The 144179-nt window shown below is 39.6% G+C and overlaps 1 protein-coding gene across 3 annotated transcripts; it reads right to left on the bottom strand.

Moving 5' to 3' along the window:
- Positions 1-69828: 69828 nt before the first annotated feature.
- On the bottom strand, positions 69829-143964 carry mtss1lb (MTSS I-BAR domain containing 2b). Of its 3 annotated transcripts, none has more exons than XM_051380622.1 (15): positions 143250-143964; positions 119640-119701; positions 118564-118637; positions 89927-90011; positions 88621-88712; positions 87840-87914; positions 83590-83747; positions 82813-82920; positions 82301-82398; positions 80899-81046; positions 80466-80540; positions 77810-77965; positions 77125-77307; positions 76308-76473; positions 69829-75711 (listed from the first exon to the last, which is right to left on the bottom strand). In XM_051380622.1, the coding sequence occupies exons 1-15, from the start codon at positions 143334-143336 to the stop codon at positions 74825-74827; spliced, it is 2454 nt and encodes an 817-aa protein (XP_051236582.1). In that variant the 5' UTR covers positions 143337-143964; the 3' UTR covers positions 69829-74824. The 3 variants fall into 3 exon arrangements, with proteins under 3 accessions (XP_051236582.1, XP_051236581.1, XP_051236583.1); XM_051380621.1 differs by having other exon boundaries at positions 80899-81181; positions 143250-143963; XM_051380623.1 differs by lacking the exon at positions 77810-77965 and having other exon boundaries at positions 80899-81181; positions 143250-143961.
- Between the last annotated feature and the right edge of the window lie 215 nt (positions 143965-144179).

Below are 144179 nucleotides of genomic sequence, written 5' to 3'. Positions count from 1 at the left end.
CTATTGTGGTATTGTGCAGCAGCATTAGTGGTTGTTTGCAGGTGGCTCAGTGGTTAAGTTTCTTTGTGTGGGCTTCCTTCAAGAGTCCGTTATCTTTAACAGTCTTACTTAGTCTATCTACAGGTACAGTCTGTCCACATGTTAGTCATGTGATGGATTGGTGCTTTGTTTCCGTGCCTTTTACCATATACTGGGATCTGCTACTTTTTCCACACGCTTTGAACCCTGCGGCTTAAACAATGATGCGGCTAATCTCTAGATTTTTACGGGCTAACGTCCTCCAGGGGGCGCTCTAGCAGGAAGCGCAAGAGCGAGACAGACAGGTGGAAGAGGTAATGCGCCGAGGAAGACGCTAGTTTGATTGTGTTTTGAATTCATTTCAATTCTTTCAGTCATTTTGCGCATCATGCACACACCCTCATCATGGAAAAGCCAAGAAGAAATGCACATGATGCAGCTTTTAAGTTAAAGGCAACTGATCTGGCTGTTGGAGAAGAGCTGCTGCACGTAAGCTTGGCATCAATGAATCGATGGTGAGACGTTGGAGACGGCAGCATTTATTTAATTAAAAATAAAAATCTTTCTGCGTACCATCTTTCTGTGTAAATATCTCATGTTACAACGTGGACAGCTGCAGCTTATAGACAAGTGTGGCCTATATATGTACAATTTTTTTTTTCTTTTTAAATTTAGTTGGTGCAGCTTATATTAAGGTGCACTCAATAGTCCGGAAATTAAGGTAAGACAATTAATGGATAGGCATTTTCATTAGCTCAAAAGCTTACAATTAACAAGCATGTAACTATGTTCAGCTATTTGTTATTGGTCTAAAAAAATAAATTGTTTAATTAAACTACCAACTAATTAAACACTAAATTCTCTTGCTAACGACCTGTTTTTTCAGGCCAATCTCGGTGCCTCTTGTGAAAACAATGTGTACATTTGCTATTAAATATGTTCCTGACACACCGTGCTGACAGCAGCAATCATTTTGTGAAGAATGCAAAGAAAGTCCCCCAGGTCTTTCATCTTTAATGGTCTGACCCTCCAATCTTTCAATCCCACTGCTCCATGTTGTCGGACTCCTTGATTCCGTAAGCGACAGCTGCTACGCTACACACACTTTATCTCTTGCTATGTATTCCCCTCATCTCGAGAGAGCATCGTTCTGTCACTTCCTTCCTGCAGCCAGTCTTTTCATCTTTTCCGCTCACATCTTTGCCACACTCACTCTGCGCTCTCTTTCTGTCTCATTTTTTTCACTGCATCTCTCTCTTTCATCTTTGACCCTTTCACTTCATTGGGTCATTGATCTCTCTGGCTCTCACCTTGCTCTCTGCTGAGCTCTCTTCTCCTAAACTCCTCCATCTCTCTTCTTTCCCTCGCTTGACCTTTCTTATCTGTTTTTTGCCTCTGCCTCGGGTTTGTTAAAGAATATCAAAAAGTCGCAGTCGCTGTCGTTTCTCTTTCTATCTCTGTCTGGCCTCTGTGTTGTCCTCTTTCTCTCTGTCTATGTCTCTCTCTGCCCTACAGATCATCCAGTTGGGCCGTCTGCCAGGTTATACTAAACCTTTGCCAGCCAGGTGGCACTCATAGATAAAGAACCAATGTGTGCATGTGAGTGTGTGTCTGTGAGTCTACGCGATTGTGTTTATGTGTGTGTCTGCCTCTGTTTGTATGTTTTGTGTGTGCATTTGTGAATGTGTGCTTGTGTTTGAGAGAGAGAAAGAGAAAACACAGTGAGAGGCAGCTTTGATTCCACTGCATTTCACTCCTGGAGGCATTTGCTACCTTCTCCCAATCTCTCTGTTTATCAAGCTAAGATGCTCAGCGAGAGGCTGCTGAGGCAACTAGATAACCCCCCCTCAACAAGCACACATACGCATCTCCCCCATCCTCCCAGCATCCCTCTTCCTAGCATCTCTCGCAACAGCCAAGCCCAGTAACATACAGAAAAGTGCACACACAAAAAACACACACCCATGCCTCTTCACCTGCACACCCTCCCTCAGACACCCGCTGAGTGCTGTGCTATCCTGAGGCAGTGTGGCAGGCACACACAGAGGCTTAAGATATGAAAGGGAAGGTGAAAAAGGGAGGAGACATAATAACAGACTCTATCATCAGACATCCACCCTCCCTTCGCTTGTCATTCAAATGTCGTCTACCAGTTGAACCGAACGTTTTCACTCAGAGAGACTCTCACACTTTCAGCTGCCAAATTGGGTTTGCGCCTCGGTTTACGAAGTGAAGCAGCTGCCAGATTCTGCAGAGTTGGATCCCAATCAAAAAGAAAAAAACATGATGTTTCAAAAGATGCACAGTTCTGACTAATTTAAGAAGGAATGTCTGCAGTACTGGAGAAGAATTGCTACGTGTCTATGTGTCAGAATGCTTGTCAGAATATGGATTGGGACTGAAATAACAATTGGCCACATTTCCACAAAAACTGAACATGAAATGGGTCCTAAAAAAATCTGATTAACCAGCAGTGTCTGTGAGCAAGAAATCCTGTCAGTTTATGACAGGAAAACTCATGAAAGTCCTGAAAATTCAATTCAAAACTATGTGGACATGTTGTCCAACGGGCTTTAATCTGGTAATTATCTCCAAATCTGTTGATGTGTTTTGGAATTTCATCAGCATGTCAATCAGAGTAACAAATAGCATGTAGACTAGTCAGTGATAAACTACAGAAAGATATCTTTGAGTTTGTCAACAAAGCAACATTATTGCAACAGGTCAGATTTGCACATCTGCTTTCCTAATTTTACCTCTGGCTGGGCCTGTACCTTCCTTGTGTAAAACCAAAAAGGGAGGCCAAAGCAAACTGGAGCCACCAGAAAGTTTCTAAAGCTAATTTTGAAGTGGAGGTACCAGCTTGGCTCTTTGATGTTTGCAGAAAAAAAAGAGCACATGATCTCTCAACCCACAGTCTTCTAGTCCTAATGCACTGCAAATCTTCTAAAAAGATCACAAAGTTGATTACTATAATACAGATGACCAAATGTATAAGAAGAAGAAGAAGAAGAAGAAGAAGAAGAAGACATTTTTACAGTAGTGCTTTTCAAGATACTCAGAGAGTATCTATATGACAAGTTAAATAAGTAATGGAGAACCAGAGCATTGCAGGAGATAAAATCAAATATTAAGGGCATTTTTAAAAAGTAAATTGAAGAGTTTCTTGAACATAGCAAGGTGTTCAGTGAAGTCTTCTTTGAGAGAAGCAATGGTCATGGTGAAGGTGCTGTCTGTTTCAGGGCTTTGTCCTGGATGCTGAGGACAGGAGGCACCAGAGGAATTTAGGCTATGGAAGGCAGTGCGCTGGTGGAGAAGACCTGCGAAAGTCTGATTACTGAGGGATTTGAGTGAATACAAGGGATTTGTTTTGGGGTAAGGAGGCAGTGGAGGTTGTTTTGGACAGGAGTGAGTGAGCAGGCAGAGTTCTGCATGTACTGGAGTTTATAAAGGACTTGGAGGTTGTACTGTAGAGAATGCTGTTGCAGTAGTCAAGGCTTGATGCGATGAAGGCAAAGATCAGTATTTCAGCAACAGAAAGGAAGAGGGAGGAACAGTTTTTTAATTTAAAAAAGGGCTGTATTAGTGATGAGAGGTTACTTTCAAAGATAACTCCAAGGTTGTGGGTGTGTGGGGAGACAGAGTTGAGCTGTTCATGTTGATGCAGAAGCTGTGTGCGGTTTTGGAGAGTGCTCTGGGATCAATGATGATCATAGCAGATTTATCAGTTTAGTTTAAGAAAGTTGGCTTTTTTCCATGATTTCATTTTGTTGAGTGAGGTGGTCAGGGTGGAATGTGCTGTGGTGAAGATGGATTTAGTGGATATGTGGACTTGGACATCACATAATGTTGTCTACTTTTGGTCTGGGGTTGTTTTTTAATGGTATTGGCTAGACTTCTAAGTTCTGGCTAGAGGAAATCTTAAAGGTCCAGTGTGTAACATTTAGGTGAATCTATTTGCAGAAATAGAATATAATATTCATAGGTATGTTTTCATTAGTGTATAATGACATGAATATAGGAATCATTATGTCGTTGTTACCTTAGAATGAGACTTTTATATCTACAGACACCGCAGGTTGCCTCCCATGGAGTCTGCTACGTTGAAACGCCATGTCTCTGCAGTGGCCCAGAACAGACAAACCAAGCACTGGCTGTAGATAGGGGCATTCACATTTTTCATGCATTTTGTGGCCACTGTAGTTTTTCCTTAATGCTTGGAAGGGGAAGGTGAAGCGAGAGACTTGCAATCTGCAACTACACCGTTAGATGCCGCTAAATCCTACACACAAATGTAGAAATATCAGTCTTTATTGTCATTCCACAGTGTCCTCTCCATTTGACCCATTCTATATACATTTCTATATACATTAGGAGCAGTGAGCAGCCATAGGCGCCTGGGGAGCAGTTAGGGGTTAGGGCACCTCGGCAGTGCACAGGAGGTGGAACTGGCACCTCTCCAGCTGCAGGTCCACACTCCATACTGTGGTCCATGCTGGACTTGAACCAGTGATTCTCCAGTTCCCAAGCCAAGTCTCTACAAACAGAATACAAGGATATTTTAGATAATAGTTTGCTTCCAACTCTGTAGAAACTGTAGTTTGTGCTTCAGCATGACAGGGCCCTGTTCACAAAGCCATGGTCCCATAAACAAATTCTCCAACTTGACTGGCTTGCGCAGAGCCTTGACCTCAACCACATCCAACACCTTTGGGAGAAATTGGACCACTGACTGTGAGCCAGGCCTTATCGCCCAGCATAAGTGGCCCAGCTAACTGATGTTCTTGTGGCTCAATGGGAACAAACCCCTGTAGCCAGGGTCCAAGATCCAGTGAAAACCCTTCCCACAAGACCTTAGAAAGAGATGTTCCACAGTAATGTATGGATGTAATAATGTACTTTTGGCAGTGTAGTATATGCTTTGTATTACTGAAATCCCTAACTGGTGCTTGTTTTACCACGTTTGTTGGGTAGGTAACATGGAGGCTCAAAGTCGAACTCTGTTGCCTCACAGCAAGAAGGCCCTAAATTTGAGTCCTACTATGGGTCTTTCTGTATAAGGGTACCCTGGTTTCCTCCCACAGCCCACAGACATGTAACCTACATCTTGAACTAAAGATTCCAAATTACCCGTAGGTGTGTTGTTGTCTGTCTATGTGTATTATCCCAGTGACATATTGTCGACCTTTTCAGAGTGTACCCTACCTCCAGTCCCTGACAACTTTGAATAAAATAAGCTGTATAGAAAATGGATGGTTGGATGATTAACAGAGTTACAGGTGAAAAAGGAGAGACTGATGATCAATGTTTGGAATACTGAACTGAGGCCTGTTCAAAGCATGCTTCCTTATATCTAGATCACTTTGCTGAGTAAAACCTGGAACAACACTTTTACTTTGCAATAGCAAACAATAACAATCGACATGGTTTTCATTTTCTAGTCATGTTTTAAAAAAGATCTGTCAATCAAACCCTGTCTCATTACCCAGATTGTGCCTTTAAAGTAAAACATTCTAATGATTCTATTGCATGTTATGGGAAAACACACACAACTGCAGGCTCAAAGATTCACTCACAGGTACTGTATATGACAGGTACACTGACACCACAGGCTCAATCTGGAGGCAGGCAAGGTGTGCAAGCGGTGCAGAGCAGGAGAGGCTTTTTTGAAAGTCAATGTGTTGTTGTTCTCTTTCGCTCCAACATACCGTTCTATCCCACAAGCCAGTTGAGTTCAGATGTAACAATAGCAGACGTTCATCTTGCCATTTCTTCAAATTTGACTGCTTTTTTTTAGCCACAAACAGCCAGAGGAGGAGCTCCTATGACTTAAGGATTGCACACAAACTGTGTGGGTATGAAGTGTGTCTATGTACTTGTTTGTTATTCTTGGGTGTGGCAGCTCAGACTGACTTACAAACTTACCAGGAACTTAAGTAGTTTCTCCTGCTGTGTGTATATATATCAAATTATTCATTTATAGTATGTGCCACCTGTGTGGAAAATTTGTCCGTTTGCCTTGTTTGTAACTTTGCCACATCTGAATTTTGTGTGCAGCAACTGATTTTTCTCTCAAAATTAGTGCAAAGATAAAAAATCTCAGAATAGAAGTGGGGAGCAACAACTGAGTCAGATGGGCACCACAAAGGCTGTGCCAAAATTGATCCAGCATTATTATTTTATGGTTATTATTATTATTAAAGGATCCGTAAGTAGGATTTAGTGGCATCTAGTCTGATAGCAGACTGGAACTAACTGAACACTGCTCGTGTCTGTATTTGACAACCTGGGAAGGAACTACAGTGGCAAAACTTGCAAAAAAGCAAAAAGAAAAAGTTGATTATACTACTGAAAATGTATCTATTGATAGTATATTCCATTTCTGCAAATAGATCCTCCTAAATGTTACACACTGGACTTTTAACTATTTAAATGTATTTAAGATGTTTATTGCTATTCATTGAACACATTCTCAGCCTCTTGCATGACACTACAGCAACCACTGACACTATGAGTGCTCCAACAGCCATTTGACTGCTCATTTAACATGATATTTTCAAAAACTCTATCTCACTCTGGCTATGCTCACTAAATATATGGCACATGAAAATAATAATGAGAATGTGCTCAGTTTGTTGAAACTCTTCTATTTATGTCATTGTGCATTCCTGTATATCAGCTGGGTTGGAGGTGTAGGATGATACAGTGCCTTATTTGAGGAGCACAAAAATGGTAAGGAATGGCAAGGTAATAGGGCTCTCTCACAAAAGCCAGTTTGACGTGTCACAGAGGGGAAAAGCACAGGTGTAAATAATAAAGTTAACAATGGCTGAACTCCAGTTAAGTGCTTCAGTTTTTTTCTATTTTCTATTTCGGTTAACTAAAATGTTTTTTCACACCTAGTTTTAGTTTTAGTTAATAATAACCTTGGTTGGCTCACTGGGACACTTGAATAGAATGGAGCCATCCTTATTAATGTCTTTGCTTTTCTTACTATGACAAGTTAAAATGTTTGCTGTGAAAAAGTCCCATAATGAAGTAGTAATGCATTCCTGGTAACAACTGAATATGATGCACCACTTTACTTGAGGGGACACACACAGAATAAATAGTGTGTGCATAATGAGAAAAGATATGATAATCACTAGACACCTGTAGTTTTTTTTTCATTTTCCTCTGCAGTCAGAAAATTCTATTAGCTGTGGAGTGTATTTGCCAATGTAGATATTGGCAATACTGTACATGCAAGAGGCAATTATCAAAAGCGCTTACTTAAGACCCATTTACCTATGTTTGTGTTTATTTTTTCTCTTATATTTCAGTTTAATCCATGTTATAAAATGACTATTCTCTTTCATTGGAATAAACTGGAAATGTGGAAAGTACCCCAGCAGTCAGATTTCCATGGCTTCCAACCAGGATTTAAAAAATTTGCCCTGTAAAGTGCCATTCAAATGGACATTTTTTTCCAGTATTATTAAGAAAAAACATCTTGTGCAAGCTCTTATAAATGCTGATGTGTATGTATGTGCACAGCAGATAATGTGAGCCGACAGGCTAAAAACAAACTATATGAATAAAACATGGAAGATAGTCTTTTCATCTTCGCTCTGCTTTTCTAATGCTCATTACTTTGGCTGCAGTCTCTTTCTGTGTCTGTTTTTGCCTCTGCCTCTTTCTCTCTCTTACTTCCTCTATATGTCTTTGTTGTTCCCTCTGTTTCTGCTCCTAACTTCTGTTCAGTCATACTAGGCCCAAGGGCACAACCTTGAAACCTTGGCGAACTAGTACCTTCATTAGAAAGTTTTTACAGACAAAGAATATGACTTTAAAACAGGTTATTAGTTGACTATTGTTCCCCTGAATCTCTTTTAATGTATTATTTATTTTAAAAATGACAATATTTTTGAACACTAAGCTTGTTAATATCCTCAGAATTAATTTTTTTAAAGTAATTTATGACAAGTTTGGATTTAGGTCTTATTGTTACTTTTTGCTTTTATGATTAGTAAAATAAATAGAATATAAACCACTGACAGACCACAAACGTCTGCAAAGGTGGCACAATCCTCTAAATTTGTTATTTGAAAAATGTTTTGTTTCGATTTTGCATCTGGATAAAATACATAGTATAAAATATTCATATTAATACAATGATGCTGAATTTCAGAGAATACCTACATCCTGTAAACATTAGTACACAGACTTTTCCAAGGGCAAAGTATGCAAACTTGTGTGTGACTGAGGAGGAATGGCCATTCATCACCATTGATATGTGAATGTATCTGTACATTTGGTTGCAGTTGCACAAGACTTTGAGTATTTTTGTGAAAAAAGCCACAGAAATATGGCAACCACATTGCCTAGAATATTAAGAAATATAATAATAACTCTGTGGTTGTTCAGAACTAAGTTATATGTTAAGACTGGGAGATTTTTTTCCCCATAAAATGTTACTGAGTTTTAATACAGTTACATAATGGATGGATAGATAGATGGACAAGGGGAAAGGCAGGTGTTTTATTTATGTAATTGTATTAAAACTCATAGAATTGTGCCCATGATGATGATGCATAAATAAAACAGCTGAAGCCAATTACTTAATACAAGCATGACTATTATAGTGCTCTGCCTGAACTATTGACTGTATATAAAAATGGACAACATGATAGCTCAGAAAATCTTAATCGCCCCATGGTGGCTAGGGTTAGTGGGAGGAAGTGGAGATGAGTCTGTATTCGACGACTTGGGTATGGGAAGGGCTGTGAAGTGTGTAGAAGAAACTATAGTGGCTGCTTTGAAAGGCACTATCTATACTATAGCCATTGGTTTGTCTGTTCTGTGTTACTATAGAAACGTGGTGGTTCAACATTGTGGCCTCCATGTAACGGCTCATTCTAAGGTAACAGAAACAACAATTCCTGTATTTAGGTGATCACACACTGATGAAAACATACCTATGAGTATTATATTCAATTTCTGCCAATATATCCTCCTAAAAAGTCACCTTGTCCATCCATCTATGGATCCATTTAACCATCAATTTTCAAGTTGCTTTTCTTGGACAGGGTCAAGAGCAAGCAAAGTATTTTAAACATCCCAGCAACTTTGACTATTTCCTCATGGGGATTCCCAAGCACTCCCAGGTCACCTCAAATATATTAGTCCCTCTAGCATGTCCTGGGTTGACCACAGTCTTTTTCTGATGGCTCTGCCTGTAACATCAAAGGAGGGCAACCAAGGGAGATCCATATACTGTAGGTTCCAAAATCATTAAAAATGGTTTCCCACAATGCAAGTCCAGTGGCTTAACAGTAAGTTCCTCCCTCTGCTGATTTCCTCACTGCGTAACAGTCATGGTTAGGGTCATGGTAGCATCAGTACAAGGAGAGCAGCCCAAACATCCCAACAACTTCCTGTAGTTCCTCCAGGGCCTGGATTCTGTCTTGGAGAAAATTACAAGATTGCAAGCTCAAGTGTAATTTAAAGAGTTGATGCACCAATACAACTTTTTCATTCCTGATACCTATTCCAGCAACTCAACTCAGGTTATCTGCCAATACGAAGTAGTGTCTGATATTAGTGCTTTGTTGTTATCAGTCTTTTAATGTGTGGACCTACACATTAAAATATCTTTTATTTTTATATGTATATATATATATTTATGTAAGGTGACATAAGGCCAGGGATTGTTGTGGGACTAAAAGTGAGCTGGTGGCCTGCTGTAACTAGAGGAATGTAACTACTGTAGCAGAAACACTAAACTTTATAATTGCATTGACAGAGAAACTGTATTTAATGTGGATCAGTCATGACATGGCTGAGGCCCAAACTCTGGGCTTAATAGGGTCAGCATTGGCGCAGAAAGTATTAATCAGTATATAATCAGGATCAGCCCTGGGAAACCCTTGTTGGTCAAACCTTGGTTGATCTGCAGCGGCTAATCACGTATTGGCTCGTAATGTGTGCAGTCATCATGTCACACCAAACTGCCAAAAAAGAATACATCATGCTCCTTCCCTTAGACAAAGCTGTTCTCTCTCAAGTCTAAATCCCCTTTATGTTCACTGCCATTGTTGTTCCATCATGTGTTACAACATCTGCTGGTCCAATACTCCCCATGTACTGTTGGTTAATGCATCAAAGTCAGGATTCTACGCTATGGGTTTCAAGTCCTGGCTTGAACTTGAAGCAGCTGCAGAGGGAAAGATTTTGTCAGTTCTGAAGTCACAGAAACTCAATGGGAGATAATACCAGGGTGCCAGATGAAGACTTGCAACTGAAAAATGTATTTCTTAAGCTTGTCCTTAACCATTACAGTAGTCCTCTTATTGTGTTGGCCGCCTCTGCTTTTCCTCTGTTGTGTTTCTGTATTAAAGGGCAAAGGTAGCACTGTGAGAGGCTGAGCAAATGCATTATCATGCAGTTTTTGGAATAGGATTCAAGATAGCAGCTTGCATCAGGACAGTCTTAATGTATAGCACCTTTAAGGGTTTATTTGCAGGGAACCTCTGAAGAAAGCCTTGTCTGTGCTAAGTAGTAGTAGTACACCTTTATAGAATATATTTTTATATGTATAGCTGTATAGCTGTATGTGGGTGGGAGAGAGAGAGCAAGAGGGAGAGAGAAATAAATAATTTAGTTGAATCAATGCTCATTGGGATAGAGGCAGCAGGTCTCAGGGTATCAAGGGCAGGGGTTATAAAACTCAGATATATCAAAGACATGGCCACAACTTACTTTCTGTGCGTTTATTGATGACCTGTGTTCAATACTAACACATCAGAAAGTGCAGCCTCTCCCTGTGTTTGTGTTGTGTATGCACAGACATTCACACATGCACAGATATGGCAGCGATTTAAAGAGCAAAGGGTTAATCCGGATTTGATTGCACCCTCCGTATATCTCACATTCCTTTTCAACAACAGGATTTGAACACCTTTTGTTCAGCCCTTGCTGGGTTCGCCTTTATATGAAACAATGAGGAACTCTAATCTGTAGACTATTCTTTAATCTTCTTCCTCACACACATGCGTACATATGTGGTTATCCACACACACAAAACAGAACTAAAGTCAGGAACATGCTTCTCCGTTAGGAGACATTGGCATGGCAGTTTTCTTGAATGGATTTTGGGTCTAAAGTTAACATCTGCAGTTCACTTCCAGTGTTCCATTTAATTTGAAATCAGTTAATTTGATTTGCAGGGTTTAACAATGCATTTTGGAGATTTGAGTGGTGTGCACATTGGCTTCTGTCTGTGCCTCTGTGACCTGCGAGTATCCATAACACTCTTTTCTGCATTTATCCCCAAAGACATTTGCATGTACCTTCACAGAAGAATTATTTCCATTTGAAAGAGCACCAAATGTTTCAAGCGAAAAACAGACACATGGTAAATGGAGTGCAGAGTTTTGGTAAAATGTAGGGAAAAATAGATCAACCCTCAAATTATGCTACATTCAAATAGACTCTGTGAATCAGTCTTTGCATCGAAATATTGTTTCCAAGTGGTTTTCAGGGCCAGAACACATTCATGGGTATTTGATTATCCCAGATATTCAGCTGATATGATTGTATAACAATTCCAACAAAAAACAACCAGAAAACACACTTTGCTTTTTGTTTTATACTCATATATACAATTTGTATGACGTCTCCATTACAAATTCGCCCCTTGACTATAGTGGCAGGTCTGCACGACACCAGAAACATGCATTTGCATACATCTGATAGGCCAAGGCAACGAGTTTCCAGATGACATTGCCTTGTTTTGTGGTAAAAGTTAAGTTGGGTTCAACCACTGTGCAAATACAGGAGTTTCATTTTACATAAATGAGGGCACTGTGTTTTTTTTTTTTTCACGCAGGGCTAATGGTAGTCTGAACAACTTAAACATTAACATTAACAAACATTAAGTTGAAGACATGTTCAGTAATTGCTATTCTTGAAAAAAAAAAAAGAAAATTGATTGTGCCATAATATGCCCTAATGAAATGATGCAAAGCCATGCTGACATGTTTCTTGGACTTTGACATGTTATGTCTTATCCTACAGCCATTTGATCATATTGTGAGATGATCTTAAGGCAGACAAGTAGACAGGTAAACAATGTAAAAAATAAAAAAATCAATTAATTTGAAATCAGAGAAGAGCTCAAAACAAATGCCAGAGATTAGGAAAATCAAAGACTTGCAGCACAAAAATATTCTGTCAGGCTGAGCCTTTTTCTTTTCTTCCACTACATTGCTGTCCATGTGCAAGTGGAGAATACACAGCAAGGATCAGTTGAAATAATGAGGCAGTCTAATGTATGGTAAGCCAAGCAGGAGGCTCATTTCAAGAGTATTTGAAAAGGGATCAGTGCAAGAGCCATTTCTCAGATTGATAATCGCTCCCAAAGAGCATCTGCAGCTGTCCAGGATATGCAGGCCAAACAAACAAGTCGAGAGAAAGTAAAAACCAATATTCATGAGCCTGTTGCACATACTGATACAGAGGGACTGACACCTGTCTTTTAATGGCAGAGACAGAGACAGGGAAGAAAGATTCAGCAGCAACAGGGAGAAATTACATCAATTTTTTTTGCTAAATTAAAAGAAAGTCTTATCTTCATTTTCAGGGTTGTTACTTGACTCACTCGCTGGCTGGAGACTTTAAACCCCATTTCAATTAAGAGGGACATGTTTGTACTTTCATTCATTATTTCCTTTGTTTGTTCTTTCATTCTATTTCTGCTTTATTATATAACCGTAGGGATGTAATGAATGTAAAAGACTGGGTCACTGTTTTCTTCCTTCGTCTTTCTAAGGACAAAGTATATCAGACAGACAGAGAGGCAGACTTTTATTTGTGGGAATCATGCATGTAAAGTGTTGGCCAAGAGACATTATACCCTCACGTGGATGTTTATTGGAAAACAAATGAATGTGTTTCAGTATCAGCAGCTCTTCAGGGCAATGTCACGTCATGGCTGCTCTTTGAATGATAACAGATTCATGTTGGCATGTTATTGTGGTGGCACTGGAGACTGGCACTGAGTCCAGACATCCTGATCGTGGTGCCAGCATCGGTGTCCAGATTTCTGGAAGGATCCATGAGGCTCAGAGACTACGGAAAAACACGGAAGAGATGGATAGGGTTACGCGATGGAGGCTGTGTTTGTGTGTGTCAGGCATTTTCCAGTAGGTAAGTCTAGTTTAGGTCACACACCTGCCCAGCTACCACTACATTTCAGAATTGTAACAGTTTTATTTCTCTGGAAAGACTTAATACTAAACTTGCCGGACTGATGGGCAAATAAAAAAAACTCTAACAATAACAACTTTTGTGCTGCCTTTAAGCAAACTGCTGAACTACCCTGACCGCTCCAGTGGAGCTGCTCAGTGGCCAGAAAAGTAGACTATGATTGTACTAAGCAGCTGTTAGAAGTGAAACTGTGTACTGACAAATAAGTTCTGTGTCAGCCTTCTCTATAAAGTTTGAAAATAGTTGGCCTTCTATTCCGAAAACATGCTGCTGTATACACTGACTTTGGGTTAACAGGAACATTACAGAAGCATCTAAGATCTTGCAATTGAAACTACCCTCAGTAAATAACCGTCACATAGCTAAATAGGATATTTCTATGTTGTTAATATAAATATGTCCATGAATATGCCTGAAGACAAATCCAGGGACTTTTTGAGCAGATCTTAACTCCTTTCTCTGGAAGAAAGTTGCCAGTATTTCTCAGTGAATGTGGTCTCATGTGGCAGCGACTCTCTGGACTGACTGTGTGACATGCTCAATGAGTGGAGGGGAGCAGCAGCCTGTTCATTCGTTCAAATCAGCAACCAGACAGGAACGTGAATGAGCTGTGAATGTGTGTACCCAAGGACCAATCACTGATCCCCATTATTGTCCAGGGAACTTCTTCTCCTTTGTCTTTTTCTAAATCAGTGGTTCCCAACTCAGGGGTCGCCAGGCTTCATGGGGGAGGTCACCAGTCCCTCTTGATTTTAAGGGGTGTAAGAAAACTTTAAAAATATACACTGCGGGTCTATATGTCGGCATTTGATTCATTTCTGTGAAGAAAACAAAATTAAATTGTTATATTTAAAGTTTAGACTATTATTTAAGATTCACACTTTACATTTCCATTCATTTGATGAGATTATAGCAGCTTAAAAGTATCTTTTACGATGTCTACGATAAAGCTAGTTAGAGTAAGTTAAGTTTAGCTTGACCTAATTTTTTTTACTTTTATTCACAAAAACAATTGTAGGTATATATGTAAATACTTATGACATTAGAAATATGCAAATGAGCATGTGATGTTGTCTAGTAACAGCAGTAATAGCAGCTTTTTGAGCAGGCTGCTGCAACTTTCCACTGAAATGAAATGGTGACACTGGGACTGTCAAGCTTTGGACTTCTCCACATGATGAAGTGCATAATACTTAACTTCCAAGAGTTTGGCGAGTGCAGACATTTTTTAAGCCTTTCCAAAACCAAAAACACAAGAACAAAAGTGCAAGGATTTGTCTTTTTATCTGCATGTCCAGCTAACGAGTTTACCTAGGCCTACAGTTATAACCTAATCAGCGTTGGCCTGAGGAGCATTTTATTAGATAACTACATTTTACGTTTACAAATTGGAAACCAGATGAAGCTACATCTTACTGTTAACGGCTCAGCCCTGCTCCTCGTTGGAGTTATACTCCAGCAAACCCAGCTAAACTACTTATCAGAGATAGGTTACGTTCACTGAATACAGTGGTCAGTCCTCATCCTAAAACCATCTTCTTTTGTCATGTTAAAATTATAACATACAGTACTGTTCGAAAACACAAACAATAAAGCACAAGTCCAACTTTTGTCTTGCTTGTCCAAATAAGCTAAGCAGCCAAACAGAGTCATGTCTTAATGAAATAGCAGGTGTTTTTCCTCATCATACTCCTCACTACAATACAAGCTCCACACTGCAATACAAAAACAACATTGGTTCTTATTTCGATCATCAACGGATAAGGTTGACGACTGTATTTGAGACTCACACTTTTACAGGGTTGCCATTATAAAACAAATCAGCCAGAGCTAACATTAGCTTAATTCCAGTTTATAAGATTATCTGCTACCACTATCATTATAAACTGCATTAGTGTGAGAACAGAAAAGTTTGACATGTGCAACAACAGTAATTTAGGGGGACGTGGCTTAGAAAACAGTTATTCATAATAACTTGGATAGCCAGTGAGCCTAACACATAAAAGGGGCATGCTGGTAAAGTTATCCCTGTTATGGAGTAAGAGTGTGGCAAACACATAGACTGATAACCTTAATGTGCTGGTTCTCAAACTATGGTACGTGTGCCACTGGTGGTACATGAGCTTTAAAAAATGAAATTAATTAATTAAAAAATATACAATATTGTCAAAATACTATAAAACTAGTAAACTAGTAAATATGAATGAAAATGGTTACTATACACTATAGTACACTATAAGAATGCTGGAATGTAATACAAATGCCATGTTGTGTAACAGGCTTTTTATCCTGTTTCATACTAAAAGAATTAAACATCTCAGTAACTGCTCTATTTTTAGGTAAGCCATCTCCATCCCTAGTTCTTCTCATTCAGTGATCATTAGCTTCTTCAGTCAATATTTCTGCTCAACATGCACTAAATAGAGTATACTTAAGTAGTTTTTTTAGGTGTCTGTATCTAACTTGAGAATTTAGTTTTTAGTTTTACAACTTTTTACTTAATTTATTTTATTATTGCTAAATTGATCAGAATGAGCCAGTGTTGAAAACGTGACACTGCCACACAGACCCAGATTAACACAGTATAGTGCCCTGGGTTGACCGCATTTACACCAGTATCTGCATCAGTACCGCAGACAGCCGTTTCTGTCTCATCGTTGTCCTGAATTCATTCTTCACTCTCTTAAGTTGAGAGAAAGATCTCCCCACTGTGATTGTTTTTCTTTCTTTCTTTTCTGTTTCTCTTTGGCAGAGTGGGAGGGCACTCTAGGATAAATGGAATGCATGCCATTTAAGACATGGACATTATTTTCACATTCCTAAGTAACAGTAACACTAAACCTAATTCTTTTTCTGTTCATTAGATGACAGGAAATGTATACTAGCTAATGACTGAATCTGCAGCTATCTGTGGGTACTCTAGAATAATGTTACTGTATGTAGTGTAGAGGCCTTGTGGTGGAAAATCCATTTTGCAGTGTGTTTCTCTCAAGTACCTCAAAGTTTGTAATGCCCTTGTATGGATCACATTAGCATTTTTTAATCAGCAGGACAATTTCAGTTTAATTCCATTCCATTTTAATAACATTAAATTTGCTTTATTTGCTTTATTTTGTCTGTGTCTTTAAAACCACTACAAATCACTGTTGCATTCTGGTTAAGATTTGGTTAAGGTTAAATTGTTAAGGTTAAGGTGACTGTGGTCAAGGTTAAAGAAGCCAGTGCTGACAATAGGAAACCAATGGCAGTCTCCCAGGGTAAGGCCTACATTTTGTTGACCCATCCAACCACCCTGACCTCCTTCCCTCTGCAGACTTTGTGGCTCTGTGACAACATCTTGCTAGTTCCTCCTTTGCTCCTGATGAACAAGAGTCATCATTCCTACAGCTACTAGAGCGTTTTTGTCACATTACACAACAAGTGTTGTGTTGTGGGTGTTTGCAGAAATGGCTGATGCTGTTGTTTTTCTGGGGAGGACAGTCTGGTTTCTCAATGTGCTGTGTGGGAAATGTGCAAAATCTCTTTATCACCAAGTTATTTGAGCAATGCTTTGCTGTTATGTTTTTAGTTGAAGTCAGCAGCAGTTTTGGAAGAGAATAGTCATAAAATGGCTACTGTCCATTAATGGCTAAAGGCTAAAATATTTTAATCTAGAAAAACAGAGTTCTAAACACATTCTTTGAGCTGAAATAGCATGGCTGAAATATATGGTTAAAATAACCTTTACATTCTCAGATCTTTCCCCAATACTTGCTATGCACTGTAGAGTTTGGGAACATAAACCTAAAAATGGATCCTTCACTGTAACACATAAATCCAAAACAAACTACAGAAAATTCCACTTCTTTAAAATCCCACAGTTCCAAGCCCGTGGTGGTGCCAGCCTGCTGTTGTGATATCACACTGATATTTGACAAAGTCACAGACACAGAGACACATCGTTCTGCACTGTGTGACTGTCATTAATATTCAGTGGAGAGACTCTTCAATACTTCTACCTGCCACCCACCCTCTAAAGCAAAACCCTTTTATTTCCATAGTAACACACTCAAAAATATCCTAGTGCCCTTTGGGGAAAATGTGAACCCACCAATGGACCCTCCACATAAACTTTGTCAGCCTCTCTGTCTCTCACACATGCGCACACACACACTGGGGACTCCTGATGCATTTTTTTGTGAGAGTATGTGTTATTGCCGAGCCTGCATGTGTGTGTTTTAGTCAGTGTGTTTGTGTGCACAATTCCTGCATTATTCATTCATTAATCTCTTTGTTTTTACAGGTCCTCCCATCAGACCACCAGTCTACTTGCATTAAGATAAGACTAAGACAGGCTCACACACACACACACACACACGCAACAAGCAGGTATACATCTAAATCCCTGTTTCATTAGACAATTCCTAATAGTTGGGGTAAAGGTACCCTAATTAATTGCCTCTAGTGCGAGGACTGTATGCCTGGGGGTGGTATGTGTACTGCCTGCCTGCCATTCACCTAACTATCAGGTACATACATAGGGAGGTGTTTATTACTGATAAAACATGACCGTTCCAAGCCACAATGGTGAAACCTCTTACTCAGATTCCTTCTGTGCACTGCAGGTTAATCATTAAGGTTTGAGCGACTTTAATTTGGAGCGACTAACTAATATTATACCTGACTCGCATAAAATGTTGTTGTCACACACAACATTTTGTGCGAGTCAGGTATAATATTAGTTAGTTGCAGTACACAGGTACCAGCCAGGCGATCCAAAGCAGACGCAAGTCATTAACAGCAAATTGGGTTACCAATTAACCTCACATGCTTCCATCCATCATCATCATTGCATTTGTGCATACCTGCATGGGCCTCATTGGAAATAAGTTTGCTTTATAATCCTCAAGGGTTGATGTCAGAAGGAACAAGTAGGATAGTTGTCCTGGACCTTAGACCTACAGGATCCAAGCAGAGTGTGTTATCAATCATGGAGCAATTATATTTATAAGTCATAAGCAGAGCCCAAATGTAACATTTCACTGTGGCCCGTGGGAAAACTAATATCTCAGTGACAGATGGTTCCCTTCTACCTCTTGTGTGCTGTGGCATACACATCTGCCCAAGTTTGGAATGAGTTCACATGAATGAGCAGCCAACGTGCCACATATATAAGGCAGTTCCAAATGGTCACAGGGCACTGGCTTCAAATCAATCAATCTGTCAATCTATCCATCTATCAATCAACTAATAAATCAATCAAGGAAAGAATACCTCTCTCCCTCTAGAAATAAAGTCAATCGCATGGCCTTGGCCTTAGCTCCACCAAAGCTTCACTGCTAAGCTCAAAATACTGGTTTCAATGGTTCCTTGAGAAACTTCATACACGTCCATTATCTTTTTTAATGTCATAAAGGCAAAGCCTATAGAACTGCTCCTAGAAAACACAATTGAATCGACAAAAGGACTGGCATTGTTTTAATTTTTCACCCCCAACCTTTGTCATCCCTTCTTCATTTCAAAAATCTCAAACATGCACTTCAGATATGGAGTTGGGTGTCCTGATGAGGAATCATCATCTTCATCTGCCTTACCCATCATTGCCACTGCCAAGGTCAAACTGAACTGAAGAATGCAGCAATTACTTGGAACTTGTCTGACAGGAGTAGTGTACCAGTCCTTTCAGGAAGTTGCAATGTTGTAATCGCGATTGCCAATGCCAATCCCCGCAAATTCTGCATGACAATGCAATTTTGACCAATCATTCTAATGTCCCGCAAGTTTCATAAATCATAGTAGTCACCTGCGCAAAACATTGAGCCACACATCACCAGAATACTAGCGATTTCAATCCATCCCGCAGCCTCCGCTCATCTGAAGCAAACCTTCTGACTCCACCACCCTGGACCAAGCACCGAACCTGGGGCGACAGAGCGTTCTCTGTAGCTGCCCCCTCCCTCTAGAACTCTCTCCCCAAACCCATCCGTGACTGTATCGACCGTCCAACATTCAAATCACTGACAAAAACACACCTTTTTAAAATGGCTTTTAAAATCTAGCTCAGTCTAATATGTTTTTAACATATGTAATGTACTGTTTTATATTGTTTTATTGATTGATGTTCTTGTATTCTTCTTATATTATATTGTACAGTGTCTGAGTATTCAGAAAAGCGCTTTCTAAATAAAATGTGTCATTATTATTATTATTATTATTATTATTATTATTATTATTATTCTCACTGGAACAGGTTGCTTTCAATTTATTTATGAATTATAAAAAAAACCAACGCAATTTTTGCAATTTATGGAACGTATATATAAATGAACATATACCTAAATGTATATAAAATAAAAGTAGAGTCAAATGTACAACAATTGTACAACAAAGTATAGTGGCGTAAAAGTCACCAAAGTTTTAAAAAAAAAAAAAATACTCAGGTACAGACACTCAAAAAACTGACTTACTGTCCACCACCGCAAATAAACAAGATTAAAGTGATACATACCATTATTTAGTAATAAGCAATTATTTATTGTTCTTCGGTTGCATCACATAACGTGTTGAGATTACAGTTTCAGTGGCCTTACTTTCCCCAAGGACATAAAAAAATTTTCATTATCATCTTTTAAGTAATGTGACTTCTTAGTTCATAAGATGGTGCAGCATTTATCTCACACTATTGTATTCCTGGTAGCATGTGCTTCAAATAGCTCCATCAGTTAATTAACTGAGAGTAGACAGGCACTCTGTCTGAAGGTTCAACAACTACAGAAAAGGTGAAACCAGAGAATGAATAGAGAGTGGCTACACTGACTTGCCTCATTACATTTAGAACCTGCATAATCTAAACCTGTAGCTGTATAATATTACACTTTTAAAGCAGTAATAATCAGTTTATGCTGAGGTGTATTTTGTCTGGGAAAATCGATTGAGACCTGAGTGCAGTTTACAATCTACAATCAAATGTTTAATGTTGCTGGCGTTAGGAGAAAACCCTGTATCAACAAAATGTCAACTTTTAAAAAGCTCAGAAAAGCTGTGTTTTTTAAGATTGATGAAATTGCATTTTTGACGTAATCCTGTGGGCTTTGATAAGGTTTTATGAGCTTTTAGATGAGCATGTGAAAATGTGGAAATCATCAAATTTTTACTGGACTTTTTTTTTTTGGCCCTCATAACTGTAGAAAGAAATCAAATAAATAAAAACAAAACAAAAAATAATAACTATAAACATTTGACCATTTTCAGTAAATAAAAATTTCAGTTAAAGGGTGTGTTGTGAGCAAAAATATTTCCCTGGCAAAATGGTTTTATCTGCAGACAATCTTGGCTAAGGCCCCCTCCACATAATCTAGTTCACAGTATGGTACAGGTAGCTTATGCATTTAAAATTACTTTAGGTAAAATTGAAACATAACATGCCGAATTACAAGAGAAATCTACTACTAGAAGCAGAATATGAAAAAAATCCAAATGAGATAAATTACACAAACTGCCTGGAAGAACTGCTCTCCTTGACACAAACTAGTTGCTAATTTTCTTTTTCTACCAAAAATCAGATGTTCTAATTCAAATAACCAAAAAATATCCACAAGAGGAATATTGTAAATAATAAAGCACCCTATGTTATGCTACAATATGCCAGTTTCATCAGCTTAAAATGGGGCTAACATTCTTTCCAGACTGATTCTATATCTCCAGTCTACTGACCAGTTTTCTGGGAATCAGTTCATTTCATTTATTGGTTTAGTTGTGAGCAGTGTATTTCACCAGTGTAGTAGTCTATACAACAATGTGTCTTGTTTAGTACTTCCAGAACAGGATTGGTCTGTATCATGATTAGCTAATCGACCCAAGTACCTGTGCAACAACAGCACACAACTGAGCATTCTATATGCCATTAAATTATCGAAGGTTGCTGTAAATATTTTACCAGAACCTTCAAAATGTGAGGAAATGATCTGGCAACTCAGCATGAGTAGTGCAAGTTCAGATAATTAGATACTGTATTTATCTATTTAGTGATTTACGGACTGCTTTTACTTTTCCAGCGAGATAAATAAGGTTGATTTGGATGGAGATTGGCTTATGTTTATTGGAATGTTGCAAAAGAAAGTGGGGTCATGAAAGTATTGCTGTATTTATTTCATATTTATACTTTGCACAAATTTCATTGAGTGATGTTTGTCAAAAAAACATTTTCTTTCTTATTGCCTTTTAAACATCATCAGAGACCTTCTCTGCTGTAGTTACTTTCTGTATTTTGTTTTTGTGAGCAAGACTTTATTTCATTTTTTCATAGCCTTCTGTTAGGCTTTCTCTGCAAAAACCAACCAAGATTCCCTCTCTTGACATTAAACCAGCTGCTGTTCATCATTTGACTGAGTGCAACCCTCCGAAAGTTCACCATAACGAACATTATTCATCCCGGAAATATTAACTGGCAGGACCTACTTTACTGTGTGACAGCAACACAGTGGGTGCCCAAATTTCTTTTCATATTAAATATTGGAAACTGTCTTTGAATGTTGCAAATGGCATTATTACAACATTTCCATAATAACACACAAATAAAGGGGATATTATACTGATCTAGGCCAATATTAATTGCAGCTAGACATGTTCTACCCTAGTTGTAGGCCACACATTCACAATGAACAGAGTGATGAAGGCTGCTGGCTAAAAGTGCTGCTACTGTATCATACCCCATTCATAACAGGCACACTGTGTTAAGATTCTGATTTGAAATGGAATTTATGTTGTGTTTCTGTCTAGGTAAGGCTCATATGGTATGGTATGATGGATACTGCTGCATGCACATTGCTGCAAGATGACAGGTGACAGAGAGGGAGAGACAATGGCGTAGAAAAAGAACAGAAAGATAAATAACCTCTTTTCTTAAGCGGAGACAGGAGAGATAAGGAGAATAATAAATTGCTTGTTGATTAATTGATTGTGATTTTATGATGGTGTTTTCTTCAATGATTTATCATTCTTCAAATTGTCCCCATGTTCTTTGGCAAACAGATGCTGAAATATTTCAGGCTGATGAAGCTCATTTAAATTTGAGAAACAAAGACGGAAAGAAGCCAAGGGTTATCCGACATCTGCAGTGTCTCTGATTTTTAAACAAACACAGATCAACGGATCAGCCAGATGAAACAAATGTGAAAAAGATTCAGTCACTGCATGTGTGTGTGTGTGTGTGTGTGTGTGACTGTGTGTATGTGTGTGCATTTTTGTTTTCACTTATCTTGCTTACGTGCGAACCTACTCTAAGCGCATTCTGCTGAATCCCCATTTTCCTTTAATCTTCACTCGCAGTTTATGCTGAGATGAAGCATAATGCACATCAATCAGAAACACACACACACCAATGCATATATCAAAGATAAAATTAATGATATCAAACAGAGTCATAAATATGTAGATTATGCTCTTACCCGTTGCAGTCTGGAAACAAACACGCGCCATGTTTGCAGTCACAACAAAACACATTTTGACACCAGCACAAACTCAAGACAAGAAACAAATCACATAGTTTTGAGCACTTCTTGAACTAGAGCAGTCTTTCTGCTTGAGGTCCAGTGAAGTCCATTCCAACAGGAATAAAGCTGTCTGTGTTTTTTCCCCTAGGCTAGTGCTTGTATAACATCCTGTTCTCAAAGTAGTTCTCAAACAAGGTTAATTTATGTATCGTTCTACAACAAAGGGTTGAAATTGTTGTACAGTTGTAGTTGCTTTATGCTGCTCACAAAACAAAAGATTATATAAATGGATGAATTAATAATAAGTCATAAAAATAAACTATTTTCTTATGATGGAGAGCAGAGGATGAGTTAAGGAGTCTCACAGCCTGAGGGAAGAAGCTGCTCTGTAGTCTGGTGATATGGCAGTGGATACTTCTGTATCGCTTGCCAGACGGCAGCAGGGTGAACAGGCTGTGGCTGGGGTGGGTCGGTACTGTCTTTTAGTATTCTGTGCACAGGCACCTTACGTCATCGATATCACTGGTGCTTAGTAGTTGAGCTCCAATGATGTTCTGGGGTGGTTTTAATCACCCGCTGCAGAGGCCTCCTTTCCTGGGCCTTGCACATCACATGCCAATTTGTGATCTTTCCAGTCAGGATGCGTTCTATCGCTCCTCTGCAAAAGTTAAAAGGACATGGCGTGGGAATTCTGCATTGTTAAGATGAACTTAATAATGTAATAAGTTCCCTTAAGAAATACATTTGTTTCTGAGCTTACTTTACCAGTGTGGAAATGTGTGATGTCCATGACAGGTTTTCTGTGATGTTGATTTCCAGGAACCTAAAACAATTCACCTGCTCCACCTCCGCTCCACTGATGTAGACAGTGTGTACAATATCTATTATTATGTGGTTGCAAAAAATAGCATTCCTGTGAATTATTCTTGCATTATTATAGACATGGCAGCTTTATTTAGGGATACTACAGCATTGCTTTGAATGGAGAAGACGAGACCTTTACTTAGAAAAGTAAAGGAATTGTACAAAAGCTTGAAGATGTTCCAATGCGCATGTTGTATGTGCATTGCATGGTGATGCTGGTGCCATTTGGAGTGTATTTATAAATTCTCACTTACACTTTCTCTTCCTCTCTCACACATAATGTGCCTGCCTTTTACAAGGACGCAGCTCAAAGCAGCCAGCACTGTAAAATCCCAGAGGGCTCTTACCTTAAAATGGGCTTCATAATTTACGTTTGTGGGTTTTTTAAACTGAGCTGGGTCCAAAATATTTGGTAGGGGAACAGAGCTCATAAACTCTACCATCTCTGACACAACAGAGGATATTAAAACAGTTATTGCAGTATGTCTTGGGTATTGTATTCTCTCATATTTAAGGGCATCCTTGAACAAATAGAAGTCTGCTTATGTGACAACGTTGCAAGATGCTTGGTGAATGATGAACTAATCACAGCGTGTGTGAGAAACAAAAAGAGTTTAAATGCATGAATGGCAGAGACAGAAAATAAGATTTATATGGCCATGCTATTGTGAGTTGGTATTTTATGTGTGCGCTTGCTGCAGAAATGTCTGTTGTCATGTGTTTGGACACGTGTTTACCCATACAATCCTTTGAGATAATTGATAATTCACAAGCACCGTAAGAACCTTGGAGAATTATCTGCAAGCCAACACTTTCACAAAAGGTTAGGACAATAAATAAATAAATAAAGCAAATTCAAGTAGGTAAAAGGCTTACTCTACTACAGTCTGCTTTAAGGCTTGTCTACACTGGTTTTCAGCTGCGTTTTTAGTCTCACATGCATCTGATAGAAAAGATATTCTTCAAATTTAGTCAGTAGCTACGCATTTGTGTTTATGGGCATAGCTGAGACCAAAAGCATATTTTTATGATTCAAGTCAATTTTTTTTCCATTTTACGCAAGTATGTACAGTACTATGCTGGAATGCATCCTGTGTTGTAGAAATTACGTTCATTAAAAAAAATAATAATAATTTGCAACAGCAAATATATGTTTTGAGGCAAAGGTAACGTGGACTGAATTATGTTTCCTTTCAAAATAACAAAGAAATGTTAGCATTAGCATAGCTGACAAATCGCTATGTTGACACTGAACATATTAGTAAAATTTATTTAATTTGCTAAAATAGGCAATCTTGCAATACTATCCACTCATTGTGACTATAGCACTATTCAGATGAGAATAAGTGTTTTTAACCCAAATCATGATCTTTCCATAACCCTCACCAAAGTGCTTTAGTTGCAGGAATCTGGTCACAAACCCTGAGCCGTGTTTGATAGTCCTGCAATTACATCACAAAATGTTGACTCTGAACATAATCCAACCAATTATTACATTGTCACCATAATGTAATTATGAAAACAATTTATTTTGTTATACACAAAGGAAATTTCTAGGAGAAAGGTGATGATGGAGGACTACGCAGCCTGTGAATACATTGTGTCAGAGTAGCGAGCAATGCTAGACTAGCTAAGTTGTGCAGTAATGTTAGCTGACCCTCCTTTTTTTGTCTTTTATGCATAAAACACCACTTTGTTTCCTTTAACTGTGTTGACCTAAATTGTGCAAAGGGGGTAAAACGGTCTAATTTGAGATTGTTGATGTACAATTCCAAGGTGATTACTGTTGCTAGCCTTGTAGTTGCACCAGATACAAAGACATAAACTCTAAATGAGTAATTTGTATTGTGTTGGATATTGGTTTATCTGCAGCCAGATGAATTACTCCTATTTGTGTTGATATTGGATTTTATTTTGATAGAACCACGGGAGGTGGTTTAAAGCCATTTTTACACAGGTTGGTTGACACTTGATTTGTCCTTTTTGCCACATATTAACATCTCATTGAAGGAAACAGGGGATAATAACATTAACAATACCTCTATTCAATTCAATAGTCACAGTAAAACATGGCAGTGTGAGCCAGCGTGTAAAAGCTTGAAACTGAAGCAGCTAAATGGAATTCAGTCATTGGTAATATTTATACCTTTGCTTTTCCTTATGTGACAATTCAAAATGCTTTCTGTAAATAAGACCTATCCTGTTATTTTCAACTCAGAAAACATGGCAAACGTAAGCTGGTTTTCCAACTTGGCAACTATCTGTACATTAGAACATAAAGGCATAACCCTACTCAAATTTTTTGCCAAGATGGACTTCACCGTGACATGATCCTTTAATGGCATATTGAAGTGCTGCCTGTCAGCATTTGGCCAATATGTCACAGGACTCTGAGGAACCAGCTGGCTGAACAGAATGGGTACATAACATGTAGCAACAGTAACTAACACTAGGTAGCTAAGTGATCAATTCCATATGTTTGTTTGGAGATTTTTCTAGAGTCAAGTCACAGTTTGTCAGAACAGGACAAGTTAATGTACACTCGACACAAGTGATGTCTCAGCCCACTAACTGATTCAATTGTTTTGAGAAAAGAAGAATTTAAAACTCAGTACATGTTTGAAGGTGAAGGTTTGTCTGTGCATGTATGTGGGCATGTATGTCTTCCCCCAGCCACACTGACAAGCAGATCCAAATTGAGAGGGTGTTCCAAAAGCAGATGGTATTGGTAGCTGAGGCTTTGGCCTTCAGGGACTCAGTTATGCCCATGATTGGACCAATTAGTCTGAGCCACAAAATTGTATCATGCAGTACAAATCTGCTCAAAAAAGAACCCCAAATTAGAGCTGACACAAAGATGCCATAAAGTTACGTAGAGGTAGATGCACATATGCATAGAGGCAGGTGGGAGAAGTGGCCTTGTTGATTAAAGTTTCTGGCTGGGTAAGTATACAGGTGATACTCTTTTATACTTTAAAAAAAAAAAAAAATCTTCTTCAATTAAAGCTGCAGGAGGTAATTTTTAATTTTTTTTTCATCAGATTTCTCAAACTTTCATTTTATCTTGACAGTAGTACATGAGACAGATAATCTGTGAAAAAAATCAGGTTCCTACGACTCCTCCTAGTGGCATTTGCAAGAATCCACCTTTCCTGAACGAAAACAACCAATCAGAACCAAGAAAGATAGAAAGATGTGTTGGGTTGGTGGCTTGAAGACAGTGATTGTTGAGCCTCAACAATCAACTATCTTTTTTCAGTTCTGAAAATTTTAGTAGGGTCATGGAAAGCCTTTCCCACACAGAAGTTCTGTCTAGATGGGTTGATGTAGGGCTGACGCTAGAGAGTTTATCCCGACACCGACCATGTGATTAGGTTTAGGCTACTAAGATTTGGTCAAGGTTATGGACAGATTTAAAGGAAAAGCATGTGTTTTTGGTTAAATATTCAAAAAGTGCTTCCTTAAGCTTTAGTAATCAAGTGCTTTGAGTGCCTTAATATAACCATGAAAAAAAACAATAATGATTTAGTTGGAGTGGATATTTTAGGGACAAACATTGTTGGCTTACATTTAAAAGATAAGTTAAGTATGATTGTATCTTTGCAAATCATGCTGATAAGAAATATAATTCAGGCAGCATTACATTTCTTTCTGTTATTGCCGTTGCAAATTAGTAGTATAAAAACATAATTTCTAAGAGACAGATGGAAAGCAATCATATTATTCTTTGATTCGTGCTTAATGCAGACAAAATTAAGGCTGTTCTCAAAAGATACCGAAATTATTATCTCAAGTGTAACAATAAATAAATAATGCATATTTTTGCATCTGGTTTGATGAGAAATTCATATTCATTATCATAGACAAAACTGTGTTAGTAAGCTTTTAAGCAGACCCAGAAGCAAGCAGCTGAGTTTAAGGAAGATAATTGTTAAAGCATTTTTCTCTCAGTTCAGGATTATGCAGATGTAATTGAACTGTTCACCACCTTACGTTCTACCATGGATGGCATCAGGGAAACATGTATGGGGAAGCTAAATTATATGACTTCATGAACCTTACTCAACTGTGAGATTTTGACTCTAAATTACAATCTAAATTCCTATTATTATTATTATTATTATTATTATTATTATTATTATTATTATTAGCTTGTTCCACCACAGTGACTAAGGTATTACAAGTATCTAACAGACAGTACACCAGATATGTATGTGTAACCCATATAACATTAGATACGGCAGGTGATAAACAGTATAGACCAGGGTGGGCCAAGGCAAACTTGACAAACAGAAGACCCAAAAAATACTGCACATTATCCTGAGTTGTCCTAAAACAGCACATTAGTCTACCCAGACCACAACACCTTAAGAGTTAAAACACATCAACAGCAGATTAAATATGCTACTTAGAAGACCGGAATGAGAGAGAGCATAAAACAGCCAATGCCACAAAAAACGCACAGTCAGCACAGTTTCCAAATCGACCAGATTATTAAAAATATATTTATACTCAACATTGATGTTTTCAAGTATATCCAAGTTGTTGTTTAAAAAAAATGTATATCCAACACCTGCAACTGCACTGTTCAGGGATGTTTGGAAACTTAACTTCCTAATTTAACAATTTTAGACTGCAAAAAAAACTGCTAGCATTCTCCATGGTGTGCTCATGTGACTGACATGATGTGTGACCCATTGACCTGGATAGTGACAGCCTGAATACCAATGTGTGGGTGCTGAATGGTGGATCTGCTACTGAACTCAGATCAGTGTAGTGTGAAGCTGACAGCACTACAGCTAGTCAGTGGCGGGGCTTCCATGGTGGCACGGGGGGCGCCCCCCCATTGTGATGCAACCCAATGTTGCAATGTGATGCTCCTATGTGCACCGACTTAAGGTAAGAACAGAACTCTACAGCTTCTTTAAGACTGTCACAACAATGTTTTGCCAACTTCTGTTCCATTTGGGTCTAATTTGGTTCAGTTTGCATGGGAAACTGTTCTTGTGTGTTTTACTTTAGTTAGCTCTCCATCTGGATAAATGTAAACATCTCTCCACTGTTTCAGTAACGTTAGCAATTACTAATTGCATACAACGGATGCTGATTGCCAATTAGCATCCGTTGTATGTTTCGCGTTTTGTGACATGAATTAACAGTCAACAACAGAGTATCATATTATTGTTGCCACGGTGATGTTGGTACAGTACAAATAACATGTTGCTATTCATTGGGTTTGTGGACACGTTGTAGACTAAACGGAGGCAGGGAGATATCTCCAACTTCTTCACAAAGAAGAAAATTAGCAGGGAGAGTGCAGGTGACCAGCAGGAGTGTAAGAGAAGTCAAGCTGAATGCAGCCAGGCAGCTAACACAGGCCAACATTTCCAGGGCCAGACCAGCCCTCATGGACCTCCTGGTGAAAATGCAGGTATTATGGAAATGCTTTAAAATGTTTACTGTGGTGTTCTGCACGATTTTATAGTTATTCAGTGGATGAAGCAATTTAAATACCTCCTTTTAATCACAGTACTAAAGTGGAACTATGCACAAAAAATTGTGTATTTGTTAAATATTTGAAATTCATGCTATGCTAACAAACAGTGTGTAACTGTACAATATAAATTGAAGTGATCGCCCATATTGAAGTGGGCGATCAGTGGCAGCTTTCATTTTTGTTACTTTTGGGCGGCCCCCCCAGATTAATTGTTGTTACCCTCTGTGCCCCCGACCAGAAAATTCTGTGGACCCGCCCCTGAGCTCAGTGGTTCCCAACCTTCTTCTCACAAGCCCCTAGATACTTTATTTATCCCGAGGGAAATTAAAGTATCCAGTAGCATACAATATACAAAACATACATTACATACATTAAACATACATTAAACTGAAATTAAAAACCCTAAAAATAAAATAAAAAATAAAATAAAATAAAATTAACTTATAACACAGTAGCTACAGTAAACAATGCAAATAGTAAATAGTGCAAATGGAGTGGAGTGCAAATGGAGGTAGAAATTGTCCATTGTCTTCCCTGCCTTGACTAAGAGCTGTTGTACAGTCTGATGGCCAGGGGGACGAAAGAGTTTTTGGGTCTGTTGGTGGAGCTGGATTGGGACAGCCGTCTGCCACTGGACTCCTCTGCCTGGTGAAGGTGCTGCATGTGGCAGAGCCATGAGTTATACTGGAAGTCAGATGTGTACAAGATGAAGAGGACGGGAGAGAGCACGGTCCCCTGTGGTGCTCCGGTGCTGCTCACCACAGTGTCTGACGTGCAGCCCTTCAGTCTGACGTACTGTGGTCTCTCTGTGAGGTAGTCCATAATCCATGTCACCAGGAGTGGGTCCACCCTCATCTCTGTTAGCTTGTCAAACTAGTATGTAATGTATGTAAGAAAACTAAATGCAAATATAGACAGTAAAGTAAATTGTCTAACAGGACAATGGGCAAGCATCAGTGACTAGCTTTACGTACATTTCTTGCAGTTACTGAGTTCACTATTTTGGTTAATTATACAGTTTTTAATATAACATGAAATAGCCATAAAATGTTAGTTAATATTAGTCGGAGGTCATTAGTTTACTAAATGATAGAAAAGGGGTTCCTAAAGGAAAAAGGTTGGGAACCATTGAGTTAATAAGTGAAGTGACCTGCCTATGCATTCTGCCATTCATCACTGATGATAGTTACAATACTCACCGTTGCATTTGTTGCTGAGGTCTGTTGGTCTTTTTTAAATAAGAGATGTTAATAGTCACTGGTACAAAGCTAGCACCATTTTATATCTCATATTTCTTGCTCAAGTTGAAACAGTACTCCAGACTTAACATGGTCCAGTGATTGGCTAATGCTTTAGGGACCTTGTACCAAAACCGATATAAGAAAGGATGCTTTATTAGTAACAAAAAATGTAAACACTTTTACACCCCTGTAACTGACTGTAACTTTTAACTGAGCCTTCATTTGGTTTATTGTTCTGCTTCTGCCAGTTCTTTGGATATACGTCTGTCTTGTGTGTTTCCGTTGAGCAACAAAAGGGAAACTCCATTACTCTTGCACTGTACTCTATTATATATAATCAATTTGCGTCTGTCTGAATCAGACTTCCTTGTTTATTTCAGTTTGTGATTTTCGACTTTGTTGCTACTCCCAGAGAACAAGCCTGGAGTTGCATTCAACTGGATTTTGGTGAAAAATGTTGTGTTCCCTCTGTCATCCCCCCACTCAAGACCAAACATCTCTTGTTTCTGCAATGTATCCTGGTCTATTAAAGCTGCGGTCTGTGGAGAAACCCTTTGTATTTCTCCCTGTATGATTGAATGTTGGTTCTGTAGCATCAAGGATTTTATTTAGAAACTCAATACAAATGCCGATACAATGAGACTGAGACAGATGGTGAGGTTAAAGACATTTTAATGAAAAGGAGTGGAGGGCTGGAGCTCAACAGGAGAAGGTCGGCAGGCAGCAGGGGAGAACAGCCTGGAAACCAAGCAGATTGCAGGGAAAGACTGGAGGAAACTGAAGAGTGCTGTCTGGAGACTGCTGAACATTGGGTGGAGGTAGTCTACACCTACACTCCATTAACTAATTCTTTTGGCACCTAATACACCACCCGGACATAAAATTTATATGGCAAACAGTTGTTTATACTTTGTTTGACAATTTCTTTTTGACATAAATTCACTTTTCTTTGTGCTCTGATTTTGGTTTCCACCAACTCCTGAGGAAAATATTGACTTATTAGCTGCAAAATTCTCCATGATGTCAAGCAACGTATACACTAGTATCACTTCCAAGTCATCAAATATTGCAGCTTGGTCAGTGGCCCTCCGCTACAAAATATGATGCTGTAGATATCCCTTGAGTGTAATTTCTGGATGCGCCCGGTTTTGAAGTCAGGTGACGTCTTATGAGGTGATATAAAGATCCAGAAAGTCTGCATATGGAGATGGTGGGGTGGATGGACAGCTCAAACAAACAAACACAAAAACAAAAGAGGACTTTACCCCAAGAGAACGTGTTGAACTCATTGCTTACTTTGTCTGCCTGCTGTTTGCGCACAGTGGGATTTTAGAACTCCTGCACTGTGAACAGTTGAGAGTACTGAGAGTGGAGTAGAGTACAGCCACAACAGTGAGCTGAAACATGCTACACAGAGCCAAGATAGGTGATAATTGTCACCAGAGACCGGTTTCACATACTTGTAGTCAGCTGATCTATTCTTAATATAACAAAACCATGTGACCTTCATTTAACATATGAATAAAGTGTATTATCATTTTTATTATCAATATCATATTTTTGCAATATTATAATCAAAATTATTAAATCATTGCTGGTAAGTTAATTTATTTGATATCATTCTATTCCCACTATAATATGAATGACTAGCATCTGTCAGGTTAGCAAAAACTACTTTTTCTACTTTTAATTGAACCTATGTAACTCAATAAAAGGAAACAAAATGCATCTCTTAGCATGCCTAATCTCAGAGATAGGCACGTAAAATCCCACCAAGAGTGTTTCAGAAGCGGAGCATCTTCTGAGCATGTTGCCTGCTATTAGTTGTTTACTTATGTATTTTGTCCTTAAAAAAGAATTCTAAATGGTATGTTTCTCCATTTCAAATCTCCTCTTACCTGCCTCTGACTGATTGACTTCTAGTCTGGTGCCACAATGTCGATCTAGCGTGAAATTCGAATGGAATTTTGAGCATTGCCTAGAATGGGTGACTGTGAAATGCATTGTGGCTGTGCGCAGTAGAGTTTGGGGGTTAGAGTGTGTCAAAAATAATGGGTCATTTGGACTGTAGGTATTAAAAGGGTAGAAGCAAAGAAATCACGTGTGTGTAGGTGTGTGTTTTGTGTGTGTGTGTGTGTGTGTGTGTGTGTGTGTGTGTGTGTGTGTGTGTGGTGTGTATACCTGAGGAGACTCACTTGGACAAATACATCTAGTGCAAAAGGGGCTCCAGATAGGCTGGGACTTGACATTACCACGGGAACAGAGGCAGACAACTGATGAACCAGGCAGCCAGTCTGAAAATCTGCAAGTATTGTAAATGCGAACTTCAAGCTGTCAGGCTCACAGGTTAGAACAAGACAACTTGTAAAACTGACAGAGGGCGGCCAGAGACACTGGTTGTAACACTCCGAAGCAGCTGGGAAGTAATCAGGGAGATGCAGATGCAGAGGCAGACTCAGGAACTGTCAGGCAATGCAGAGACAATGACATGAAGAAACAACTCTTGCTCTTTCACTCTAAAGACGTGACACCAAAATCTGATGGCTGTTATCAAATTCCATTCTAGCTCTTCTGGAAATACAGTCCAAATTTGTCTTCAGATAAATACAAACAACAAAATATTGCCAGTGCATGACTATAGCTGTTCTTTAAACTGCAAATGAAATTACATGGCAAGAATTCTGAATGTTTTTGGTTTTTGGGCTTCAGAAGATGAGACACAATCTGAACAGACAGGGCCCGATTTTATTAAATGTCAGCTTTGTCTATGTTTTGGTATATTCAGTTTGGGTGTGTGCGTGTGTTTAAAAAAAGAGAAAGAGAGAGAGTGAGGTTATGCATTCTGTATCTAAATCTTTTTGGGGGCTGGTGTGTCTAAAGTATTTATTTAGATGTCCTTTCTTGTTTTGTTCAGACATGATTTATTAAGGAACAGGAGCTGTCAGTTTCTCATCTCATCTTACCTGCTACAGCTTTGTTTTTCTTTTTTTTTATTGATTAAAAAGGGCATTTCCGCTGTACTGTGTTTTCTTATATTTTCTTTTTTCTTACATTTTTACACACACACACACACACACACACACAATAAAAAACACATCAGATTTTTCATTTTGTAAACAAAGTACTAAATACGCTATAACATAGGTATATGAAATCATCCATGTTAACAAAAGATACAAAGAGAGAAATAACAATTAATTGAATCAAATGCTAAGACATGGCAATGTATAACATCATGTATGCACAAACACTAGGGATGGGGCCGATCCGATCCAATCCCGTATCGGTATCGGGACCGATACCAGCGTAATTCACGTATCGGATTTTCCCGATCCAACCCGCGGAGATATCTGATATCAATGAGCCATGTCTGCGCTTTAACGTTGTCTGCTGAAATGACTCCACAAGTGATTCCTGCCGGCCAGTCTGCTAGCTGGCTGCAAACTGTGGAATGGATTTTCTGAATGGAGGCGCGGCTCAATGAGACACAGAGTTATGAGACACGTCCCCGCTCAGGAAATCCATTCCGCAGTTTGCAGCCAGCTAGCAAAGCCTTGACTCAGAGAGGCGGAAGCTCCCTCGCGGCGTACAACACTACCAACGCAATCACACATTTAAAAAGCACCACACGAAAGAGCACAAGGATTATTGGGTCAAAATGAGAACCACCACTTGATTGTTAAAGTAGTATTACAGTTCTTACATGATACAGGGCTATATATGAAAATTTGAAGCAGTAACATTATCCTTAGAGTGACTTCCTGAGGAGGGCAGTAATACGCCTAGAAGCGTCTAAACTGCCGGAAATCCATATGAAGAAGAAGAGCAGGGGCAGAAACTATATATATATATATATATATGGGGCAGAAAGACAAAAGTAACTGTCAGGAATCACTTCTGGAGTCATTCCAAAAACAAGGTAAACTCCAGGCAGACAACGGGAAAGCTAAAGGGATTAGTGTGTGTGTGTGTGTGTGTGTAAGATGTTTACACTTTTCTTATATTTCAATTATTTGACATTTTGGGAATTTAATAAATATTGACATGACAATCAATTTTAAACCCTTACAGTTGCATATTTGTTTTCAGGATGGGATATTTCCTGTTTTTCGGACTTCTTTTTCTGACCTTATACTCACCTCAAGTTGCCTTTTGGGACATACATGCATACATACGTACAGATCATACTTGCCTGTTGAGAGGAGTTTATTTCAGCCTCATATAAAATCAACAATAATGATAATAAGAATATTAAAGCAAACAGAGCTCTGGTATCGGAATAGTATCGGTATCAGCCGATATCCAAATTCAGGTATCGGGATCGGATCGGAAGTGAAAAAATGTGGATTGGTGCATCCCTAACAAAAACCATGCATTTCTACTTTATAGCAAACAGAAGTAGTGAGAATATGCTCATACATATGCAAGTACACAGGGGTTAGCAAGCCGTATGACATAATAAGGTTGATAGGAAAAATATGTGAGGTGAGACAGAATCTAAACAATACAAATGTGATGCGATCTGGGAAAACCCATCACATGGTGAAATTTTACCAACTTAAGATTCTGATACCACCTTAAAGCTGCTTTCAAGCTCTTTTCAAATCTGTTTTTTTTCATAGCATGTCTGTAACAAATGTTATTATTATCTGAAGTCAGCTTATGAACATGGTTTTATGAAACGGAATTTTGAGAAAAACAGGTTTAAAGATAGACATTCTAAATAGAACATTTTAACAATCAAATATCACATGTTAAATTTTCATTACTCTATTATGGCACAGACTTATTTCAGTCACTGTATATGTTGGAAAAGATACAAAATTGTTACTTTGGCACCAAGCAAACACACAACACTCATGAATTAGATGAAAATCAATGTATTTATTCATTCATTATTCAAACGTAACTACAGAAACCACACGCTGATTTGCTGCTGCAACTGCCACACACTAATCAGAGTACACCTTCACCTTCGTACAGTTAGTTGGAAGAAGTTTCAAATCACTCCTCCAAAAGCCTGGTACCCTCCTGGCAGATGCATGCCATGAGTTTCAGCATGGTTTACAATGAAATGTGCAACATACATATTGTCCTCTTTCTTCAGTGCATTAGGAGGCTGACGCTTTTGTTGCCATGCATTCGGGAGTAACACCATGCTCTTTATAATGCTTAATAAGAGCATCTAGCTTGACCTGGCCAATGGCATGGAGATATTTAAACGTATCCCTGCACATTTTTCCCATGGTGAAGAAATCAGTTCTTTGGGACTTCCGAACTGTCTGTTCTTTTTATGGGTGCGGGATGTTAGCTGAGAAAGATGCATTCCACACGAGTTTAGCTAGAATGGCGATATCTAGCTCTTCCCTTGTCATTTCCAGGAAACAGTAACGAATCATCTGCAGCTCCTCTTGTAAGAAACGTGTTGAACATGGATGACCATTGTTGTATTTGCATGCACATACAAACTCTTGCACATCATCACCATTATCCTCTTGAAGTGGAACTGGTGGTAGTATGTCTGCTACATCTTCAATGATGGATATGGGATGGTCATCATCTGAAATGAGGAAGAATGAATAACTGTAAGACATATGTATTATATAAAAAGGCTGAACTACATTATTACTAATAATCAACATTAACAATCCATCACACAAGTATTTCACCATTGCAATATGCTACTACTATAGTAGTACTACTATTATTACTCAAAATCATCATCATCATCATCATCATGATTAGATTATGTTGTTTGACAAGGTGCGACCAAAACGTTAACAATATGTTAAGGTGTAGCCTACTATTAAAAAAAATTAACATGTTACGTGCAGGCTTGCACAGCACGCTGACAAGAAGCAATCGGATCTGGCTCAATCCAACATCTCTCTCTCAAAGTAAGATTTATATGTCTTACGTTTAAATTGCAAAATATGTCACAGGCTGAAGAAACCATCTTCACCATCTGTAATGTAATCTACTACAGCCTTGACTGTCACTAGCATGGAGCAATCATGAACGGGGTGGACTGGGACAATAATTCAGGCCACCACCACCGGATTAACGCAAAACAACAAGAGTGAGTTAGGTTTGGCGCCTACTGATGTAAGAGTGTAAAATAATAGAGCTAAGGCTTTTTCTATTTCTTTCCCTACAAAATAAATGTTTCTGTTCACTAATTGACAATTTTTATATGCATTGGCTATGTTCATATAACAACAAATATGTTCTTAATCTCAGTGGGATTTTACCTGGTTAAATAAAGATTAAATGAAATAATGTAATACAAGGATTTCAATATTAATATAATTTATTATGTTGTGCCTATGTTAGTTAACCCTATTCTAAAATTTGCACTTACATTTGTTTTATTAAGTCAGTTTTAGCCCCATCAGCTTCCACAAAGTGGAACTAACCTCCTCATTAAGATCGTGGTGCTGGATAGGCCATAGTTGTGCCAAACATGTCAGTTATTTTACAGCACTTGCTGATCGTGGTCAGTGCTTTTAGTTTTTTAAGCCTCTATTCTCTGCTCCACCTTTCCTCTTGGGCTGTTGATCTCCTCCATTTTTAAGCATGTAGAACTACAGGTGAGGGAGGGAGGAGGGGGCGCACCTTGGTGTGTGTCTGTTTGCAGTGCTGTGACAGAGAGGAGGGGGCGTGTTTGTGCCCAACATTACTGCTCAGTCTGTGTGAGCTTCAGTGAGGCAGATACCTAACGGGGTCACTGATCATGAACATCACCGAGTCTATTAACCTGACGTTAATGCTACAGTTGCATCTCGACATTCCATTAACGTTAAGTCTCCGTTTTAAACTCACATGAACTTGCATGCATAAACAGCCATAGTTTGTGGCTTTAATTTGAAGTTTTAAGCCTTCGTGTCGCCGTTCAAAGAAATGTATAACGGGAAAATGGTGATGGATAAAGTTACTCTGAACGAACAAAATATTCAAAACAACAAAATAACTTTCTAGCCCATCAGGAATAGCACTAGGCTAACCTACATCCGGTTATCATTACCTGAGGGGGATGGCATTTTAAAATTTAGTAAACTGTTGTTGTTTTATTTATTGTTTTATTTTATTACTGGTGCGGTCTCTGGATGTTTTAATCGTAACGTTATCCTTGTAGGTTTTCATAACAAGTCTTACACATTGGTCATTTAAAATAGCAAGTGCACCTTGTATCTTACATTAAGAATAGCATAGCTAGCTTACCTTCATCGGACTCCTCTTCTTCGGTAAATTCATTATAATCCGATCCTTCATCATCTCTTGGATCTCTGGATGTGAAATAATCCATGATCACGTCGTTCAGGGCATTGGCATCGCCAGGATTTACCAAATTGAGACATGCAGCTTCATTTAAGTGAGCAGCTACCTCAGACTCTCTCTCTTGCGCTCCGCCATCTCCGTAGACTCTCACATCCTCACGTAACGTTAACGTTAGGTTCATCAAACATATCACATTGTTACAACGTATATCTGGCGGGAAAATGTGCATTGATATGATATGACTTCATTCATGTGGTTTAGGGCTTTGATTGGTGAACCGTCTTTGTAGTGTTTATAGCCTAGACAAAGCACGTTATGGGAGATTTTTATGCACCTCCGCCGTTCGCGGTTTCCAATGTAGGATGATCTTTCAGACAGCTTGGCCAATATAAATTCTTTTTAAATAAAAACTAGCGAATTTCACTTAGATATTTTCAGGAATTATAGACAAGATGTTATATAATAATAATTTAATGAAAACCCAATTTTGCCAAATAAATGACAATCGACCTATTTTTACTATTTCCTGGAAACGTGCCAGTGCGACATCCGCGGGTTTTCCCAGATCGCATCACAAATAGTTATTTGTTTAAGCTGTTGTCAGTTTCACTTAGCAACACTTGTATATATACATTGTATGGTAAATGGTAAAATAACTTTTCTGTTCAACCAGCAGCTCAAAGCGCTTTATAACAGTTGTCACATTTACACACATTCATACACTGATGGCAGAGGCTTCCATGCAAGCTGCCAACTGCTCATCAGGAACGATACAGCACTTCCTGTCCAAAGCGCCCACGATGATACTAAGCTCATCCATTCTCACACACCGACGGCAAGTCCATCAGGAGCAATTTGGGGTTCAGGAGCTGGGAATCCAACCAGTGACCCTCTAATCTCAACCTGCTATACAATCTGAGCCACAGTTCCCGAAATATCACTGCTGATGACAGTTTTGCACGTATATGTAATGAATTGATGATGATATAGGCACTATTCTGTACACTGCCACAGCAATGCAAAATGACTTAAAGGTGTGTCTAAATCCACTCCTGGCTAACCGTGGGAGGGTACACCACATTTATGCCCATGCTCTCAGTTCCACAATGATTGTTTTTTTTCACAGACCCATATGCACAGCTTTGTGTTTATCATATTTCTGTCTTTAGTCTTTAGCCTTACCTTTAATGTATCTGCTGGGGGCCATAGCCTGGATTTTAGAAATAGTGAGGTCCTGAGTCCAAGTCCTGCCAGGGGGGTTTGTGGACCCCCTGAAAAATGAAGTCTATTGTACAAATCTATGCATTTTAATGCATTTGGAGAGTAACAATAATCAGAAATAATGTCAGTGCCAACACATTATTACAAAAATTCTGCTGTAGCATATTGCCCAGTGTGTAAGTACTAAATCCATAGATGGGCAGATTTTAAATTTAGTTCTTGCTTTGATCTATCTAAACAGTATACCAATACATAATATATAAAATAAGAATTAAAATACTATAAATGTAATTCTTATTCTTAAGAGATATTTCCCATTGATCAATAAATTATAGTTATAAATAAGATATCACTGAAAAATGACACGCAATTATCTATCTGCCTCATTTCCTGTCCACAAAGATTCTGATAGATGAAGGTGCAGCATTAGAGAACAAAAAGAATCAGGAAATCAAAAAATCTTTAGCAGCACAATGACCCAGTAGAGACTTTTCTCATAGTGATGCAATCCTTCATCACCATGAACAGGTGTGTATATCTTTTGGAGTAGGTGATAACAGACACTGTGGTGTGTTTCACTTTTTTCATTCAAAGCTACTGCTGAAGCTCCTAACTGTTTGTGAGGTCAGAACGTGAACAGTGTTGACTGATCTAGTAGTAAGTGTTGTGTGTATGCAGGTTACAGCACCATCGCCCACAGAGTGAATAGAATGACAAGACTGTACTGGACGTGAGCAACTCAATACATGTATGTCACATAATGTAATGAGTTGCACACACAGCTGCTTAGCTGCAAAGCAAAAACATAAAATATAGAGACAAATGTTTTATACTCGATATATCTCTATCTCTATACACTTAAATAGCACTGATTTGTTATATAAGACTTTGTTTTTAGGAAATAATTTGAGGTCCAGACCTAGAGGCCTCATAGCTGGTTATGGCCATGTGTATCTGGACAATGGTTGGTCAAAATTTTAGTCACAGGATTCAGTTGTTTGAAATGCGGAGCTTTTAGCTGCCTTCATCAGGTTTTTCCCTTTTTTTTAGACTGTCATTAAACAATATGCAACAGTCAAACAAGCTTGGATCATAAATCTACACTAACCCTTAGTTATGCCACGGTCAATGATTAGTCTATTGCTGTGTTAAACAAGTATTAGCTCCGGAATATCTAATGCAATGTGATGAAATCAGTAATGAAACAGTGAAATACTGAATACTGATCAGTATTCATATGTGATCAAACACAAATGAGCTGATTAATGAGAACCAATTAAGAACAAAATGGTCAGTGTTAGTCCCATGACAACATGCAAACCAACCATAAAGCAAATCAATTCCATGATGGTAACAAATAGCTTACATCATGTTCATTCATGCATGCACAAAGAAAGAAAGGGGTTCTGGAAAAAAATGTTATGCAGCTGAGCCTTTGACCTCAGTGTAGAGGGCTCAACAAAAGGGAGAAGTTCTGTTTGTTCAAGTACATCTGAATTCACTGTAGAATTTAATTAGTCAATTCAAACTGAAGTCTCAAAACACCTCTAATTTCAGTAAAAGTCACATTTTCAGCTCTCCTTTCTCATGTAAAAAAAATGCCTGTTCAAGAAATTTTCCTCCCCATAGCTTAAGAACTTAAAGTATAAATCCTTTATTCTTGTGATCTTAGTTCAATCAGTTTTGTAAATTTAAACATTTATATCTGAAGGCTATGAACCTGGAAACTTAATGCTTTACTATGTAGTGTCATTAAAAGTCAGAACCTGGGGGTGCTTCATTAAATGAGGAATTGTGGACAATGTGCTCAGATCAGAGAAAATATGCTTTTAGCTGTCACGCACTTCAGTAGTGGAAGGATTTGTCAAATATAGAATTGATCAGATATTTTATTCTCTGTCTTCTGTTGTGTCTGTGTCCTTTGTTGTGCCACCATCTTTAATAACTGTAACTGTGCTTGGTATGTTAATCTATTCATGCATTCTGGATGGATTCTTTGTTAACTAATCTGCCTGGATTGCCATTTAATGTTCACATAATTTTTCAGTCTGACATCATATTTGTTTGAGCTGTTTCCTGCAACCAATCAATAGTGATTGATGTATCTGTCCCATCTACATCATTATTAGTTGACATACAAGCATGTCAATTAAAGAAATATGCTGATTTACCATTTGTTAAGTCGAACTACAACAACTTGGACAGCTAATCTGCACTTCAGGCCATTCTTGTTACCATTTTTCTGGCTCTGGCACAGGAAGATCCCCATTCTTAATCCCGCCCACATAGCTCTGTTTGGCTCAGTTGTTTTTCCAGCACCAACATTAATTTGAATTGCTGAGAAAAAAAGATATGAGCAGCAATTCAGAGGTCAGGAACCAGGTTATATTTGGACTTTATTTACAACCAAATATTAAATAAGAGTAACTGAGAGAATGAATACTAAAGTAAAAGGCAAAAGTTAATGAGTTAGTGACTTTCGTCATTTTAGTACCTGTGACGTAACCAACCCAGTCTCACTCCAAAGTCCTCAGACACTGCAGCTTGGTCAGTGGCCCTCCACTTCAATATATGATGCTGTAGGTATCCTTATAGCGTTATTTAATGGACGTGTCTGCTTTTCAAATCTGATGACGTAGTGGGAAGAGTGAGAAAGTCTGCATATGGAAGTGGGTTAAATTAATGATATACTTAAGTTACTGTCAGGTACATAACATAACTTATCTTTCCTAATCATAACTAAGTAGTTGTTGTGCCTAAACCTAACCAAACTGTGACCGTTACATAGCATTAACCACAACAGCTTTATTTTGAAAGTGTAACCAAACGTTGCACATTTATTATTGCTAACTTGACCGCAGAACCCTGTGCATCCAGAAGTTACTTTCTGTCTATACATACAAATTGCTTAGTCAGATAGACCGAAAGTTTGTTGAATAAAGTGATATGGATCTAAGTGTTTAGAAATCCATATCCAAATATCCAAAATGTTTGTTTTTGTAAACTGCAGTGGAAACACTAGGTGCCACCTAGAACCAAAGCCTTATGGCTTTTCAAAAGTTCAGGTTATAGGAAACTCAATCTTATAGGCCGTTAAGTTCCTGCAGTGAAAAAGGCCAGTATGTGCAGTTTGAAGAAAGATCAAGCTACATTATTTCAAGCAAGTTACACAAAGTTGTTTTTCTCTAGCACAACAGTTAGTTTTTTTTTTGGGAGAATAAGAAAATCAACAATTTAGATACATCTATGCATTAGTGGGTGGTGAAAGTTTTTTTTTTTTTTCAGTTTGTGTTTTCCTTTTGAAAATTGCACCATGTCCCCAGAACATATCAAGAGAATTTAGTGTGTTTCTTTATTTCTTTGCACAGTGACTTTCTACGATCAATTTACAGTCTACCTCGTTTGGAGATAATATTATTCTGTAACATGTAAACCCAGTCGACTTTAGCACAGTGCAAAACAATACTCATTAAAAAAAAATTGGGCTGCTGCTGTCCCAGCATCACACTTTGTGAAATGTCAGTGGCGGTGCACATGCTAGTTCCTTATTCAAAGCTGAGCCCACAGGTCGTTAATATAGCTGCCAGTTTCCGCCTGCCAAATCCTAGTTTACACATAATTACCTATGCATGATTAGCACACGTGCAATGTTCCTGCTGTGCAATCTCCATCTACTGCCAGTGGTTGGTGTGTACCATCCAATTGTTTTACATGGGGGTGTAGCATGTAATCAGAAGCATGACAGCCTGAATTTATGAATTTAGCATATTGAGATCCTGAGCCAGCAACAAACATAAACACACATTGTTATTTAATTATAAATTTGAATTTGAATCCCTTATTTCGAACAGGTGCACAAGCACGCTACCTTTCATCTTTAATGACACTCTGCAGTTCCATTTAAGGCTGCATGTTTTGTAGCTCTGAGTGGAATTAAAAAGAGGTCAATGAGTAGTGTCTTAACCTTGCGTGTGTGTGTGACAACCTCGCCCTTAAAGATTCAATAAATGGGTGAACTAATAATATATGTGTTCTCTCTCCTCCTCTGTGTCTTCATCTGTTGATTTCCCCAGTGAGTAATTACAGGCAGATAAAGGGGACGTTCATCACCACTCACCTTCTCTGAAGACGATTGTCAGCTTAACCACCCTATAACTGCATTCTCAATATTGATCAATAGCGAGTGCTCCACCATTACGCTTGGTTTGAAACACAGACAGCACGTGTCCATCTATAGGGAAAGAGAAGAGACAGAGACTGGGAATAAAGTGAGCAAACAATGTGGAAGGTGATGGAAGGATTGTTTTTGCCTCAGTCTGTGTGTCAGTGTGTCTGTGAGGGTTGCACTGGATATAATTTGCTGCAGCATTGCAGTGGTGTGGTGGGGAGTTGCTCCGAGAGCAGCCATCTCACCTCACTCATTAGAGGGAGTAATGAATCGCTGACTATAGATCAGTGTCAAGGGGCTACTCCACTCTGCCCACTGAATCAATGTGAATCTAGGTGTGTGTATTATCATGGATGTATTTCTGTCAATGTGTGTGCATGTCAGTATGCATTGGGGAGTGTATGAATATGTGTGTCTGCCCTCTTATTTGTGGGTTTGTGATTGTGTGAAAGCAAAATTACTGACAAATAAAAATCACTTCATAATCCCCCTGTAGTCCCCTACATTGACTGCATGTTCTGAAACAAAGCGTTATCCATATAGCTTTCGCTTCCACACACACACACACACACACACACACACACACACACACACACACACACACACACACACACACACACACACCTGTGGCCATAGCCTGGATTTTAGAAATAGTGAGGTCCTGAGTCCAAGTCCTGCCAGGGGGGTTTGTGGACCCCCTGAAAAATGAAGTCTATTGTACAAATCTATGCATTTTAATGCATTTGGAGAGTAACAATAATCAGAAATAATGTCAGTGCCAACACATTATTACAAAAATTCTGCTGTAGCATATTGCCCAGTGTGTAAGTACTAAATGTGGTGCCTCGTCTTCCCTTGATGCTATCTGCATCCATCTGTGTGAGGGTCTTCAAGTCAGGACTAAAAGTTAAAACATGCACAGGCATGTTCAGAGACATAGGGCTACTGTTATACTCATACGCAGTGTGGTAACTACACCATAGCTTTTGGGGTAGCTTACTTTTGTTTTTATGCTCTGTTTACAAATAAACATTCATAGCTGCAACCATGTAGGCTTTATGTCAGCAAATCTGATATTTAATAATCTGTTAATGCCATAAATAAATCAATAGTAGCCTAATTGTACACATTATCCGTCATGATAATGACACAGAAAAAGAGAAATCTACAGCAAAACTAGCATATTGTCACTATTTTAGTTTTTTGCAAAAATCCAAAATGTTTTCAGTCAAACTTTTCAACCTCCAATAATTTTGTGTCAGCTTGTTCCTTTTCATGGACTTTGTATGAAAGCTCATTGCCAAAACACACCATGATTTTGGGCTTCATACAAGAACCAATCGAACATTTGTGGCATTCATGCTATTTCTCATACATCTAACCCTATTCTCTTTGGTACAAACTAAAGTCAAAAGTGGTCCAGATCTGTCGTACATATACAGGTCTCTCTCCACAGGGAAGACAATACTTGAGAATCATAATGCTTTAATCTGAATGAATTTGGAGATTAAATATAAAACAGAAATAAACTACAGTAAAAAGATAAAACCGAACTAAAACAAACTTGTCCCCATATAGAGCTGAACACCCAGCCCAATGACAACTGGTATTTATCATACTAATTGATGGCATTCATCAAGTGATTGTTGAGTCTCATTTCCATGCTACCAAAGCGTGATGTGTGGCTCGCTCCGGGCCACTTTGTTTGTTTCGCCTTTACCATAACTCAAACCCCATCTTTAAATGAGCAATTTATGACAAGTTTGTGCAGTTAAGAGAGTTTGGGGAATCCAACTTGGAACACTCATATCAAAGAAAAAAAGAGAAAAAAAAGAGAAGGGAGGAGAGTAGGAATATGTTCTTGCATGAGGCCCAGTAACACTATAGCAGAAATCACAGCTCAGGCAGAGAGAGCACTGCGTTTGCACAGCAGAGTGCCCAGCTCTGGCTAAAAAGTTGGCCCCGGAGCTCTGTCTGCTGTAGCACAATGCTGTGTCATCAGGCATGCTGGCCAGTCGAATGTAACCTTTGGGTTAATGTCATTCACCCTCGTCGCTCACCCTCGTGTTGGTGCAGCTGCCTGTCCTGGCATGTGTGTGTGCGCGATATTTGGGGGTGTTTGGTCGCACATTTTAGGAGCCCGATGACTCAGAATTCTGCAGATATAATTTATGATCTCAATAAGCTTCATCTGAGGGCAATCATCATGTCAGCTTCAAAGCTTCTAATAGGTCCTCTCGCTTCAATTCGTGGATTTCACACACATCTCATGAAATGACGGTTTCAGCCGTGTAGAGACATGGAGCTGGAATCAAAGGCATGGATCAATTATCCACAGTTACTACAAGAACACAGCTTCAAAGGATACATATCAGATCACAATCTCTGAGGGTTGTGCTTTCTCCACCTCCTCTCGGATTTCACAAACACACATACACAGAGATAGAGAGAGGGAATACACAGAGAGTACACACACACACACACACACACAGATGCGTGATGTGTAAAAACATTTAATTTTCACATTGCATTTGATATCAGTAATGTCATCAGAGAAGGGGTACTTATGTGATTGATTAATCACGTTGATTAATGCGCTCATTCATAACTGTGGATGAAGTATTAAAAGTGCTTCGTTAGTTTACGAATCTGACCCACTTACAGAGAAATGAGAGAGAAGGAAACAGAGACGGAGAGAAAGAGGATGCTGCTACGTTGAAGCACCCCTGAAACCAAATTAATGAACCTCGTGGAAGTGAAGACAGTGTCAAACATCAACACGCGCAAAACCATGGAAGAAAGGATGGCGTACTTCTGTCTGTGATTAAAATGTGAACTTATTCGAAGACACAACCTAGAAAAAACAACAAAATGAAAGAGGAGACACAAATGGGGCCTGAGCAGTGACGCAACGAACTCTGGCTCTCGCTGTGATGCTTCGGTTTCGGAGAATAAACGAGGTTGAGAAAAGTGGGCCTCCAGATGTGACTCCTTGTTCTAACGCCCCCCTTGGCATCATCTTCTGACGGCTGGAATGTGTTCAATTATATTCATAAATATAGGATAGTCTCACAGCTGACAAATATAGACTGGATTTGTATTATTTAAATGCAACCTGGGAGGAAAATTACAGCGTGAATATGCAAATGGGTTAAGAAGATTAAAAAGATCAGCAAAAAGTAGGAGTGTATATGTGGCATGGCAAGGCTTCACAATAATGGGGGGAGGAGAGGAGATGAAAGGATGGGAAGAGAAAGAATGAGGTAAAAAAGAAAGTAGAGGAGAGGAAAGAGGAGAGGAGATTATGAGAGATGGGAGGAGAGGTGGGATCACAGGAAAGGAGACAAAGTAGGAGTGTTTGAGAAAGGATCGGGATTGGACAAGGACGGGTGAATGGAGTTGAAACAGGACGAAAGGAGGAGATAAAGAAGAGCAGAGGTGTTATCTGTAGAGAGGAGTAAGAGCATTATGTGCAAGGAATGATACATACAATGGGGCTGCAAAGCTCTTTTCTTAAAGAGCAGAGTGGGCCAGACCCAGAGATGTTGATGCTGATCTTTATTGTCCTTCACTTGGAAGTCTTCATACTTCAACCACATCACTGCCTCTGCACACACACTGGTTTGCTCTGCTCTCCAAGTTAAGTGCAATTAGTCTCATACTGTCATTCTGAGAATAAAAAATAAAAAGGTTTTTTGAAATATTCCACTGAATAAATCATAGCATGAGCAAGACGCCTCCCCCTCATCCATTGTTTTATGTTTTTGAAATGAATTTCCCTAACAAAAAAAAAAAAAAAATATTTATAATTACTGTTTCTAACTCTTACACAGCTAATAGATAAGTTTCCATGGCAACGATTAATATAATTCTTCCCCATCTTCTCTAAGTGTTGCTCCTCATTATCATGCTAATAAACATTGCAGTGTCGTCTGGTTGTTATCAGGAAGACTGATCGGCGGGAACGATATCTGCTCTTTTCCAAAAAAGCGGTCGGCGGTTGGAGGAGGGTCGACTGAAGAACTGAGGATAGACGGCGAGACAAAAGGCTTTAGGAAGATGAAGCAGAAGATATGTGAGGAAAGAGAGGAGCTATGATGTTCAAACTGAGGCGTTCAAAGCTTGAAACAGTTGCTATCGCTATCCAGATGTCATTCCATGGAGCCGTTTTATTTCAAATATGTTCACCAGGTTCTTCATTCTGCGCTGTGGATTTTTTTTGGAACTGCATAAAAGTAAAAAAAACAAAACAAAGTCTGATATTAAATCTGCATTAAATATTAAAACAGTCCTGAGAGAGAGGACTGGATCCATTTTTAAAGGGAAAGAATCACTGTTTCACTGTGGTTCTGCACAGAGATGCATCTTCCAAGCTCTCTGCTGGTTCAGTTGACCTCTATGGGCTAATTATAGTACATTTATTTATGTACTTGCAATCGGTTTAGAAAGTTCTAAGTATTTGAAAATAATTATTTCATCAGTCCTCTTTTTCTTTCAGAAAACTACATTGCACAGCCTTCAGTCTGCAACTACAAAAAATGTGTTAAAATCAGACACAAACTCTTTTGAAAGCAAAGATCAAGCAAACAGAAATTCCTTCTTCAAGAAAAAGCCTTGTGATTTTGTCAATACATTACAGGCTAAACTCTGGTGTTTTTTTTTTTTTAATTCTCATAATAAATCAATGTTTTGCTTCTTTTAATATTGTCTCAGAAGGCTGAATTATCCATAGTGTATGAACGTCAGGAAGAAATACATCTATCCAGCAAATTATTACTCTCACAGATATATGAAACATAACACTACTAAAGCTCTTAAAGCCTGTCTTAACACTGCGATTCACGAGATTTTTTTCAGCATAATAAAATCTTTATGGGGAATGCTGAAAGTATCCTTTATAAACACCAAAGGCCCAGTCATTATGCAGGAGCTGAGGTTTCTGGCTTAAAAAAAATCAAATCTCACAACCGGTAATCAGTTTGGAAACAAAATCTCCCCGTGCATGGGAACGTCTCTTTCCAATTCAATTCCCCCTCTCCACCTAATTGTATTTTTAACTGCTCAGTGATTGAAGACGGTGCAACGAGCCATCAAGGGGGAGTCAAAACACATTTCAGCAACAAAAGCTCAAAAACTTGTTTTCAAGCCAAAAACAGCAAATGACAAAAATTATTTTGTGTTTTGACAAATTATCTCCTCAGCAGATATTTCTGTGGGATTTGTGCTCTAATTAGTTGGCTTATTTGTCTCAATTGTGAAGCTGTGACTGTATTATTTGTGTCAATTACAGCTGTAGCTGGAGGAGAAAAGAGCTGTGTGTGTGTGTGTGTGTGTGTGTGTGTGTGTGTGTGTGTGTGGGGGGTGTGGGGTGTGGAAGAAGAGTGTGATTGAGGCTGCAAGATATATTTAAAAATTGTATCCTATTGTATCCTTTTTTCTCATCCTGTGGAATTATTATTTTTCTAATCAAACGTGAATTTGGGTGACTACCTAATCCCACCCAGACCCTGTATGTCTTTACAACTCCTCTACATAGAGAACCAGGTTATGTTAGTATTGTCAGTAGACACTCTAAATCACATGAACATTTGTAGCCTTACTCAACAGTATGTTGAGTTCTTCACTCCATATGTCTAGAGAAAGAATTTGCATTTATACACAAAATAAAATTCACAATTACTGAATTTAGGGCCAATTCAATCTGCACAAATTTATTGTGATGCGTTAAACTTTACTGACCTTTCGAAATTTGAATGATTTGATAAATTCCCTCTTGTACCCTGCTCACATATTCCCTTTCGCTCAGAAATATGTGACATTGTGGAATGGACACCCTCTAACTGCAGTTTCACTGTGACTTTAATGCCCTTTCAAGAACAGAGGTAAGCCTTGAATCCGCATGTCCCGCAGTGTGCTCCCTTTCTTTCTTCCATATCTAAAACCCTCTCCTGCCTTTGATTGTCAGCTTATTCCATGAAAACACCCAAAATGACTTAAGGTTTAAAAAAAAAAACGTAGAGGCAAAAATTTCTTATGATTTCAGAAAAATAGATGGAAGAGAAGTGACAAGTTGATCTTCTATCTTCTGCAGGAAAACTGAAGCCACACTGGGCTTAAATAATCACAGTGTTAACATTGCAGAACATCTAAGAACCCGACTTGTGGTGTTCAGGGCTTAATGTGTTAATGAAGGGTATAATTTTGCAATATCATCAGGTAGAAAATGAAATCCCACCCACCTAAGTTTCCTCATTGAAAGAATCAATGGAAGTAGATTGTGGGTGCAAGAGCCAATTGAATTTTCCACCCCCTCCCTGCTCCCAAGAGGCCGTGCACAACTTCCCCCCTTTAAATATTATTGCATTTACAAATCCATTAAAATATGTCCTAATTTTTATCTTTTAAATCAGTAATTGGAGATGCCAGCTCTACACAGAGGCTTCTGCAGCAGCAGCTAGTTGATATAATTGCAATGTACGCGTGACTTGAGTATAATACCAATTAGCTGTGTTACCTCCTTGAAGAGCAAACTGTGTCCAAATAAACACATCTTAATTATGCCCGCAGAGAATAGGAGTTGGAGAACACACAATTAAAGTGGCTAATTAATTCAGTGCTTTATCATCACAGTTTTTTTGTTTTTTTACTCTTCTTGCATTACGCCAAGAATCATGCAACTAAAAGATTAATAAACCGTTCGTCCTCTCCACAGGATGTTGGGTCAGCCTTTGTAGTTCACTGTCCTGGCAGCCATTAGCCTCTATGGATTCAAGAAAAGGGGACCAGCGGAAGAGAAAGAAAAATAAAGTGCCACTCTCATTGAATTTCTGCTGCCGGGACCAGACCAGTCACAACACTTGGCTTCCAATGCTTCACCAGGCTTGAGGGACTCTAAATCCTCTCAAACTTGACAAAGTTTCATTTTGTCTGAGTTAAATCTTTGAGCTATATGTTTACTCTTCTCCCTTATTGCCTTCTGTCCCTTCATACCACCACTAACTGGGTTTAAGGAGTCTCTCTAAAAACTAGTATGGACATCTTTTCTTTGGCTTTGAGCTTATCCACAGCAGTCCAGACCTATGCTTAGCCTCCACTGAATTATCAACAGATAGCCTCAGGCAGTGAAGCATGCTGGGGACTTGTGACAACGACTTGGCCTCATGAGGAATATAACTTAGCACTGTTGCCTCACAACTAGAAGGTTCTGAGTTTGAATCTTGGTGGAGTTGCACGTTCTCCTCATGTCTTGGCAAATCTAAAATCCCCTGTATTTTCACCCCGCTGCAATGGCACAGTGCCTCTGATTGGTTAATACATGATTAAACAAGACTTGATTTGATTGGATCATTATGAGACACAGGTGATGGTACGCTAACTGAAGTGAGATCGTAACAAGACAAGCAGGAAAAGTGTCTGTCTGAGACTAAGGATGTCTGTGAATAGACTTACATCAAATCAGATAGCGAATTCACAGTAGGCCGAGGTTCAGCCAGCGCAGTACAAAGTCAGGTTCAAAGTGTCGGTCCCCAGAGCGTCAGCTGTGCTCTTGACATTAGGTTGTAAAGAAAGGGGGATCACATAGTGAGTCAATGAGTCTCCATGGCTTTGTGAAATAGCATAGTGGAAAAGCTTACATCAGAAAGTGACTGTGTACTTGCTCTATGATGCAACGTCTTGCATTATTTTATTTCAAGCAACAATGTAAGGGAACACTTCAGATAAAGCTTCCTTTAATTCATTTAAATACTTCTTCTTGATCTTCCTCCTGTAATACTTATGTAACTGTGGTTTCTTAAATGAATCTGCTATCGATAATGTTCATTATTCATCACTCTAGACTCCTATATATCTGTATTTAAGTCCTCAATTCTGACACATGACACAAAGACCCAATTTACACCTGGTATTTAAATGCAATGTGTGTAGACACCCAGACGGTATCTCATAGTAGTGATGGTGTAAATGCATGCACAATAGGAATGTGATCACATCGACCAGATCAGACCTTGAGGTGTTCTGGCTCATACAGTAATTGTGTCTCAGCCATGTGCAACCAGTGTGATCACCCAACATTTTGAAAGGTCACATAACTCTCCTTCTTCCTGCTGTCTCAAGCTGTGGGTCAAAAGCATTTCATCATCACTACTTTAGGAAAGGAAAAACAAATAGAACCCACGTGTTAAAGGCCTCAAGCATGAGTTACCAGTAAGCAGATATTGTGTCAGCAGAGACAGAAAACGTTACTTGTGATCGCTCAGCAGGCTCTTTCTTTTTCACTTCATTTAAACCAACTTTGTGTTTTGTTCACAACAATCTTTCTTATAACACATTACACAATTTACATGACATCAAGCTTGAAGGTTCATACATTAACCCACTGGACTGACATTTTACAAATGTACAAACTAACTACTGAATGAAACAGAAATCAAATTCAAATTCCTAATCTGTACCATTGTTCACCAACAGTGACTGCTATTTACGTAGGTCCAAAACCACATTTACCCGGTAGCATTAATACTTTTAAGCCCACGCTGTTCACATTTTTACTAAATTCCTAAACACAAAGTAACAACAATAAAAAGAGGCCATCATTACAAAAATACCTTTGCCCTTTTTAACTTTACCAAAATATTATATATATATATATATATATATATATATATATATATATATATATATATATATATATTTTCAGTATTATCCTGGTAACATGACTTGAATGAACGACTTGACAACTTTATATAACCGCACTTCACAAAGCTTTGGCAAAACAAACACAAGAGAGGGTATGTCAAAGAGCAGGGACCATAAATAAAATAAGCATCGACAGTAAGGCCGCCATGTTGTTTACCTTTTTTTCACGGGAGCTAGCAAGACTTACTTACTTTCTTAACAAAGCAAACTACTATTTTACACATCAAACGTTGTCAAAACAACATAATGAAGGTTTTAAAAGTCCTTTTAAATGCAAGCTATGACACTACTAACCTGTTTTGTACAGGAAAAGCAGCGACAGGAAACGTTACTTGTGATCGCTCAGCAGGATGTTCTCTGTTTGAGGAGCGGAAGCCTCACGCAGCCCTACTAGCGCTCACCAAGGTCGACACTCCCTCTTGTGGCACAACTGGAACATTGCACTTTCAAAATTACTACTCCAATACCTTGTAACAATTCATTAACATTTGAGCTTTTTCACTGACTAATACACAAAACATTTGAACAGTTGTGACTATATCTTTGTAGGCGTCACACGTGCAGCAGGATCGCTTCAGGCGACCACTGCAACATCGCTGTTGGGTCACAAAACTTGCAACTGCTACAACTTGTGTGCAGTTTCAGTCATGATTGATCACTCGTTGCTACAAAATAAAGATCACAACGACATTTTAATATAGTATAACTTTAACAACATAGCTAAATCTCAAATGCCTCCATCTGTTTTTAATCTGCCACTGGATTAAAAACTGGATTAATCTGCAGCCTCATCTTCATGTGCTTCGGCTGCGGTTGTATCTCAAACAGAGATGAACAAAGAAGACTTTCAGTTGATGTAGTTCTGTAGATTAACCAAGTACTACAGTATTTGGTGAAAAGGAGTTATAGATAATATTAGCCTTGTTAGAAAGTTAACTGAAAAGTAGCCTACAGATCTTTGACTGTCACGTGTTACCTTCAATGTCGTAGCAGCTTGCTGAGAGCATTCGGCATCACCTCTCTTGACCTGAGACGCACCATGTTTGTTGTCTGTCAGCTCCATCTATCTAATTTACATATTACAATCAGATCAGAATGTGAGCAGACTCGAGATATCAAGAATGCTTATAATACCAAGTGTAGTGGCAAATGTGCAGATGTCATTATCCAGATCACGTCTTCTGATGCAGATCACATGTTAATACTAAATGCGAATGGGGTCAAGATGACAAGTGCACTACATTTTGTTTTCCTGTTTTCTAGATGCCTAACTAAGCTTTTTATGGCATTGCCCAATATAGATAAATTATCCGTGTGAAACACAAGACTTAATCGTTCAATTACCATGGCCACAAGAAATGGCAATAATCTCAGATAAGATATTTATGGTATATTTAAATATTTATCACGTGCATGAAGCAGCAATATGTAAGACAGAGAGATTAGGGAGGGTCACATCACACTGTACATCATGTCACCTCCCAATGACAATCAGTCCCTAGAAGAATTTCACAGTAGGCTATTTGACTATGTTAAACTGATTATTTTAGAGATTGTACAGATCAGTATTTAATAATTGATTATGGAAGAGATTATTTTCTAATCAGTGTCTCTGCCAGATACAACCTGTATGTTTGCCATTGGTCTGCATAGCCCTTTTCCTCCTCTGAGCAGCCTGGCTCTGTGTGGTTGGCCATGGACAGCAGCATCACGCACAGCTCAGCAGCCAGGCAGCCGGGCGGAGAGAGCGGGAGCCTTTATTGATATGCTAATGTCGTTGTTCATTAGCTGTCTTTAATTAGTGAGTGTGCTGCTGTGGGCTTCTTGCTAACTGCAGCCGCCGAGAAAGAAAGTGCCATCATGAAAATATGTTGATGAGGAGGAGGAGGAGGAGGGCAAGAATTTTGAGGAAAAGAGGACAGAGGAATATTGGAAAATTGGAGTGAGGAGGAAATAGGAACAAAAATGAATAGCTTTGTGAGGGAATGACAGAATATGCTAAAACATGATTCTCTCTCATTCAGTAATCAGGAAAACCAATCACATCCTTGGCAGGGTTTGATCTGTTGCAGACCAACTTCATTATTTTGCATTTTTAACCAGGGCCTATGGTGGAAGCCAGTGGCTCTCAACCACAGGCAATCAAAACATTGATGATCCCATCTATAACCAGACAGGCAAATCAGCTCTGTAGTGATTGGCTGAACTAAAAACCTGCACCCTGGTGGGTATCGACGAGGTTGGGAACCACACTCTCAAATAGTTTTGTATTTTGCACTGATTTATGACCTTTCCTCACACTCTATTGAGTTATTGACTGCCTGTCTAGTCTTATCAACCAATGTTTGTAAATGTAAATGAGTGCAAAGTAATGATAAAATGTGCAAGGTGCTACAAACATGGGGACTGAAACTTGGCCAAGTAACAGTTTGACCCCAGACTGACAATGGTGTGGAAAAGCTGGGGATAGTCCAGTGCTGATGCAGGTTTTTTTTTTTTTTGTCATAGTCTGAAGAGTCTCAGTGGTGATTTTAGGCATGACAGGTACAATCCTTAGGGGGCCCTGCAGCAAAAATGAGCACTGGATCCCCACTGAACCCCAATTTATCCCTCTCTGTGTGTGTTGTATGTTGTATTGGAGCTACTCAATAACCTTCAAATGCCCATCATATACTGTACGCATTGCAAATAAAGCATGACTTGTTTCATCACATTTTGCCTGGAGCCCATATACCAACCAGTACTCAAATGCCAGCCTGTTCTCATTCCTAGGTCGTCATATACCAACACCCCTCGCCGTCTCATACAGACACATGGATGCACTGGGCTTCAAACTAAACCCATCTGTGTCAGTTGACCTAATATAAAGAGTGAGAAAGTCCACATCTAAATGATGTGGGGTGGGTGGATAGCTCAAACAAACACAGGATTTTCATGCAGGAGACTGGGATTCATGTCCCATGTGAAACCAAAAGTAAATGTTTAGTTATTTTAAAGGACCAGAGTGTAGGATTTTGTGGCATTTAACGGTGTTATTGCAGATTTCACTCTTCCGTTTCAAACATGAAGGAGAAACTACGGTGGCTGGGTCCCTAGCTAGTCCCTAGCTAGAGACAATGTTTGGCTTTTTCTTTCTGGGCTTCCGTACAAACATGGCAGTTTAACATGGTGGACTCCATGAAAGGCGACCCACAGTGTGTGTAGATGTAAAAGGCTCATCCTAAGGTAACGTAACATAACTTAGTTATTTTTACCAAAACCATTATTTTCCTGAACGTAACCAAATAGTTTATGTGTCTGAACAAAACTGAATGTTTGCGTCTTCATGAGACGGGGACATGACGAAGCACCAGCGTTTGACGAGAACTGGTTGCAAATTCTAGTTGACCGAGCCCAGGTTTGCTGTGTGTCAGATTAGTGAATAGTAATTTTGTTAGATCCGGCCACAGTTACCTCCTTTGGGTCAAATATCTTCACTAATTAATAAACCAGACTGGATTGTGGGATAGTTACAGTTTAAGCCATACCAACTACTGCTGTTGCTAATGCTAGCCCCCATGATGTTAATGTCAATATTGGTGTCTTTTTGTGAGCATAAAGATTTCAGTCCTGGTTAATTTGGCAGCACCTGTGTTACTGGTAGTAACATAAGTACAATTTAATATTAAAGCAAACACTCTGCTTCTTTATCAGAAAAACAACATAAGAACATTACAATATTATTTCTGTTTATAGCACATCAAATAAATTAAATTAAATTAAATTAAATTAAATTAAATTAAATTAAATTGAATAAAGAAGCCAGTCAATAATTGTCCTTTTTCTATCATGACATGAACAACCATGATCTGATTTCCTGCTGCACATGGAGCTTTCAGCACAAGGGCAGGGCACAGTAAAATTGGCTATACTGAGGAGGTGTGCAACCTGTTACCTACAGCTCCTCATTAACTGCTCACTGTGGCTGCTCCTGACTGTTCCATTATGCCCTGCAATATTTAAAACTCATCCACTGACAAAAAATGCTTAAAAGGACTATGCCTTGTTTCAAAGACATATTTCTAATGAATCTTTGCTGTCAGCATTAACACCAGTGAGAAATAAAGTGTGTTTCTTGTGACAGCTTTACAATAAAAGCCTGCCTATATATTGCCAGTTAAATCCTTTAAAAGCATACTAGTAAATGTCTGGTTTGCATGAGTAACTTAATACATCCTTGATGTGGCTAAACGGTGAGGCTGTTGATAATGAGATACATTTAAAAACAGTAATGCTACATTACCTGTTGCATTGTTTCCTGTTAATATTTTGTGCAAGTGAAGACAATTTGAATTCTGCTGGGGAAATGGCGGGCTCCGCCACTTACAATAAAAACTACTCTATAGAGAGATAATTACAAAATGTAAATACATTGAATGGCTTTTGCTGAAAAAATGCTATCCATAAATAGCACGAAGAACTTGATTTCATGTTAGGTCTTAGGTTTTATTATTTTGCTTGCTGGGAACATCATTTCTATCAATTATATCAACATGGTAGTCACAAAGTAAATTGCTTGGAACAGTTACATTGCTAAAAATAGGTCCTACAGGACAAGAAGCATGAGCCATAGGATGATCAGACAGAGTGTAAACAACCCCCCCCCAGCTAGTAAACTTATCTGGAAGAGAAAACAGAGACATGAGCCCTATTTGCACAGAACTAGTATTATCAGGGGACCTCATGTGATCTGTAATAACTGCAGAGGTTGAGATTCAATGCCAAATAAAGTAGTTTAGATCATCTGGCTAAACCCTTATGTTTATTGAGCTGTCTGACCTGTTAGCTGTCACCACATTCTGATTACTCTGGTGACTACAAAAATAAAACTCAGGTTGTAATAAACTAGTTTCTTTTACACTAAAAGTGCAATTGAAACACAGAGGTGTTTTTCACTGATCTTTAGCAAAGTCTGGCAACGTGCTGGAAGGGCTGATGAAAGTGGAGCTGAGTCTGACAAGCTGACCGCGAGATGTCCTACCAAGGCCACCATACATGGGAATCATAATTTGAAAGATTCTGTCAAATCTCCAAAATGTTCAAGTTCAAGAGTATCAGTGAAGACTAGACAGTTATAGTTTATGCATGTTTGTGTGTTTGATGTCATCTCTCTCATCTCAGTGTCACTTTTCACAGATGTACTTTCCCCGCTGTATTGTTTTTTGGTTGTCATCCATTGTTGTGGACACGCTGCGAGAGCATACAGCACGTCATCTTCTGAGACAGGCTTTCCTCTCGTCAAGCTTCTCTTCTTTCTCCCTCCTCTCCGATCACCCACTCCTCCTCGAGGCCACTCGGTATGCAGACGAGATGCTCTTGATGGTTTTTGCTGTGAGCTGAGGTATTCTGTGATTTCTGATTTGGCTTTCAGCGGCTTCAGACGAAAGAGCCGCCATTCTCCCTGAAGCCTGACAGCCGTATTAGGATATGATGAGAGCCACAAAATGCAGAGAAGACCAACATTTTTCTGTCATCCTCTCAGACACCCAAACTCCAGACATCCTTTTCATCTCCGGCAACCTTGGTTTGTTATTCCCTCCACTGATTCTTCCCTTTCTCTTCCCCCACATGCCCTCCCTCTATTTTCAATAATATATACATTTAAACATGAGATCTGCCTGATTCATTGTGAGGCCTCACAGTAGGCCACCTATCAGTGTGATAATCAAAACATGTCACTCTGTGGCCTTGTTGCTCCATGATTAGAATTTCATTTCATCACAAGCAAAACTACCGCTCTTTATTTTCTTCCTTTCTCTTTCCCTCCTCTGCATCACTCTCTTTTTTCCTCTCTTGTCCTCACGCTGTGTCCAAACATTTTTTTATGAAAGGTCTTGAATGGATGTCTCCAACAGTTGATGTGCATCACAGTAGCTCCCAGCAAAATTAACATTTGCGAGATGTTTAATGAGACAGACAGCAAGGAAGGAAGGAAGGTAGAACAACCATGAAAGAAAAAGAAAGGGATGACAGAAAAAAGAAAGGGAGGGAGCAAAGGGAAGAGAAGAGAAAGAAAGGAAAACAAAGGTAGTAAGGTAAGGGAATGAACAATTAAGTAAAGTATGGCAAATAAAGAAATGAAAGGAAGGAAGAAAGAAATAAAAAATGAGGCAGAAAGACAGAAAAGAAATGGGGGACAGAAGAGAAAGAAAGGAAGGAAGGAAGAAAAGAAGAAAGAAAAAAGACAAAAGTAAGGGACGACATAGAAAAGAAAAGGAAGAAGACAAAACTAAAAAGTAAGAAAGAAAAAAGTAAGGGAAGAAAGGGAGGAATAGAGGAAAAAGAAAAAAGAAAACAACGATGTCAGACTGTGCCAAGATGGTACTGGATAAAAAGAAACACTCCATAACAGATGTTTGATATTTTCTAGAGACCAGACTCATACCCAGATCTGTCAGATTATGCAGTTGATAATATATGCCACTGTATGCTCTCACAGTCAGATATAGAGGGTCTCCCAATATCAAATTGCCAAGGGAACCCAAGCAGAAGTAGGATATAAGCAATGAACACTGCAAATGAAATACCAATCACTGTTGCTGATGTTTGTGTGGAGTGTAAAGATTATGGACTGGTTAAGATCATTTAACTATTATTTGCATTTGGCATGCTCCATGAGCAGCCAGTTACCTTACAGTTCCTTTTAATTGGTTTATCACTCTGCTAAGCACTTTGAACTGCCTGTGAGACTGCAGCTCTACAGATAAATAACTTACAGCGACACATTGGTCACTGGATAAGGTTGAATTTGAGTTTTATGTTTCCCCTTCATCAAATTATTGTTAAAAACCCAGTGGTCTCTTCTATCCGGCATTCTGCATGTTCCCTGCAAGAGATCTTCAAAAAACTGAAACTCTTACAGTCACAGCAGGAGAAGTTGAGACAGTTGATAATAACACCTATTAACACATCAGGTAAATATGATGTATAATTTTCTTTAACCAATTGACTGATTTATATAACGATAATGATTCCTTTTACTTTATCATTCTCTGCTCACTCAACAAGCTTCTCCCCACACATTCAAAAGTAGTTGATCTAAAAGAGAATGTACACCTCAGGACAGAATGAAGTAGCACTTATCAAACCCTTTGTTCCAAAGCACTTAAGGGCAAAAAAAAGAATGCTGAAAACAATTGGAATAAAGAAGTAAGACAGCAAAGGTAAAAAGACATAAATGTTTAATTTAAGACATCAGGTAAACAGTGAAATAGTCAAGACATATTCATGAAGCTATTAAAAATATATGAGACTATAGAAATATTAATACAATAAGGAATCAACAAGACATACAGCACATACCAGTGAGAGTAACACAACATAACATATTAATGAAATATAAACCTAAAGTAAAACAAAGTATAGCACCTAAAAACTAAATGCAAGACTCAAGGTATGGAGTCAGAAACCTACTGGATCAGCATGTAAGTGGCTTATGTTCTGGCTGGAGTTGGTTAAGATTGAGGTAGCTACTGTATTGTGCGCTGGCAGGATGGTGGTTATATGGCTGAAAAGTGCATGGACAAAATGTGATCAGTTAATGGACCATAACGTCTGTTAGACCAAACTCTGCCAGGCCAAACCACAGCTAATCCAGTTCATGATTCAGTCAGTTCCTCCAAGCTTCCCGGGCTCTGCCTCAGCCACCACCAGCACCAGGTCACAACCACGGATAACTCACGAACATGGGACATTACCTGTGCTATTTTATAATGTGGATCTACTTCATATCATATATATATATATATAATCATATTCATTTATGCTGTAAAAGCCCCCACACGCCCACAGTTCATCCACAGGTGTTTTCACTTATCTTTTCTGATTAGACGTCTTCTTCCTGCTTCCACCTGACTACAGCTCTAATCAGAGGCCTAATTGAAAACACCTGTGTGGGAGTGCAGGGCCTTTAATTAATTATTTGACCTGGCACTGACATCATTATTTAATGCTGTAGCTTTATTATGGTATCTCAACTTTATGCTGGTACATCTACTCCGTTCTTTCTCGGTGGGAAATATTGTACCTTTTACGTCGCTGCATTTATGTAACAGCTATAGTTAGTTACTTTGCCCATATCACATCCATTGTTTTAAACTAGACTGTCCCCGGAGTCCCGTCCCTCAGGTTTGGCCTTTTGGGCCAGTGTGCATCATATGACTGATGCCATTACTGTAATTATATGGTTTGGCCACTGTGTCAAATTAGCTTCAAAGCCCAGCGTTCTTCCTGGCAGCTTGGTGGGATTGAAATAAGCTGTTGTTAAAACAATCCAGGGGTCTGTGTGGTGGGGGCATGTTGCTTCAGGCACCAGCAAAAAAGTTGAGCCAGGTTAAACGTTTTTGCGCACTACCCTGCGTTGTTTTGCTGGAGCCCCTGCTGTGAATGAGAGGGATGTGTTTTTTCCACAGTTTCCACTGACCCATATTTTCTGAAATTGCTTTTCAACATTTGTTTATCTCATTAATAATAACAATAATTTATTGTTAGATTGTGGCACAGCGGTTGGTAAAATATTCATGTGCAACAAACCGGAAAAGAAGTGCTCCTTCAATAATTGTAAAATCCATTAGTGATAATGTGGACTTTCTGTCCATGAATTTACACCCTGAGATCTTCATCAAAGTCAAAATAAATGTTATAACATCGTAGACACAAGACACATATATCACAGTGCATGCAATTTTACATATAGTTAACTTACTATTACTGCTCACCAGAACAAAGGAAGGATTCAGATATGAAGTATGACAATAATCTTGTTAAATGATGTTACAGACCTCACATGTTGCATGTACACTTTAAAAGCTAGAAACCTTTACAATATACTGTAGCACTATGTGATACTGATCAAAGAGTCATTTTCTCCAGTTTCATCAGTGTCACTGGGTGTTGTGTCAGATTAAGGGGTGCCTTTAACCCTTCTTTGATGCTCAAGGAGACAAAATGGATGTCACACCCACCTACTGCTCTGTGCCATCTCTAGCCCTCCCGCTGTGTTTGTCTCATGTTCTTTTGTGTTCGCAGTTCAAAAGTGACTGCCCTGTTATACCTGATTGAAAATTCATGCTAATACTTACATTATCATGTAATGTTGTATTAGATCTTTTTACCTACTTAATCTCTTGTGATCATTACCAGTTTTACACTTCTATGTATGTGTGTATGTATTGTTATTTATGACCTGTGGCCCTCATTGACCTGAGCTCATAAACTATATACCATATTGTGCTATTTATCACAGACTAGTTTGTGTCAAATTCTAACATGGATATTTCTTGTTTTTTAATTTGGGGGTCACACAATAACATCTGTTGTGTTCCTAGTCAGTGCCTGAAGTGGACCAAAAAAGGTGCCAGTACCCTAATTCAGCACAACCCTAACCCTAAACACAACTAAATCTCAACCCTAACTCTTTTGCCGTTGTTTATTCTTTTTAACAACAATTTTCAGTGCTGCTCTCTTAGCATTAGGCTAGTCAAGTTTAAATGGAGACGCAGTTATGCAGGTGTTTAGAAGTACCACACCAGCATTGCTTTACTCAGGGTTTTAGAACTACAGCGGCCCAAAAATGGTCCAAAAATTGTAAAGAAAGGAAATCTAGGCCCAAAACTGCACCTGAAAACTTCCCTGTATTACAAAATGAATGTCTGAACACATTAAAGAACAGTCACAATAACAGCATTGCCAACAATAAAAAAACCAAATGTGTCAATCTGTCAATGAAGTGGTTACATTTTGTGTATTCTCATGTACATGTTGGACAATACATGCAGTTGTTGCCTGTGCCTTGCAAACATACACTGCATTAATGACACATAATGGTCATTCTTCCTCCTCTAATGCATCAGTTTCCTGACCTCATGATCAAATGTCATGATCGAAGATATCGTAAAGGGCCTCTCATACAGTCTATTGTTTGGTCATTGTGCTGCCACATAATAAGTTGTGAGCAAGACCCTTAAAAAACTTTCACAGAGCTGTGAGAAAAGTTCTACTTTGAAACAATGCTGCGATTGTTTTTGAGAATTGCCAACAGGTGTGGAGGGCAAGAACAATGAGGTGTGTGAGAAAGGAAGAAGGCGAAGCGAAGAGTTTATTTACAGTACATGTATATTTCACACCTTTTGCATTTCAAAGCGCAAAGCCAAAACATAAGAAATAATGTGGATAGATAAAAAGAGAATAGGGAGAATAAATTAATAATAAATGCATAATCTAAATTGTAGAGAAAAAGTAGCAGTGAATACAAAATCCTTGTGCCAATTCAAAAGTAGCAACAGTCACAGAGTCAGATCTAAGTTTGTTAAAACCATGTGTAACTAAACGCTTATTCACCATGCTTTATCTCCGAACTAACAAGCCCCTCTCAGATGACCGAGGGGGCTCATATTGTGAAAGCAGCTATGAGATGTATTTTTTGCCAGCAGTGGGTAAATGAGCAGCACTATTTTAGAATCAGTTCAGTGACACAAAGCTCAACTGGAGGGTTGTGTTCAGCTTTCATGAGCAGTAGCTGTCTAACAGGCTTTTTGGGAAGCAGTCTAACTTTCTGGAGTTAAAGGCATGAATATGTTTTTCAGGGACGGATTTAAGCATGAATCCTTAAAGTCTTGCCATATTTTTAAAGGATAAAGGTGCTGTCATTATCATCATTAAATTCCATGAATAGACCTTAACCAAGGGTGGCACAAGTGGGACACTGACTTATGCAGGGGTGGCATGAAGTATGTGTCAGATGTCCATCATTCCCAATTCATGCAATTCCAATAGAAATACATGAGGATAAAATAACACATTTATACCGCATTCAAAAGACATGCATGGTTTTTGCCCAAAACTTGAGAAGTGGGCACGTCTACAAAGAGGAAACTTGTGGGTTCCCAAACAACCCGTTTTCAGTTGGATATCTTTCAAAGGATCCCTTTGAAAATGGCCATGCCAGTCTTTCCATCGCTAAAATTTAGCATTATTTACCCCCCTTCCCGACATGCTAACATGACATGGTTGGTTGGTACCAATGGATGCGCTAGGTCTTCTAGTTTCAGATGATATCAGCAACTACACAAGCCTTACAACGGTGCCTGCTACAGCCTCTGACGACAGTGCGGAGTGGAAGAGGTAAGGATAAACCCCTCGCCGCATTTCCCATTACATTACATATTAAATTTACTGAACCATATTCAAATGAATCATTTATTTAGCTCAAGAAGACACTTACTCATTCAGTTTAGAATCAGAACAATTTTAATTAAGAATCTAATTTGGAGATATATTGTTTCCAGAATTGTAATCTGAAAAGTAACTAGTAACTACAGCTGTCAGACAAATGTAATGAAGTAAAAAGTACAATATTTGCCTCTGAAAAGTAGTTGAGTAGAAGTATAAAGTTATATGATATGGAAATACTCAAGTAAAGTACAGGAACCTCAAATTTGTACTTAAGTACAGTACTTGCAATACTTAGTTAAGCCAGTTGGAGACGGGCTCTTGTACTTAGTTACATTCAACCACTGGTCATGGAGTTGTTTCAGAGTAAGGTTTTTGGACGATAATGAAGTCATATGACATTGTCTGTATATATCCATTGCTGGTTTAGGAGATTGTTAACTGTCTTTTCTTAGCACCAAAAACTGTTATTGTAGGTTTATCTGCCTTTAATTGGAGGACGTTTGCATAATCAGCCACTTATTTCTTCCTTTCTGTGACAGATCATACTGTATGCTTTGAAGTGTCAGAAGAGGCATGGGAGGAAATTTAGTTTCTTTACACAGCTTGTATTCACAAGAATACAAAGGTTAAATTAAAGGGATCAGGGATTGGAACCTTACCACTTGAATTTTCTTGGATACATAATTTGCTGCAAATGGACAGATAATAGAAGAGTAAAGAGAAGCATGCACATGTCTGTTTGAATGATTCACAGCACAGAAACAAACCTCCAAAAGTAATAATAAAATTAGCTGTTGATAGGGCAACGTTATTGAGAAGCCGGGTACGTTGCCTATCCTCAGTCTGTGTGTTGCTTTTCTGGTAATCAACCACAACAATAAGTGAGCTCACTACTGTATATACTGAACCACACCATTTAAACATTTAATTAGAGTCTCAACATTAGAAGGACAGAGCAGCAGAGACACACTCCCACTCACTTCTCTACCGCTTCAGTCGAGCGCACGCACACACACACACACATACACAGACAGTACATCAGGCTTACAGTCTCAAGCTGCTGCGAGTTTGAATGAAGCGTGCCTCCCTCAGATTAATTGTGGCCCACTTATTTTTAATTAAAGTTCCTTTGTGTGGTTCCATGCTGGCAACGTGGGAGTAGGTGTTAAGTATAAGAAGTCTGTCCTTGTTCTGTCAATGTGGTTTAATCAAGACAGGATGACAAGATTTAGTTCAGTTAGGCAATAGACCATTCAGTGATTCTCTGCAGATGATGTGCACCAGCTTTTGTTGGTTTTTCTTGGAAACTGAGCATAAATCTCGAAAAGGAGATATAGAATAGAAGATGAAGAAAAATGTTTTGTCAGTTTTTATGGATTAAGTGCTACTTGAAAAGTTTCATTAACTGCTTTTGTATGGGGGATTTATTCTTTTTCATTTTTCATTTACCCTCCTCCTCCTGATATGCTCAAAGTGTGAACTCACAAAAAGTCTATTCATTTCAGAGCAACCAGAAACTCAGGCAACCCGAGGACATCAGCTGACATGTTGGCTGAAGACAGCATAACCTGACTGCTTGTCTGACTCCTTCCTGAACAGCTCTGGTGTCTCTGACATATCTGGATGGAAAAGGCCTGTCCGGATATAAGCAGCGTGTAATATCACTGCTCCGTCTGTCTCACACTGGCTTCTACATGGGTAAGTTAAAGGTCTTGGGCGCCCCCTACCAGCAAACAATACAACACATGTCAGTTGTCCTGACTTCCCTCATTTGCACCTTCATGAGTGATCTACAACCCTTTGCAAGGATCTGGAAAATAAGTAAATTAAATTAAGTAGAGGTGGCACATACAGCTTTCAATTAAAACTGTATAATCCAGGAAGGTGTGAGCAGGACAGGATTTAGTTCCTTTAGCCTTGTCATCTTGTCATCCTAGTCTTTGTGTAGTTGGTTACTTCAAAAATATAATTCAAGGCTTTTCCAACACTCATGAATATTTTTTTTATTAATCATGTAAGCGTTTCTTGTTTTACATTTACACTTCAATGTTAATGCAAATCCCTTTGATTCAAGTATATTCGCAAAAAAGCAAAATGCACTGTATGAGGTTTAGTAAACCCTCCACAATTACAGTGTGTGATCATTAAAGTTACGGAAAATTGTAATATAGAAGGGATTTAATGCTGAACAGCTGTGGTTCCCAGCCTTATTGACTCTTTATGACAGGCAGGGTGTACTTGCAACTCTGCAGGATGTCTGTAAGTGTCATATTCCACCCCAAGTGCCATCCCATTATCCTTACCTCTACTCTAGTGTCTTTCAGAAGCTATAGTGGTTTTAAAGCTAGATGAAGATACGGGAAGCATATGAAACTAGAGGACCTTACGCATCCATTGGCAGCAACCATGTCATGCTAGCGTGTCGGGATGGGGACTAAGTCATGCTCCAAAGTTAGGCAAAATCTTGGCGATGGAAAAACTGGCATGGCCATTTTCAAAGGGATCCCTTGACCTCTGACCTTAAGATATCTGAATGAAAATGGGTTCTATGGGTACCCACAAGTCTCCCCTTTGCAGACAAGCTCACTTTATGCTAACCCCATGCAGTTTTTTGCATGTGTTCACAATTTTTACCGAATGTATTTGAATATTTCTGCATACTGGGGTCCCTAAACAGTATTGGATTTGCATATTTTGGGAATGACTGTTAGTCACCTGTAAAGGTAAATCTATCCAGTGTTCCATTATAATAAAATATAGAGAAAAGTCAGAGAAAAGAACATCATTTGGAGAGCAGAAATGCTTTCTGACTCCTCAGATTCACGGGTCCCGACCCCCCAGGTTGTGAACCAACTACTCTATTCTTTTATTCAGATTTTAAACAGAACGTGAACAAGACAGCCAATTGTGATTTAATATTCAATTAAGTTTCCATAAAACATGTCAGTGCTCTATAAATGTATGAAAGTATTGAGCTGAACTGAAAACATCTGCATACAAATTGAGTCATATTTTTAATTGTGGCATACTTCACAATTTATTTGATCGAACTATGAGCGCCCACATTCTGCGCTCTCAGTTGTTAAGATACAAGATGAATTGTCAGTCTTTTCATTCAGGAATGTATTCTCTCAACTGATGCCAAGTCCACTTAAAAATCATCTAGAGTATAAAAAATGTTGGCACTTAAAAATGTTTTGGCAATGAGAATTTTCTTCTTTTTTTTCAAATAGAGTTAAGATAAGTTGCTTTGGATTGATAAATTAAAATCAATGCATATATATTCACCATTCAAGTTGTGATACCACAAGTACTTACATTTAGGTACTTTGATAACGAGTACTTACTAATACTATCACAGTTGTAACGATGACTTTGAAAACATGTTTTATTTTCATCAGATGTTCCTCACTTCCACACTGACTGTAACATTTTAAATGTTGCAACTGCCGACATTGGTTCTCCTTCACAGAGCCGTTATGTTATGTCACACTACCGTAAGATGGTATCGGCTGCAGTATCAGAGTACTTTTATGATACATAAGTACATGAGCACAGTTTTGGACCAATACCCAATACTGGTATTGGTGCAACCCTAGTGCGATTGTATTTGTTAATAAATATTCAGAAAAGATGGCTGCAATATTTTATGTATCATGGTCATTTCTGTATATGTAAATATGGTATTTTCTAGTATGTATACTTCTAGTAAGTATTTTGTGTTGATGATAATGTTGTTTTTAGTCTCTATGGTGTGCTACAAGTCACATGACTGATCAGTACTGTATATAAGGAGCCAACAATTGTTATTCAACCAAATTTTTAATTAGTAATAAATAAGAGCGATTAGTGCCTTTCTAAATATGTTATGGATTTATATTAGAAAAGCTTTTTTATTTACAAAAAGAATGTAATTGTTAAAATTACAGCTATCTTTCTATTTGTAATCTCTTCCTGACCAATGTGAACACACATAACCTTCACAGTGAAAGCACCAGAGGCACACTGTTATGTTGTAATTCTTTGGTTCAGTTTGTCTCTCTGCCCCACAGTGGCTCTAGAAGGCATGCAGACAATTCACTGACCCACATTCATTCACTTCTTTCTGTGTACTGTATCTACTGAGCTGTGTGAGTTGGTTCAGGACCTGGACCTTGTTTCTGTGTTGACTAATAAGACCCTCTTCACACAGCTGCGCACAGTTTAAGTACAACTTTTATTAATACTGGAATCATCACAGTGCGTTTTGTTACATTAGCAGTGACTAAAGTTAACAAAAAAAAGGGTCAATTTTACAAAAAAGGAAGACAGAAAAGAAAACCTTATCATCAGCGACAGAGGCGAAACAACCTTGGAAATCAAATCACAATAAATTAAAGAAGAGCAGGAGAGGGGACAGAAAGAAGAGAGAAAGACAAGACCACAGTGCCTGCAGGGCTACCCGGGAGGGCAGAGAGGAGCGAAAGATCGGTTTGTACAGAAAGATGAAGCAGATGTCAACTCTGTCACAATGTTACCCTTTGAACAAAATAGCCCCACAGAAATGATATCAATGGTGACTTGTTGAGAGATTTCATTGTTGAGTTCATTTTTAGAGGACGAAGAAGAGAAAGAGAGCAAGCGAGCGAGCCAGCGAGAGACACTAGTGAGAACTTGAGTACTGACAGTGAGACATTCAGTTTAGTTGCAGTGGCACCAGGAGGCCACTTTGGCCACTCTAGTTCTGCACGGCTGTATGACAGGAAGTTGCAACGTGTTTCATCATGATCCTCTGGAGGACCATCATGTAGCTTCAGAGAATCTACCTTAGTCATGTTTGCTTCAGACACGTGTGTGAAAGCTTGTGTGTGTGTGTGTAAATGTGTAGTGTCCAGTATTAGACGGCAGGAAGGATTGACAGATTGTGTGTGGGAGGCGAGAGGGAGGAACAGTAGGGGTCTTAACCACGTGTCCTTGTGCAAAACACACATACATGCACACATACATAAAGTACACAATTAATATAACCTGGGCAGATGGCTAAAAGAGTGGGTTGCACATACAGCACATTCACAATACGTCTTTGAATCAGTGAGCTGCTTCAGAACTTCAGCATGTTCAGTTCAATTATTTCAAATATTTTAAACCTTATTTAGGAAATAGAGTAAGTTTCCAGTGTATACAGGCTTGAAGGGAATCAAAGTTATGAAGAGACGCATTCCACGCTACAAGTAAGGGCTGTCATCCACAAAATTTCCGAATAGATTTCTAGTGGCGTGCTCATGCTGCGAGCAAATGCTCGCAGTGGAAGTCTGCCAGTTTCCTATAAATCTGAGTAACCAGGGAAACTCAGCTGAGGTGCGGACAGTCAACAAGTTTACTGGCTGAGAGAAGTTAGAACTTGGCCATAGCTTCATGCTTCATGTTTATCTACCATCAACAGGCAGCTTCTGTTTTACCCTAATATTACTTCCACTAATTCACATCTGGCAACAGCAAAATGACAAGATGTTGACTCAAACGTTCCTTTATCTCTATAACATTATTATAAAGGTCTTCAGAAGGAATATCTCGAAATCAAAGCCGAACAACGGCAACACAGGTTGCTACTGAAAGTCCCTGTAATAGAAAAAGCTTTTATTCAGGTGCATTTGGAGCATAAAGGCCTATGTTGAAAACTTTGATTTTTAAAGTGATTTGAATATATAGTTTTAATTTTGCTGCTACAGCCCTGCTCGGTCTAGTTGTACCAGTAACTAATGCCAACTATAATTTTAGCTCTAGTTGTACCAGTAACTAATGCCAACTATAATTTTAGCTAATGTTACATTACATCTTAACATTTACCATCATGCTGTTACTGTCACAGCTGCCACTGCTGCCAAGTCTCCCTTTAAGAGGTGTTTACTCTAGCCAGTTTATTTCAATTTAATGGAACTACCAATAGTATTTATTGATTAACACACAGTGCTTCAGTGGTCTTACCAACCATGTGCTTTACACACCAGCAGATTTCTTGTGTGGGTAAAAAGGCCCACTGCATGTTGAATTACTGCTTGCACTTGCATCTTGTAGGCTTCTTTGACAGAAGCTCACCAAGACACCATCAAAGTAATATAAGCTGCCTGTGAGATGATGCCAAAAAGATGTCTTAAAAAGCCTGATCAAAATTAATTAAAATGTAATCGCGCTGAGATGGAGCGTCAGACGTCCAGCTGCTCGCCTTGAAACCAGCTCATGTTAGTGTTTACAGCAGGGAGAAGTTTACCCCAGCTAATGCTTCCAGCCCTTCTTTGAACAACACACGCAGGACCCATCATGGTACCACCCGTTAGCCATTAGCACACACCCACATTTGAAACATGGCACACATGCACACTGACATACAGACACACACAGAGAGAGTGAAGAGGAAATGGACAGAGAGAGAAATAGTGTGTATTCACTGTGGACTGGTGAAAATAATAAAGACTTCATCAGAATTATTTTTCATTAGCTTTGATGGGCTGCGAGGCACAAAGAGACCGTGCACAGCCAATGGGACTCTCATCATGACAAGTTTTGTTTTCTAACTTGTCAGCTAGACGGCATCCCTGGGTGTACCGTGCCGATCAGTGGATGGAAGTTGAGGGGCGTCGTAAGAAAAGAGGAAGATAATAGAGAGGAAAAAGAACAGAGGGAAACATACAGTGCGTGTAAAACATCTGGGATCAGAGGAATATGTAAATGCAGTTTTCTTTTGCTCTCCCCATACTTTATACTAGATGGTCAAAGACGTGAGTGTTGAAACACAAATTCCATAGTTGCTTAATCGGCAGTTTTCCTACGGTCCCATGCTTTTCAGATAATGGTGCTGTTGAGTGTTGACGTCTCAATCCTGCTGTTTCTAACTAAGTTTCCATTAAACGTAAAGAAATAGCCCAACATTTAGGAAAATTTGCTTTTTAGTCTGGGTTCTTCATTTTATTTCCACCAGGTGCCAAAAAAACCACAACTTGTCATTTTTACACATTGATTGTTGTCCAGATTCAACAAATAAGATATAGCATGTTAATTAGAGAACCTTAGAGATGCTGGTAGGTGGATTATTTAACTTTGGAAAAGCCAAGCTAGCAGTTTTCCCTTCCAGTTTTTATGCTAAGCTAAAGTAGCTTCATCAATCATCTCATCTAATTCTCAGCAAGAAAGCTAATAAGAGTATTTTCCACTGGACAGTCTATGTAAACTCATATTAGTCATAGTATACCTGATACTCAACAGCACTATAATCGGTTGGGCTAGCTGTATGTATTGAAATACAGTACTTTCTGAAGTCATTATTTCAACTGCTATTCAAGTATGCATACTGTATGTAACTACTTGCAACATGAAAGGAATGTTCAATGTTCCATGTTTGTATTGATCTAGATGTTGTCTAGCTCACACGCTAGCAGCTAATAGCAAAATAAATTCAAATGTGATGTTACTGAGAGTATAGATGGGATATTTTCAACCTTTTAACTCAAAACAATGAAATTAATTTTAAACAAAATGTTACTTAATACAGTGCCAGTTCCTTTTGGACATGCTGTAGTTGGGACTGTGTCGTTTCACCAGTTAAGGAAGAAGGGATCGTTTTTTTGTGTGTATCCTATGATGTGTATCTGTGCTTGTGTGCGTGTTTGTTTGTATGCACGCATGCCTGCACGCATGTAAATCTGGCTATGTGTCAATGTGTGTTCCTACAGAATGTCCTTTGGTAGGCCTACTTCTACCCACATACACATACACTCATGGGCATATTGACACACCTGTAGCAGAGTAGTTATTTCAGCTTGTTCAGACAGTTAGTTCAGTACACAGTTAATTCAGCATGTTAAAAAAAGACATTATTGATAAGTTAGATAACATTTTGTGCTGTTAACTGGGCATTTTAAAGGAAAATAGCAATGTTTTATCTTCCTCTCATCTCACACTCCATAATCCATGATCATTGTGAATTAAGCAGCGAGTCTGTTCTGCAGGCCCTTATGAACCCTTTTATCAGGAAATATCTCGCTGTAGGTAAACTGGCAGTGAATTCAGTTGTTACACATACACATTCAGATTCTAACAGTGTCCCAAACTCCAGATCAGGCCATCATAGCCATGCGATGTGGAGTAGCTTTTAGATGGAGAACAAAAGTATCCTTGAGTGGACAAAACAGTGGTATTTTCCTTTAACATGCCCACACTGGAACATCGTTGTGAATGTACGTACATGCACACTGTCTCTGTATTGCTTTCTTACTGTTTAAACTGGAAACTTAATTCCATGGTACGAGAACAAAGTTCTGACCTTGCAATAGTTCGAGCAAGTCAAAAATGTACAGTCCGATGTCCCCCTTCACCTTGCAGTACATTCAGCAGACGTACGTATATTCATGTACAGTGTGACCTCGACAGGCGGTCTTAAACAAACTCTTCAGATCAACATTTTCTCACCCAAAATGTTTTTTTTTTTTGGGGGGGGGGGTGGAGTCCAAGCCCGCTGCTCTCCCCTTCCACCCTCTCACCCAGTCAGATTCAGCTGATACAACACACAGCATCCACATGTGACAACACACATACAGTAGTTTCCCCCAGACGAAAAAAAAAAAAAAAAAATCCCCTCGCCAAAGCACTCCTTCAAAGTTCAAAAAGAAAAGTGTGCTTGCAGAGGGTGACCATGTTTAAAAATTGCAAACATTCTCCTCTCTACCTCTTTAAATTAAATCATCATCATTCTCTTTTCAAACAGCCACAAACAAGGTTAAAACAGTGCTCTGTTCAGAAGGGAAAAAAAGAGCATATAAGAGCGCTGATGTCACCGGCTATGTTCAGGTCACTGCTAGAAGAGCGTACAGATATGATGATGAAGAGTTCACTAGCCTACAGTTCAACAGCCAAACGAGGACACACTCACTCTCGGCCCACACATCCTACATCCATATGTTACACAGTTTAGTGTTACAACTGGAGTTTTTTCTTCTTTTTACATTAATTAAAAGTAAGACTAAATATTCAAACAGTACTGCAGAATGAAAAACAAAAACAAAAAACTGAATATTCCATGTAATATTTTCTAACAAACCTTTATACCAAATCTGTGCGCCGGATTCTCATTTACAGGTACAGCACATGGAGTAAATATTGTTTGAACAGGCAGTGAAATGCTCATTCCACACATATTTTCCTCTCTCTGTCAGCATAAAAAGTCTAATTTAAACCCTTCTGCTTCTTTGCCATCAGCAAGCGCATCAAACAGGCTTCACCTTTTCTCACATCTTAATGTCCATAAATAATCCTTTCATACAGCCGTGTCCTGAGCTGAACTGGGTTGATGCACTGAACTGAGCTGAACCATAATGGGGTAGCCACTTTAGTTTAGATAGCAAGGTTTTAACTACAGGCAAATCTGGGACAAAAAACTGTTGTTCAGATTTGTATAAGGCTAAACTTTTCTGTCTCATAATGCAAAATTATACAGTATTTATAGGTAAGAATATATTTGCAAATAAGTCTTTGTGCTGATATGTATTTGCACTTGAACATGAGTGGAGATTACTTTGTAATTTAATCTTTTGGACATCGGAAATACAGTCCCACAGCATTCAATGAGTGCGCTCAAATTTATATCCAATGAACATAATCTGCATGTGCAAATACATTTCAAGTCCACTGTTGATCTATGTTTGTGTGTTGCTGAACCCAAATAACATATAACAAATTGCATAATATGCATATTTTCTACATACTGTAAGATCTATGCAATTTCATTTGTTGTGTTCACAGTATTGAAAAAAAATCATTAAAAATATTCTTCTGAAACAGTTTCCTTGTTATTGGGGTAAAAGAAAATATTGTACTGTGATATTTTTTGTGTGATATTGTATCAGTTCTCAAAAGCACTGCCTAGATTTTTGTGTGCAACTGCTAGATCAGTGTTGTGAAGGTGGTTTTCAGTTTAACTAAAACTTAATTTACACACAAGAAAATCTAAATATGTTGCCTTGCTAACCTGTTGCTCTTGATAATCAATCAAATGTGCTTATCGTGGTAGAATGTAGTCTAATTGAGGTTTAGAGACAATCCAAAGGAAAGAGGAGATGCTGAAATTGAATGTACCACAAACAAAATGAAATGTTCCTCCTCTGTTATGGGGTGGAGGCATATATCTTAACCTGAGCCAGTAAACAATTTGCATGACTCGTGAGTAAATATGTTTATTTGCCATTTGGGTGAACCAACCCTTTAAAGTCTATAGGCAAAAGTAGTCTTACCTATTTGTGCAGTGTATTTTTTTGCATTATGTGTTCAGTCCTTCAGATACCAGTGCACCCACATTATAAAAAGCTTCAGTGCCATTCACAATCCACAGCAGGCGATGGCTTGTAGAACCCTGAAGAGCACTGACGTTCAATCCATTTTTAGATCAGTATTTTGCTCTACTTTCTTATCCCATCTCTCATTTGACCAATCACTCCGATTCCACCAGTCTATATCACTTCCTCTTTGTCCCTTTCTCTCTTCTTCTTCCACAAATTAAATAATTTCCTCAGGACGCAGTCTTACTGGCAACTATCTCTCTCACTTTCACCCTCCCTATCATACAGTATGACTACAGCAACACCTTGTGGCTATTGTACATACTCTACCACCTATCAAAGTGCTTACAGTTTTTTTTTTTTTTTTTCAACAATTTTGTAATCCATTTCCTCCACCAGAAAGAGACAGGGACAGGGAGAGAGACACGCCAAAAAGGAATTCACAGTCAACGTGTAATTTAGCATTCCTGATGATTGCCTGAATGTGACAAAGGAGAACCTACAATCCTCCATCGATCCTCTTCTTGGAAACAAGAAAATAAAACACATTTATTGCTCCATTTCTGATTTAACATTTTCTCTCTGGTTCTAGAAAATATATATGAATATATCTATACGCCTGGATTACTTTTCGTAACTTCTCGTACAGTGGTAACAAGGTAAATGACGTCACGATATAAACAAGAAAGTACACACACAACACACAGGAGAAAAGCCCTGCCCTCATTGGGTAACCAGCTGTCCTGCAGCAGAGCTCTACCCACCCCCCTCGCACACACATACACAATCAATCACGTGCACACACGCTCACATTTCACATTTGCCCACATGCATACACATGAATGCACGCGCACTCACACACTACACACACAGAGAGAGAGAGAGGGGAAGGGGGTACTAGCACGGTTCAATGCCAACAGTATTTTTTTAAACACTCTTTTACATTAGGATGAACCAGAGGAGCCCTCTGGCTTGTTAGCTCCCCGTGCTAATACCAAAGCTTCAGTTCAGTGGGCTAATAAGTACAGTATGTTGCTGCTGAGACAGCCTGGGTTCAAATCCAGCTGTTCACATGGCACTCTGACCCCCCTCTCTCCGGCCCCCACTGGCCCCCTCCTTCAGTCATCAGTCTTTCATCTGGGATTAGACAGTCGGTTAGTTGGAGAAGAGGATGGGGAAGGGTCTAAGTTGGCAAACAGAACCCAGTCTTTCTCTCTTTCTTTGCCTTTTTTTAATCATATCTGTTTTTCCTGCAAGTCTTTCCGTCCCTGGGTGAAGGTGTAGAGAAGACAAACATGCGTCCAACACACACTAGTTATAGTGGCCAGCTAGGAGCCTGTCAATATTCAGTATTTAACTTTTAATTGTCAGCATGGGTTAACATTATTAATGTTATTATTATCATTATATTATATATCATTTACTCTAATGACGTCTTTAAACTTATTTTTTGTGTATGTTTTTGTTTTTATTCATCTTCTGTTATATTATAGCTTTCCCTACATGGTTAAGTTCTTGTGTATGTACTAGGCGGTTGGGTTGCACCACACCAACACCTGATTCCCTACTGGCTGACAAGTATCATCCTCTTCCTGCTTCTCCTCCAATCACAAGATACGCGGTGCTGATCGGTCATTGGAGACGGTCTTGCGAAGGCGGACTCCTCTCCTGATGGTGGTCAACATGTCACCGGACCCTTCTACCCCTTCTGTCGCCATCTGACTGTCACCGGGGCCAGTTGGTTGCAGGGCTGGGTCATCGGGGAGGGCGGGGAAAGGAAACTGCCCCTCTCCAAGGGCGTGTGCACTGGCTACCAACTCGCCGATCTTCTCCACTAGACTGTGCCGATTGGCCGCGATCATCTGATCCTCCTCTGATCCAGCCCCTGAGCCCGTTCCCATTGCAAGGCCCCCATGCTGCTGGGCGTAGACCTCTAATGCTGCCCCTGATCCCCAGGCGGTGTTAGGCAGGCTGAGACGCTTTGGTGACGCCTTCACATAATCAAGCGCTCCCTGTGCATCCTCGACTCCTGTGAAGAACACACACTCTTCGCTGCCCACACGAACAGGCACGCCACCCGCGTGCCCTCCACCTGCATACCCACCCCCACCAGCGCCAGGTGAATGTGAGTCTCCTGGAACAGTGGGGGTCTTGACAGGCACAATGGGTGGTCGGATGGGGATGGGCCCCGCATTGGACAGTGTGCGCCTCACGCCTGGTTTGGTAGACGGGGTTCGGCGGATGGTGGCAGTGCCTGGAGTACCTGCTCCACCGCCACCTGCTCCACCAGGTTGTCCTGGTATCCCATGAACCCCAGGACCAAGAACCCCACTGGGTAGCCCGGCCGTGCTGGCTGGCCTCTTGGTCTGGATCATGCGTCGGTAGTTCTGAGCAATGTTAGAGTGGCGAGGAATGGTGGAGGACTTGTCGAACTCTGTCTGTCCATCGGGACCTTCAGCATCCCCATTCACTGAGTAGCAGTCATAATCTGAACCTAATGTCGGGATGGGGGGAGTAAAAAAGGAGATGTTGACATTTTTAGAGAAGTGATAGAGAAGAGAAGTGCCATAACAAAAGAAGGATAGGAAAGATAACGTTCTGTGATCACATTATTGCATTAACACAGGGATAGCCACATTATTTGAGTAGGCTATGTGGACAAAGGAAGTCAGAAACTGAGAACCAGTACAATGATGCATGAACACATTAAATATATATAACTAGTTTCATCTTTATATTGTCATCTCCCAGCTGCTGTCAAGGGAACTGTCAGTATGTACCTGTCACACACTGTTCTCACTGGTTAAATGATTAAAATGATGGTTCACTTTGTTTGATTTCAGTAACACTATACTCTAAAGACTGGGGTTCTAGTGAAAGTGATGAAGCTGATTAAAGCTAAATATTGGTATTTAACTTCAGAAAGTCCATTATATCATCCTTTGACAGGTCTGTCTTTCCTGAGATCTTACAAAATATAAGATGATGAATGTGGCCACGAGGAATTTAATAAACGCAAGCTCCTCAGGAAGACCAAGATTAAAAGCTACAGTGGTAAGAGTAGAAGAGAACAGCAGATTAGAGTTTCACCTTGTGAAGGAATTGTGTCCTCAGAGCAGGACGGGGTTGTGGTCTCTGTGCTGTAGCCGCTGGAGTACTGCAGGGAGTCTCTGCTGCTCTTCTGCTGCTCCATACTCAGCCCTCTGGTCAGCACCATGGCCAGGTCACTGGCTGCTGGAGAAACCTCCTCGCCGTGCTGAGGACATGCAGACACAAGCCGCATTGGATTGACGTTTATTGTTGTTTCACTGGTGAGTACTTCAGCATACAGTAGACAGTGCATGTGCAAATAATTCAGTTAATGATAATATTAAAATAAAAAATAAAATGATTATACCATCCACTGTAAAAGAAACAATTCTACTTCATGTCAGCATAGACTTCAGCTCATGCTTTCTTATGACTGTCAATGAATTCCTAACTACAATTATTTTGGATGTGGGTGTTTCAACAAATGCTCTCATGTTGTAGCAACTACATCCATGTTTATGAAATATTAATATGATATATTTTAAGATCATATTTATTTGTTTTTTACTTATTATTGTTGTAATGTGGAATGATTTTTGTCAGTTGGACCAGAAGAAACATATATCTATCACTCTAAAACACAGACAAAACTGATTTAGTTTTTTTGTTATTTTGTTAATTACAGCCCAATAATCAAATCCATTTTTCCATCTAGGATGGTAAAATCCTCAGGTTATCAAACTCATTGTACAGTAATTGAAAGCCTGGCTTATTATAGGCCATACACTTATGCATTGCTATACACACAAATATCCATCTGTAAACCTGGCCTAACCTATTTCTTTGGTTTGTCTAACTCTCCTATATCCAGCGTTACCTTGGCAGCAATGGTAGCCGGGGTCATCCTGGATCTCTGCATGTCATCAAGGTGTGACGGCCCGGCGTATCCCTGGGAGCCGGGTGATGCCTCGTTCTCCCTCAGTCTATCAAGAGGTTCCCTTCTCCTCTGAACTGCCGCCGCAGCCACTGGCTGCTCATACTGACCTGCTTTGGACCAATCCTGAAGAGGTGAGTCGAATTAATAAACAGGAAGTAGCAGGAAGGATTAGCACGAGAGACTTGTCCACTATCCAGCAGTTTGAAGCCCTTCATCTGAGTGCAGAGAGAGGGGGGCCATATGGGTGGAGTGTGTCTAGGTGCGTGGAAGAGTGCGGGTGTGTGGGTGTATGTGGGCAGGGGCCTTTTGGGGCGTTTGAATGTGTTCATGTTGATGAGTTTGACTGGTCAGCTCGTCACGCCCCGCTTAGTTTTGGCCAATCTCAAGTTGGTAGATTGCAAAACACATGAGTGAGCCAGGAGGGGGCCAAAAAAAAATAAAAAATTCATGCACACACAGCAAGTGAGGGTGGAGACTTTAAGGAAGCAAAGCAATGTGGTTATGTATGAGTTAATCAGGTGATGGAAATGAAAAGAAAATAAACCCAATGCATTAACTTAAATGTATTAAACTGAAACAGAAGAAAAGGTGCAACTGAAGAAATGGAAGCGAATGGAGAACAAACCTTCCAGATAGGAACCTTTGATGTGGGAGAGGAGGAGCTGGATCCAGGGGGGCGGGTATAGGGTGGGGACGCAGGAACAGGAAGAATGACAGAGAGAGGCCTGGTGGAGCCAGAGTGAGAGAGAGCGGGGCGGAAGGTAGCGAAGGATGTGCCAAACTGCGGGATGAGAGACATAGTCGCGTCATCAGAGAAAGGAAAAAGACAGACACAAGAGAGACCAAGAGAGACAGGCAGTCGGCTGTGGTGGGGGATCACCGGGCCAAACACATGAGAATAAAAGAAACACATGTATTCACACACCTACAATAGACACTCACACACCAAGTCCTCAGTGTGAAAGAAGAGCAGGAACAGATTTGGCAATAGAAAAAGCCTTCAAAACACAATTAGTTACTGGTACATGGATCAATGACTCTATATATGCAAGCTATGGAATTAGTCTAAGAACTAGTCAGTGAAGGCTAGAGGGCCTACATTTTGACAGCTACTTTCTATGTTTATGTTAGAAATGTCATGGGATGAATTAAAGCAGCCCCAAGCATGCATTTAAAATTCCGATGGATTTGATTCGACAGTAATTCTGCATCACTGTAGCACAGAAAATAGCCACTGGTAACTTTCTTTTGATAACATTGTTTCTACTGTGAGAGATTTAATCAAGGTAACCAGTGGATTTGGGCCATGCAATCCATCTTGAGAATGCGTTTCACTCAAATTAGAGCACAAACTTACTGCCGTCAGATGGCTGTTAAGGCTGTTAATCAACTGAAAGGGAAGGCAGTCATATATGCAAGCTGTTGTGGATGATAGATGCTGCTTGAAATCAGACAGGAATATTTACTTTGCCTCACGAGCGTCATTGGAATTTTTTTTCTTTTCGCAAGCAGATGTGCATACTGGTTGAAGAATATAAAATGAAAGGGAAGGAAACAAGCTCTTGAACATAAATACAAGGAATATGTGATTTTTGAGAGGTTTATATGAGTGTGCCACCACCAATTAAAGTGGTGAAAACAGCACAGAATACAAGTGTTTCATGCATAGATTGCATCTGAGTTGTGACGACGATGCTAATCTTTAAACCAAAATTCTAATTGTGGCTGAACTGCTAATCACACTCAACCACTGAAGCAAGCCAACAAAACAAACCAAAATACAAAACATGAGCAGGTGAGGAAAATATTCCTTATGTGCTTAGCGAGACCACTTTGCACTATGTACCTGACCTTTGAGTCTAATACCTGCAACAAATATTTTTCAGCTGGAAAGTATGGGAATCCATTAATCAAACCAACTCCTCATGTCTGAGGTGCATTTTTACTCTCGTAAAGTAAGTCGATGGTGTATGATTTCACGTTGCTTGATACTGAACCACCAAAAAGCATTCTCTGCTGGAAGACCATTTAGCACCCATAGAGCCACTACTGTCTGTTCTGTTGCAGGTTAGCCTGGTTATACAGCAGTCGAAATCTCCCACTGCTTTCAAAACTCCATTAAACTCTTAAAATACAACTCCTGCTACCTTGGTGAATGCAGCGTATCATTTGAAACAGCATGTGTTGCATAATTGTGTTCTATAATGACTTTTTATCACCACAATTATCACAGCTGTTTTAACAATAGCTCCATTTGACCACAAGTTTTTTTCTGTGAAAAAAATCGAATACATTGTTGGGTAAAGTTATATCTGCAAACTGCTTGAAGGGATTTATGAAAACACTAAGAGACCAATTGTTTGTATAATGGGCGAACTGAGTAAACAGGTGGCATTATCTTCTGACCTTGGCAAATAATATCAGAAGGTTTAAAGATCCGCTCCAGACATGTATCAACACATATACAAATAGTCAGCTTAGAACAATATTGTGTGTCTGATGGGTTTTTTCCACAAAATATAAATAACTATAATTTCCACATTAAAATCCTTAAAAAGTCATCAACTCCTTCTACCCCATTAAAAATGACTGAATCTATGAATATGCACATTTTATTTTCCTGCTGGACATAAGATGTCTCCTACTTCACTGTAAAGTCAATTCTCAGTATATGTACACTGGTGGCTTCCAGTTTCTACATCACACTGTTGTGATGTCACAAATCATGCTGATAGGCCCCATCCCTTAAAAATCAGATTTTCAATGAGCACAGAGAAACTTTCAGCAAACTTTTCCACTTGCAGCAGATGAATGTGAAAACATGCTTCCAGAGTCTATCTGCACATACATCATTCTGCACATTGCATTCACCATTGTTTATTTACCCTCTAAACTCTTTGCCTTATAGCATCAGTATCACAGACTGGTACATATGGGAATGCTGTGTACAGTCTACTGATGCCACTTGTGGAGGACTTACTGAAGTCTTACATTTCACAGTTATCTCCTTCTGTTGCTGATGTGGTTGATGGGGTTAATGCAATTTCCTCCCATTTTAAACAAAACAATACATACAAATGATCTATTTAATATAAAGAGACAAGTTTTATATGTATTTATTGGTCCTCTGTTACGGAATAAACGTATACATAGTTCTGATTATAAAGATGCATTGATAACAAAATGTACCTGTTCTTTCCTATTTGTGCCACACATGAATTGCTTTTAACTGTAAATGTTGATATCCAATAATATTGTACAGTGTGAATAAGAGTACTTACAGTGGTGGGGGAGCTGCATTCACTGACTGACTGGCATGTTTCTGAGGCCTCTGATGATGCTGAGCTGGATGACTTCTACAGCAGGGAAACACAAAGCTTTGTTCACTGATTTATTTGCCAAAACTGATCAAGAACAATGTTCATGTGAGCAGTGTGTGTGTGCGTGTGTGTGTGTGTGTGTGTGTGTGTGTGTGTGTGTGTGTGTGTGTGTGTGTGTGTGTGAAGGTTCAATATCCATCTTTTCTTTTAAAAAGCTAAAAATACCAGTGAGGTGAGATAATTCTGGTCAGTTTCCAAAGTAAATCAATTTGGAAAATCAAATGTTAACTTTCTGCTGCCAATTCAGTTGCATGGCTGGATACCAAAATGTTAGGGCTCATTACCACATTTGTGTACATAAAGGTGTGTATATTAGGGTGTGTGCGTACGGTACCTGGCTAGTGATGTCTGAGGGCATGGGCGAGGGGGGCTTGGAATAGATGTTTGCATCCTGGGACACGAAGCCTGAGTCGTGGGAGGAGACGCTGCTGAGGCGGTGGGCGGCAATGCCCCCCGGTGGTGGAGGCTGGTGCGGCAGGCTGCTGCGGTAGCGTAAGGAGGAGGAGGAGGATGAGGTGGGTGAGTGGGGCTGAGAGCCTCCACCACCGCCACCAATACCAGCACTACCGCCTCCCCCTGATGAACGGGAGGCACTACTGTGGGCGCTGTTGACGCTGCTGCAGGAGGGTGGCGGGGAAAGGTGCAGAGGAGCAGGGTAGAGAGCGGAGTGACGGAAGGGTGAGGGGAGGATGAAGGTGATGGTCGCCAATGTGGAGTAAGGAGAGTATTTAGGGGGAAAGAACATGATGACAAGGATGTGTCAAAGTGATGGTTCAATTTAGGAAACAAATTGTGTAAGATATGAGGGGTTGGTTATTGGATTGGAAGATGGTAAATTGATGATTGGGAGATTTTGGGATTGGTTTACGTGATGGGGTGAGGTTCAGGAGTAGTTCCACAGCAAGTTGTTGGTTTATCAGGTCAGTGAAAGTCACACACAGTTAAAAGCAAAGACCCCAAAATGAAAGGAAACCAGGTAACCAGGAGAGAAAGAGGGCAAGACACACGAGTGCACACACATAAGACAGCAAAGATAGGAGACAGACAAGGGGAGAAAGCAGCAAGCACAGAGAGTGATGGTTGTGGTGAGGGAGAAGGGGGAGAAAAAGGGGCAAGAGGGGGTAGACAGAGAGTGTGTAAACTTATGAGGATCCAGGGCACGCACACACACATACATATATACACACAGAGTAGACACTGCAGGCAAAAGGCTCTGAACTTGCATGCTTTAGAGCTTCGCCTTGAGGGAAACTGCTACTGCATGCACACACTGACAGACATAGTTAACACACACACACACACACCAAATGATTTGTTTCAGACAAAGAACTACAGGAATACATTTTCAGTTTACACTATTCTTCTTGTAGTATTCATTTTGTTATCCAAGGATCCTGAATTAGAGAACTGTAGGCTTTTACAGCTAAAGAAAGCAGAGATTGCCCACATGCTGGCGTCTATGATTTATGCTAAAATTCTATATATTTTGTCATCTCTCATTCAGCTGTTCATAAAGAAAATCTGCACTTCTACACAATGTTCCTCCGTCTGAAGGCTGTGGTTCATTTATCTGGAGGTTCCACTGAACTGACGATGACTGGACGAACAGTGACGATGGGCTGACACACAGACAGAGAGACTGACAGTCGCAGTGAAACAAACACATCAGAGAAGGCTCCTCTTTCTGACACAGTTTATAACACATGGTGTTTGTACATGTGTGTAATTGTGAGTACCTGCACATGCTGCTCTTGCGGGAGCCAGAGCTGCTTGGAGATGAAGGAGGGGTCTGGTAGGACCAGCTGTAATCTGAGCCCTTCAGATCCTTGATCACCTGAAGCAGAGACAAAGAGAGGGAGGTTTAGTAGGGTTGAGTGAGTACTCGGCTGAAAAGAGTATGAGATAATGTACTTTTTATTATTGCGAGTATCATAAGAGTATTATGTGTTAATTCGTAAATATAGAAACTTTTTTTTAAATAACCTGTAATCGATGTAAACTGTAGATGTAGACTAACTAGTTGTCTTACTCTTCTGATCAAAAACATTGCTCTGAAGCTCCATTCTGAGGCTGTTCTGTAAATAGCTGTATATAATAATATAATAAATATATACTTCTGATCAACTCTTTTTAAGTTTAAGCCCCACCCTTTCAGAGTACAGATATAAATACAGATATTGTCGCTGATGTCTATTGATTATTTCTTTCTTTCTTCATACATGATCTGCGTGTCGTGTTGGTGTCTCACCTGTTCACTAGCTGGGGGCAGTTTGTGAGGATCGGTTGTCAGCACAGTGAGGTCATCGATGATGGCCTGGAGGTGGGTGATCTCTCCCAGCATGGCGATCTCTCCATTCTAAAAAGAACAAGAGAGAGACATCCGTACTTCACATCAGTAATAAAAATATATAAATCTGGAGTATATTCTTTCACCTGATTTCTCACCAAATGTCTTTTAGTATCATTTTAACACTTTCAGAGCTGGAGATATTTTTATACATCAATAATGTTTCTCCTTGTTCAGCTGCGACAGAGAAGGGTGACATGCCAGCACTAAAAGAGATAAGGTACAGCAGCTGGGATGTGTCAATCAAGAGAGTGAATCTTGACATCTCAACATGACATTTAAATTCAGACAGTGTCATTGTGTACATTCATATAGAATGATTTAGATTAGATTTCAGTTGGTGTTTGTTGTACACATAAAGACTTTTTCCCGATGTAATATATAAAAGCTGGACTAGCTCATTGCACTGCACATTAATTTGAATATTTGATATATTATTTCCCCTAAATTTCCCATAATAATATAAAACACATATTCTTATTAATATTATGGTAATCATTTCATTGCTCAGCCCCATATACAGCCTTCTGTCATTACTCACTTCCGTTAATCAGTGGAGCTGCTCAGCAACAATAAGGTCGCACTGTGCAGCGGGTCAGAAAGTGCTTGTGCCCCCAACACATTTCCCTCCTCCCTTCCCTCCACTCTAACACCATCCCTCCGTCTCTATCTCCTCACCACGACAGGCTGAAGGAAGCCGATGAAGGTGCAGAAGCGACCCCGTTCCTCCACAAGGGCCCGGCGCACTGCCTGCTTCTCTGTCTCCTCCATCAACAGGCACATGTCAGTCACATCCTGCATGGCACTGTCCAGCTGAGGCTGCAGGTCGCCTCGCCCTGGGGTGGGGACGGTACATTGGTGGAGGTGAGAGGAAAAAAATATCAGGTAGAAGAGAGTGAGACAGGCAGGTCGAGGAGGGGTTTTCACCAGACGAGGTGGATGAAAAGGATTTATAGGAAAAAGGGATGAAGGTGAAGATAGTGTAAGTGAAAGGCAGAAAAAGTGTATTTACAGTAGTAGAAAAAAACAAGCATTAACAAAGTGTTGGCTTGATGGGATATCTCCCCACCAGCCTCTGCTTCCAATAATGCACTGCTCCATCAAATCACTAGCATACATTATGAGACAAAGTAAGAAGCAACACCTTGTTTGATGTTTTGGCTCTGTACTTAATTTTATGTGGAATCTATACAGTAAGTGCATTATATTATATTATATGTCATTATATTAGACAGACAGCAGCCACACAAATGACATAATGTCCTACATACTATGTATAGAGGGACATAAAAAGCACTACTGTACCCTATAAGCCACACAATTAGTTTCCTATTTACACATCCAACAGGCACGGAGCAACATAAGCAATCATTTGGAGTGCGTCCACCTGACACATTTGAGTCTCTAATATCTGGAGAGAGAGAATATCTGGCTCTTTACCAATAAAATGTTCCACTTTGTTCACCAGCTGGTCTCTAACCATGTCTGCCTGCTGTTGCTGGACAACTAGTGTATAGTCGGGTTTTTAGAGTGCTCAATAAAAGTGCCTGCCGTGGCCAAAAACAGTACTGATGAGAGCAGCGAGTGTGAAACAAAACAGTAAAGTTGCAACTAAAACCAAACCTAAAACCGCAGAGCTGAGAGGGACTGCAGAGTCTCTGTTGCCGTCAAATTCGACTGCAAGACAGTTCCGACTTGGATACTTACTTGTAATGGCATGTGTCTTTTGTGCTGTCACTTTGGCCACTTTTTGGGAAAGACAGCCAGTCTAGCTTATGATTGCTTTGCTGTGGTCTCTCATTGTGTCATCTAAGATGTGGGCTAAATGTATCCATACAAAGTTGATCACAATGTGTGAGAGTGTGCAATTTACTTCTGTCTCTGTCTCAGTCCACACCCAGCGTAATAGTAGTACAGAGCCAAAGCACAAATAATGTGTTTCTGTCTTAAAACTTTACTAAACCTCTTGATGACAAAGGTAAGACATAGGTGCATAAGTATGGAGTAGAAAATCAGAATCCTATCTACCATTAACAGAAATAAACATGAAATGCGCTGAATGGAAAGCAAGACATGAAATAACTCTTTGTAGTGTTACAGCATGCAAAACAGTCAGCGCAGATGTCTGCAGCAACAAGAGAGATGGGACAGCACGAGGCTGCTGTGTGACTACAAAGCTAACAGTAGCAGCTACAGAAGTCATGCAGGAGTCAAGGAGGAAAAGTTAAATTACATCATGCGTTGTCGGGGGTGAAACCTGCACGACTCCAACTTCTCAAACAACTACAAAACTGTAGAAGCTGAACTCTAGTCTGTCACCAGTAGACAAAACTGTTGCAACTTGTTTTTCAAAATCAAGGCATCTTCTTCATATATTTTTCAATACCCACTAAACTCTTCAGTATCAAAGAAAGTGTTGCTCTGCAGTGAACCTGACACACTGGTGCTGTAGTAAGCTAACATAAAGAAACTTATCCTTTTGTCTGCAATAATATACATGAGGCCGAACAGAAAAAACACAGTGCTACCTGCTGTTATCTGCCACTGCCATACCTTGAAAAAATATGTACAAATGTTTCTAAAGACCCTATAAACCTTTTAAAGAAAAACATATAAAAAGCAAGTAATTTGGACACTTTGATACTATAGATTGTTAAAAACAAATATTTTGAGGAGGGGCTTAACTGAACAAAATGAAGGAATTAGACGGGCCGTAATATGGTCCTGGGGTCTCTGAGGACCTTATATATGTGTTTTAACGTTTAAACTAAAACTTAAACTAAAACGGTAGCGGACTTAAGACAGCACCTGTATTGTAACCTGATATCGAGGCCCCGTCTTATCGAGGGGCCCGGAGATAGAATCTAGCTTTAAAAGGTCCAGTGTGTCCAACATTTTTGAGGGTGTAGAGGAGGACAGTTGCAATCTGCAACTATACTGCTAGATGCCACTAAATCCTACACACTGGACCGCTAAGACTTTTGTTATATTGGTTTATTTTGTGCTTGTGTGGTGCATTTCACACAATACATGTATGCTCACTAATAAGTCTCTAAGGCACTCTCTGTTGCCCTGATGTCAACTTCCATGTCTATATTCCATATTGTAAAACAAGTGCCTAATATACACAGAAACATTCCCATGGTCACTACCCTTGTATCCTAAATTCAGTAATAACCAATAAGTAATGTGTTGGATTGATTGAGCCTCCACTACATACATGCGTGTATGGTAATCTGCAGGAGGAGGTTGGAAATGTGAGTAAAAAGGAAGGGATGTGGCAGGGCTGTAGCGAGCGATAGGCTGATACTTACCCTGCATCTCTATAACAGGGGGAAAATACCACGGGAAGGGAAAGACAGAGGGATGGGAGACAGCAAAAAGGAAGCAAAATAAGGAAAGAGAAAGGGGGGACATAGAGAGAGAAAGAGAGAGAGAGAGAAAGGGGGGAGAGAGAGAGAGAGAAAGGGGGGAGAGAGAGCAGAAATAGCAGAACTCATTGTTAAGGTTAGTACAAGGAAGGCATCACAAGACAGCCACAGTGCCACAGGTTAGAGCAAAATAACACTGCTGCAACCAAAAACTAAACCCACAAATAATAATACCACCAAGCATCAGCACTGACAGGGCTAACCAGACACCCGCAAACTTAACAGCAAAGGACAATGCACATTCACCAAATGTTGTATTATTTCTTTTTTTATGGTTACATTTTTTTTCATTTAATGATTCAATGTACATAACATAAACTCATAAAGTGATAAAGTCATACAGTTGCTTCTAACAAAAGAGACAACAACAGAATATATATAAAATAAGAATATTATTTTGAAATGTACTCATATACAGACATCTTGCATTCATGTATTCATCTGCCTGGCAACTGAATGGAAGCTTCTCCATTAGAAAGCACTAATTATTGGTTGCTGCATCACTGAGTGAAGGGTTTCAGGACAAATGAGAAAAGACCTGAAATACTACCAAGCACCACTAGATGGCAGTATAGACCAACAATACTTTTGACTTAGACTGTATAAAGTCTATGGCTCCTGACCTCAGTAAATAACACATTTTTCAGTATGTGTGTGTTTGCATTGAATCTAATCACTGTATTTTGAGTCTGTTTGGTAATGCTTGTATTATGCATCCCAATCAAACCATAAATCAACATTTAATCTAGTTTTGACCCAGGGAACATTGTTGTTGGTGTTGATTTACTATTCACTAGCACCACTAGAAACAGTGGTGAGACTGTGGCGCCCCCTGGTGTCACTGAGTGTTTGGTGTTTGTTTGTGCCAGGTCAGATTGTGGCGTTGACTGGGGGTTAATTGTTGCCAACTGGGAACACCTGGGCCCGGTGCTCCCAGGCTATATAATCAAGGCCCTGTTGCCCATTCTAGCTCTCTGCTGCTACTGGTTTGTATTGTTTGAGTTGTCCTAACTTGTTCTTTGATTTGTATTAATTTGTTGCCAGTGGTGTGAGGACTGCAGCGTGGCCTCATCTTATATTGTTTTGTACACTTTACAACATACACACACATTCTCCCTCATGCACACCTTACACTACTGACTACCCTGGTATACACACTCTATATTTAAAGTATTTAGTTGTTCAGTTCATAATTTGACTTTTTGTTCAATAAATTACTTTTTGTTATTCTTTAAAGTGGTGTATCTCTCATATTTTGTCTTAAGAGCCAGGGTGTGACAGAGAACATAGAGATAAATGAGGTAAAAATGAACAGAATGTCCAAATGTATCCACAGCTCCAGCACTTACACAGAAACACCACTGATACCAGTAGAATTGATTTTGTCTGAGTAAGTGAGTAAGTGTTCTTAGCAAAACGCCATTTGACCTCTACAATGTGACCTTCCGTCTAATGTGAGAGGAGTCTGAGCTCGACTGTTTGACTGCTGCCTGTTACCTTTACGAGCCTTCTTCTGTAGTTTCATGGTGTCAGATGACTTCTTCTTGATCTCGTGCCGAGACCTCTTGTACTCTGGAAAAAGGATGAACAGAGATGCTTTAGTAACAGGAATGTAAAGCCCTCTCTGTGAACTCTTATAATAATACATACAAATAAGTCTAAGTGTTCTTTCACATTTTCTTTTTACTATCAAAGATGTAGAAGATGATAGTGATTTTCTAAGCAATGTTTACAGTTGTGATCTCATCTAGTAACCATGGTATCATGTATTTGTCAGCAAGCGACAGAGGGGATTTTCCCTGATCACGCAGGAAGTAAAAAGGAGTTAAACCAAGGGTGCGTGGACGGTGTCCTAGCATGACTTGCTGTCAGTCAGTGGAATTTAATTTCCCTGTTACCTCACACGTTAACTCTAGTATGCAAAAGATTGCAGCGTGATGGGTTCTACACACAGTAGATTCGTATTTCCCTTTACTGTGACAATCGCGGGATATTAAAAATCATGGAAAAGAGAAAGAAATGGTCTCACACAGGAACTGAACCCAGATCTCTCGTGTTGAAGTCCTGTGTTTGTGCCACCCATCCACCCCAACCTTACTTCCCGTGTTGATTTATTTGCTCTTCATACAATGTTCATCCTTTGCTCCCATCATTACCACTCCCAGACGAGCTAACTATCACTAGTTTTGTTGACTGAACCTAACCACACTGATGTTTTAACTACATTATATAGTTAACTTATGTATTTTAGGTGAATCATTTTGCGGATTCTGCGTACCTTTGGCATGATCCTTATCCAGCTGGTTGGCTGTCTTCTTCCAGTCCTCAATCTTGTCCTGGAGAGGAGTGATCAGACTCTCCATCAGAGCACTGTAGGAGAGACAGGGATTTAAGAGGAAGGTACATAAGTTAAGAGACAGCTTAGACACAATGCCCATAACTGCTTGTTTCATTGAAAATTAATCCTCTGACTAATGTTTCCATTGTGTGGTGTCTTGACAAGAGACTGACTTAGTGTAAACAGTAGCGACCCCCATATTACGACCACCAAGGCCCACTGGAAATAGGAAGCTACAATATATTTCCGGAATGAGATCATTATATAAATTCCCTCCATGTGTCGTTCCACTTCATAATTTTAGTATCTGGAACACTGCCCCCCACCCTCCCTATCCACACACGCATACATATGTGATACAAATGCACACACATAGGCTCCACAGACACACAGTCTCACATTAGCTTTTAGACTGACTCATTCTTCAAAGGAACTCATGTCATTACCATGGTCATAGATCATCATCACCATCATCATCATCACCATCAATGTAATAGCTTTTGCCATGGAAAAGTCATTACACAGTATGGAGAATGAAGCAGAAGGCAAACAATGGTTGAAAACAGACCCTCGGTGAGGTTTCCAGAGTGGTTTTTTGTTGCGTGCCAATGGTTGTATTCATTTACAGTCATTTAAATATGTACAGACAGAGCAATGATCATAATGGAATCCATACAGCTAACAGGAAAACCTCACCAAGCATTTGACCCATCATAACTCTAGAAACATAGTCAGGTTCAGATGAAAATACACACAGGTTTGACTTGTGAAAAACCCTGATGAGCTACAGTGTAAGGTAGGGATGGTGAGATTCATTGCAAGGATTAAAAGGGTGCGCATTGGATACAGTTTTGGATGAACTCGGGATGCATCATTTCTAACATCTTTGCATTAGTAAAAAATTATTAATTTATATAAGATTTTAGTAGAGGCCCTATGCATTTATTATTTAGAAATGTGCCCAATAGAATATAAAATCAAACTATAGCTACAATGCTGAATTGCATAACATCATATTGCTTTACATCGCATCATATCGCATTGAATTGCATCGTATTGAATCAAATCGTGTCGAATCACACTGCATCGCAATAGGGGTGAATCTTATCGCACTGGTAATTGCTTTTTCTTCAGTCTCAGAGATGGAGATGCACATCCCTAGTTTAAGGTCAGCAAAGAAAGGAAAGGAAGGAAAAGAAGGAGGTCAAGAAGGATAGACAGGAGGAAAGGAAGGACGTATACTTACTTGGTGAACTGGCGAAGTTTGGCCTCAATGCTGCGATGCCTCATGCACATCCTGGTCAGAGCTGAACCGATATCTCTGGTTGCCCCTGGAAACACAAAACAGCCGGGTTCATATGATGAAACACACACACACATGCATACACATACAGATGTTACCAAAGCGTGTCATTGCATGTTTACCACAGAAGGCACTTTTCTTGCTCCACGGAAACCACACAAAGCTGTGATCAATATTTACATTACAGCCATTACTGTGCTGTGTAAAGTAAATGCTGGTAAAAGCATTGTATTCTTCAAACAGATGAACAACTACCAAGCTTTTGTATCCAGCCAGTATTTACACAAGACACTGATCTGCCTCTCGTATATTCTACACACTCCGGCTTCGTCCAAATAAAGTAGTGTCTCGTGAGTGTGTTTGTGTCAGAGCCAACCGCTCAGAGACCCAGTTTCGTGAGCGACTAACCTGCAACTGTAAACACCAGTCTATTTTAAGGCAGAGTAGGTCCATGTGGAAAAAGCTGACCCTGGAGTTTAAGTCAGTTTAAGTGATGGCAGACACCGCTAACTTCCAAACAAGGTGCTAAGAGCCACTGCTGCCGCTGTACAGGTGGAGGGCCAACAAAAGAACTGTGATTATAGCCTCACTCTCATGCTATGTACTTAAAGACTTGCCAGCAAAGGTAAGGCTTATACAGTATACAGTGCCTAGAGAATACCATAATCACTGCTGCCACTGAAATGTACACACTGGAAAATTCAGATTAAACAGCAGCCAAATGGGATTTCCTCGAGAGACACTGTTTATCATAAGGGCTTAGACAGGCTTACACAGTGAAATGCAGGGAGTGCAGAGGGAGGAAGGGCGTTGTTCCACAATGTTGTGCACCAGATTAATATTTTCATCCAAAACTGAAAAACGCCAGTGTTTTGGGAAAAAAATGGGGGGATGGTAACTTTTCCAAAATGATTCAATCCATAATTTCAGAATTAAACTTTTAAGGTTTGCAGTTAGCTCAAAGCTCTGCCGCGCTAGCGTGGCTGAAGACTGAATTGGTTTCCCTTTTACTGTAACTGTTGGTCACCTTATGTGAACATCTAACTCCACCTCAACCATATTTGTGGTATGACAACAGGAAATGTAAATCATATAAATTTGTAGTATACTGTTTTAAAACTTGTCATATTAACTGCGTTTGGCCCCTACTGTGTGGTCAAGGGAATGATCATGGTTATGGGAAATAAACTATGGTTGGGGTCTGGTTAGGGTTAGGTGACTAAAACACTTGGATAAGGTTAGGGAAAGATCGGGTTATGGTTAATAATAATTCATTTTAAGTTCATAATGGAAAGCAAACTACCCTTTTCTGCCTGAAGTCACACAGCTACAATCCACTACCACAACCTCAACCCAACCTTTATTGTCTGCCTTGCTAAAAACACACTACTTCCTGCACTGGCACTGATCATTATTATTATTTTCCTAGGGATACTAGTGAGTGAAGTAGTATTTATAATTGATATAGGCTAAAAAAAGTGTATCTAATTGACCAAAATAAGAAAATTCAATGTTTTTTATGTTTATGTCATACAATAACTCCAAAACTGCTTATTCAGGTTTCCCACTCTTTTTAAGAAATCATTTTCCAGGAGTTTTTCAACAGGACAGCGCTTGTTCACAACGGTGATCAGTGTTTATGTGTGTGTAGCGCGCTAAACTGTTCTCACCAAGGCCAATTGACTAAAGTGTTCCTCTAATCGTAACATTAATTTAGCCATAGTCCAAGTCATCTTAGGTCCTTTTATTAAAAGAAGAGGTAGAAAGTTTTTATTGAATGTACAATTAATGCTGTCCAGTATTTATCAATCACAACAATAAATGTTAATTAATAGGCTGGCTGTATGCATGCTGATTTAACCGTTTACATCCATGCGTGTACACTACATGCCTAAAGTTCACTGCAAGTTTCTTGATTGACATGGGAGCCGGAACGTAAAGGGAGCGCTGAAGTGTCATACCATGTAGCTTATCCTACCAACAGTCGAGTTACAAACAGAATATATGCACTGATTATTAGTATTTCCCATTTGTTCATATTAATCAATTTCCAAGTGTTTCCATGAGTGGGAAACTAGTCTCTTAATGTCTAGCTTTTCCAGGACGTTTGGGAACCCTGTTTTTATTTCACAATAAAAAATGAACTAATATGAAGCACGCTTTAATTACCAGGTAGCTCAAAGTTCATATGCAGTGTATTGGATAAAATTGCATTATCTCCTCCATTAGATTTCATGAAACTCTAGTGGGGGATTTCCTCTGGTTCTAATTTAAAAACTGAACGGCTCCATGCTGCTCTGGTCTGATCAACCCAGGATGCCTTGCTCATGAGCACCTCAACTAGTATTACTTAGTCTACAGATTCAAACTGGCAACCCTCTGATTAAAACAATCACAAGGCACATACTCACATATGTTACCACATACCCATACACTCTCGAATGCCGAACCACACACACATGCACACACATACTTACACTGTGTGTTGTTCACATCCAGAGAGAAGTGCTCCATTCATAATTAACAAATTCCTCCCTCACGCCTCCTGTTCTACCCGGCAACCATTCATTAAAGGAGAGCCACCCTCCCCCAAACACGCACACACACTCTCTCTCTCTCTCTCTCTCTCTCTCTCTCTCTCTCTCTCTCTCTCACACACACACACACACACACACACACACACACACTTCAAGTAGCTATATCAGTTGTAGGACTGAAACAGTATATTGAACTGTGCATTGACAGTGTGATCTAATCCCAGAATCAATAAATGGATCGTTAGAGTGATGTGGGGAGAGAGCGAAGCAAAGTCACTGATGAAGAGAAAGTGTGTGATATTTTGTATTGAAATAAGAGGAAGATTGGGAAAGAAAGAGAGGAAGAGATGGAGGAGAGATGAGGGAGCATGAGGACGAGAGGGGTCGCCTTGCACATTTTAATGAGCTCACTGCTGGCGAGAGAACCATGGGACTGGAGTTACAGCCAAGTGTGTGTGTGTGTGTGTGTGTGTGTGTGTGTGTGTGTGTGTGTGTGTGTGTGCGTGTGTTTGATCTCTACATTTATGATGGTCCTCTTCCTGTTTGTCTGTTATTACCATGCCTCTCAGACTCCATAGGAGATCAACAACTAGATGAGGGCGGCACAGAACACACAGTACTCACATCTGGAATACAGCTACTGTGTGTGTGTGTGTGTGTGTGTGTGTGTGTGTGTGTGTGTGTGTGTGTGTGTGTGTGTGTTTAAGTCGGTGTTAATTTGCTTCCAATGCAAATCAACATGTTTAAGCATTTTATTTGAACTAAAAGAGGCCCAGCAGTGGCCTGAACCATGCTTAGGCTGGCTTGCTGTTTCTTGCAAAAAACAAGTAGGACAGCATTTTTACTGTTGGTTCAGTACTGTTTTATGTGTATGAAGGTTACTCATTCACATATTGCAGGTGGCTTATGTTATAGTATTGATTTGCCAAGAAACATCTCCAAAAAAAGAAAGAAAAGGAAAAAAACAAACAAAATGAGAGTGAAGATAGAGACCACCAGGGAGCTGAGAGGCTGTGGTCAAAAAATATGACAATCCAGTGCACTATTTGCTGTGTTCTCATCATAAAAAAATGGGTTGTATTCAGAACTAGTGCAGTCCCAAGGAAAAATTACAACTACCACTCTTCCTCTATCTGCCCATTCATCAGCTGCTATCATTAAGTATCACAAGTATGTACTGTTGATCCCATGTTAGGAAATTATTTGCTGCAGCAAGTTGTCAGAAATTAAGAAAATAACCACAATAAATAACAAATATTTATAGAATACACAATATGCAGAATATCCTAAAATACAATATAAAATACTATAAAATATAAATATAAAATATGAAATAGAAATATAGGATAGAATACTATATACAAGACAGTGGATTGAAGTTTACAGGAGAGGAGGTAAAAGAACAGAAACTATAAAGCAGAGTTCTCTTTTAGACAGAGGTGAGAGATAGCTTTGGGTAGGAAAGATTTCCTCTGTCTGTCCTGTGGAGCCCTGTTGTAACGGAAGCTCTGTTTTAACCGATACATTTTTACATATAGAGAAGTGATCAACAGTGCATCACATGACCGTGTTTAATGTGAAAGAGGTGACGTAATGATGACCCATAGAGAATTATCCCCAGCCCTGCTGTTCCCTCAGCTCCATGGAGCATTTTTGCATTTTTCAGCTCACTGTTTTGATTTTAGGGCCATAACATGTTTGTGCATAGCTTTTTTACCCAAAACAATACACAAAAATGGCAATATTCTACACTGGACGTACACTAATAGGTGAACTGATTTGAGGGTAATGCTCAGCGAACCCTGTTGGGATGGTTGGTATTTCACTGTCCAGCCTGAGGTCCTCTGCATTGTCAAACAAACAACAGTAAGATCAGTGTATGCGTATTTTATTTCCTAGTGTATTTTATTTATTATCCCACATAAAGCAAAGACACAAAAATATACAGCCAAACAGAGTCGTAAAACCTTACATTAAAAGCAGCTCCCTTATTCAGTCTGTTGAGAAATTGATGTGAAAATCAAGTTCATGGCAAAAGGGTAAAGCCCATGGAACCTTTGTTTGCCCTAACAGCACAAAAATGTATATATGTTTGGTTATTACAGTTGTTGTTTTTTTACTTTGTGTATCAGTATTCAGAGATTAACTCCCTACCCCCCACCTCCTTTCTGTCTGTCTGTCCTGCAGAGAGAAGGAGGAACCCCCTCCTGGGAAATATGACTTTACTCTTTTTCCTTCCTCTCCCCTCACTCGCTCTCCCTTTCCTGCTTTTGATCTGCTTCCTGGCTGCACAGCTCCCAGACTGTGTGTGTATGTATGTGTTTGTGAGGGACCCACCCAAACAAGGTACTGAATACTAGTATTGCGCCATAGTTTAACAGATGCAGTATAATTAAGGATTTTGTATCATTTCTGCAATGAATCACATCCATCATGCACAATGTGAAAACCGAAATCCATTATATTTTATTATAAAATGCTATGTATCAATTGTACTATGCAGCAAATAGGCTACGTTTTGTCACCTGAGTTAACTTAGCATCAGCTTTGGTCAAACCAAGTGAATTGTCATTAATAATATTAATAATACTGCTACAGATATTGAAGTACCAACCATAAAACACCCGATAATTACAAAATGAGAATATACTAGACAGGATTTAAATGTTAAGACCTGTGTGTAATGTGTAAAATAATGTGTAAATGTTCTATATCAGTATACTGTATAACACATGTAGTTTTTCTGGTTAAAATCATGAACAGATTTGATCATGTTTACCAGGCAAAATCTGCTTGGTGAATGGCAAAGTAACTATTTTTCTTCGTCACCTAGCAACTGGCTTAACTGACAGGTTTGTTACGGTTTCCATGACAACGCAGATCTTGGCCTGTTGCTAAGGTGAGAATCGGGATGTTTGTTGCTAAGGTCAAATTGTCTGCTGCTACGGAAACGAATGTCTGAACTGCACTGCGAGACAGAGACAGAGACAGAGACAGAGAGCGAGAGAGAGAGACTGAAGGACAGAGAGGGACTACAGCACTCATTCACACACACACACACACCCACACACACACACACACACACACATACAGTAACTTCCCTGTGAAAACCGGAAGAGGGCTTAAAGCAGAGAGAGTGGGAACAGGAACAGATAAACCAACACACACACATACACTGGAATACACTATGTTGGAAATAATTACTTATCCAAATTATCAATATTGCCACGGTTTTACTAAATTTACAGTATATGCATAGCACTGTTATGCAGAGATCAGTTATTCCACTCAACAAAAAAATAAGATACAGAAATGCAAGAAATATTTCTAATATGCTGTTTTTTAAGTCTTAAAAGTTATTTTTTTTGTGAATATCCCGGAGTGATTACAGGTACTTTATGATTACAGTTACAAACACAAACACAAACACATACATGCTGTCATATACTTTTGCTTTCCCAGAGAACATCAATGAGCCTCTTTAAACAGTCTGCTCTCTAATGATAACATTCCTCTCTCTCTCTCTCTCTCTCTCTCTCTCTCTCTCTCTCTCTTGCTCTCTCTCTTTGCCTGGGGCATCTGTGGCCTTCCCACCGGTGCATCTCCATGGCAACTATTATCTATAATCTTGCAGAGGGATTCGTCAGCCTCTGTCTCTCCATTTGCTGTGCAATGCAAGCAAACATGCTACGGCAAAAGGGACTGGTGCTGATGACACCCATTTGACTTGGCTAAATGCATCCAGTCTGTCTATGCAACTTTGTGTAGCTGTGTGTGTGTGTGTGTGTGTGTGTGTGTGTGTGTGTGTGTGTGTGTCTGTGTGTGTGTGTGTGTGTGTGTGAGACTAGTCCTCTTTTTTTATGTCACTTCAGGATATAAGAAAAAGTCAATAGCCAAAAATAGCCCTGTTTTCTAAGTTAGTTATGCTAGGAAAGCTCACAGTTAGATGGACACACTGGGAGACACATACTGACACACGTGCATCATCATTACTCAAACTTTAACTTATATTCAATATCTTAATTTCACCTCAAATCAGAGGGGGCAATTTGTGGGAATGTACACACACACATTTTGATGCTTTAATTTGTCACTGTCACACCTAAAGTTACAGTCATACGAGTCTGTGAACATTCCCCACTACTTGTCAATTTACTTTAGTTGAAGCCTGTACAACCGACAAATTCAAAAATGTGTTCTCCGTTTCAGCACAATCTTCCGGCTGGCTCCAGCAAACTGTAAGTTAAAAATTAGCAGTGTGTCTGCTTTGTACAATATTACACTTCCCTGCTACAAACTGCAGAACATTACATTTGCATTTATTTATTACCAACACATTGTTGTTGCTGTTCGTCCTTTTCTCTGTCCTTCTCTCTTTTGAATTGAATTCAATTGAATCAGGTTTTTGCAGGGTAATTGTGAGGCAATTTTATTGGACAGAAGGCTAATAATGTGACGACTGCAAATGACTGCAAAGACAAGGCAGAACCTTAAAGGTCTTTTACTTTTTTCTTGAACATCCCTGATATCTGCAGCATTAAGGATTAAGGCCCCACTGACACTGGGTCTTTACAGTCAATACTGATATATATATTTGCTTTGATTTGTTTTCAAGTATTTCCAGATTTCCTTCTAAAGTGCTTCAAACCCAGTTTAACATTTTTGCACTGCAACTTTATTTATTGGATGACATATACTACAGTACACTGAATACCAATTGGCCGTCTATCCCTACAATAACCTAATAATCTAGTCGGTCAAATATTAACACAAGCGGATTGCATTCATATCAAAGCCGTGAGACAGAGTCAGCTAAAAGTAGGTACTTTGCAACCTTAAACAAACACAGTCTGCTCCTCTCATTAACTACAACATCTGCTATGTTCGCTGAAAGGTTTGAAAACACATCAAAAGGACAAATGCAGTTTGAACGCAGCCAAATGTTCACGCATTCTCACATATGAACAGACATACAGTATAGCTGCCATCCAGAATACATCATGGATTCGGTTAGTCAGTTTTTTGGGGAGTAGAGCTGTGTATCGGCAAGAATCTGGAGCTACGACATGTATCATGATACAGAGATTCAACATATAGCAACACACTGCAATTTCTTTAAGCTGATTTTAGGAAAACTTATAGTATAAAGACCCCACTTTTTGCATAAAACCTGAGTAAAAAAAGTTGACTCTTGTGGCATCTAAATTTGTATTTATCACAATCACTGTAACATCCAATATCATAGACCTCAGTTTACATTTACAACTCTGCTATATAGCTGGAGGTATAAAGACAAAAATCTATTTTCTTACACCCCTAGATGGGAGGCACCTGAGATCTTGCCTTAACTGTAAAAATCCTAATTGATTGCAAAGTTCTTAAAAATATGTACCACAAAGTGATTGGAAGCAAGAAAACATTTCAGTGATATATTTTACTGCTATAAATCCACAAGAATCCACCAGTTATCCAATAAACACATACACACACACTGAGTGACCAATACCATAACTATTGAACTGGCAGTAAGACAGAAAAAGAAGAATTGGAAAAGAAGAAGACTATTAGAAAGAGGAAAAGAATGTAGTAGGTGATATAAGAATGAAGAGGAACATGGAGTCAGGGATAATGGTGCTTTCGTGTCTCGGGTGGCATAACAAGGAGGGAGGGTTAATGCCAGAGCAGGTGAGGCTGCGGTTGCCAAGGTTACAGACGTCTGCAGCAACCGCCCATCTGTTCCCCTGACACCAGCATCTCTGCGGTGACACAGCAACAATAAGTGGATGGGAGAGAGTTAGAGCAAAAGAAAGACAGGCAGGGAGAGACAAAGAGGGAGGTGATGAGGAGACAGATTAAAGAGGGGAAGACGGGTAAAGGCAGAGAGACTGCAGTAGTAGCAGTGCCAGATAAAGGAGAATAATTCATGAGGCCTAGTTTCTGCTCTCACTATGAAACCAAGTCAGAGATTGTGCTTCCCAGACAACGAGGCAGCCAGTCACCCTGACCAAAACAAGCCAATAACCTCTGATACAACAGGATCTACACACACTGAAGTGTATTCCAGGGTAAATCCTGTGCAGCAAACCTCAAATAGGCTACTGCATGCTGCAGGAATGCACTACAGCCTGAAACATTATACTTAAGCAATAAGCCACAAGAGGCCGTGGTTTGGAAGGATTTTGATTGAGGAGCAAACTGGTGTTAACAGTGTAAAGGCTCATTAGCTTTACTAATCAATAATATTGCTTAACAAGTAAGATTTTGAATGATGATATTTGGTGGCGAGTTATGAATGTGATGAAATATACGGCAATATAAGCAGCTTTGATTGTATCTGAGCCAATAAGAACTCAGAAAAAGAGCCTCTTACAGTATAATTGTCCAGTTCAGATTGCTGACTTGAACCTTGTTGCAGCATATCACAGTTTCACAAGACTTTAACTGTGTGCTCTTACAGCCAGCGCATCAATTTTAAATGAGCTCATGGCGAGTCTGTTTACATGTCTGCCTTCTGTTTTGATCAGAGGAGTAAAGGTTTTCACAATTATTACTAACAAACTATTTTGTACAATCACATGGGACGACATTCTGTACTGGGAGATGTTAACAAAATATTATATCCGAATAATCTACCTTTGGAACCTGATGTATCTTTTCAATACAACATTTAAAAGATTTAACATGTTCCCTGTGTTGAGCTTTATCAGCAACTAGCAGGAAAAAGATAAAGGGATTGTAAAACAATGTCTGATTGAGCCTAAACCCTACTAACCTACAGTAATTTATCCTAAAATGGTATTAAAACACTGCATCATCATTACTCTTCTCCAGTATATTCTGGTTCATTAACATTTTAAATAAATAAATGTTTTGGACTACAGGTATTCTGCTTTCATTAGGGTGCTGTCTGAGGTTGTTTCCAGTTTTTACATACACAGTCCGATTATCAGTCACCAAATATATTAAGATACACAACAACAATGTTATTATCATACTTTTAAAGGTCCAGTGTGTGACATTTAGGAGGATCTATTGGCAGAAACTGAATATAATAGGTATAGGTATGTTTTCATTAGTGTATAATCACCTGAATATAAGAAGTGTTGTGTTGGGCAAGCTACTTTGAAAGCATAGCTTTCGAAGCTCTAGTTAGGTTAATTAAAGCTTCTTTAAAATTGTTTAAACTACTTTGTGGAAAAAAACTTAACGATCAAATTGACAATGCACATGTGAAACAAAATTATCCAGCAAAGAAATGCCACTCAGCTGAGTAAAAATGTTTGCATGATAAAGCAAAAAAATTAAATACCTTACTATTCATGGGAAAGTACAAGGCATGTCAGCTTACAAATCATTATTTTCCTTTTATGGCCCAAAATTGTAGTTTCAGTAGTTCAATGGGAAAACATTTTTTGACTATATATATATATATATGTATATATATATATAGATGTTGAGCTACCAGCAAGCTACTAACTAATGGTTTAATTACATGTAGTTCACTAATTCTGAACACTGTTTTGTTACCTTAGAATGAGGCATTTTTATCTACAGTGAGAGCAGTCCTCTTCTATGGAGTTTGACATTTTTCTACAGTAGCCCAGAATGGACAAACCAAACACTGTTTTTCTCACGAGTTCTGAGGCCACCATAGTTTCTCCTACATGCTTGAAAAAGGAGGTTGAAGTGAGGGGGTAGTAATCTGCATGTTCACCGCTAGATGACACTAAATCCGACACACTGGTCCTTTAAGCTAGATTGTATCCATTCGACTGTAACTGTAAAAACAATTTTAAAAATATGTTGAACTGTGAACCAAAATTCAGCTAAAAGTATTTTGAGCTTCAACAGGACTTGAACTTACAAGTTGTCCTGTCAGACATTCTTCCAGTCAACACACACACACACACACACACACACACACAAACCACAACATGCCAGCATTGACCTCTGATCTCCTCCCTGGACTCATGACATCATAAGGTCATGGTGAGGTCACTTCCTGTCAAAAGTCTCTCCACCCCAACTGCTGTTGCCATGGTGACAGGAGGATACGTTTGCCAATGACAGATTAACTGACATGTTTTCAAAAAAGTGACAAAACAAATTATCTGTTTCCCTCCAACTCTCAACTGAATTGTTCTTTTTTATTTTCCATATTTCATTTGCACATTTCTGGACATTTTTTAATATTCTCACTGTTGAAAACAAATGTAACTGTTTGCCCCTTAATTCCACTTTCCCATTTTCCCCAAAGGGACATGTAACATTTGGTTACAGCACATTCTTATCTTTCTCAGAAGTTGAATTTCTTTTATAACATACTTTGCATCGAAATTCTTGGCAACCAGCCCTGCTGCTGTTTAATGCTGCTTATCAGACACTGTCCTCAGCGACCCATCACGCTGGAGAGTGTGACCCACATGAGTGTCCGCTGTAATGAACCTGAACAATCGATGTTCTGGTCCAGTCTGGTTGATTTCCACGGCCAGTCAGTTCCGTCCCCACTCGCCTCAAACAGTGCATGGCATTAAAAAATCATTATGAAGTTGTGTGGCCACAACAGAAAGAACAAGAATATCTTGATCAAACCAATCTATTTCTATTCATGGGCTGAAATAATTAAGTACACTGTGTGTTCAGCCTTCTCCTGCTGCTTTCACAAAACAGACATCTTACTGACTTCACATGTTAAATTGGTTTCAGTCATGGAGAGGAAGAGACAGACCATGTGACGTTCACATTTCGCCTGATGTCTGGAATGACAGAAAACACAGCTCTCGGCTTATTGAACAGGCCAGAACTAAAAGGTGTCTACTTCTCGAAAATCCAACTCATAAGGGTTGAGAGGAAATCACACAATACATATATTTGCTGATTTACAACTGCAATTAAACAATGAAATAAGATTAAAGTTGAATATTAAAATGTCTATGTAATGTAAAATGTATATGAAAGCATGATGGGATACCTGAGAGTGAAGAATCCACCTTAACCACAAGTTTTCAGACACTTTCTGTGCATTGGTCGCCTGAAAGCTGAGCCAAAATGCCTCATCAGTCTCAGTGTACCGCTGCTGATACTGATTATAGCTTATTCACCCTGATTATCTACTATTAATTCCTCAGAGTACCCAAATTACCCTTTACGGTAATTAGCACTTCAAGCTTTTTCTTCACGTAATCTGTAATTAGGTACTTCATAAAATTATTACACTGTATCTTTCATTTTGTTTTTGATTTTGTACTGTATGTTTAATACTGGCTCACTACTTTAATGCAGATCCACTTGATTGATGGAGTCCTGGCAGCACAAGCTACATTCTGTACCACTGATAGTGCATGTCTTACTGATAATAACAAGATTAGATGTATCATTCATTATCATATTTCATTCAAGGATACTGCAATGAAGGGCTGAGTGACTTTAAAAGAGTAAGGTTAAGTTTTATAATGAAGATGTCTTTATTTCCCTGGCAGAAAAGGGGAAATAAATACCACAACAGCATCAAAAACATAGGCAATGGCATTGGCTATCAGCCAATTTTTTATACTAAACAAGCTGTCAGTATCAGCACAGGATTTCAGTGCATCCCTAAACAGGGTGAGACAGAAATAAAGGCAAATTATAACATAGATCTAGTAGTTTATAACATCCAGTAAGCAAAGCCAAATATCTAATCACTACTGATTAAGCCCTTTAAGGGTTACGTGATATTAGATGTCACATCATCAGAAATGGTAAATTCATCCTAGTACTCACCATTTAGACTGAGGTCCAACTTATAGTGGACAAAACATTAAAAGAATATAGAATCAGTTTCTCCTGGAAAGTCAGCTTGGCAGCTGCCAAGAACCCTGTTCTAGTGTGACAGCACAAAATAAGACAAGGATATGGATCCACAGGAAGTAGACAAAATAACATGAACAACTCGGTAATGCAATCTAATGCAATAGTACTGCAATAAATTGTATCTTTGTCTCATATAGTACCAGAGTACAAACAGACACTCCTGTCTGGTTATTTTGCCAAAAACCGATTCTCATTTTATTAACCAGAAAATGTACTGTGTGGAATTATGTACTGATTTAGCAATAAAAGAAAATTAACACACACACTGAGAAGATTTTATCTCTATCATCCACTCTTATGGGAGCGGCAACAAGATGGCAAATTGGTTAACAGAGAAGCAGAATGATGACCACAGTGAGGAGGAATTAGTTGTTATGATAGAAGTCAACTTGCTCACAGAGACGGCAGGAATGGAAGGCAAAGGGCCTCTGTGTTGAACAGAAAGAGGTCAAAGGTCAGAGCCAGAAGATTCAGTTCAAGACATCTAACTATGTGTGTATTTGCATTGATGTTAGGGATAACAGCATCTTAATCCTCGTCAGCTCTAGGTCTTAGTTTTCTTTCTTGCGCCCTCCCTTCCTCTTTGTCTTTTAGATTCCTGTCTAAGGGAGAGATGTGTTGCTTTCCTGCCATATGGGAATATAACCATCCAAACAACTTGACAGCTCAAAGCGCTGACTTAAAAGTGTAGAAGCCATAAAACAGCATAATATAAGTTTTCTGTATAATTCTCTTCTTTCTCACGGACAGCTTGACATACATCCACTCACTGCACTTTCTGTTTAAAATAACATCGCAAATACCAACGGTCACCTCAGTGTAAGTCATAGGTAAATATCTGATGTTAATAAAGCACTACCTGCAGGAAAGCATCACTGCTCCAGGGTTACAGAGACCAGTTGGAACACATTAATAACATCATAGAGGAAGCCCACTGCCGGACAACTTCCTTACATGAACAGATGTACACATATTCCGAAGCCCATGCAGTGCCTTGGACCCATTAAGATCCAGGATACTGCAGAGCAGTGAGTGTGCTGGTGTAATGGTTTAGAGTGGAGTCAGCTGGGCCTGGGAAAGCATGCACATTCTCTGGCTTTGATTACAGAGGCTTTAAATCTCTCTTACACACATACACACTCACAAAGACACACACAAATGTACAAACTGAAATACAGATACACACTCTCTCCCCAGAGACCAAGGCAGGGCTGAACAGTACAGGCCTCCAGACAGGGCATATTTACACAAAAAATGGGGGGTTGTTGGCAAAGGACAGTTTCTGCTGCTAAAAATACCTACACAGAGAGTGGAAACGGCTAGGCCAGCTTGCACTGTCATTACACAAGAAACAGTGGAAAAATGTAAAAAGAGAGGAAGAAAAAAATGCAAGACAGAAGTTCAGCAGGCTTAAAAGGCTTTTTCCTGGCTCTGTCTGCCTGTCTCTGTTTACCAGTAAGGAGACAAATGTGTGTTGTAAAGCAGAAGGCAAATTGATAGATACAAGAGTGCTATATAAACAGTTCTGGCCTGATCTTACCTGTTGTAGCCACTAACCATGAGCGCAAATCATAGAGCGAGAATAAAAGAGTAGCTATTGGGAAGTCTGGCCCTCTGGTCTCCCTGAGGGAAGTCTTCTGTGTCTTTGATGGAGGTGCAGTCAGTAGTTGTTTTTCTACCATAAATGTAGTCAAATTCTATGGAGGCCTAAAAAGGTTTATCAGACTATTTAAAATATAACTAAATACATCAATAAATTACATGGTTGGTTAGCTGACTTTGTTAGCATTAGCTAGCGTGCTATAATGCTTTAACTACTGTTAAAAGAATGTTGATATACTATATGCAGTACATATGGATGGACCATTTACATGACGTGTACTGGTGTAGTTTTATGGTAAGTTAGCTTTAGCTAGGTAGCTAGCTAAAAAGGCTAGTGTGTTCAGCTACCAGTGTGAAAAATGCTAATTGTTTAATCTCCATTTTATTATTCAAAGTTACTGTAAGGATTTTTTTAACTGGTTACGAAAGTCTCAATATAATACTGATGCCTCTATATGCCTTACATAAACAAACAACACCAGCAGTGAACAGCAGTTATACTTAATGCCTGCCACGGATCTGATTCAGGTCGGTCTCAATCTTTGAAAAGAGGCAAAGGAAACAGTATTGTCCATAGGGGCCGCCAGAATCAACACAAAATGAAAGTTCCTTGTAGCTGCTTTAACTAACTATATTATTTATTGATGTATAATATCATATAGATTATATTTTTGACTTATAGTTTTGATTTTCTGCTAACTTTTACTAGGCATATACACATAGAATACACGGTTGTAGATGTCAAAATGGGTTAAAAACTGGACTAGAGATTGTAAAGGAAGTCCATTGCCAGGACCAGGATGGAGGGCAAGCAGCCACACTGGTGAAGAGCTCTTGAGCAGGAAACTGAACCCTGACCAGCTCCAGGGTTGATGACCTTACTAATGCATTCCAGCCTTTATCATGAAAAACTATGTCACAACATCGCCATACAGTACATTACTGTTTCACATTCTCTTTACTCTAATCCAGCAACCTGACCCTGGACTAGAATCAATATAAAGGAAAATCTATTGAAAATACATTTGTGCACCGTAGCAACCTGATATTGATCGGACATCTTTCCTCTCATCAATATAAATATTGAAGTTTGAATTTCAGTTTGAGGTCTAGTATCAGTCCTACAGTACATCCCTTTATACAGCAATTGTAATACCAGGGCAACATCCAAAAATTCTACATCGAGACCAGAAAATCTTGGCCATTGATCATAATCTCATGAGAACGCAGAACAGTGAACACTCCTGTTGCAACAAAGTTGCTGTTTGATGCCAGTGTAGGAGGCAGTGCTTCTCTCAGTGCAGGCTGTTGAGTGGCTGATTTTCTGAGCTGTCTGCACTTCCTAACCTCTCGAGGCTACATGACACATGATCTTAAAGAGGTCTCACTGCTCTGGCAAATACTTGGAAAGCCACTCTGTATTATGTTCAAGGGAAAGCTTATCTCCGTAACATATTTTTGTCACTCTGCTGGTGTCTGTATTCTCCAGTATCATGTGTTGAGATGGTCAGCTGAACAACATTGAGGCCGCTGGGCAATTTTCTCACTTTGCAGAACTCGCTAGAGTACATTCAGGATCAAACATTCATGCACAAAGAACAGAGTGTTAACACTTGACAGAAGACAAGTATTCTTATCCATACACTGTTGAAATATCTGTCAAATGAGTCATGCGATCTAGTCCAGAGTCTTTTCCCTTAAAACAACAAAAAAACTTTTGCCAGAAGGGTGAGATAATTTGGCCCGTGCAGTTTTACCATAGAAAATCTCCAAAAATGGTCTTGAAACAAGGAACATATCTTCAACACAATCATATTTAAAGAATGGTTTGGCATTTTGGGAAACTGGACAGTTAGATGAGAAGACTGACACACACAATATATATACAGCTAAAGCCAGCTTCTGGGACTATAAAACATGTTGGTCCCAAGAATGAGCATCCTTTTGGTTGAGCCACAAACAAGCTGATATTACTGTATGTCCATCCCTGGTGCAGCAGTTATGACCTATCAGATTTAAGATTTTGACCTGTGATCATGGTTCTTGTCAGGCGATGTTTTATTGAGCTAGGGGTCAAGAAATCAACCCTGGAGTTGCAAATCTCACTCAAGGACACTAATACTTGCCAAAATGAGACTATTCCAACAAACAGCGGGATTATTTTTTACAGTATTTGTGTTTGTTTCAAGATTCAATGGTCTACTCAATTGGTATTTCTTAACACGCACTCTAAAAGAAGAGCAACCAGGAAAGGAACTCTCTCTCACAGGCACATTACACGAAGCTCCTGGGGCGACTGCTCGTCACGGCTTCCTCGCACGTTGGTTTGCATGCAGAGCACATAGAGAGGCTTGGAAACATGAAAACACGCCCAACATACATGATCATGCCCTGCGTGGAAAAGTGTTTGGAATTCACTACTCAACCTACATACCTACTGCATACAGCTTCACATATGCACAGGTACAACATGAACACACATTCTCACACCGCCTTAACAGCATTCACGTGTTAACATGCACAATGGTAGCCATGCATTCTACAGATGGTATCCACTGTAACATGCAGCGTGCCATCTGCATGGAGGCATCATATGAGCTGCTTCAGGGCAAGAGAGGTGGTCCGTGCATGTGGGTGTGTCAAGATAGAAGAAAGGGGGGTTATACACACACACACACACACACACACACACACACACACACACACATATGCTATTGTATGGGTATCAACCCTAATTGTAATTATAATACCTGTTTAATCTTAGACTAATACACCCCTCCGTGTCTGATAAACCAAAACAAACACACATAATGATTAAGGAACCACTGAATGCCACTGATTATAGCGACCATCACACATCCTTTGTTACCTTTAATGTGATTTTGAATGCATGTTTGTACATAATACGTTTTTCTGAAGCTATTTGTAGCAAATGTGTGACTTTGGACTATTTTTGACTTGAGACTAAATTTTATCATGCAGTTTCCAGCAATTATTGTCGTTATGATGCTTCTCGTCCCCAGTCTTCTTTAAAAGAAATGATATATGCATAAAACTGTACATATAGTGTAGCAGCATAACTAGTAAGAGCTGTGCTGTCAGACCACAGTTAGGTTTGGCTGTGCTGAGTCACACACTGCAGTGGTCTAAATATAGCATTGTGGGTAATGTAGTCTGGGCATCATGTGCACTCCTCTGCCTCTCTGCACACCCCTGACCCCCACAGATAAAGCATTAGAGAGAACCGGATTTGAGCAAAATAAGCAGAATGAGAGTGCGGTGGGTCACGACTCTTACAGCAACACCGTTTTTTATAGACAGATAGTTTAACATACTAACACACATACAGAAAGGGAAATGTCAAATTAGCACCCTCTCTGTTTTTCTCTTGCTAACGCACACACACACGCACATGGTCAAGAGGTGACAGCGTGTCTCTGAGAACACTTTAGTTTTGAGCAGACTGGCTGGCAGGAGGTCAGGTAGCTGTGGGAAACACTGTTCTGCCACTACTGCTAATGTCTCTCTCTCACAGAGTCTCTCTCTAACAATGCTTCCATCCAGCACCTCGTGAAGAGAACTGTTGACATACCAACAAACAACAAATAACTGGTGAGTTTTCCATCAACAGCTTAAAATGTTTCGTGTGTACAGAATAAGGCTGTCTGAGACCACACAGAAATACCCAGCGTCTATAGATCAACTCTTCTGGGCTTTCGACTGTGTCTCACAGATGACCTTGAGTTAAGATTTTTTTGACGCACAAGGTCAAAAATGGACTTCCATGTCCCAAAATGTTAGAATTGTTCATGAAATATAAAAAAGTGTGTGCAGGAATACGGGGTTTAGACAGAGAACCCCAAAACATAACACACTGGCATCTGTGTGTGCCACTGTTGCCATGGCAACGCACCCAGTGGCAGAGCTGCAGAGCAGAGAGAGACAGGGATGAAGTGTTGAGAAAAAAAATTTAATGGATGAAAATTATGTTAATGTACACCTACCTGTACGCAAAAAGACATGTGTGTGCATTATGGCGGATATGAGAAAAGCAGGAAGGAATATGTTGCAAACATACCAAAACATGGCTATAGATGCCGCTTCTGTGGCTTCAGGGCTTTTAAGAGGAACAAAGAGGCAGTGTGCTATCACTAACAACTAAATTCATAAAAAATTCATTTATCAGGCAAATATGCTTGAAACTTTGCTGGTTCCAGCTCGTCACATGTGAGAATCTGTTGCTGTTGTCAGTTTTATATCCTTATAAATTGAAGTCTTTGGTTTTGGACTCTTGGTCAGATAAAGTAAGGAATTTGAATATGTTACCTTAGGCTTATTCTAACTTTTTAGGCTGCGTTCAGACAAACAACAACCTGAAAAAACAGACCCCTCATCAATGGAGGGCCATATAGTGTCACCCCGCAAGGCACTGCCAAGGCTAATCAAATATGCACTAGCGCACATTCCTGGAAAATATTTCTACTGTTTACCTCGATTGCCTCAACTACAGGTGAAACTATTGCTGCAGTGTAATTTTCCAAGCAATTAAATCCATCCATGTAATATTACAGACAGCTGTGCAGTGTGTTGGCATTTGATAAATCTTCTGACCTATGAATCTCTTACTCAAGCTGGACTTCCTGAATTGTATTTCATTATCTCACCGATATCTGAAGCCACAAAACATCCCACCCACAACTCCCTTCTAACCTAACCGATAGATTCTAGGTTGTGTACTTCTGATCATTTCAGTCAGGGTTTACAGAATAACGCAGTCAGATGTAGTCAATGGAGGGTCCTCAGAAGGATAGCAGCGCAAGTGTGTGTATGTATGTGTGTGTGTGTGTGTGTGTGTGTGTGTGTGTGTGTGTGTGTGTGTGTGTGTGTGTGTGTGTACAGCTGAGCCAGCAGCAGCCACACCAGTTATCACGCCTGGCTGATGGCTGTTAATGCTGCGGATTAACACCTAACTCTCACTTACACACACATGCACACATTCACACAGTTCTCCCGAAGCCCAGCGAGTGTTGCTTCAATATTTTGATAAATCCAGTAAGAGTAAATCTCAAATGATAAAATCCAAGAAAACTTAAAAAAAACACTAAATCTAAATTCCAAAAGAACTTGATGCTGCAGTTAACAGCACATTTAAGAAAGATATACCCGCCATGACACACACACATACACACAGACACACAGACACACACACTCTCTCTCTCTCTCTCTCTCTCACTCTTACATGCATACCACTCCTCACTCCAGCCTCTTGTCTCATTAAACAGGACTTGGCCTTGGAGCAGCAAGACTCACTGAGCTCAGCTTCCCATGCTTACTATGTGAGTGCACACTGCATATGTGTGTGTGTGTGTGTGTGTGTGTGCAACAGAGCATGTCTTGTGTTGTTGACCTCTGGGACAATACTGCACTGTGACATCAGGAAATGTCCTTAGAGAGCTGCCAGAGACTGAGAGAGGGATGGAGGGAAAGAGGAGGGCAAAGGAGGAATAGGAATGATGGGAGGCAAGATTAGATGGGAGAAACGTGTTGGGAAGTTAAGAGGGAGCAGGGGGGAACAAGAGAGGAGTAGCGTTTGGGGTGAGTGATGGAGTAGAGGAAGCACTGGAGAGTTGAGTGAGAGGAAACAGAGAGAGAGAGAGATGGGGGGGGGCTGTAGGGAGGGAACTAGACGCACACTGTGGCTGAGGCTTAATTAAAGACAATAATGTTGTTTTTTGTAGCCATCCACAACAGCAGGCCTCTCAACCATGGCCTAGTTACAGAGGGAAAAGAGAGGGTGGGAAAGAAAGACAGAAAGAAAAGATTAAGGAGTTATAAACAGTTATTATCAACAGCAAACTCAAACATGCATAAATTCTAATGTGTGTTTGTGCGACAGCTCAGACTCTGATTGTACTCAGGACTCGCCAGAAACACCAGTTATTCCCCCCCGCTCCCTTTTCTTTTTCCTATATCCTCTCTACGTTTTATTAACCTGATTCATAAAGTTGCAGGACATGCACACATTTTTCACTTGATACAATCCAGCTTCCGGAATACACTTGCTAAGTAATACCTTACTGCCTAACAATGGCATGAACTTTCAGTTTTTTCCTCCAAATAACAAGGTTTATCTAATCTAGTGTAACTGTTTAAACTGATTAAAACCTCTCTGATTCTCTGACTGCTCCACTGGACAATCAGAAAGAGACCAACTTGGAGAACAGTTGGCAGACAGTTAAATTGCGATTATAGGTCATAATGTAGGCTATCCAGTGGGGTTAAGAAAAGGTCAGTAGCTGAATAATCCTCATGCTAACCAAGTTATGTATAGTACAAAACCCCAGTTCAACCACTTTGGTTGCATGATCAACCGTATCAGATCAACTGTATCTCCAGTTGACCGTGAATGGCATGCTATCTGTGAAATGCAATTAAGCCATCTTGCTCAGATTTCTCCTCTCCTCTTGGCAACAACATGGCTATTTTTTTCTGTGCCACCACTTCCATCTCTTTCTCACACACTCACTCACTCTCTCTATCTTTCTCTCTCTCCTTGTTGCCTGGCAACCATGCTCGTAAATGTGATCCCACTTGTCTGCGATTGGCTGAAGGGATGGCAGATCCATGTCAGAGTCAGAGCGAGAAAAGGGGGAGACACACATGCATCACACACAGAAGGTATAAACTTGCAAATATCACACAACTGAAATGCAGTAAACCTTACGCATGCTCTTCTAGGGTCATACCCACTGCCCATTGTTCCCATTGCATGTCATTTCAACAGGCTGAATCACGCATGTGTGTATGTGCGTGTGTGTGGTCATAATTGCTTGGCATGCTCTGTGCAGTGCCTACTTGTTTACATACAAATGCCTGTGAGCTAATATGCATGCACGTCAGAATTGCATGTGTAGGGCTGAGTGTGTGTGTGGGGGAGTGTCTGTGTGTGTGTGAGCAGTGGTATTAACTAGCAGGTGGTCCTTGCAGGGGGGTGCCATGCTGCAAGCTGAATAAGGGAAAGCACTCTTGCTGAGTTGTATGTGTGTGTGTGTATATATGTATATTTAGGTGTACTTTGTGTGTGTGTGTGTGTGTGTGTGTGTGTGTGTGTGTGTGTGTGTGTGTAACTGTATTAACTTAAGTGGCCTCACATCTGAGTGTTACCTCTCTTCCTCCCACCCAGGGAGTCATCAGTGCAGCCAGCATGGAGCGCTCTGCCAGGCAGTCAGCTAGTTAATGAGGGAGTGTTGAATACTTTTTTATTACACTGAAGGAACAGACACACACACACACACACACACACACACACTCAGCAGACAAGTTGGCAACTTTTGTTTCTGATATTGTGTTTAGTTATTATATTGTTTTTTATACCCTTTTATGTACTCTTTGTTTATTCCGTATTGTTTTACTTACCCTCTCTACAACTATGTGCCACAGTATATTCTCTGTCTCTCTTTCTCTTTTACACACACACACACATACACACATACACCCATACTCTTTAGGTACTTAGTCCAGGAGCTAACTTAGTGGAGTAGCTCAACTACTTTAAAAACAATACAAATTATAATGTGATTAATAATTATATATACCACATGTTGCGAGTGAGAGTGCATGAAAATGAATTGCCATGTGACCAACCAAGTCTAGATACTTGAAAATGTGCTGAACAAAAAGTTCAAATAGTTAGCTGAAGGTAATGGATAAATGGTTGAAGGTACAGTTAGCTAGAAGTGGATACATGGTTAAATAGCCTAGATAGCTAAAGGTAATGGACAAACAGTTGAAATGTTGTGGACGAATGGTTTAAATTGTATGCATTTAAATGCATACAACTAATAGTTGAAACAACTTCTGCTACAAGTAGAACAGAATGCAACCTTGACCAAACGCATCTAAACATTGACAGCTAAATTGCATAAAAAATGAAGTGTAATAATGTCAACTTTATATACTTAAAGGACCAGTGTGTAGGATTTAGTGCCATCTAGTGGTGAAGGTACAGACTGAAGATCGCTCGCCTACCAATTGTGTAGGAGGGCTACTGTAGGAACAAAGCAGTTCAACATGGAGGTCTCCGTGGAGGACCTCTGTAGATAAAAATGGTGCTTGCTAAGGTAACAAAAACACAATTCTTATTATTAGAGTTGTTACACGAATTAAAACATACCTATGAATAATATAATATAATCCTGTTCTGCCAGTAGATCCTCCTAAATGTTACACATTAGAGTTGCTGGTGCTGTAGGGGCTGTGGGGGTACGTCTAAGAAAAAAGGGTTGGTGGCTGATCAGCTGATGCTTGTATCCACAGCGACGGCACAGGACTGCCATTGAAGACTTCCTCACAATTCCCCACAACAGTCCATTTTCTGTCCTTCCTGCTTGTTACACTCAATATTCTCTCAAGCATGGACCTCTCTGTCTTTTCATACAGTCATCACTCCGTTCCTCAGAGATCTGGAACAATCCTCAACTGTTGGTCTGCAATCATTTCACTACCATTTAAACACATTAACTACCATTTCTCCACACAGCGCCACTGTGCCTCAAATCTGAGGTTCCCTGTTTACATCAAATCAATGTGCTCTTCTTCTTTGTATTAAGTTTTAAATGTGCTGTGTGTAGCAGGTTTAAACACCAATAAACCATTCTCTAACTAAAATTCCTACCTTGGTAAAATTACTGTAAACGCAAAAGACCACGGTTAGGATCACTGGTAGCCTCTGTGTCACAGCAGTGGTATTATTAGTGGCAGTGTTTGTAAAAATCAAGACCACATTTCCCCATAAACTTCATTGCTTCCTGCCCCCCAGCTCCCTTCCTTTGGCTCCACTGCAGAAGATAAACATGATGGAAATGATTTTTCCAGTCTCTTTTCTCGCCGTTCCATCTGCAGTTGAGATAAACCTCAGTCCTGTTTCTGCCTGCTGTTTAGTAGAAAAACAATCACTCTTGTTCTTCTTATATACAGATGAAGACCACTTTCCATCATCAAGTCTATAGGCTGTAATAGAAAAGGCATCAAGACAGTGTGCCTGGCATCATTAGCCAGAAAACTATAGAGCTATTAGAGCAATGTGGCTGCATGGCACTCTTTGATTTGGACTTCCTTACATACAAAGATACTGTCTGACTGTAGAAGACTGGAAGAATCTACAAATGCAATAGTTGGATGGTGATCCGACTGACATGCAGCAAAGGGCCGCAGGTCAGAGTCGAACCCATTGCCCCTGTAACAAGGACTCAGCCTTGGTACATGGGGCACCAGCTCTCCCAGGTCAGGACGCCCCAAGACAGAATTTATAAGCCCTACAAAATAAAGGGCTTTAGAGAGTTTTAATCCATGTTGTTTGCACCGTACACATCCTTGGAATGGACTGAGAACTTGGCTTCTTTTAAAGCAGCAGTAGGTAACTTTTACAAAAATAACTTTTTGTCATATTTGTTGAAACGTTCACTATATTCTGACAGTAGTACATGAGACAGATAATCAGTGAAGAAATCAGGTTCCTCTAACTAATCCTAGTGCTTCTAACGGCAAAAAATCAACCAATCACAACCAAAAAAGACAGAAAGACACTTTGGGTTGGTGGCTTGAAGATAGTTGATTTTTGAGTCTCATTCCCAGCATTGGTGTTTGACGACCTGGGAATGATACTCCACCTTAAAGTATTTTTCTTGGCTCTGATTGGTTATTTTTATTCAGGCACAATGGATTAATGCAAATGCCATTTGGAGCACCAGGAGGAGCCAGAGGAACCTGATTTTCTCACAGGTTACTGTCTCATGTTCTACTGTCAAGAATCAGGACATAGTCAAAGATTCGGCTAATATGACAAAAAGTTATTCTCATAAAAGTTAACTACTGCAGTTTTAAGTGTTTAGAAGATAACCTGAACATGCAAGTTGTTGATATACTCGCCTCAGGGTGGCCATGACCTCATCTGCGAACATTTGTTTTGTAATTTCATACTTAAAAGTACGTAATGAAAAACAACAGAGGTTGGAGTGATGACCATGTCCTACTAAGCATTATTTGACAATTTATATATTGTTATAGCTGGAGATGTGACAGAAAAAGCTAAGAGAGTGAAGCTAATGTATATTGTTAATATTATTTTGTTGTTGTTTGAATACCCTTTTGGACATGCTCTGATCAAGGACCCCAGATATAATTTCATTTTAAAATGCAACCAAACCTGTGTTAGAGGATATCCTCTCTAACAGTGCTTCTTCATTCACAACTGCCATTTTACTTTAGAAGTGTAAAGAAGTTGGATTTCAGCTCTGTGTCTACGTGCATGAGCGCATGCATGTGTGTGTGTGTGTGTGTGTGTATCAATGAGATTTATGATATTCATTATGAATCCTCATATTCATATTTAGGCAGACAGCCTGGCAATAAAACCGCCAGACATTCTGTACCATCAGATCATCATCCTCATCATCTCTCAGTCTCTCTCTCACACACACACACACACACACACACACACACACACACACACACACACACACACACACACACACACACACAGAGTAGCACTTTACTGCTGCTCCTTGTGCCAAGTGTGCATAGTGAGAGTCCTGGGATTGACCCAGGTTTTACTGCCGCTACTGCAGAGAGTATGGAGGCGAAAAGAGAGAGAGTGAGGGGGAGTAAGTTGGATATAGAGATGCCTCATCATCATAATGAACAACAACATTATTTTCAACATGGGAACAAAGAGAGAGAAGTTGATGAGTAAAACAGTAAAAACTGAAAAGTGGTACACAAGTGTTTATCTTCTTCATTAAAGAGCAAAAGCCCTTCAGAGCTCAAAGAGTCAAATTACAACACATCGGTAGCATTGTGTGGTGCAGATAAACAGATACAACACTGTCCTAGACCTGGCGTCCCCATAATGAGCAGTATTGGAGGTTACAAGTGCTTTATAAAACTAAATATGTTCATTTTTACTTTTCCTAAAACAAAGAATTTGTACACATACACAAATACACAGACAGAGCTAAGACCTCTGAGCATTGGCTGTCTATAGTGCTGACTTAACAAATTCAAAGCTGAAAATTACACTCACTTTTGTTCAAATATCATTTTAATCAGCTTTTGCTGACCACCCATAAAGTTTCAAACCAGAGACGTCGTACAAAAAGTAGAGTGTGTTATTAGTAATATTACTTTCATATCATAAAATCTGCATGTCATGTTACTTTAATTTGTACTTTCATCATATGAGAAAATGACAAATTAACACACAATAGAATCATTTTACTATAATAAACTGCATTTTTTAAATACAAAATCTATATAACTACTATAAGATACAAGTTGCCTATATACAAACACTGAAAAATATTGAGCAGGAATAGAAAATGTCAAAACTTCCACTAGAAGAGGTGTATATAGAGGCACAAGACGCTATCAAAAGGAAAGTGACGATAAATGGTTTATGTTTAAAAACTTTACAATGGAGCATTAAATGTTTGTATTCAAATAAAGCTGTATGTCTGTGCCTGAGTGTGTGAATATGGAAGCATGTCTACTGTGTGTGTCTCCTGAAGCAAGGATGAAGAGGAGTTGTTAAACAGTGCCAAATGGACAGATTATTAAACATGGGAAACACACCACACACGCACAGGGCCTCCACCAACCCACATCAGGGCAGCAGACGCGTTGTGTATACTGTGTATACTGTGTATGCTGTCACACCATACACCCACACACAGACACACACACACACACAAACACACACACACACACACACACACACACACACACACACACACACACACACAGTCAGTTCGCCCTGGGGAAAGTGAATGTTTGGGCTATAAGAGGGGAGCAGAGAGCACATCTGAAAGTGCACTCAAATTCACCCCTCACCAGGGAATTCACAAACACTTGCACATTTCCTCCTGCTGGATTTCACCCACTTGTTAAATCCCTCTCACACACACATGCGCACACACACACACCATCTCAAACACAAGAAAAGCGGTTTCTCTCACCCTCTGTGCTGCTTTAACTTCATCAGCTTGAGAGGAAAACTCAATATATCTGGGACCTAAACAGTAGGGACCCAGCAGAAAACAAGACCTGGCCATGATCCAGCAGAACAAAACCAGTAGCTGTTGGACTATTTCCCATTGGCCACCTCACACAGGATGTGATGCAGTATGAGGCTTTGTTCAGAATTTGAAAGATATTGTCACCTATTCCCTACATTTTTCTTCAGCTCAGGAGGAACTTTGGTTGCCTTGATATAATTTAAAGGGTGAAATATCTAAAAATTCACCACTATTCGTTTGTCATGAATGGAGAAATTAGCTTTAGAGACCAAAACTGTTTTTTTGTATAAGGCTGTAAACATCTTTATTGTGGCTGTGAAGTTGGACATTGTAACATGGCAGCTTAACTTTTGGAGCCAGTTTCAAGTGGCCATTCAAGGAACTGCAGTTTTTGGCACTTCCAGGTTGGAGTCTACTGCCACGGTAGGAGCATGCTAACAAGCTGGCAATAACAATGCCAGCATGATGATTTTCAGCATGCTAACATTCGCTAATTAGCACTAAGTGCAGCTGTGGCTTGACTTAAGTGATGGACCAATCAACACTGCTATCTCTCGGGCCATGCCACCAGCATATTGAGTGGATAGTGCATATTTTATCTGATTCAATATAAATGTCATTAGTGTTTATGCAGTGCCTTTGGCCACCATAACTTCCAGAAATATTCCATATGTAATATTCAGGGAGCCAGTTTTTCATTGTCACCCAGCTGATGAAAGGCTTCAGTTCACATAAAATTTGGTTGACACGCTGAATGGAAACACAGCCAGTGCAGGCTCATAAATGGGAGTGTCGGTACAAGAGCAGAGCACAGGATCATCAGTACCCTTTGGGCTTGACTCACACACATACACACACGCTGCAATAAGTGGCACATTGATATAGCGAATGGCAGGAAGACAGAGAGCATCATTATTGCTGCCGTCTTCTGCCTCCATCCATTTAACAAATCTATTAGAGAACATCACACACACTGAGAAAGAGCAGCAATTGTACAGAAATCTGACAAATGGACTTCAACAGGAATGACTCATCAGCACAGAAAGTACAAAGAGCCTCTGCTGCACAGTCTGCATCTCCGTGCCAACATCATTTATGTTATATTTTTCCCTCTCTGTGTGTGTGGCAGTGGTAGCAGCATGTGCAATGAGCTGACAAGGCTTGGTGAGTTCCTGTCTGGCCTGTAAAAGCAGCACGAGCCTCTTCCTGTATCCTCCTAAGGATTCCACCTGGGGCCGCAAACACACACACGCACACACATCACCATCGCACACACTGTCTGGCAGCTGCACCTAATAAGTCACAACTGGAAGAGAAATTCCCTGTATTACAGCCCCAGTTGTCTCTCCCGTTTCCCACTCTTTCCTCAGTGGTACCATAGTATTCAGATGGCCTTCAGTGGGCGGTGAGTGTTTGTCTGACCTTCTCAGCCCTCAGCCCACACACATTAAAGCTAGTGCAGAGCTTTAAGCCTACACATAGAATATCAAGAGTGTCAAACCAAAAACACAAAATAAAATCCATTGACCATAATTCTATAAAGTTCAGTGGGTTTTGAGCTGAGTGCAGCGCAGGACCAAAACCATGTTTCCACAGTCTCAGGATAGCTTAATAATGGACAATTTGATTAGAATAGTATTTAGAAGTGAGGCAACTTGCTGATAACTAGTCGTTAAATGCTGTTTAAAGTTACATTTGACATTTACACCTGCATTTTCAACACTTTTTACCACGTTTACTTAACAACATGACACATTCCAGTGAGAAACAGTAGCTAATGGCAATTACAGTGCTCCTTTTTGTTGGTTTTTTATTACTACCTGGATTTTTGTAGAACTCGCTCTATTAGCATCTTAATCCTAAATTCAAAATGGTTCTAATTTGTTTAAATCTAAATTCTGAATCAATATTCTTGTTATTGTTAAATTAATAACCCGTGTTTTACTTGTTTACATGCTTCAGCGACCTTTCCAGCTTGACAATAATACAACCCTGATAGAAAGACAGAATTTTTATGCTTCACAAAATTGACCAATTTAAAGATATGACAGATTGGCAATAACTATCAACACTGGTAGGAGCTTCCAAAACCCATGCTGTTTGCAACACACTAGAATGCAAAACTGGCCTTCCTATTGCATTGGGAAGTCTAACAAAACATATCCTGCTACAGAAATACCTTCTATTGACCTCTCTGAGTTACAGTACTTCCGTCTTTTTTGCCTCTGTAAACAGTGCAGTGCAATTGCTTTGAAGTTTGGGACAAAGAGTACCTTTAGGCTGCTGGAAACACTTTCATCAGTCAAAGGAGAGTTTAGTAGACTGCTTGATGATATCTCAACAACATAACAAGATTCCTAATAGTGCTGCCATGTGCAGAGCGCTTCAGCAAAACACAACACGGCACTGGCAAAGCGACACAAATACCGATGCACACAGTTCATAGTTTCTGAGCTCGGTATCAGTTCTTTCTTTGGCACATACACACCCAAACACACACACACAGATGTTATCCTACCTCTGGTGTTGGTGGCCATGTCTGCCACCTTCTGAAAGGCATCCAGGAAAGCCACAGCAGCCAGAACAGTGGTTCTAGATAAACAGAGTAAAAAACTCATTAAGATAAAATGGCATTATGGTTAAGGTTTTTTTAATGAGCACCTGCTTTGAATGAGTTTGAGAACTGTAGATTTTATCTAAACTACACACTGTTTTATCTAGGGACTGCCTATTGCTCCGATGGCCCATTATTCCAAAACCTCCATAGTCTGAAAAATGTCCCATTGGACTGAAAGCCCAATTGTCCAACAGCCCGTTATCCCGAAAATAAACATCCATTCCTCCAATGGCATTGCTCCAAAAATACCAACGCAGAATCACGCCAAAGCGTGTAATTCACACATCGGTCAACCACATACTTTTCATGCCTAGGCAAAGCAAAATGTGAGACTGACCCGGTATTTTCTAGTGGTTGAGTTAGCAATAATAAATATGAAATGTCTGGTTAGACTTTCAAAATAAAGTTTGCTGAGAAAACATGTCAAGTGACAGTTGAGGTTTAGGTACCAAAACTTTAATGATATTTATCTACTATCTTGATGAGCAAGTATACTTGGTTAGGTTTATGACAAAATGTGTAATACACACACTGGTTCACTGTCTACTTTTCACACGTAGATGAAGCAAAACACTGACACTGACACGTTGCAATTTCAGGGACAGTGTGTATTTTTGAGGCAATGGGCCTTCATAGCAATTGCCGTATGTTTTTGGGATAAGGGATTGTCCGAGAAATTAGCTTTTAGTAAAATGGGACTTTTATTTTGTTGTTGGGAAGTTTGAAAGAGTAGTTAAAAGCAGGTAAGTATCCCAGTAATTTGACATGATTTAAAGAGCAGCAACTCATGAAATGACTGCATTTACATGATGTCATATGGTGGTCTAAACGCTTTTTTTGTCAATGTCAATGTGAAGTCTGACTTTCCTTTTACACCATTATTTAATCCAATGTAGCAATACATATTCACATAACACTTTGGAAAGATTATTTATTTATGTATTGTTTCATTTTGTTGTGTTGTCAAAGAAACTTACCGGAGCTGGGAATGCAGCTTAGTGGCCTTGGCACTGAAGTCCTCCCACACAGGATAGGAGCACTGGCAACACACAGACAAAAATCCATATTAATATCGACAGATGTTACATATGGTTAAACAATGTTGATCGATAGGTCGATCAGCAGTTATTGTCCTGTTTCACTGATTTACTGTACAGAATGATGCATGTGTCGATAATGAAAAATAATGATGAGTTGAAGCCCTAAAAATGTGCTCTATCCCTTCCATTTAAATGCTGCTTACACATTAATGCATCAGTAATAAGAAAATAATATGGTAATATATAATAAACACAGTTCAAAAATAGTGGCTAGTTTTATTTTTTATACTTTAGGTACATTTTGATTTTAATATTTTTGTACTGAGCAAAAGTTTGGAGTTTGGAGTACTAGTTAATGGCTCAGTATCCAATAATAATAGTCATATAGATGAGGAAATAATATCTTTTTTCCATGTATGCTCCTTTTTAAAATGTTATATATATACAATACAATACAAACATTTCTGAATATCACAATCATTGTTCTCCTCCTGTACCTCTGTTGGTTAATACTGTATCTCTTTACCTTTATCAACTTCTGTCATCAACCCAATTCCCCATTCTTTCCACAAAAGCACACCCACCCCTACCTCACTGTCTCCACCAGTACCCTGACTCTCCCCGTTTTTTCACCCTCTCTCAACCTCTTCCTTCATCCCCAAAAACAGCAGCCGCCCCTCCTCTCCTTCCTATGCAGCCATCTAATCCATCTACCAACACACACACACACACACACACACATTTATACAGAACACTTGACAGCCACTGGCATCAGGCAGCATCAAAGGGTTTGACTAGAGCAGCCGGGATTGCTAACACAATTCAAAGCTGAAGCTGTGTCTCTAATGGATGCGGCTCCCCCCCATCCTCCCACCCCTCCGTTAGACTGGATGACTGCTCTATCATACACACCCAGTCTCAGCACATATTACATTATACTTGATCCAGGTTAACCTATAACCCTGTTAAATGCTTGCAAATAGTGTGCATGGGGGTGGGTGGTTGTATTTATATCAGCATAAGGTCCAAATATCCTTACAGGAACAGGAAAACACGGGGAAACTTTCCACTATGAAAAAAATGAACTCGAGGAATAATTTTTTAAAAATCAGGACAGTAGGAAGGAAATGTGTGTGTGTGTGTGTGTGTGTGTGTGTGTGTGTGTGTGTGTGTGTGTGTGTGTGTGTGTGTGTGTGTGTGTGTGTGTGATGGGGGTGGGGCATCCTGTCATGATGTCAGACTGGCACAGACAGTTAGGGCTGTATACTCTTTGATCTGGCCTGTTTGATGTGGCTTAATTTGGTCTGAAATCACAGTCCTATTTCCCCTTGGTACCGAAAGCTACCCCCCCTCCACCACCGACACACACACACACACACCCACCCTGCTCCCTCCCATTGCAGGCTGTTTGAAGAGCCCTACGGAGCTTAAGTAGTGTGGATGGGAGATAACGCGGAGGGACGCCCTTCTACTCATAAATACACACATGAGCAGCTTCAGCATCTCATTAGAATATTCCGGGCATTTCAATCCAATAAAGAGCCCAGTGGCAAGTGACCAAGTGATGATTGAGTGTGCATGTGTGTGTATGATTGCTTCCTGTTCCTTAAAATGCAGGTCTTCCCCCACACACTCTGTGTTAGTATGCTGCTGTAAATAGCCAAGACATGGACAAACTGAATCATTTTTTAACTCTGACCAGTTAACAGTCCCCTGCTAAACTCACTGCAATATGAGGGAGCAGAGAAAAACATCCAGTTTTGAATGTGTATAGTCGATGTAGGGTGTAGTGTATGGTAAATATATATATATTGTATGTGTAAATGTTAAAAGTAGTAGTGTAACATTTGTAGTTACATATGTCATGTTTCTTGTGTGTTGGCACATTACAGTACATACTGATACATATCTCATAGAGAGTTGTTGCTCTTAAAAGTTAATCAGTAAAATATTCTATGGCCACATCTATTGTGCACTATAGTGCAGTGGTTCCCAACCTGGGTGTCGGGACCCTCACTAGGGGTCACAAGGTCTTCTTAATTTTAAGTAGTGTAAGAAAAATCCAGAGTAGGCCTATATCTCAGGATTTCAAACACTGAATTTGTCAAAAAAGAAGCCTTTTGAGTATGTGTTAAAAAAACAAAAAACATAATACAGATAGAGAATTGTGTTAAAAGTTCCCTAAAATTATCAGAAAAATCATCTCTGATCAGTATTGATCACAGGAAATAATCTGGTAAAAATTCATCCAAATCGCTCGTTCCAACATTTATTATTGTTATTCAATTCACTATTTGGGTTCGTTGTACAGTTTATGAGTTGTATACTGTTACTGATATGCATTGAATATGTTATATCAATAAATATGTAACATAGTCAGCGGTTGTCAGATTACTCAGTGATAGAAAAACACTTCCTTCTGTCTAATCGCACCCTCTTTCCATTGACTTTGTGCACTGTCTCTAAATTGTGCATATAGGACTCCATCTGAAAACACCTTAAAGCTTTCATTGCTCAGACTTCAGCAATTCAACAGAATGAGGCCAGTGGAGTGGTAAGCTATCAAAAATGGACAGAGAGGCCCAGAGGGCGTTCATGTTTCTTAGACAGCAGAGATTAAAGCTAAGAAGCTGGAAAGATGGCACTAGAACAGAAAGTGAGCAATCAATGAGTGACAATTATGATGGAAAACATTTAATGGGAGCTTTAGTAGATAGAGTATGGATGGTTAACCCCAGGAAATGACCGATCAAAGAAGAAGTCATTGGGAGACGGCATTGCACTCAGCCTGCAAGCTCCGTGCTCCATAAATGTGTCTGTGAGTGTGCGTTTGTCTCAACCAGGGAGCTCAAAGACCGCGAACCGCAACCACCGCGCATACATGATTATAGCACTAGGAATATCACGGTGGCCAAGGGGCAAACACATCAGTGTGTGAGAGACACAGAGCGGGAGACATTGAGTGTGTGAAAAAGCTTTAGGATTGTATACTATTACATCACCACTTCCTGTGTCACTGCGAAATTCAGCAGGGCGTGCATGATTCCCCCTTGCGCACACACACATGCTGTCCGATTCCTCCCGGTGTAAACATATCACAACCAAAACTGCGTCGTAGCTTTCATCCCTCCCTGCTTTTCCATTTTACTTTATATACTGCGATGGATAACAGATTCTAAGCACTCAGTGTACTGTATCAAAGGGTTTGCAATCACAATGTTTTGGTCTTTTATTTATGATATAAAATGAGGGAAATTCCCAGCTTCGTACAATTCACCTTCATTATTCACCTTTCCTTCTTCCTTTTCACCCTCCCTTCCTTCTTCCTTCCTTTATAGCCTCTGTCGGGGATAAAGCTAGACTGAATGTGGCGAGCTATGGCGCTGCCCCCCATTCACTTTCAGTAAGGCAAATGGCTCATCAGTAGCATAACGCACAAATCACAAAGCTTTGAGAATCAATAACCAATCCCACCTGAGATCTAAAGTGTTTTTAATACAAGTAAATTAGGATTGCAACCTATGGCTTTCTATTTCACTCATGAAGCTAAAACTTCGATTGAGGCAAACAGCAAACTGTATTTGGACAGAATGATAGATCCACACAAGATGGTTGGCAACATTGTCACTTTTTGTCTGGCTGTAACTTCAGCTAGACTCCCTCCGTTCTTCCTTCCTTCCTCCCAATTACATTCCTGATATTCAAAAATCTTTTGATTGATTGATTTTATTTCTCCAGCCCTCTTTTATATGTTTATATTTATGTTACTCCTTGCTTCCTCCATTACTGCCACTCTATTTCCGCAGTAGTGTTAAATAAAAAGGTTTATAAGCTCTGACACCCAGCGGATGGTCACTAGCAATTGACAACTGAGCCCTTGAGTGCTTTTTCTTGCTTTTCACTTCCATTATTTACAGACTTATAGCATAGTCCTTACATGTGTTTTTAGGGAATGCCATATATTGTAATTTTCATAGAATCAGTGGTACTACTGATTTTATACAGTTCTTAGATGTTCTAAAATTATTTGTTGCTTTTTCAAGACCACCGGTTTCCAACACAGTAAATATCCTCAAACAAATGGAGTGGGATAAACAGTATGAACCATCTTAATGGAACATTCTGTGGCTTAATAATGTATACAAATGGGCTAATGGTGTGAAACCAAAAAAACACAAATTTTTTATTTACTCCACCAGGGAGCCCACCATGCTATGGCTTGCATAAACATGAAGTTTAATGTTACCATGGACTCAAGTGTGGGCTACACCTGAGCCCCATTTATTTGTATTTATTTATTTGCCAGGTTCCAGACTGCTGGATTTGCACACAAATTTAAGACTGGTTCCGTGATTAAAGCAGGTCAAGTATTGAGCCAGCTGATGGCAGTTTCTACCAGGAGAAACAGTCAACCTATCAGAGATTAGTCAGCAGGATTAAGGATGACATCATCTTCGTATATCAATAGATAGCTACATCCCTGAAAAATGCAACAGCAAAATGAGACTGACACAGCTCTACATGTTACCGAGTCAACTTACAGAACTATTGACATATTTAGTTTATCAATGTGGAAAAACAGGGAATTTTCTGCTCCCACTAGCCCCTACTGCAAAAAACATGCGTGACGGATATGTCACTCACCTCTGATTGTTTAGGGCAAAACACAACCAAATAACACTTCCCGACAAAACAACAAAAATTGCTGGTCTGATCAGATTACATTTTGTATTTTGGTAAATCCGCACCAAGAAAAGTCACACTGCATTTGCACAGTTTCTCTTTGTGGTGTAACCAGGGATGTACGGACAAGAATCACTTGGGGAACTATTGATAGTGCCGAAAACATCTAAACATGATAAGTATGAGGCAAGATCTGAAGTTATGAGGATTGTCTTCTTTATATGATCTCTCAGCAGATGTTTGGACATTAATCTGCAATCAGTATGTGTATGATGCAAATTCTTTCAATCTTTATCTTTATTGATTGTGTGTAATGATAAAAAACGTACATAAACTTTGCTTTGCCTTCCACATGATCCCTGTTTTAAACACCATTGTACACATACCCTTCCATCTACCTCTATCCATCCAATAATGATCCCTCATCCCTGATACTGAGGAATACATTGACTGTTTTTTACCCTTACACTCTTTCTTCCTTCCAGTAATCCTCCGTTTCATCTGGTCCTGACTCTGGACTCTGGGGTGCTGTCAACAGTCCTCTGGCCTAGTTCTCAGCCACCACCAGTCCACCCCAGCACTCTATTGAGAGCTCCACTCCACCACTCACTACAGTGGATGAGAAGCTTACTGTCTCCTCTCGTTCTTTTGTTCCCTTTGTTTCCCCCACAGCAAGACAGAAAAACAGAGGAAATCCAGCAAGAGAGACAGAGTGAGAGGGAAAACCGGGTGGAGGCAGGCAGAGAGGGATGTAAGGATTAGCCAGATTTTTTTGTTGTATAATCAAGCCAATTCACACGTTAAAAGAGAAATGCAAGGACCAAACAAAAGGGGCTAATTTCACAGTGGTTCATATGCATAATCGACTTCAAAAAGGGGATCAAACTAATTTTTATCAAGGTTGGGGATGGATGTATAACCCACAGAGAAAAAGGCTACATATTATCTGTCTCTACTCCCAGAAAGAATGGCACTGTCTTTCGTCTGTTCTGTAGTCAACTGCACCATTACAGTGATTCCAATTCACTTAAAGGTCCTTCTTAAAAATAGAGAAAGAGATTGAATACTGACATGAGATGGGCAAAAATGAAGCTGGGCCTGTAAACTACATTTTGATAACACAAAATCAGCTTGGTCTTCTCTAAATAATTCATACTACCTACAGGGCTACTGGACAATGTTGATTTGCTGTTACACTCAAAGACACCATTCCTGTCACTTACTTTAAAGAGAAATTGATTTCTTGACCCAGCAAACATCTCCCTGGGACTTGGAACAAAATCGCTGTCGTAGTTTCACAGTTCTTTTACCTGCTCATCATCTTTGATAAACAGTTAAATATAATCAGTTATTCCTCCTTGGCCCTATCTGTCTACAAAATTCATCAAAATACATCCATATGTTTGTTAAGATATTCTGCCCCAGCTACAAAAATGACAGCACTGGTTTATCTTTGATCCAACATTTAAAAAGTCATATAATTAAGATTTCTGACAAGTCAGGGTTTCCAGAGCGTTTTTTCAGTGGAGGTGAAATACCGTCACCTTGCGAAGAAGCCAGACAGCAGAATCCATCTGGCTGAGCTTCAATGCATTTGTGCCCTAATTACAGTGGTACCAGACCAATAAGCGTCCTTTGAGGAAGTACTAGCAGCTACAGGGTGGGAAGTTATATCAGACCAGGAGAGTATTTCTTCATTGAAAGAAGAGCAAAGAACAGCACTGAAGGCTTTTCTCGATGGAAAGGATGTTTTCACTCTTCTCCCGACTGACTTCAGTATGAGTTTCACTACATTATATGGTTTGTCGATCTGATTGGTTGAAGTTCACCTGTGATAGATGGTGGTAGACAGATGGTTCATCCAATGGATGGGAATTGGTGAGATTTTATTCATACCAATCAATTCTGCTTATTGCCCAGACTTTATCTATGCCCTTATTGATTCCTGAACAATTTTCTGCATAGAAAAAAAGTTAGCCAATATATCCACAGTGTAGAAACAGACTACAGTTATAGTAGTTTGAGTTCATTTGTAAAATGAAACCATGCTATTAACGTTTCTTCTTCTCGCCATGACTCCTTCTTGTTTCCAGTAGCACAGATGCATGAGTTTGACGTCACTGTTTCGCAACTGTCAGAAAAACATGGCGTCACTGATAAAAGGAATTGATAAGCTTAGAGGCATACAATTCTGATGGATTGGACAATTTGGAACTGGTTCTTAACTGGAACTGTTTCTCGATTCACATCCCTACCAATTCAAAATGTCTGCCCTTTTACAAAGTTTCTAATGATGACTTCTAACATGGCTCTATGTAACAAACGATCTGGCGCAGTCAGGTTAGAAATACAAAGTGCATCCCCTAATATCAGAAACAATTATTAATGATTTCTTAAATATAACATTAGGCTTATTAAGCTTCAAGTGAAGTGAGCAGTAGTCTTAGGTCACATAGCAAAGGCCACATATTTTTTCGTCATAGTATCTACATTACTAAATTACATAATGAGATGTGTCAGGTTTTGTCTGATTCAGCCAGGCAGGTGATTGATCACATCTATGTTTGCATTGCGGTAACTTTTTACAGCAGAGAGCAAAAGTATCTTAACATTAAAGCGTTATTAAAACATTTTAGGAAGGAAGTAGGATTGGTCTCTCCTACCATAAGTCAACATTGGTTTCTGCTGACCATGACCACAATTTTCCCCAAATCTTCTCCATGTAGTTTCACTTTCCTAAATTTAACCAAACCTAACAGAGGTGGTAGAATAAAAAACACCCATATGAATCATTTATTATCAATATAACAGTCCGCTTTCTTGTGGTTTTGGTTGGAGAACTTGCGGGACAGAAAGATGAATGCGAAAAATCGTAACAGAAATGAGTTTGATATAATTTTAAAATATATACGTGGTACGTGTATTTAACTTGTTTAAGAAAGTCATCAGGCACTATGAAGATAAGTGGAGTCATGATTTCCTCCACCATGCTGAGTAAAACACTTCTCCCATCACATCGGCTGGCACTTTGTTTCAAAGGGAAAGGGATCAGCATGCAGATGAGGAGACAGAGGCTGCCTCGCTGCATAATTGATGAAGTGCAGCAGCTAATTCCAATCTAAACATAGTGATGAGGGGAAAGAGGAAACCATCTGTGTGTTGTTGTGTTTCTGCGCTGCGAGGCCAGAGATCATAGATGCCCTATCAATGAAACATCTGCCCAGTAGGATGTCTGCACCATGTTTTGGGTAAAACAATACTCATGAATGTCATGTAATATGTCAGACAGGAGCAGCCATGAATGGAATGAATGAATGAATGAATGAATGAATGAGGAGAAAAGTAAGAAGCTTTTTTGGAGCTAAAGAACTGTAACTGTTCTAAATTGTCTAGATTAAAGGTCCAGTGTGTAATGTTAAGTAGGATCTATTGGTAGAAATGGAATATAATATTCATATTTATGTTTTCATTAGTGTATAATCACCTGAATATAGGAATTGTTGTGTGTTTGTTATCGGCTTAGAATGTGCTGTTTTTATCTACATGGACCACCTTCCAGGAAGTCCGGCATGTTGAACTGCCATGTTTATACAGTAGCCCAGAAGGGACAACCCAAAAACTGGGTTAGGGTAGGGGTGATTTTTTTTTTTGCGAGTTTCATGGCCAACATAGTTTCTTCCATACACCGCCCATTCTCAAATACAGACGCCAGTGGTGCTCAGTTAGCTGCAATCTACAAATCCTAAATCCAACACAGTGGTCCTTTAAAACCAGGGGTGGAGGGAACAAATTACATCTATTATATAGGACAACTTTGTTACAGTAACAAATGTTCTTCCCACTGCATGTTGAAGGCCTTGAGCAAGATGGAAAACCCCAAATTGCTCTTGATGCGGTGCATCGGTATGTAAATAAATGGATTAGTTTCTATTTTGATGAGCGTTTGCCATCACTGTATAAATGGGTGTGAACGGGTGAATGTGGCATGTAGTGTAAAAGTGCTTTGAGTGGTCTGAAGACTAGAAAGGTGCTATACAAGTACAGTCAATTTTACCATTTACATTAAAATGTCACAATAAACAAAAAACTAATCAGCAGCTTTATCAGTATTATGTAATCATATAAGATTGACTGACTTACTTTTTACTTTTATTGACATACACTTTTAATTTTACTTGACTAAAATTAATTAGTATAATATTCTAGTTCTCTTTCCATCCCTGCTTACTCTAAAACTAAAGTCTGTCTATGACAAGATGATTTTCTTCCTACTTTCCTACTTTAATTACAACTGATATACAACCCAATGACAAGAGGAAAAATTAAAATGTCACGACATAACTCAAACAAGACAGTGGCTACAGCTTAGAAAAGTAGTTAATTGGAAAGAGTACTCAAGTGATTTAGCATTGCAGGGAAGAAAGGTCAAAATAGCAGAGGCCTCACTTTGGTCACTAGTATATATAAGCTCCAAAAACACTGGATCCTACAATAACCCTAATGCACCACAATCTATATATATATATGGTTAGACACTGCCTGCCTGCTAAATTTATAACTTTTTGTTAACATTTTGAAGTCTCCACATCCCAGTCCAGATAACCCTAGTGACACCATCTGTTATTTTCTCACATTGTAGAAAAGCTGCTCCAGAGCCACAGACAACATTATGCAACCATTTTCACAGCCTGAATGGTGCTAACCATAAAAACAGATTTTTATGTGGAGTTGCCCTTTATGCTCTATGTAGCTTTTAGGCCAAGGCAGTGTTTCATACATAAATGTAAATATTCAGGCATGAATCGCAAAATGTATCAAGAGATTTCCAGGCAGAACAGGCAGCACACTGATAAAAGACTGAAGCGCGACTATCTGCATTATCTTTCATTGGACGTTATGTTCACAAGCAGCCATCAATCATCCAGGCTCTTATAGGTATAGAGATGTCACTTAGCTGTTTCTTTCCTCCCTTTTGCTGGAATGAAAGTCACTATCATCGGCACTGCTCCAATCGTGTGAAAGGGCTGTTGATGCACGCTGAAGGTTTGTCCGTCAGACCACTTAGTGTAAGTGACGGCAACCGTTACTGTGACCCTCAGCACTTAGAGAGATATGTATGCAGAGATAAGGAGGAGAAGAACTTGACTTTGATGGCTGATCCTGATGAGACTGAATGTGTCCTAAAATATGTAAGCAGATTTTTATGGTTGTATACAACCACTGTATCATTTAATCGTGGTTGCAACAATCTGTGGCTTTGGTGGGGTTGCTGTGACCTCCAGAATGAGTCTGTGTTGTGGTATGGAATACAGTTTAATACTAGGAAGAATTCATATTAAAGGAAAGAATCTGACATTAAAGCCGCATTGTAATGTGAAAGGAGTTGCTCGAAGTGACAAACCCACAGTTAACTGTCAACCAACTTTCTGTTTCCCTCAGCTCTGTGGAGGATGTTTGTTTGTTTTCTTCAGCTCATTTCATTCGAGGCAGCTGTTTTCAGTAAGAAAGTTCTGATAAAACCGACAACCTGCCGCGCACTAATAGGCAAAAAGACTAAGTTAGTGACTGGTGAACGTAATGGAGCATTTAGCTGCTAGGTGGAGATCAAAACAGAGCTAAAAGGAGAGTCTATTAGACTTACAACATATTACATATACAGGTTAGACATGACCATGATCCTTTAAAAAGGAGTTGTGAATGTGAAATCAAAAGGAACACTGAGATAACATTTGTACTCATTTTGTATATTTTACGCCTGGCTTATCAGTCAGGCTATAACTTTAGATGTAAATATCAGTCTGGTGTCTGTTTCCAAAGATGATGTCAAAATGTGAACATTTGTCCTTGGCCACCGTGCAATGCATTGGAAGATGTTCTGATGTGAAGTTATTTAAACACATGACAGGAAGCAAGGCAGGGCTGCACAGCACTACAGTATGCTGTGAGATGCAGAGGCTGTCAGTGATGATGGAGAGGAGGGGCGGAGTTTCTTTATGGCTGAATGCAGATGCTGCATTGTAATTTTTCCTCTTTGAATATCTCCACAGCTGTACCATTCTGCTCAACTCTGCTGCTTCTGGCAAGAAGAAACAGTATTGATTTTCATACATAGATGAATTAGCTTTTGCTCAGTGTGTAGTTTGACAGCATAATCATGCAATATAAGCACATACAGAGTTAAATCCAAAGCAAACATCTTTCTAAAATGAAGATGTGATATATAGAGCATGAAGAGAACTTTCTGTTCATTCAGTTGTTTCTTTTTGAAATGAAAAACGGAATATTGATTTGCCACATTCATTGTTATTCTCTGTCTCTGGCCTGTTCATAATGATCAGTGTGTTTTACAGTGAACAGCTGAGTGTGATGAGAAGGCTTTGACAGGTCTGACAAAGGGTTCAGTGAGAGAGGCTGTCTTGGCTGGCTCCCAGCAGCCTCCACGCCTCCCACGACCAGTCCTCCCCATTCATCTCTACCGGCCCTAACGAGCCCCGGGGCCCTAACAACCCCAGAGATTTTAACGAGCTCTAACGAGGGAGCGCTCCTTAACGCGTTCTATGATTCGGCTGGCAGGTTGGCACCCTTTACTTATGAGTCGAAACTGAATGTTTCTGCATGCCTGTTTGTGCAATGAAAACGTTTCAAGGTCAAAAACGTCTGTGTCATTTAAAAACAAAACCACGCATGTCAATGAGGCTAATTTTGCTTAAGCTGAAAGACATACAAAATCTGATTCTTCCTCTGTGACTTTAAAAAATCTGCTTCTCCACAAACTACATTGCTTCGTCACCTTGTCTTGCACCTTTTGATCCAACTTTCACCTTCAAAATGAATTTGCTGAAAATATTCTTGAGCTACAAGGAAGTTCAAGGAATGGAAAATGGATGGATAAGTGTCATTTCCAAGCGGGGGTCAAGTAAACCTGTGTACTTTTTTTGCATGAATATTATATTATTAGTCATATTTGTGCAGTTGACCATTGCAAACTGTCTTAGAGCTGACCTTTAAGGGAACCAAAAGCCAAAAAATCATCCTATAAATTGTGACACACCAAGGTTTCCATAATCCTGCTGTGCCAGAGTTACAAAGTGCTCTACAAAAGAGGCAAATCCTTATCCAGCAACTGTACAATATAAGGAAAATCTGCAATGTGCAATAACAATGTTCAATATTGCACTGACGATATAACTTTATTATCAACAAATACTGCAGTGTGCATATGTCAGCCTGGTTGTCTTTAAATTCAGAACCGGATTTAATATTTTAAATATAACTAGTCTAAATTTGTCGAGAGCAGCAACAGCAAACTCACTATGTACACTCAACTATATCTAACTGGAAACACATTTAAATGTCAATAAAATAAAAAATATTCCTAATTTATAAGAATTTGCCGTAGCACGTTTAAGCTTATTTGTAGAAATTCACTTAGCTTAAGCCAAGCGCTTGCCTAAGCGCTTATCCAAGCTAGCACGCTGTACTTGTGTAACATAAGCATCGGTGAATAAGAGACTGTGCTGCTGAATTTGCATGTCCTTGCAATATTTCTTTTTACAAATTGGTCTGATGGACATTAGAGGTGTGAATTGTCACTGATCTCCCGATTCGATTCGATTACGATTATCATGTCAGCGATTCGATTCGATTCCTCGATGCATCACGATGCATCACGATGCTTCAAATAAATGTTTCTATTAAAGCCATATAGGATATTTGACTGGACGGAATGCATTAAGATACTGTATAGTTAATTCTAATTCAATTTTATTTGTATAGCGCCAATTCATAACAGAAGTTATCTCAGGACACTTTTCAAATAGAGTAGGTCTAGACCGAACTCTTTAAAACATAGTAGTAGTAGTAATAGTTCAATATAATACAGTTTTCTATATTACTTCATATGGTTGTTTTCATCCAAAAATACAAGTAGTAAGACATAAACAATCTTTTTTATTTAACAGTCTGAACACAGCAGACAGCACACACACACACACACACACACACACGTCTCACGATCGTGTCATTAGACAGAGGGACAGTATTCAGTGTCTCAGCACTTTTCTCACCTATGATTGTGACCATGTCCAATGCTGCCGGAGTATTAGCTCCTCTGCTATTGTGTGATGGTTTTGCACATGGCGATGTGGCGGTGTTTGTACGAGAATAACGGTGCGTTTTTATTTACTGATGCCGCGCTCACTAAATGACCGGCCTGTTGGCGATACTCATCGAGTATCTGGTGAAAAAAGTCCAGTGGCTTATTGACATAACTGGGGTGTAAGGTCTCCAGGTGCCGTCTTAATTTGTTTGGTTTCATGCTGTCCGCTGACACAGTTTTTAAACAAAAAAACACACACAGGTCTTTCCTCATTTCCGATCGTATTCACGGTAAACCCAAAGGCTATGTAGACTTTGTCGTATTTCCTGGTCTTATTAAGTTTATGCCGGTTACCGTCACTTGCTGTTCTTGCCTCTGACGTCTCCTCCGTTTTTCTTTTTACTCGTGTCAGAAACTTCTCCATCTCTCCTCCCCTGTCAGTCCCCCATGCCTGTACTAGTCTAGATGAAACGGGTTAGGCTACTGAGAATGTTATTTTTCATTTGAATGTTTATGCCGCGGCCGGAAAATTAACGAGCGATATCATTGCGTTATAATCGATTATGGTTGGCCACGGCATCGATGCAGCATTGTCCATATCTGCATCGTGATGCATCGATTATTTGATTAATTGCAACACCTCTAATGGACATACAGGAGGCTCAAGGATGAGAGAGCTGTCTCTGACACACATCTCTGCCTGTTTTTTAAACAACAGCGCTGCGGTGGGAAGTCCCGGACCACACAGACACAAACACACCACAGATTGCACTAATGATAGGCTTCCACAGAGCATCTTCAGTTCTGCAGCATGGCCCAGAGTCATAGGACGTAATTGTCACAGGCTTTTAAAGGGCAGGACGACAATGGGCAGTCTCTGTGAGGATACTGACTAGTTTACTTCCACTTCTCCTGGTTTGTTGATGTTGTTGTTTTTCCAGTTTACTACTTTAATGAGGAGGCAGACACCGTTTCCACTGAACTCCCTCAATTTACTTTCTCAGCACTGATGATTTTGTTCCCAAGTTGTACAAAATACAGTTTCAACATTCTTAAAATCAATTGATAAATGAAGGCTTTCAATAGTTTTGCGTATTAAGTCTAATTTCCAACATGTTGCCTTGTTACCTTATGTAAATGTCATGTAAATGTATGTGTTCCTTTTCTCAGTTGAAAACTACAGTAATGTGACATCCAGGGCTACTTTGGAGCAGCTAAGTCTTTATGAGTGAAGAGCATTTCACATTCAGTTGGAGTGTCAAACTGTACTTAAAGGGACAGTCACCCCATGATCAAAAATCCATATTTTTCCTCTTACCTGTAGTGCTATTTATCCATCTAGGTTGTTTTGTTGTAAGTTGCCAAGTTTGGAGGTATTGGCCATAGATATGTCTGCCTACTCTCTAATATAATGGCACCGGATGGTGCTCAAAGTGCCAAAAAAATAACATTTGAACATTATTCACAGTGAGCAGTTTCATGTAGGAAATATTTTCTTTATACATATCACCACATAGAAAAAAGCATGCATCTACACATGGACAAGAGGCTTGTGCTTGTGACAGTGCAGGATGTAAACATCAATGGCCATCCTTGGCTGAGCTGTAACATTAGCTAGCTCAAAACTGCACACTTCCTTCTACAAGTGATCCGGATGTTGGGTGTAGTTCAGTGTTGGGTGTGTTCCTACATGAAACTGCTCACAACAAGGTCTGATTTCTGGAAAGAGACACTGTTGTTGAGTTTTTCAAATGTAGTTTTTGAAAAAAACAAGCCTAGTTCCATCTAGTTCCATTACATTGGAGAGAAGGCAGACACCTCTACGGCCGATATGTCCAAACCTCGGCATCTCACACCAAATCACACCAAATGTGGTCTGAATTCCAAGTGCCACTTTATAGTAAATCTATAAAAATTGGTGCCACTCATCACCTGGATATTTATGATAGAGAATTAGGGCCAGACTAAGAGAAAAACATTTCCGGGGGGGAAATTACGAGAAAAAAGTCATAATATTACGAGAATAAAGTCACAATATTAGGTCTACGAGAATAACGTTGTAACATTACGAGAAAAAAGTCGTAATATGACGAGAATATAGTCATAATATTAGGTCACGAGAATAAAGTCGTAACATTACGAGAAAAAAGACGTAATATTACCAGAATAAAGTCATAATATTAGGTCTACGAGAATAAAGTCGTAACATTACGAGAAAAAAGTCGTAATATTACGAGAATATAGTCATAATATTAGGTCTACGAGAATAAAGTCGTAACATTACGAGAATAAAGTCATAATATTGAGAGAATAAAGTAGTAATTTTATGACAACTGTCAGCCTGTTGGCTCAGCCAGGAAAACTGTTTAACGATGAAATTATCAATATGTTAGCTTACCTGTTGACTGTACAGTATGACTGAGACAAACAGCGGCTGCTGGGCTCAGGCTGAGGCTGCTGTTTGGTTGAGCTGGTCACGTCAGATCTTGATAACTCTATCGAAGCTTATTTCTCATTAAAATTACTTTTTTTCTTGTAATATTATTACATTATTCCCGTATTATTACTTTATTCTCGTAACATTACGACTTTTTCCTCATAATTTCCCCCCAAAAATTGGGCCCTAATACTCCATTGTAGATATTCTAATACCTATGAGAAATTGTGGTGAATTCATGTTTTGGACGTGTTTTACAGCAACAAGGGAAGACCATAAGATGGAAAAGTGATTGACATAAAATGTAACATTTTAAAATGAAAGTTTGGCCTTGCTTTGGACTGTTCAGGCAAAACAGCAGTTTGAATATGTCAGTTTGGGCTTCATCAAATTATATTTTTTCACTACCATTTCATAGACCAAAATATCAATTAATTGATCAAATAATTGCTAGATTAATCAATAATGAAAAAAACCTTCAGTTGCAGCCCTAATGCAGTTACAATGACAAGCTGATAAGGTTTGAGATGATCTTCAAGAAAGAATTGGAAAAACTGCACAAACACAGGTGGTAGAAGCACACCTGATGGGCAGATTATACTTAAAGACATAAATCTTTTTCTTCTCATCCTCTGTCTGTGAAGGTCCATGAGGAAAGTACACATGCTGGCCAAAATTTAAGACACACGGTATGTACTAACCAAAATGCCGACAGCACACAAATGTGAACCGGCTGCAGTAAAAACAGAACCACATACACATCTACTGTCTGTGTCCGTGTCTATTTTGGAGTATACACAGTCCTAAAGAAAACTTGCTGCCTGTGGGGTTTGTGGTCTGAATAAACACTATGCGTAATTAGTTTGAAAAGGTAAAACTATTTAAAATACACTACCTACACTTTTTTCTAAATGTTTTTGCCATTTGTCATATACTTCTCAAGTACAGTATACTTGTCATATACAGTATTTGTAAAACCAACATTTACACAGGTCAGGTCACAGAGCCATTACCTACATTAAAGCACTGCTACAAGGCCAGGAAGAAACATTCATGGACACAGTGGAACTGTAAGTATACTAACCCACATGCACATGTGTGGTTGTGTATAAGCTTTTTTGTTATATGGTAGGCTACCCACACCGCAGTGTGAAGCATGGTCATGGATAGAGAATATAAGCAAAGCAGATGTGGCCAGTCAACAGAACCGCAGTCTCTTCCTGGCTCCCACCATAACCGAGCAGAGGGTTTTACTCTGAGGAAGCATCTCTACACCATTAAACTCAAAACACAACAAGGTCACAGGTGTAACTATCCACCTTTATGGTTTATATGTGCTCATAGAATGATCGAAATGCTTATATCCCATAGTTTTACACACCATCAGTCCTTGTTATGAACGTCGGCCTATTCAACCAACCACAGCCCCATTATGGTTCGTGCACCTAGTTTTAATCCATTGCGAGCATTTTGACCAAAAATAAATTGGTTCGGAACCCTAAGAGTTGGTTCCTAGCTGGAACCAAAAAAAGCAGGTTTTCCTTGGGAACCAACTTTTCCGAACCCATTTATTTCTGAAACAAAGCCAGTTCCCTGTTGGTAGAAAAGGCCTATACATGACCCATCCTTGAATCACAGGCTGGTTTGCTAAATAGCACAAAGGTTCCAAGAATCTTGAACAGAACCGGTTCAAGTATCAGAGCTAATGTGGTGGGAATACAGATAAGTAAGTAAATCTGCTGGATTCCAGTACAGACACAAAAGTATTTAGTTTGGATTTGGGGTTACCAGAGCAACTAATGACATTCAATTTATTCATTCATTTAGTCCATAAATATCACAAGGTCATAGAAATTAAAATCATGTCTTCAAATCACCTGATTTAGTCTGACCAACAACTTAAAATTAAAATGGATTCAATTTACAATGATATAAAATGGATACCATAACCTAATCTCAGAGAGACGTTAAATCAGATTCTCTCTGAGATTAATTTTGTTGCAAAAACTTATTAAAGGGCAAAAAAAATTTAAAATAGTGATTCTAGAGTTTTTAACACCTGAGAAAAAGCATATGGTATTTTATGTCTATCTATTAACCACCTCCCTTTTCAAAGCGCCTCTTGATATTTTACACAGCAATTTAGGTCTAAGACACAAATGTATATGCTAATATAATGCAGATAAAAGAATAGAACTACAACAAAGTGGAAATAGACTAAAATGCCTTTAAAAGCCTTTTTCTCCTTTCTTGTAAGGGAGTAGTAAATCATATTGTTCTTTATTCCATCCTCCTGCTACTGTCAACAAAATATTACCCAGTAACCACTGGTCCATATAGCCAGCTGACCGTGAACATGACCTCTGCGTCTCATCATATTACTCTGTGACCTGTGTGTGTGCATGGGTGTGTAATTCACTAGAAAGTTGCGAGACATAGCCCCCAGGGATACACAATGGCAGACAAATACATATTGCCCTCACACACACACACATACATACATACATACATACATACATACATACATACATACATACACACATACATACATACAATTTACTGAATGAGCATATGGAGACGTTTCATATTGTACGTATATTTCACATGTCATACATCTTAATTTCCAAATACAGTAGGAAGAATCACAACAACCGGCAAACTGCAGAACAATTACTTTATGATTGATGTTTTGTTATCATGAGCTACATTGTAACTCCCACTGTGTGTACCATTATTCAGTTACAATTATCAGCTCTGTGCAACACAACAGAGAATGGCCAATTGCATATATCATGCACACACAGGTCACACACATAAAGCTGACACACAAGGAGAAACTTTGCCTTGGGCAGGGGGTCTGCTGAGGAGAGAAAGAGGAAGGGTGGACCTGGCCAGGAGCAGGATGGGGAAGAGGAAGATGATGGGAAAAGAGGAAGAAAAAGTGCTTTATAAACAGCAGGGATCCAATCTGCTGACAGTGGCAGACAGCTTCATTTAGCTTGGCTCCTGTTTTCAACATGACACCAAAAACCACCAAGTACAGTATCAGTTCCAGAAGGTGAGACCATATAATAAACTCTGATAAACAGGATGGCATACTGGATACAGAGGTTGTCCACAAACTGAAGGCAAAGGTACGACTCTATGGTATAGTTCTATGGTATCATTGAGTAAGACAGTTCACTTCTAAATGCAGCAAGGATGCTGCACTAGCTGCCCGACCCTGCATCCTACCTACAAGGAAAAATATAGTCTTGATATTAGAGTATATTGATCATTCTGTGTCTTCTATAGGGCCACCAATGTTAAACATCAGAGTCTGTTTACAGGTCTTGGGGAGTACTAATACATTAATTTAAAAAGCTGTATAAAGCTCCAGATGGAGCTGCGCAATATTTGTTGCTCGTTGCTGCTTGAGGATATTAACCCCTAGCATAACACACTCGAATCTCCGACCAAACTGTTGACCCTCATATTGCATTGTGGGTATTGCAGGCGACAAGGAAGATTACATTTTTTAGGTAAAATTGTTTTTTTTAACTGTCCATCTAAAGTCTTATGATGTCTCTTTTAAGATAACTTAGGCCACAAAATAAATGACACTATAAAATGAATAAGACATAGATGTAGTTGTTGTCCAAATGTCTTATATATTGGGATAAAAACCCCATTTCTTTCCTGCAGTTAAATGGAAAACGACCTACAGCATAACAATTTGCATATCTGACTGTTTGATTTTAGAGACATTCGAACAGTCAAATCAGGAATCTGTTGGTATACAGCAACTAAACTGTCAATTCCACATGTTCTGCATTCCTTCTGTGGCCTTTAAGTGTACATAGGACGTGAACATGGATCATGTGGACTGTAACGGTTCGAAAGGTGCCGTGTCGTGGTGTTTTAAAGACGTCTCCTCTGCAGTTACTGTGTGATTGCCCAGTCTTGCATCCACTTAATAACCAAAGCTATCAACAGCAGCCTGTTTCTAAGAACCAGTGGAGGAAAACTATTAATCCATTTGTTTGTACTGACAAATGGACTCTTCTTTGTTGAGCTATAAACATAGATTAAAGCCACATTGTTTCCTGTTGAGTCAAAGTGAGTTTTAGGGCTGATGACTCAATGATTCTCATCCACTCACTAACATTCACTCAGGGCCTCCTTGGGGATTCATGAATTCATCCATTTCAGACTAGGGCAGTAGTGTTTTTTGGCCCAGGTTGTAGTGACCCACATATATGAGAGTGAGCTGGATAACATAAACAAGAGGACCATTAGAAACCAAATGAATAATAGATGAAAACAGAGACAGTGTAAGAGCAGGGAGACACTTTTAAAGTAGTATTCCTTGAAAATGGATTACCCAATTTTATTCTGTTGTGTGTGTTTGTGTTTAAGTATCAGTGTCATTCTTGAAGTGTTGGTGATATTGCTCTTGACATTTTTGCCTATGAAATGTGTTAAAATGAACATCATTATTTGGAGAAGGGCTGGCAACGACAATGCTAACAGCTAGTTCTGGGAAAGTCAGCTGAAACTGCAATGCTGCTCTGTAGCCCAGGGGGCAATCCAGTAAAGTCTCCATACAAAATCTTGCTTGAACAGTACTGCTAAGAATAGACCACTACTGTGGGTAATTTGGCAAGAATCAATTGAATTGTAATCCCAATAGGAAAATGTGCTGAAAAAACAACTGACATCTCCCAGTACCTCTGTGTACCTCCCACTTTATATCTATATCCCCTACTCTGTTAAGGAGGAGTACAGATGCTGTGTCATAGGTGTTGATGTTGCTATGCAACCAACCCGAATGGTTTTTAAAAGGGATGAACATTTTGAACAAGTCTGTTTTCATCTCAAAATGGTTGTATTTGGCAGAATAATGATTTCCCATTAGCAGGAACCCTTGAAACTCCCTTGATTTATGATCTGCGTGGTGGGTGCATCCCATTATACAGCTCTCAAAAGAATCTCTTCCATGTTTACCAAAGAACAGATGAATGGAACTGGAACTGCTCATTTCCAATCACAGGGCAAGCGGTGCTAAACTATAGACAATAAGCGTGAGTCACACCCATGCTACTGGGCACCACTGCCATTCATTTACACTTCTTTTAGACATTTTAAAGGTCCAGTGTATAACATTTAGGAGGACCTATTGGCAGAAATGGAATATAATATTCTTAGGTATGTTTTCATTAGTGTATAGTGACCTGATTATAAGAATCGTTGTGTTTCCGTTACCTTAGAATGAGCCGTTAACATGTACAGAGGGAGTGGGTACTCTTCAATGGAGGCCACTATCTTTCTACAGTAGCCCAGAACAGACAAACCCAACACTGGCTCTAGATAGGGCTGAGTTGTTTTCAGATAGTTGCAATCTGCAGCCTCATCACTAGATGACACTACACACTGGTCCTTTAAAGCTCAGATAGCTTTCATTTGTTGTTACACGCAAATAAATAATTTGTATCACTTAATATTAAGTTAAACTGATTTCTTGTGATGTCTGAAACAGTGAACAATTCTCTTAACAATTTCCAAGATCCCAAGCTGATGTCATGAAGCTGTTGTTCCGTCCATGCCTACAGACAAAACGCAAAGATATTCAATTAATTAATTAATTATCCAAATAGTTGCTGATTCATTTTCTGTTGATTGACTAAGGGATTAATCAACTGATCGTTTTAGCTCTTATTTCTTGACTTTAGAAAGACAACCTGAGTAGTTGGTACAGTAGTAGCTCAAATATAACAATTATCAAATGACAGAAATCTTAAACCCATAAAAAAAAAAAACACAAAATCTTAATAATTGGTTTATAATGCAAGATTTACTAGCCCACAACGTACAGTATAATGGACGTTTGTCAGTGTTTGGAAGAGAAAAGTAACAGACTCGAAATGTGTCAAACATACTGCTCATAATACAGTATATTAGACCTGAATTATATCATTCTTTGCACATTTCCTTATTAGTTATTTTATCTGACCTGTGGTTTCATGGATCTTGTTGAATATACTCAACATTTTGATTCTGATATGCTACAGTACATACAATATGACAGTTAATACAAGGTTCAAGAAATTGTATTCCAGGACCTTTGCGGGACATTTTCCAAGAGATCTTCATGACAATATCAGTGCTTGGCCGTTCTCGATTTTTCAACTTTCCTAATTGACTATAGTTTTCCTCTGACCTTAACATTAATTTGGCCATAGTACAGGCTAAAATACAATTAGAATTTTCCAGGACAACATAGATTATACATTAATATCTCCAGGATGTGTGGGCACCCTGCTAATACTGCAATACTTAACATTCTGATTACTCTAAATACATACTTGACCTATCTGACCTTAAAGGCTCAATTCACACAAGGAGATGAACTGCTTACTTGTGAGGAGTACTACTCAGCCTCTGGAAGCAGCAGTATAATGTCCTCTTTAGCCATAGAGGGCCCTCTCTAAAGTTTGGAAAAAATAATGATAATAATCTCGGCTTTGACTTGTAGACTACACATTTTCAGATGGTCTAACAAAAAATGTTATTGAGGTGCATTATGGAAGGTAGATGATCCAGTGTGTTTGGTGTCAGGATATTTTGGCCTATGCTGCTTCAGTTTTAACAATTATTTTGTACAAGCTTGCACTAGTCACTGGAATAACACCACCCACGTTAAATTGTTGGATTTTTTTTTTATTAATTCCATCAATTTCACTGTGCACATGAGTAATGTGGAATGCTGAATTACTTTCTCTTTTTACTATTGGAAATGTTTTTTATCCCTTCATCATGCGTAGGATTGGTATTGACTTGATATCCAGGATCTTCCTTGTGTATCCCTTTCTCCTACTCTCACCTGTCTTACTGTAACAACAGAAAACCAATTATCTCTCCTTATGGCCCAATAAGCTTAAAGCACTCATGACCTCTACCATTTGGGGTCATACATATGGCAACAAAATATGCAGAATTTTGAATTTTAAAATATCAAAGGGAGCCATGCAGGCTACAGGATCTACATTTCATTACAGATACTACGCTGCCCATGTTTCACCAATTCCCCATTAATGACATAAATGCACAAACCATATTTAGAATGGGAGAGACAAAGAGAGAGAGAAGACGTGGAATGTCAGACAGAGCTGCATGGGCGTCTGACAGGCAGACATATCGACAGAGACTGTATCATGAACCATTTGATGGACGCTTTCATCCAAAGCCTCTTGCAGCAGCATGAGTGAATACAGTGCATTTAGCATTGGGTGGGCATTGAACCGCTAGAGCCTGGCAGTATGCGCTGTTAGTGCCATGCTGGAGCCATCAGGCTGCACAACCACTGACTGACAGACAGGCAGACAGACAGACCATACAGGCACAGACAGACAGACAGACAGGGAGGCAGGGGGTTCTGTCTGACGGCTGCACGGCTTCTCACGCCTTCATGTTTTCCTGCCTGATCAGCCTGACAGAAAATCAATGACGCTGCACTCTCGCGGAGACGCACGGTAACCGTTGAGAAAGGCGAGGACGCTCCGGCGAGGCTGAATATGCACTGTAGTCGAGTCTGTGTCTATTCTCACACAGCGGCACACTGTAGCTTGAGGGAAAAGAGGAGGACGGTGATTGCGATGATGATGAAGCAATTATCTACCAGGCCCACATGTGTGTGTAACGGAATGTGTCCAAGCTGGAGCCCATAATCGACATACGGCTCCAGGAGCGGACACAGATCTGATTCGAGGCCTCTCTAATGTGCCTGCTTGCTTCACAACCCCATCGAGATGAATGGAGTTCCTGCTTAATTTAGGCACCGGCCACGTCCACGGGGCTGGTTAAAGGACCCCCAGCGCTCTTACAGGCAATTCACGTTGACAAATAAACACCAGTGTGTGTGTGTGTGTGTGTCTTCATGATGAACTTGTGTGAAAACAGCGGACCGGCTGTTTTGTGAGTGTGGGGTTTTTAGCGGGGGGGGCGGGGGGTTTGCACTTGAGCATCACGTCGAGCATGTCCGATAACGGATGCATCGGCGTTTACGTGCGCAGCCAATATTTAGGGAGGAGGGGGCGGGTTTCGCACCAGCAACCCAGCGGGCCGCCGCATTACTATCAGTGAAACGGTGCCGTCACTCCACCTCAATGTGAAACACAAGCAAATCCACCAGCTTATTAGCAGAGGTGTGTGTGCAGACATTTTTAACGTGTGTTTGAAACCGAGACACCAGCTCCATCACGGTCCCAGGCTGTGTGGTTATTCTCATGGAGGGAGCACATGTGTTCAACCACGGTCACCCAGTGAAACGTATAAACAAGCTTCTATTTACCTTCATGTCGTTGACAATCGCCTGGAATAGACCCCCGAGGGCCCCGCATTCCTTCTCCACGGTCTCCATGTTTGCCAAATCCACCATTCACCGGAATTTGCAAAGGCGCGCACCAACTGCGCGCTACCAACACCCAGCAGGAAAAAAAATGTAAAAATGTATTTCCACAATACCACGACCGGGCTCTCTCCGGTTTCTCCTTCAAACCGGGAGACCGACAGTAACAGAGAGATGCAGCAAGAACTGGAGGAAGAGGGGTGGTGGAAAAAAAAGAAAAGATGCCGAAAGAAACGGCTTGCGCTGCGGTCTCTTCCTGGCGAAGGGAAGATGGGTTGTGAGAGAGGAAAGATGGTCTCTCTCTGTCTCTCTCTCTCTCTCTCTCTCTCTCTCTCTCTCCCTCTCTCTCTCTCTCTCCCCGGCTCTGGGTCAGTCAGGCGGCGAGACGTTTAGATGCTACCGGGGCCACCGCTCATCTTGGCGCAGCCGGCGCTACGCGTCGCTAGTCGTTGGGGACGCATGTGAAGGCAGCGGAGTGGAGGACCGAAGCGATGGATCGCCGTGTACTTGTGTGTGTGTGCGTGTGTGTGTGTGTGTTTGTGTATGTCAGGGTCTGTGTCTGTGCCTTCGTGGATGCATGTGCGCGAAGGTACAGGCAGGCTGTGATTGGTGCAGAGGCGGTGGGCTCAGCGGTGCGGGGAGAGCAAGCCAGTAATACGATCCACGCAACTGCAAGGGAGTCAAAAAAAGGAGGCTGGACAACTATGTACGGCCTGTCACATGGCCACACAGCACACACACACACACACACACACACACACACACACACACACACACACACACACACACACGCCTTAGACCACCATAAAAAAAATCAGCAGGGGGTAAATGTCAAATAGATTCAGCTGCCAGAAGAGTGTGTGCATGTGTGTA

Source organism: Dicentrarchus labrax, unplaced genomic scaffold, assembly GCF_905237075.1.
Source record: "Dicentrarchus labrax unplaced genomic scaffold, dlabrax2021, whole genome shotgun sequence".
NCBI classification, from domain to species: Eukaryota; Metazoa; Chordata; class Actinopteri; family Moronidae; genus Dicentrarchus; species Dicentrarchus labrax.
This window is presented reverse-complemented; position numbering and strand designations above follow the sequence as displayed.

Coding starts and splice junctions, on each gene's coding strand:
- mtss1lb (XM_051380621.1), bottom strand. CDS start 143,336: ATGGTGGATTTGGCAAACATGGAGACCGTGGAGAAGGAATGCGGGGCC. Junction 77,308..77,809: donor CAAAGGTTCCTATCTGGAAG/GTTTGTTCTCCA, acceptor TCACCTCTTCAG/GATTGGTCCAAAGCAGGTCA. Junction 75,712..76,307: donor GGACACAATTCCTTCACAAG/GTGAAACTCTAA, acceptor TCCCGACATTAG/GTTCAGATTATGACTGCTAC.